This window comes from Pinus tabuliformis, chromosome 8 (assembly GCF_031772625.1).
Source record: "Pinus tabuliformis cultivar Carrire ecotype Pingquan chromosome 8, CPIR1, whole genome shotgun sequence".
Taxonomy (NCBI): domain Eukaryota; kingdom Viridiplantae; phylum Streptophyta; class Pinopsida; order Pinales; family Pinaceae; genus Pinus; species Pinus tabuliformis.
Window position 1 is genome coordinate 691,082,400 of NC_142294.1, and position 144,179 is coordinate 691,226,578.

A 144,179-nucleotide genomic window follows, 5' to 3' on the forward strand; every position below is an offset into this window, starting at 1 on the left:
ATCATGGCTTGCTTCATAGTGATCTTCTTTGCCTGATGCTTTAAAAGCAGCCTCCCTTCTGTCTGATGGTCCTCCCTTTCTCATTTCATAAGCAGTTAGAATTCCATGTAGCTGAGACATAGTAAGAACACGGAGATTTTCTTTTTCTTCTATTGCAGATACTTTAGATTCAAACTTGGGGGATAATGATCTTAGAATCTTTTGAACTACTATAGACTCCTTTACTTCTTCACCCAAATTTTTCATACAATTTACAATCTCATCTACCTGAAGAAAATAATTAGCCACACTTTCATCATTATACATCTTGAGAGTCTCATATTGAATCCTGAGAGTTTGAAGTTTAGCTTGTTTTACCTGTTCATCTCCTTCATAGCTTGTGATCATTTTGTCCCATATTTCTTTTGCTGATTTGAAGTGCATTACCTTCATGAATTCTGTTTGGGATATACTTCCTAATAGAGTACTGACTGCTTTTGCATTTGTTTCGTACTTCTTTTTCTCAGCTGGATCTGTAGGAGTAGCTGAAGGAAAAGCATAGCCTGTTTCTACAATCTCCCAAACGTCAGTACCAAGAGATTGAAGATATGCAGTAACTCTTACCTTCCAATAATTGAAGTTTGTCCCATCAAAAACCGGTGGCCTGATTGATGCTTCTCTCTCGTAGTTGCTCATGATGAACGATCTACCTTCAAGCGATCAAGCTTTTCTGAAGGTCCTGCTCTGATACCAATTGTTGGAAATAATACTGAGAGGGGGGGTGAATCAGTATTATCTAGCAATTTACCAAATCTTCCTTATTTGATCTTTTGAATTATTCTTGCATATCAGTACCATAAAACAATGAGCATGAATAAAGAAAATAGACAGTCACACCAAAGAACACAAGATGTAAGGTGGAAACCCAATGCGGGAGAAAACCACCTGCTGCAATATGTCTCTATCTTCTTTCAAGAAATTCTTTTTACAATGATTTTGTACTGGTGCAGTCCTTTACCAGCACGCAGGCTGCAACCTACAGAGAGCTACAACTCTCTCTCGTTTTCCAGTCTCTCCTGGAAGGGAGCTACAACCCCCTACTTCTTTTCATGAAGAATCAAATGATCAACAAGTATACAACAGATACAGTCTACTACAGATATCAGATCAATAATTACAGAAACAACCCAGAACACTTTATGAACAGAAATATACAGTCAACAGATCATCTTAAGACAGGGACGCATATTTTCTTTCTGTGGCCTGCGACTGGACGCAATCTACCTTCTGCTGTTCTGCGTGCAGACGCACTGTTCCTCTATGCTTTGCTGTGACCGACGCACCCAGAATAACTATCGCGCCGCATCTTTCGCTTCAGAGACGCACCCAATAACACAGTCGCGCCGTGTCCTTTGCCTCAGAGACGCACCTGAGATTTTACTGTACTGCGTCCCGGCGCACTTGCCCTTCACTGAACCTGCGTCCCTTCAGATATAAGAAATATGAGGACTTCAGAACCAACCCAAACTCTCAGATCCACAGATCTGATCATGCGCCATAAAGATCATAGTCCATTAGAAGATTCGCCCTTATAGATCTGGACTAGATCTCACCAAGAGATATTCAACCAAGATGATGCCTAATCCAAATGAATTCCTCTGCTTTATATAGGCAAGCTTCTCCCCAAAACATGGAACAATACCACGAGCCGACACCATAGAAACACAAAACCGTCGGCTAGATACCACACAAGAAACCCCCACGTGCTTTTCTCTGCCTTGAAATGTGTGCATTGGGCGGACACACCTCCTGAACGGCTGGCCTGCGTCCCTGGACGCGGGTTCTGCATGGTATGCCTGCGGGGACGCACTTGCTGAACATATTTCCTGCGTCCTTCTTGATTTATCACCTGAATGGGTTTGCCATCAAGGACAACACCTGAATCATAATGCCAACATTTTTGTTACTTTCATCGATGGTATTGGGAAATTAAATCTGCAATTAGAATTTGCATGCTTCCTACAACTTCTTGTGTGACAATGGTGTTGTAGAACTCTAAGTTCACTTCCAAGTAAGAGTGAATTAGTCGACAAGTAATTGTCAACGAATTGTTCGACTTCAATATTTGTATTTTGACCGTAGATTGGTGCATATTTTATCCAAAGTAATCCATGTTCATGTTCACTGCCCTGGTTTTGGAATTCGGTTACATAGAAGTGGTCAGTGAGCTCTCCATAATACTTGTGATCATGAGATATCAATTGATGTAGTGCATCCCTCCTAGATCTATAGTAACATACATAAGTAACAGGGTCGTTTCTTATTAATGAGCTAGGTTCATTTTCATCAAGTTCATTTGTATTTGGTCTTCTAGTGTTTTGTTTTATGTCTCTCAATGCATGCATTAAAGGATCCCAAAGATGCTCCGTATTGCTAAAGGAGACAAAGAAAGTGGGTGGCCCTAGTTGTCGTATCATTGCATAGAGTTTGTTCTGTATTCGCTGGTGGTAGTCAGGTGAGGTACGAATTGTTTTTAGGTCCATGTACCCAATGTCAGAATTTAAAATAAGATCTAGGTTTGGTTTTGACTTAATGTCTTTTGCAACTAGTTTTCTACCTTCCAACTACCCTTTTCTAATTCTAATCCACATTGTATTCAACACTTTATTTATGATAATGCGAATTGCTTTATAGAACAGGTTTTTAGTATGATAAGCAAAATCATGGTTTTTATGCAGCACTTCCCAGTGGCAAATATTTTGATATGTAAAGTTTTTGGAGATGTCAGCTGGGCGTTTGTTGCCATAGAAAAGTGATGGGAAACTCATTTCTTCTGAGTACTTATCTTTGAAGATTCCTAATGGTATGTATCCGGCAACAGGTGCAATGTTAATTTGTTTATTTACAAGGTCATGGAGAGTGTGTGCATCAATGAATCCATGGACCAATGTTTTTGTCCTTGGTTCATCGTTGTCTTGGTTATCATGTTTGCTATCTTCAACGTCACTTGAACTTTGATATGCCTCTTGGTTTTGTAGGAATGCCTCTTTCGAATTGTCATTTATGGTAGCGTTCTCGAGCTTGTAAAGCATCCTTTTGCATAATTGTTTTAATGCTTTCATCACTTTGTGAACTCGAAATCGACCAAATGCATAAGCAGTTTTGAATCCTAAACTCTTTTTGGGAACAACGGCAACCGTGTCAGTGTATTTTATAGTTCGAGGTAATGCAGATTAAATTTTGGAAATGTTAGTGGGGACATTGATGACTCCTCTAGTTAAACCTAGTTGCGACTTCTTATGTCGATGGCCCATTTCTTTTATTTGCAAGAAGGGCAATCTTAATGCAACTAGTCTTTCTTCTAGTTCAGTGAGTTCTGTGAGTGTTCTAGTGCCATTGTTTCTTCTTATCTATTCGGGAACTACATATTTAGCAATTGTTTCATGTTCAATTGCTTTTTTGCAGTTTTTACAAATGTAGCAATTTTCAACACGAGATTTAACATTCTCGAAACTGGTTGATAGTTTCCTAATGTTATTTTGTTTTGCTTGACTTTCTTGTTTCACAAAGCAGATGTCTCTTTTGAAAAACGTTGTTTCACATGATGAAAAATTGAACATAGGTGTGTCAGTTACTTTTCTTTGATATATTTGATGAAACTCTGATAATTCTCTTAATTTTTTCATTGATCTTGATTGAATCGATAGGTCTCATTTTCCTGATTTCTTTGATTGTGCTGAATGCTCCTTTGATGTTGTTGCAAATCAATTGTAGTCCATGTTTTCTATGACTATTTCTTGTTTCATTGTTGTTGTGTTGAATGAAAGTCTTATTTTCTGCGTTTTCGATTTTGTCCGGATAATTCCTTTAAGCAAACACAAAGATAAGTTTTTTGTCTTTTTGCCTAATGGACAAGGGATTACAATTTCTGTTTTTGCGTTGTTTCTAATATGTTTTTTCAAGCTTCTAAGTGATCGAAATCTCATTGTCTTAGATTTTCCTGGGTTCTTTGATTGTGTTGATAGATCCTTTGATCTTGTTACAGATGGATTGTAGTCCACATTTTCTATGACTATTTCTTGTTTCATTGTTGTTGTGTTGAATGCAAGTCTTATTTTTTGTGTTTTCATTTTCTTTGAATAATGCCTTTACTAAAATGCAAAGATAGACTTTTTGACTATTTGTCTAATGGACAAGAAGTTACAATTTATTTTTGTGCGTTGCTTCTAATATGTTCTTTCAAGTTTCTAAGTGATCAAAATCTCAGTGTGTCACTAACATCTTCTGTGTTGTCTAGAACTACTTGTTGTTCCATTGTACTTTTATTATATTGAATGACTATGTTTTGCCTTTTCAAATTTTTCTAAGCAATTTCCTTCAGCACATGCAAAGATAAACTTCTCTTGTGCTTGTTTAAATGACAGTCACTAACAGCTTCTATGTTTTCTAGAACAACTTGTTGTTTCATTGTAACTTTGTTATACTCAATGCCTATTTTTTGTCTTTTCAAATTGTTCAGAGCAATGTCCTTAAGCACATGAAAAGATACACTTCTCTTGTGCTTGTTTAAGTGACAATATGGTTTTAATTTAGCTTCAATAGATTGACATTTTTTCTCAGGTTGCAGTTCAGTATTGTTCTTTGAGTTATCAGTTTGTTGTTGGAAGGTACAACCAATTGTAGGCTGCCTATGAACCAAAGGCTTGAAGTGCCCATTCAGAGGATCCTCGTCATGGAACAATATGTCACGAGTATTTGTTGTAACACTTGAATTGAAGTGCAAATACACTTTCATCTTTGTTTTGGACCAAACCCTAATTGGAATTTTCAACCAGTTTGACAACCAATCGATGCAGAAAATACCTCCCCATAGACCTCTAGATGCTAGGGGTATATTGTTTGAGGTCGATCTAGCCATTTTGTCTAAATAGATTTCACGGTTTCTAATGTTATGCATTTCTTTAAGTGAGACTTCATGTAGTTCATGTTCATAAGACAAAATTGCCTCACTATCTTGTTTTTCGAGACAGTCTCTAGAATATTCTATTGTTCCTTTCCTTAGCTCTACTGATGTGTATCGGAAATCTAGAAAAAGTTCTAAACTTTCGAATAAATAGTCTCCAATTAGATATGAGAAAGTGTCCACACGAAATAAGTGATGCTTTTGCAATACTAATTGCAACTTGTGTTTCTCAGACATAGGAGACATGATGACGACTAAGTGTTCGATGCAATATTATGTTTACTGATGCAATGTGATTACAACCACATAATCATAATAGCAAGTTGAACAATGAAAATGAATAGAGAACACGAAGTGATTGTGTGCAGCTTTGGGACTGCAAATGTCTACTAAGCTGCAGAGACTACTTATGTCAGGTAGCATCCAATGCACAGTTTTCATACCGAAGTTCAAAATATGACTGCTAATATAAAAAAGAACCTGCAGAGCCTGTTGTACATTAGGATCAGTCATTTTAAATCCATTGATCAATCTATATCAATCTAATGACCAGTTGAAGACAACTTCAAATTAATAAGCAGAATCAAGAAATTAGATACTTGCTAGCTTCTGCAATCCAAATGCCCATTATTACATAATCAAACTAATGAAAGGAATGCAGGAGAGCATGGAAAATTTTAAAAGTATCCCTGTAGTCCATGTTTCAGGTAGGTACACATAAATCGTACACCACACAACTGATCACTATATTGGGGCAAAGAATTTGATCTGTGTACCATACTAAAAGATAATGGGTATAACAAGGAATTTCAATAGCAAGGCAATCAAGGCAGTTTACATAAAGCATAATCGATGCTTAATGCTAGAATATCATCAATTCAAGACACCAATAACATGAAAACTACCTTGAAGCTTACATTTGACCTTGAAATTGAAAATTTAAAAGGTATCCATGTAGTCCATGCTTCAGGTAGGTAGGAATAAATCGTACACCACACAACTGATGACTATATTGGGGCAAAGAATTTGATTTGTGCACCATACTAAAAGATGATGGGTATAACAAGGAATTCAATCCAATTAAGGCAGTTTGCATAACATGTGACACGAAATAAGTGATGCTTTTGCAATACTAATTGCAACTTGTGTTTCTCAGACATAGGAGACATGATGAGGACTAAGTGTTTGATGTGATATTATGTTTACTGATGCAATGCAATTACAAGTCACAGAATCATAATAGCAAGTTGAACAATGAAAATGAATATAGAACAGGAAGTGATTCTGTGTACCTTTGGGACTGCAAATGTCTACTGAGCTGCTCAGACTACTTATGTCAGGTAGCATCCAATGCACACTTTTGATACCAAAGTTCAAAATATGATTGCCAAGATAAAAAAGAACCTGCAGAAACTATTGTACGTTAGGATCAGTCATTGTAAATGCATTGATCAATCTATATCAATCCAATGACCAGTCGAAGACAGCTTCAAATTAATAAGTGGAATCAAGCAATTACATACTTGCTAGCTTCTGCAATCCAAATGCCCATTATCGCATAATCAAACTAATGAAAGGAATGCACCAGGCCATGGAAAATTTAAAAAGTACCCCTGTAGTCCACGCTTCAGGTAGGTAGGCATAAATCATACTATTGTTAAATTCATATCTAAAGCGAGAGATGAATTCTGGACTAGACTGTGTAGGAGACAAAGCCAACAAGCAATGCTGAATAATAGAAAGATGCAAAAAGAGTCTAGACAAGTAGATACAATTTGTAATTTGGTACAAGCTAGTTCTTAAGTAAATAGGTATTCTAGACAAGGAGAAGATGGATCTCAATGATGTAATGTGATGGTAATGCCATGAGTAACCACTTAGGTATTGAGGTCACTTGGAAGCCCGGTTGTACAGAGCCTGCAAAGAGCATATTTTGAGAGAAATTATGAGGTGGAATAGAAAAATGGCAAATTGAAATATAATCCATTTTTAACAAAACAACTTTGCTCCTAATGGTCAGGGAGCATAATTTGAAGTTGCTCCTAATGGTCAGAGACAATAATTAAAACTTGAAAGAGTGAAAAATTGGGTCGTCCCACCATGCCTAAACTGCACCCAATGATGGTGAAACAGAACATTGGACATAGTTGCAATATTCAAAATCTGTCAATCTAGAAAAATACTACATCATTCCTAAATATTTCTACAACATCCAAGTTCAGCTGCTGTTTTCGAAGAACTAGCGATAAAAAATAAAAAAATAGTTTATAGGTTTGATCATCTGGGTCTTTTCAATGAGATAAAACTAATTAAACAATGTAATAAACCAAAACATGAAAATGAAAATAAAAATGAATCTAGATATATAATTGATTAAATCTGTATTATGAAAGGGGGGGATAAATTCTGAACTGGTAACCCGCTTTTTCCAATGAGTTAACTCTAACAAAACAGAGTGTAGTGAACTGTAAGTACAATTAGTTAAATTCAACCAGTTTTGTCTCAGTGAGATAGTTATCCAAATAAAACTTAAGTTCACTATAGAGAGGTCTTGACTCTTATACTCATGACACCACTATTAGGCTCATTGGTTACAAAGTGTTGAAAATATTAATTTTCCTTGCTGTTACAGGATATTTTCATCTCAAACCGTTTTGAGAATCAATGCCATGTAAACAGGCATCCTCAAATTACTGACATGCCAACGAATATCTTCGAATTTCTCAGTAGTTCACAGTGACTGGACGTCATGCTTCCTTGTTATACTTGTTACTAAAGTAGATCTAATCCCATGCTTATACGATATGAGTCAATGTAAGCTTAGTCAGCTTCTGATTGAGATTAGTAAGTAGAACTAACCCTATGAGTTGAACCTGGATTCGTATGATTTCCATATTAGCTTATAGTGATCAGATCCAATCTTGTTTCCATAATATAGATATGATTAGAGTTATCAGCTTAGTGAGATTAGGTGGATAAGCATCACCCTTTGATTCAATGAAACTAGCACTATGACACTTATCAGCTTGCAAACAACGAAGCTGGTATGAATAAGTGAGACCCTAATGAACACCATTAAGTAGTAGCCTTACTCAAACTCCTGAAGCTTAGATTAGCTAATATGATACAATATCGGTACCTATACTATGAAATCAATGGTAATAATACTATATTAGTCTAAGTAGAGATAGTCCATATTCAACCTATGAAGAGTACTGGGTGTAATGACTCTTCTCACACATGGTATCTACATAATAACATAGCTTATGATCTTGTGATTGCCTATTCCTTATATGTTTAATGTATATGTGCTCTTATTCCCATAGCTCATCGATCACATACATCCCACAATAACGGAAATTAAGGCATATCTGGTATAAGTAGTACTGTAATCACCTAATCTATCATGTAAGCAAGTCTGAACAAGTAGATCCATAACACCTTAATACCCGCTTGAACTTATCTAATAGGTGAACTATAAGTGATCCGTATCTATCAAGCTCACTATGTATGAGTAATCTAATCCCATCTGTTAGTTAAGCGTGTTGATTCTGATAGAAGTGATGTCCTTATATCGTGATTGGACTTACTAGATACCACAGGTGGGTCATATGTCTTGCTTTGAGACCCATGGTCGATAACAGGTAGCTTATATATGACCTAATCGTAACCATATTGATCCAAACTGACTAGGTGAGGAAACCAACATGAATAATACAAAGCTTAGTTCCAATGCCAACTAATTGGTGTGAGATTATAGATCAGGTTAACTAGTCATTACCTTGGATTCATATCCAAATAAAAATTAACTTCACTATAGAGAGGTCTTGACTCTTATACTCATGACACCACTATTAGGCTCATTGGTTACAGAGTGTTGAAAATATTAATTTTCCTTGCTGTTACAGGATATTTTCATCTCAAACAATTTTGAGAATCAATGCCATGTCAACAGGAATCCTCAAATTACTGGCATGCTAAGGAATATCTTCGAATTTCTCATCAGTTCATAGTGACTGGACGTCATGATTCCTTGTTATACTTGTTACTAAAGTAGATCTAATCCCATGCTTATACGATATGAGTCAAGGTAAGCTTAGTCAGCTTCTGATTGAGATTAGTAAGTAGAACTAACCCTATGAGTTGAACTTGGATTCGTATGATTTCCATATCATCTTATAGTGATCAGATCCAATCTTGTTTCCATAATATAGATATGATTAGAGTTATCAGCTTAGTGAGATTAGGTGGATAAGAATGACCCTTTGATTCAATGAAACTAGCACTATGACACTTATCAGCTTGGAAACAACTAAGTTGGTATGAATAAGTGAGACCCTAATGAACACCATTAAGTAGTAGCCTTACTCAAACTCCTGAAGCTTAGATTAGCTAATATGATACAATATCGGTACCTATACTATGAAATCAATGGTAATAATACTATATTAGTCTAAGTAGAGATAGTCCATATTCAACCTATGAAGAGTACTGGGTGTAATGACTCTTCTCACACATGGTATCTACATAATAACATAGCTTATGATCTTGTGATTGCCTATTCCTTATATTTGTAATGTATATGTGCTCTTATTCCCATAGCTCATCGATCACATCCATCCCACAATAAGGGAAATTAAGGCATATCTGGTATAAGTAGTACTGTAATCACCTAATCTATCATGTAAGTAGGTCTGAACAAGTAGATCCATAACACCTTAATACCCGCTTGAAGTTATCTAATAGGTGAACTATAAGTGATCCGTATCTATCAAGCTCACTATGTATGAGTAATCTAATCCCATATGTTAGTTAAGCGTGTTGATTCTGATAGAAGTCATATCCTTCTATCGTGATTAGACTTACTAGATACCACAGGTGGATCATATGTCCTGCTTTGAGACCCATGGTTGATAACAAGTAGCTTAGATATGACCTAATCATAACCATATTGATCCAAACTGACTAGGTGAGTAAACCAACATGAATAGTACAAAGCTTAGTTCCAATTCTAGCTAATTGGTGTGAGATTATAGATCAGCTTAACTAGTCATTAGCTTGGATTCAATGGCTTGGATACATTGATATAAATACTAGTTCCATATTATGGATGTCATCATAACCTGGATAAGAGCAACTGTACATGGTATCTTAATTAGGCAGATAGTATAGTCAAGCTAGTCATATAAGATGAAGTAAGTCCATTACGTATCAAAGGTGTGAAAAAGCCTAATCATAGCTCTTAGATACTGTGATTCATTACATCTATACTTGTATAAGTGACAATTAAGTGGTATTTATTATTGATATATAAGGCATACAACTAATGGGATGAACTTACATGTTTATAATAGTCTCGATTTCACTATTCTTACTAGTACTACTTATCCAACCATAATGAGCATCACTACTTGTATTACACTCATAGTATTGATGATTTAAACAAAGGAGATAGTACGTGTATTCACTCAATGGAACTGGTATAACTAGTACAATACTCATAGCTTGAACAATGCTTGTACACAATAGTCATATGTCAAGGTTAATACAAGAATCAAGTACAGGTAATGGTAATCACTATGCTTCTCACTAGTATTCCACATGTATAAGCTCACTACAAGTAACACACTAGTAATAGGATACTATATTTCCATAATCACTAGTATTGTATGATCCATGAAACCACCCACCCATAAGAATTTCTAAGGTAAGGAAAGGATAGGGTAGTTCATAGACTAGTGCCTCTCACCAACAAAGTATTCCTGGAAGCTATAGATACTCATAGCTTGAACAGTGTTTGTACACAATAGTCATATGCCAAGGTTAATACAAGAATCAAGTACAGGTAATGGTAATCACTATGCTTCTGACTAGTATTCCACATGTACGGAGTTTTCTATCACTTCAGCTGCTATACTAAGTTCTCCTAGTTTTCTTAGTTTCCTCTCTTCTAAAGCAGTCTACTAATAGGCAGACATACGTAATGGGAGGAACATATCAGTACATACTTAATAGTATAATGGACCTATGTAACAGCCCGTCACACACCTGTCTATTTCATAAATAGAGCAAACATTTTTGTAAATGTTAATTTCAATGGTGATTCAATAATCGAAGGTGATTAGCTTACTCTTACTTTCAAGAAAGAAAAATTCTCTCGGTATCTCTACAAAGGATCACAAACAATAAGACTTTCTAATTAGCTATAGCTCACAAAAGTGCCTTGCATACACAAGTTTTCAAGTAGGTGCAGCAAGAACTGTCGTTTTACTAACATAAAATAAATGAAACTTATTTAGCAAACAAGCTTAACATTCCTTACAAGTAGTATTTTGCAAGAGGCTAGGAAGAAAAACAAGCCGAGGGCTAAATAAGGTAACAATGTGTATTGGAAGACAAGGTAGACCTACGCCTGGTAATTCCTCTAATTAACATAACTCATAATTGTTTTATTAAACTGAAAGCTATGTTGTTTTCACAATTGTGAGAGACAACAACTTAATTCTGAACTCTATTTATGAGAACTCGCCTACTCAACATAAATAGTCACTAACACTAAGACTTTCTAATTAGCTATAGCTCAAAAAAGAGCCTTGCATACACGAGTTTTCCAGTAGGTGCAGCAAGAACTATCGATTTACTAACATCAAGCCAATGAAACTTATTTACCAAGCAAGCTTAACATTCCTTGCAGGTAGTATTTTGCAAGAGACTAGGAAGAAAAACGAGCTGAGGACTAAACAAGGTAAAGCTGTGTATTGGAAGACAAGGTAGACCTACCCCTGGTAATTCCTCTAATTAACATAACTCATAATTTTTTTATTAAACTGAAAGCTATGTTGTTTTCACAATTGTCAAAGACAACAACTTAATTCTAAACTCTATTTATGAGAACTCGCCTATTCAACATAAACAGTCACTGTAACATAAAAATGATGGACTTATATAAGACCCAAATGTGCTGCAGAATCTTGAAACATATTATACATTGAAAGTTGCTTCATTAAAGCAGCCAAACTTTTTGCAACATGAAGCACAATTGCAGACATCATCAAACCCACAAAAGGACAATGCTAAACTATCGATTTACTAACATCAAATCAATGAAACTTATTTACCAAACAAGCTTAGCATTCCTTGCAGGGAGTATTCTGCAAGAGGCTAGGTAGAAAAACAAGCCGAGGACTAAACAAGGTAAAGCTATGTATTGGAAGACACGGTAGACCTACCCCTGGTAATTCCTCTAATTAACATAACTCATAATTTTTTTATTAAATTGAAAGCTATGTTGTTTTCACAATTGTCAGAGACAAAAACTTAATTCTGAACTCTATTTATGAGAACTCGTCTATTCAACATAAACAGTCACTGTAAGATAAAAATGATGGACTTATATAAGACCCAAATGTGCTGCAGAATCTCGAAACATATAATACATTGAAAGTTGCTTCATTAAAGCAGCCAAACTTTCTGCAACATGAAGCACAAATGCAGACATCATCAAACCCACAAAAGGACAATGTTGAAGCATATTTTAAAGAAAAGCCAAAAACGACTATGATAATCCATAACTTCTTCTTTTTCTAAACTTTCTGCAACATGAAGGAATAATGCAGACATCATCAAACCCACAAAAGGACAATGCTGAAGCATAATTTAAAGAAAAGACAAAAATTGCCGCCATGATAATCCATAACTGCTTCTTTTTCTAAACCAGAACAAGGGAGCAAAGAAAAGCACAAACCAGATGGGCCAGGTCTCTGTCAAAAAAGCTGTAAGAAAACTTACATATGCAGAAGCCCCTTTTTACCCCAGTATTGCATTAACCCAAACGATCTACAGTAGGTAATTTGAATACAAACACAATGTAGCAGAGCAAAAACATAAACAGTACCTGAAATAGACCAATGAAGTGGACCCCAAGCAAAATAAGAAGACCACCAAATCATTTCTAACCTTATTATATAACAACAAAAGTAACTTACACGTAGCATATGCTGCATGCATAATGTCAAATGGGATGAGTGTGTACACAATACACGTACAAATGGCCTGAATTACCTTAACCCCCATCAAATCAGCTTAGGTGATGGCCCAACATATGTTGGGGATAACTTTAGGACACATAGGAGGGGTTCAAACACATAAATCTAGACTGATTATGTATGTTATAACGCTTTAGCATTAATATAAAAATTAGAATATTAAGCTTGCTAATTTATAAGCTGAGGGGAGGCTTCATTAACTTACTGCCTTCGCTTTAATGAATTTTCCCTGCTCGATAAGCCATATAACCTACTGAACTTAGGATCTTACTAGCGAGCAGTGCTAGTGCCTGTCTAAGTTTGTTTTGTTCCTCCAGCTTGGACCTATCTGTTGGGCAGACGCTAAGTCTTGGTCCGTAATACTTCACTAAGTTTGATTGCAATGGCTGTAGGGCCATGTTGTGGTAAAAACACAACCCCCCCATTATTGGTTCGCTGAACTCAAATAATGGGGACCCTTTGTATTAAAATTGGTCAAATACCTTTTTGGATTTTTATTTTAATTGATTGCCCTAAGATTTTGTTAATTTTTAGTTTTCTTTGGATTCTTGTTTTGATTAATTTGTTAGAATCAATTTTCTATAAGCTTCACATTGACGCTTGTTTCACCTCATTTGGTCAACTGGTTCGAAAATGGCGCTCCTTTGAAAGTCTGATTATTTATATAGCCTGGTTTAAAAAATGCATAAAATGTACAATATCGCATTTTGTAAATAAATCAGTTCTATAATACATTCAGTTTAAAATATTAACCCGTAGTGAGTTTTTACTAACATTTTTCCATATAGCCAAATCATGAAGCAACCAGATTTTAGTAATTTACTCCAATAAATTATTAATCTCAAAAAAAAATCATAATTTCAAAGTGACTATAATTTATTTTTCATTTTATTAAAAATAGTTGTAGTTTATAAAATAAATCAAAATAAAAAAAATTAATCTTTAATATTAAATCTTAAATTAATTAAATTAATTATTATTTAAAATATAATTAATTTAATTAAATTAAAATTTAATATATAAAAAAATAAAAATAAAAAATGATTAATTTCGCATCGGAAGTTTTAATCGCATCAGGAGCTTTCAAATGACATGTTTCTAAAATCCCGATGGACTCATACTCTCCCGACGCCGATTGCCAATATCGCATCGGGGACTTTGGCATTGTAACACGTTAAGGACCCATACACTCATTCCCCGATGCGATAAGTAAAGCCATGTTGCAAAGGGGCATTAAGGCATAACTTTTATAATACTTACATTGGTTTGAAACTCACTCATACGATGAGTGAATAAGTGACGTAGTGTAGGTTAGTATATATTAATATTATTTTATATATTAATATGTTATATGTAATATATTAATTAATAATATGTAATATATTATATTAATTAAATTAATATTTAAGTAATTTAATTAAAATTTAAATATCATTTAGATTAATATTGATTAGTTTTTAATTAGATTAAATTTGTTTATAAATCACTAATTAGAGATCAGTTAGTTAGATTAATAAATAGGTTATTAATGATTAGTTTAGTTTATAATTAAAAATTAATTTATAATTAATTAAAATTCTAATTTAGGATTTAATTTTTAATGAGAATTTTGATTTTTAGCCCAGCAACAGAATTTCCAGGTTCATACCAGATTTGATCCATCAACTTTGGAGGTTCATAAATTGAGTTATACTTGGCCAAATGAGGCCCAGGACGGCTCATTGGAAAGATAAAATCAAGGAGAACATTTTGGAGGAGGTTTCACCAACAGATTTAATCATTTATTGAGTCAAAAATTAGGCAGAAGATCAGGCTCCGAAATTTGAAAACAAAATCAATTTTCTGATTCATTTTCTTCATTTTCATTTGTCCAAAGCCTCTTCTAAATGCAGATCCATTGGTCAATGATATTCTTTTCCAATCAAACAATCCCAGTCATCAAGAGCAACTTTATATTTTATTTTCAATTAAATAGAATTTGATTAGATTTGATTTAGAGGCCAGCAATGCCATTTTGATTTTATTGTTGCATTTTGATTTATTTTGATTTCTTTTTGCAGGAAAACAGTGGAAGAAATATGGGGAAAAAGATCTCAGTCAATGAGAATGCTCCAGCAATTGAAGATCAGATTTTTGAGCAAGTAAAATTGTATTTGGCAAATTTCTCTTCAACAAACTCTCCTCTCCAAAATTCATTTGCAAAATAGTATAAATAATAGATTGCAGAAGGTAATAGGGGCGGATCTCCTCTGCAATGCTAGACTTCGAAAAGCACTACAGTAATAGGAATTTAGAGTTGTAGGAGAGAGGAGAGAAAATCTCAGATCTGGGGATTATTGAGGATTTTTCATTTGTATCTTGAATTATGTATGAGGGGCAGAGTTTTCACTATTTTGGCTTTAGCTTTGAAGACAGAAGTTCAAGCAATGTAAAGGACTGTTGGAGACCAAGATAAGAGAAATGGATGCAATAAATTGGTATTTATAATACTACTGTTTTAAATATCAGTTTGATTTTTATGGTAACAGGAATGTGTCATTTTATTCATGTTTGTGCATTATTGTCAATATGGGCAGTTTGTCTCAATGTTGTTATCATGTATCTCTGTTCTTATGGATTAATTTCTGATTTCTAATAACTATTTACTCAGAAATATGCCTTACTAAAACTGATTTATTGAGTGGTAATATGTTGTGAACTATTTCGACATATTATTTAATTATTAGATTTGTTGATTTGATAATCAATATCATTTATGTGAACTACTTCCTGAGTGTTGTTGGTTTATTATTTCAGTTAAAAGGTCTCAATATAATGTGTTTTGATATCCATAATATCAGCTAATTGAACTACTTCATTAACTTGATATTCATTATAAACAAGACATATCTAAATCCCAATACTTTAATTATCTTGCTCTTAGTTGGGTTAGATCTATATCTGCCTAATTAAGATAGGATTTAGATTAATTTCTTTTGCTTGCATCATAGAATAAGCTTTCATTTAGAGTAAATTCTATATACTTTTAAGTCCTCTCCTCAAAGAGGCAAAATTTTAGTTGTGGCTTGGCTGAACTCAAATCATCTTAAGGGTCATTCTCTTGCTTGATCAACAAGAAGAAGTGATTTGATATCCCTGTCTATTGGTAGTTAAAGATACATTATAAACCAATAGCAATAGGGAGAAGGTAACTGGACCTAGTTAAACCAGTCGGAGCCACCACACCAAACGGAAAAGGAGTTGCTTTAAGGTCCGGACCGGGAAGTTATCCCCCAATGTTGTTGCAGCGATTTTCGAGGCATCAACATTTTTGGCGCTAGAAGGAGGGCCTAAGACTTTTTGTCTGTTGGAGTCTTTTCAATTTTAATATTTTATTTATTGTGATGGCTCCTCTTAAACTTCCAATTTGGAGTTGTATCCATGGACGTGCATCTTCCAATACTCCACCCGAAGTGGTAAGACTCTTGTCCTAGGTAAAGTTTAAAGGTAAGGGAAATTTTTCTGCTTTTAATCATGTCCTTCAATTTATTCAAAACATTTCAAAATATGATTTTCAAGGAATTGATGAAGGTATTTTATGCATAACTTTTACTCTCACATTTACTGCAAAAGCCAGAAGCTGGTGCAGAACTCTTCCAATTGCTTCAATCCATAGCTGGGATCAATTTGTTACAATTTTCATGTGTAAATTCAACAACTATGATTATGAACAGGTATGTGAAGAAATTGAATATCTACGTAGGTTTGAAAATGAGTCTGTTAATGATTTTAACATTCGATTTCATTTGAATTGCTTAAGATTTAAGGACGAAGATAAACCTACGGAAGAAGAATCATTAGATTGGTTTGAATATATTTGTTCTCTTCCAACCATTCCCAATCCATATGAAATTGATTCAAGCTTTGTTCCATCCCCTTCCAATATAAATGAGAATCCCAATTTGGATGTGCAAATAAATTGTGATGAAGTGGTTTCACAAAGCTTGGAAAATATTTCCATTCAAATGCAAGAAGATAACAACAACAATTTTGAAGAAAGAGCCGCCTTGAAATCTGAAATCTACTTTGAAGTAAATTCAGAAAATCAAATCGCAAATCAGCAAGTACAAGCAACAATCAAAGTAAATAAAATGCAAACTGCTGTACAAATTTATGAATTTCTCCGTGATGAGAAAATGCCAAAATCAAAGAAGCAAAGCAACATTCTTCAAGAAAGCATATGCACGCAAAGGAATCATCTGCAATCTAAAATTTACAATGAACATATTGCACAAGAGCTCTCAAACAGAGACAGTTTTAAATGCATTGTTTCAGGTTCACATTTTTCCCTTTATCCTGATATTTTCAATAATGGTAATATTTTTCCTCCTGGTATTAATGATATTTCAGAAATTAAAGAGGATGATTTAAATAAATTACCATTAAGTTTTTATCAAGATAGAGAAGCAATTAATGATCATTCTTTTGCCATTAATGAACATGAAATTCTTGTTCCTCCTTGTTTGGATATATTGGATGAGATTGAAGGGAATTCTAGAGAGTCTTGTGAGGTCATTTATGATGATTACTCTGATATTGAGGATGTTGATTTCAATTTTTCTCAAGAGAATCCTCATGATAAAATTCAAATAACATCTGAGAATGAGGAACGCTTCAATTTAGAAATTATCCCAATTAATCCTCATTTTAGAGCATCAAATTATCTTCATGATTTCAACATTCAAGAAAACATTCCAATTTATGATTCATATGAAGATCAAACGCCCATTCCTATTCATAATCATAATTCATTTTCTATTTCACAAGTTGGAATTCAAAATTATTCAAATTCCATAATTCTGGCCATTCCTTGTGAAAATGAAATCATTTCAAAACAATCTCAATTGTGCTGTAACATTAGTTGTAAAAATAGTGATTTCATTTTTTTTTATTTCCCCACTTATTTTGTATAAAATCAGATTTAATTTTTCAATTTTTCCACACTTTTCGCTAGCATATTGAATACCTTACTATCAAACACTCAATTGATGCATTCCCCAATTGGGAAATTCAAGTTTCATATTATAATCATCAGCATCGAAAGATATTAATATTCCAATTTATATCAATGCTAATGTTTCATCAAAAGCTTCTACCTTTTCAAAGGCAATGTCAACAAGAGAATGTATTTTTGCAATCTGGCCAGTAATTCAATTCAATTAACAAATTGCCATTTTACTTGAAAGGCTTCCATCCATTTTTCATTGACTCATTCGAAAAATGTTTGGAAATTTTTCCTTCAAGGAAAATTGTCAATGATTTAAACATAACACTAACAAATTTTTTCAAGTCAAAGAATCCAAAAGCTCATCTTCACAATCTGGCCTATTATCTCTTCCTTTGAACATTTTCCAATTATTAATAGAAATCCATCCAGATTTCTATGATCCAATTGGTATTCAATTGGAAAGGAAATTTCAAGAGAAGGAAATTTTAATTAAGATTCTAACAATAACTGTACATTCTGCTTTCAGATTTATTTTCCTTAGTTTAGTTAGATTTGTATGTTTATTACTAACATTTGAACTGTACATACATGCGGCAATTGAAATGAGAAAATGGCTACACTGGAAATATGACTATACCTAGTCATTTTCATTTATATGGTTAGAATAGAAATAGAATTAATTTAGTTAGTTTGCTTTATGTACTTAATTTATTTTCAACACTTCTGTAGATTAAAAATAAAACAAATCAATCAGCCATTCTCATACATGTTCAGTGAAAACATTTTTCCCTATTAGAAAATTTTAATTCCTGCTTTCTTTTTCAAATTTCTTACAGCAATAACTCTACTCTGCCTATTTTGAATAATGTCTTGATTAAATTCAATTAAGATTGCACTTGGCATTGATCGCTTCAAAGCCACTTTTCTTCATTTCGAGATGTCTTTCTAAGATTTTCTTTTGGAATTTATATGATAAAGGTTGAGGATATAAGAGCTTCATGATCTCATTATCCCATGAAATGTATGATTGTCTATGATAAGCTTAATTATAATTCCATCATTATTAGTCAGTCTAACCTTTCATGGTAATCATATGAAGTTCATATTATCTTCCTGGGAATTTGCTAAAAGCTGACCTTAAGGATGTCCATTTTGCTAAGTGCACACATTCAAATCTGTTTTGATATTTTTCCACAATTAGTGGCTTAATCTCATTCTAATCTTTAGTTTATTATTTGACGCTGCAATACGCATCATATTCATTCACTAAAGACATTACTGACCAGTCGCTATAACAATAGAGATTCTTCTCAAGTTATTCATAATAAGCAGAGATAATAAATTATTGTTTCAATTCAAAAGGGAAGCTTATTTTTATATTTATTTCTGGTAAATTTTATATTTCTTGAACATGAATAATTTCATTCAGGCTGATTGCACACTTAGATTTAGAATAAATGATGAGATGATTTTGAACAAAGTCAAAATTTTGATAAATTTGAAGATTCATAAGATAAAATTCGCAAACAATTTCCTTCCAGGTACGCATTTGCAAGTTTCTTCTCATCTCTTATTAGTTTCTCTTTTCCTTAGTTTATTTTTGGTTTGTGTTCTATTTTATTTACAGGTTTTCATTTGTTTTCAAAAACTTGAAGTAAGCAGTAAACCCATTTCAAATTTGCAATAGGTTCAGGGAAATTTTATTTGTGATGCATTTGAATTTAAGAATTCTTTAATTTTTCTTTTATTCACTTAGAAAACCCAATTGAGATTCCAAGGAATATCATAAGCCCATTCGCATCATAAGATTTCATCGGGAGTAGTTCTTAGTATTTCTTTTGATAAACAAATTGTTCATCAAAGACCTCCAATGTATTATCTTACACATATTTCATATCACATTTCGCATATCAGGAGCTTTGCAGTTGACATATACTTCCATTATCGTGAATCGCCGATCTCTGATAATCGACTTTACCGATATTGCGATAAACACATAATTCTGGAGCCGATATGAAATTCAAATCAAAGTCATAAAATTATCGCGTCCGTTTAATCGCAATAATGGTAAGATCATAACTTTTAAAGGGCCGATGTCTCGGATCCGATATGTTATGAAATTTTCATCATAAAGTTATCGGGCCCACTCTTCATCGCATATCGGCATATCAAATATTGTTACACCATGTGCTTAAAATTGCCGATCGCCGACTAGCCACGTCATTCATCGCATATCGGCATCAAAAGAATCATATCGTGTTATATCAGGTACCAAAAGTTTGCCAATCGCCGATATCACAATCGCTTCGTCGCATTGTTATTTATGCTTACATCAAATCTCTGATTCTGCGATGTGCGATGCGCGATGTGGGAAGAATAGTGTCAATATTCCCCAATCCCTGATATAACATTTCTTTAATGATGCGATCGCTTCATCTCATAGCACAACTTCTCATCGCATGTTTTCATATCAGCAATTTGCCCTTGCAACCATTGATGTGAGAACTTCAAATGCATGCCTCTAAGCCATTAACATTTAATATATATATGGCATAGCAACAAAAGTGAAGTCATGCAAATTAAAATTGAAACATGGTGAAGAAACATGTTATGTGAATCATCTGATACGGCGATATGTTATTTTAAAAGTAAGCTTGGGAAACCACTATGGGAAAAAGACAATTGATGACAAATTTGCAGCATACAAAAATCATTTCAATTTCTCATACATTTTAGTTTTAAATATATAATTCCATAATTAAAAATAGAATTCAAGACCTCTATCTTCATATTTAAATTTTATTATCTTGGATTTGGTCTTGATTCTGAACAATTTATAAAATCATGGAGTTTATATGAAACTTATAATATTTTGAGAAACATTCATACTGCAAATTTTCATTCTCATTTCTGATGCATTTGTTTTAATTTCAATTCCCCTGAGCACTAAGCATTCTATTTTGACATTTTACTGCTTGCTTTAGTTTAAATAAAATAAACAATGATTTTGGGTTATAGAATTTTGGTTAGTTTGACTTCTTTATGTTTTTAATGATAATTAAAATAAGAAGTCAGCTAGTTTGGAGAAATTGATACCTTTCAGGTAAGATCAAAAGCAATTATCCAATGGTAAGATTCATGTGCCCACTTTCATTAATTTCCATTCCATCACTCTAGTTTCATTTTTGTTTTTAAATTATGCTGACATAAGACTCTGTTCTGCAGCTCTCCGTAAAAAACTTTCAATCCTCTGCCGAATCAGATTTTCGAAGTCTTATACTCTTCTCCTCGCTTTATTTCAAGAAGAAACGATAATCTTCATCAAAATAGCTATACCAGGAAGTTTCTGAACCTTTAGTTTGTTTCTTTAAGCATTCCTTTAATTAGAAAATGATTAAGATGATGCTTTGAAACAAGAAGATTAATATCAGACATAAAGTTTTCATTGTGGCTGAATTTTGTCGTCGCTGCTATCCAAAAAGCCTAAAACACTCACAACCCTGCAAGGTATGATTTTCTCAAATCTCGACATGAGAATGATTGATTACACGATTATTTTCTTTTTCTTCATATTGTTGAGACATTGGTATAAACATTCTTGTTTGAGTTTATCTTTTGAAACTTGGATTTTCCTTCATTTTTCACATTTCTTCATTTTAATTTCGTCTGTTGATTTCTTTTCTCATTTTAGCATAAGAATTCTTTTCCTTGGGATTTCAACTTTGATTTTGGTGACTTTGCCATTATTTATATGGAAGGCCTACTTGTTACCTAATAATGGTCAACATACATGGATAAAAATTGTTAATAGTCACCTATTAGCTTTTTCTTAAATCTCTTAGTAAAGTTTGATTTTCTTATTATAAAAGTAGACATACTTAAGGAAGAGATTACCAATCAAGAGAAGTTGGAAAAGTATCATAGAATCTGAAAATTTCTTTTTCATCAAATTGTAATCATTTTGAGATTTCAAAATTTTATTAAGATCTTTCAAAGTTTTATTATGAGTCAAGAAAAGTTATTTTTAACCAAGTAAAGACACTTTACAACAAGGCACCTTTAACTCTGAAATTGTCATTCTTAACTCTTAAGGAGTCAATGATTCTCCCTGTCCCCAAGAGTCTTATTTTTCTAGAGTATAATCCAGAAATATATTTAAACTTAAAAGATAAGAGGTGCTTACCATGATCATAGGGGAAAAATAGGCTGACATTACCAACACTACTAATCAAACCAGGGTAATGGATTATGATTGCAAACAATTATAAGACAAGGGGTCTCATCACGAGCCAGCTTGTTCAACCCAATTTTAACCAGTGAATGGCATTGTCAACTATCTGGCTACCATACTAGGACAATGGCTTTTAAGATTTACTTAAAAAATAAAAAAAGAAAAAAAAAAGAAACATATATAAATGGATTTATCTCTAGATCAATAATTCTTAAACAGATGGGACTCTGAATCATTTATGATTAAAAGGTAACCATGTCGAAACTATAGATGTTTGCTGGGAGCAGTGGCTCTACCTATGACAAAGGAGTATATTTTAAAATGTAAGTTGTAAAGTGACCCTTGTTTTATCTCTACAATTAATTAATGACTCGTATAGAGTTTTGAAATATTTCAATTTATGAGAAATTTTAAGAAAAATTACAGTTAGATGACTCTGGTTTTTATTCAGACTAATGAACCTAGTCAAGCACTTCACGCAAAATTTTCTCTTCTTTAATTATTTTTTACTTTAATTTTAGGAAAATCTCATTCATAACAAAGAGAGATAACTGGTTCTTCTCCCGTGTGTCGCCATTGTTGTGGTAAAAACACAACCCCCCCATTATTGGTTCGCTGAACTCAAATAATGGGGACCCTTTCTATTAAAATTGGCCAAATACCTTTTTGGACTTTTATTTTAATTGATTGCCCTACGCTTTTGTTAATTTTTAGTTTTCTTTGGATTCTTGTTTTGATTACTTTGTTAGAATCGATTTTCTATAAGCTTCACATTGATGCTTGTTTCACCTCATTTGGTCAACTTGTTTGAAAATGGCGCTCCTTTGAAAGTCTGATTATTTATATAGCCTAGTTTAAAAAATGCATAAAATGTACAATATCGCATTTTGTAAATAAATTAGTTCAATAATACATTCAGTTTAAATATTAACCCGTAGTGAGTTTTTACTAACATTTTTCCATATAGCCAAATCATGAAGCAACCAGATTTTAGTAATTTACTCCAATAAATTATTAATCTCAAAAAATCATAATTTCAAAGTGGCTATAATTTATTTTTCATTTTATTAAAAATAGTTGTAGTTTATAAAATAAATCAAAATAAAAAAAAATATTAATCTTTAATATTAAATCTTAAATTAATTAAATTAATTATTATTTAAAATATAATTAATTTAATTAAATTAAAATTTAATATATAAAAAAATATATAAAAAAATGATTAATTTCGCATCGGAAGTTTTAATCGCATCGGGAGCTTTCAAATAACATGTTTCTAAAATCCCGATGGACTCATACTCTCCCGACGCCAATTGCCGATATCGCATTGGGGACTTTGGCATTGTAACACGTTAAGAACCCATACACTCATTCCCCGATGCGATAAGTCAAGCCATGTTGTAAAGGGGCATTAAGGCATAACTTTTATAATACTTACATTGCTTTGAAACTCACTCATCGAATAAGTGACGTAGTGTAGGTTAGTATATATTAATATTAGTTTATATATTAATATGTTATATGTAATATATTAATTAATAATATGTAATATATTATATTAATTAAATTAATATTTGATTAATTTAATTAAAATTTAAATATCATTTAGATTAATATTGATTAGTTTTTAATTAGATTAAATTTGTTTATAAATCACTAATTAGAGATCAGTTAGTTATATTAATAAATAGGTTATTAATGATTAGTTTAGTTTATAATTAACAATTAATTTATAATTAATTAAAATTCTAATTTAGGATTTAATTTTTAATGAGAATTTTGATTTTTAGCCCCGCAACAGAATTTCCAGATTTGATCCATCAACTTTGGAGGTTCATAAATTGAGTTATACTTGGCCAAATGAGGCCCAGGACGGCTCATTGGAAAGAGAAAATCAAGGAGAACATTTTGGAGGAGGTTTCACCAACAGATTTAATCATTTATTGAGTCAAAAATCAGGCAGAAGATCAGGCTCCGAATTTTGAAAACAAAATCAATTTTCTGAGTCATTTTCTTCATTTTCATTTGTCCAAAGCCTCTTCTAAATGCAGATCCATTGGTCAATGATATTATTTGCCAATCAAACCATCCCAGGCATCAAGAGCAACTTTATATTTTATTTTTAATTAAATAGAATTTGATTAGATTTGATTTAGAGGCCAGCAATGCCATGTTGATTTTATTGTTGCATTTTAATTTATTTTGATTTCTTTTTGCAGGAAAACAGTGGAAGAAATATGGGGAAAAATATCACAGTCAATGAGAATGCTCCAGCAATTGAAGATCAGATTTTTGAGCAAGTAAAATTGTATTTGGCAGATTTCTCTTCAACAAACTCTCCTCTCCAAAATTCCTTTGCAAAACAGTATAAATAATAGATTGCAGAAGGTAATAGGGGCGGCTCTCCTCTGCAATGCTAGACTTCTAAAAGCACTACTGTAATAGGAATTTAGAGTTCTAGGAGAGAGGAGAGAAAATCTCAGATCCGGGGATTATTGAGGATTTTTCCTTTGTATCTTGAATTAGGTATGAGGGGCAGAGTTTTCACTATTGTGGCTTTAACTTTGAAGACAGAAGTTCAAGCAATGTAAAGGACTGTTGGAGACCAAGATGAGAGAAACTGATGCAATAAATTGGTATTTTTAATACTACTGTTTTAAATATCAGTTTCATTTTTATGGTAACATGAATATGTCATTTTATTCATGTTTGTGCATTATTGTCAATATGAGAACTTTGTCTCAATGTTGTTATCATGTATCTCTGTTCTTATGGATTAATTTCTGATTTCTGAGTAACTATTTACTCAGAAATCTGCCTTATTAAAACTGATTTATTGAGTGGTAATATGTTGTGAACTATTTCAACATATTATTGTTTAGTTATTGGATTTGCTGATTTGATAATCAATATCATTTATGTGAACTACTTCCTGAGTGTTGTTGGTTTATTATTTCAGTTAAAAGGTCTCAATAGGATGTGTTTTGATATCCATAATATCAGCTAATTGAACTACTTCATTTACTTGATATTCATTATAAACAAGACATATCTAAATCCCAATATTTTAATTATCTTGCTCTTAGTTGGGTTAGATATATATCTGCCTAATTAAGATAGGATTTAGATTAATTTGTTTTGCTTGCATCATAGAATAAGCTTGCATTTAGAGTAAATTCTACATTCTTTTAAGTCCTCTCCTCAAAGAGGTAAAATTTTAGTTGTGGCTTGGCTGAACCCAAACCAGCTTAAGGGTCATTCTCTTGCTTGATCAGCAAGAAGAAGTGATCTGATATCCCTGTCTATTGGTAGTTAAAGATACATTATAAACCAATAGCAATAGGGAGAAGGTAACTGGACCTAGTTAAACCAGTCGGAGCCACCACACCAAACGGAAAAGGAGCTGCTTTAAGGTCCGGATTGGGTGGTTGTCCCCCAATGTTGTTGCAGTGATTTTCGAGGCATCAAAAGGCCAATAACCCCGCTGCAATAAATAGCCGGCCGATCTAGCCAGCCAGAAGGCACAGCACGAATAGCCCAGCCCAGCAGGGCAGATATGGTCAAGATATATATCTAACTTTATAGAGGAGATCGTTAATAGAAATAATAGGGTTCATTACATAGACCAATATACCAACTGTAAATAAAGCATCTGTATGGAGGAAATAAGTGGGGAATAGACCCTAATGATTGCTGTGGGACAGCTCTATAGCAACTATCTAGGGAAGCAGGTGAAGGAGAGATCAGATATGGGGAAGGACACTCTTAATAGTATAAGAGGTGGGGAAAAATGGGGGAAGGATACTGAAGGTTGAGAGAAGGATAGATATGGTCAAGATAGCCCATTCAGTTAGGAAGGAAATGGTAAGGATGAAACTAGTACCTCTCCCTCCGCTCTTGCTTCCTGCACTACAGGGTCAAACCGGTGAGATGTTCATGATTGATATCCAGATTATAACCTTAGTTATCCAAATCCAGTACCAGCATCAGCTTACCAGCCTGCCTGCATCTGTAACAATTTCTCAGTGTTAAAGAAATACGCCAAAATGTCGATCGCATCCTCGACTGAGCATGTAGACATTCGCGAGCTCTCAATAGCTGAAACAAAATTTCTAGGGTTATCAGAGGGCGACTCTGATTGAAGAATTGTGTGGGATATATTCTCCAATTCCTGCTCGCGCTCCTGAAGATCTTCACAAAGAATCTCAGTGACGGGAGCCAAAGCATAATACATCGTCAATGCCGTATTGTTGTCGCTAGGATATTGCCCTCGGCTCTCTTCAAGTCCAAACAGAGAATTCATTGGTGAGATGTTCGTGATTGATATCCAGATTATAACCTTCGTTATCCAGATCCAGTACCAGCATCAGCTTGTCAGCCTGCCTGCATCTGTAACAATTTCTCAGTGTCAAAGAAATAGGCCAAAATGTCGATCTTATCCTCGACCGAGCACGTAGACATTCGCGAGCTCTCAATAGCTAAAACAGAATTTCTAGGGTTACCAGAGGGCGACTTTAACTAATGAATTGCGTGGGACAGATGCTCCAATTCCTGCTCGCGCTCCTGAAGAAATTCACAAGGAATCTCATCAATAGGAGCCAAAGCATAATACATCGTCAATGTCGTATTGTTGTCGCTATATTTCCCTTGGCTCTCTTCAAGTCCAAACAAAGAATTCATTTTGTGAGAAAGTGCAATGAATATCTTTTTGTTCTTGATGAGGCCAAGAACAACAAACTTGGTCTTCAATGTGTGGGCTACTTTACCCTAGACAGTATTTGGTTTGGATTTCAGCATTGTGCTCAGGACCGACCACACTTCCCTCACCACCCATGGCAAGTTGTTTAGTCTCTTGTGAGCCCGCTATTTCAGAAAATATGGACATTTCTGTACAGGCTGCAGAGCCCCAACCTATGCTTGTGGCCAGTATCAGGGCAAGGATATCGACCAACAGCTAGTTTATCCAGCACCAATTCCAGAAACCAGCTTGGTACATCTAGAAATGATTGTGTTTCCAATCCAAACATTAGAGGTTCTGGGAACCAGGCTCATCGCATCTGTTTGACCTTTCAAGTTAGGGTCTGCCTTGGAGCAACCCAAAACCAGTCACAAAGAGGCTTTCCTGACCAAATCGAATAGTATGATAACATGGACTCTTAAGGAAACACTAGCAACCAGCTAAGATAGCATCAGTGGAAGCATCTGTAAGTTGCCTTAATGCAACAGCTGCAGTGCATGCAACCTGCATTCTAAACACTTGCCACCTGCGAATATGCCAAACCTGAACAGTTTCCTGCGAATATGCCAAATCTGAAACTACAACTGCAGATAAACCATCCAAACTCCATCCAAATTAATGTTAAGTAATCTTAACATTAATATATGAAATGGCTCTGACGGTCACCAATAATAAACCCAACAAACAAAGATAACCTATGCTCCAGCCTCTACCACCTCGGGAAGAGGCCAAATAAGATGGCAAACCATGGCGCAGTAGAAGAGCTTGGTTATCCTCGCACGGGGCATTTGAAGAATTTACTCTAACCACCGTAATCACTGAAATAGCAATTCAAACTAATGCTAAATCGCCCAATTTCGATTACTATAGTCCCTAGCAATTAATTCAATGAAACTAGCACTATGACACTTATTAGCTTCGAAACAGCTAAGTTGGTATGAATAAGTGAGACCCTAATGAACACCATTAAGTAGTAGCCTTACTCAAACTACTGAAGCTTAGATTAGCTAATATGATACAATATCAGTACCTATACTATGAAATCAATGGTAGTAATACTATATTAGTCTAAGTAGAGATAGCCCATATTCAACCTATGAAAAGTACTGGATGTAATGACTCTTGCCACACATGGTATCTACATAATAACATAGCTTATGATCTTGTGATTTCCTATTCCTTATATGTGTAATGTATATGTGCTCTTATTCCCATAGCTCATCGATCACATACATCCGACAATAAGGGAAATTAAGGCATATCTGGTATAAGTAGTATTGTAATCACCTAATCAATCATGTAAGTAAGTCTGAACAAGTAGATCCATAACACCTTAATACCCACTTGAACTTATCTAATAGGCGAACTATAAGTGATCCGTATCTATCAAGCTCACTATGTATGAGTAATCTAATCCCATATGTTAGTTAAGCGTGTTGATTCTGATAGAAGTCATATCCTTATATCGTGATTGGACTTACTAGATACCGCAGGTGGGTCATATGTCCTGCTTTGAGACCCATGGTCGATAACAGGTAGCTTAGATATGACCTAATCGTAACCATATTGATCCAAACTGACCAGGTGAGCAAACCAACATGAATAGTACAAAGCTTAGTTCCAATGCCAGCTAATTGGTGTGAGATTACAGATCAGCTTAACTAGTCATTACCTTGGATTCAATGGCTTGGATACATTGATATAAATACTAGTTCCATATTATGGATGTCATCATAACCTAGATAAGAGCAGCTATACATGGTATCTTAATTAGGCAGATAGTATAGTCAAGCTAGTCATATAAGATGAAGTAAGTCCATTACATATCAAAGGCATGAACAAGCCTAATCATAGCTCTTAGATACTATGATTCATTACATCTATACCTGTATAAGTGACAGTTAAGTGGTATTTATTACTGATATATAAGGGATACAACTAATGGGATGAACTTACATGTCTATAATAGTCTCGATTTCACTATGCTTACTAGTACTACTTGTCCAACCGTAATGAGCATCACTACTTGTATTACACTCATAGTGTTGATGATTTAAACAAAGCAGATAGTACATGTATTCACTCAATGGAACTGGCATAACTAGTACAATAGTCATAGCTTGAACAGTGCTTGTACACAGTAGTCATATGTCAAGGTTAATACAAGAATCAAGTACAGGTAATGGTAATCACTATGCTTCTGACTATCCTCTCTTGTGAAGCAGTCTACTAATAGGCAGATGTACGTAATGGGAGGAACATATCAGTACATACTTAATAGTATAATGGACCTATGTAACAGCCCGTCGCAGACCTGTCTATTGCATAAATAGAGCAAACATTTTTGTAAATGTTAATTTAAATGGTGATTCAATAATCGAAGGTGATTGGCTTACGGTTATTTTCAAGAAAGGAAAATTCTCGGTATCCCTACAAAGGATCACAAATAATAAGACTTTCTAATTAGCTATAGCTCACAAAAGTTCCTTGCATACACAAGTTTTCAAGTAGGTGCAGCAAGAACTATCGTTTTACTAACATCAAATCAATGAAACTTATTTAGCAAACAAGCTTAACATTCCTTGTAGGTAGTATTTTGCAAGAGGCTAGGAAGAAAAACAAGCCGAGGGATAAACAAGGTAAAGTTGTGTATTGGAAGACAAGGCAGACCTACCCCTGGTAATTCCTATAATTAACAAAACTCATAATTTTTTTATTAAGCTGAAAGCTATGTTGTTTTCACAATTGTCAGAGACAACAACTTAATTCTGAACTCTATTTATGAGAACTCGCCTATTCAACATAAACAATCACTAACAATAAGACTTTCTAATTAGCTATAGCTCACAAAAGTGCCTTGCATACACAAGTTTTCAAGTAGGTGCAACAAGAACTATCGATTTACTAACATCAAATCAATGAAACTTATTTACCAAACAAGCTTAACATTCCTTGCAGGTAGTATTTTGCAAGAGACTAGGAAGAAAAAAAAGTCGAGGACTAAACAAGGTAAAGCTGTGTATTGGAAGACAAGGTAGACCTACCCCTGGTAATTCCTCTAATTAACATAACTCACAATCTTTTTATTCAACTGAAAGCTATGTTGTTTTCACAATTGTCAAAGACAACAACTTAATTCTGAACTCTATTTATGAGAACTCGCCTATTCAACATAAACAGTCACTGTAAGATAAAAATGATGGACTTATATAAGACCCAAATGTGCTGCAGAATATCGAAACATATTATACATTGAGAGTTGCTTCATTAAAGTAGCCAAACTTTCTGCAACATGAAGCACAAATGCAGACATCATCAAACCCACAAAAGGAAAATGCCGAACTATCGATTTACTAACATCAAATCAATGAAACTTATTTACCAAATAAGCTTAACATTCCTTGCAGGTAGTATTTTGCAAGAGACTAGGAAGAAAAACAAGCCGAGGACTAAACAAGGTAAAGCTATGTATTGGAAGACAAGGTAGACCTACCCCTGGTAATTCCTCTAATTAACATAACTCGTAATTTTTTTATTAAACTGAAAGCTATGTTGTTTTCACAATTGTCATAGACAACAACTTAATTCTAAACTCTATTTATGAGAACTCGTCTATTCAACATAAACAATCACTGTAAGATAAAAATGATGGACTTATATAAGACCCAAATGTGCTGTAGAATCCCAAAACATATAATACATTGAAAGGTGCTTCATTAAAGCAGCCAAATTTTCTACAACATGAAGCACAAATGCAGACATCATCAAACCCACAAAAGGACAATGTTGAAGCATATTTTAAAGAAAATCCAAAAACCGCCATGATAATTCATCACTGCTTCTTTTTCTAAACTTTCTGCAACATGAAGGAAGAATGCAGACATCATCAAACCCACAAAAGGACAATGCTAAAGCATAATTTAAAGAAAAGACAAAAATCGTTGCCATGATAATCCATAACTGCTTCTTTTTCTAAACCAGAACAAGGGAGCAAAGAAAAGCACAAACCAGATGGGTCGGGTCTCTTTCAAAAAAGCTGTAAGAAAACTTACATATGCAGAAGCCCCATTTTACCCCAGTATTGCATTAACCCAAATGATCTACAGTAGGTAATTTGAATACAAACACAACGTAGCAGACCAAAAACATAAACAGTACCTGAAAGAGACCAATGTAGTGGACCCCAAGCGAAATAAGAAGACCACGAAATCATTTCTAACCTTATTATATAACAACAAAAGTAACTTACACGTAGTGTATGCTACATGCATAATGTCAAATGGGATGAATGTGTACACAACACACGTAAAAATGGCCTGAAATACCTTAACCTCCATCAAATCAACTTAGGTGATGGCCCAACAGATGTTGGGGATAACTTTAGGACACATAGGAGGGGTTCAGACACGTAAATCTAGAATGATTATGTATGTTGCAATGCTTTAGCATTAATATAAAAATTAGAATACTAAGCTTGCTAATTTATAAGCTGAGGGGAGGCTTCATTAACTTACTGCATTTGCTTTAATGAATTTTCCTTGCTCGCTAAGCCATATAACCTACTCAACTTAGGATCTTACCAGCTAGCAGTGCTAGTAGGATCTTACCAGCCAACAGTGCTAGTACCTGTCTTAGTTTGTTTTGTTCCTCCAGCTTGGACCTGTCTATTGGGCATACACTAAGGCTTCATCTGTAATACATCGCTAAGTTTTCTTGCAATGGCCATAGGGCCAATAACCCTGCTGCGATAAATAGCTGGCCAGTCTGGCCAGCCAAAAGGCACAGGAGGAATAGCCGAGCCCAGAAGGGCAGATATGGTCAAGATATATCTCTAACTGTATAGAGGAGAGCGTTAAGAGAAATAATAGAGTTCGTTACTTAGAACAATATCCCAACTGTAAATAAAGCATCTGTATGGAGGTAATAAGCGGGGAATAGACCCTAATGACTTTTGTGGGACAGCTCTATAGCAACTATCTAGGGAAGCAGTCGAAGGAGCGATCAGATATGGGGAAGGAGACTCTTCATAGTATAAGAGGTGGGGAAATAGGGGGGAAGGATACTGAAGGTGGAGAGAAGGAAAGATATGGTCAAGATAGCCCATTCAGTTAGGAAAGAAATGGTAAGGATGAAACTAGTACCTCTTCCTCCACTCTTGCTTCGTACGCTACAGGGTCAAACCGGTGAGATGTTCATGATTGATATCCAGATTATAACCTTCATTATCCAGATCCAGTACCAGCATCAGCTTATCAGCCTGCCTGCATCTGTAACAATTTCTCAGTGTTAAAGAAATACGCCAAAATGTCGATCTCGTCCTCGACCGAGCACGTAGACATTCACGAGCTCTGAATAGATGAAACAAGATTTCTAGGGTTATCAGAGGGCAACTCTGACTGAAGAATTGTGTGGGATAGATGCTCCAATTCCTACTCACGATCCTAAAGATCTTCACAAGGAATCTCATCGACGGGAGCCAAAGAATAATACATCATCAATGACGTATTGTTGTCGCTCGAATATTGCCCTCGACTCTGTTCAAGTCCAAACAGAGAATTCATTTGTGAGATGTTCGTGATTGATATCCAGATTATAACCTTCATTATCCAAATCCAGTACCAGCATCAGCTTATCAGCCTGCCTGCATCTGTAACAATTTCTTAGTGTTAAAGAAATAGGCCAAAATGTCGATCTCGTCCTCGACCGAGCACGTAGACATTTGCAAGCTATCAATAGCTGAAACATAATTTCTAGGGTTATCAGAGGGCGACTCTGACTGAAGAATTGCGTGGTATAGATGCTCCAATTCCTGCTCGTGCTCCTGAAGATATTCACAAGGAATCTCATCGACGGGAGCCAAAGCATAATACATCATCAATGTTGTATGGTTGTCACTGGCATATTTCCCTTGGCTCTCTTCAAGTCCAAACAGAGAATTCATTTTCTCAGAAATTGCACTGAATATCTTTTTGTTCTTGATGACGCCAAGAACAACAACCTTGGTCTTCAATGCGTGGGCGACTTTACCCTTGACAGTATTTGATTTGGATTTCAGCACTGTGCTCAGGACCTACCACACTTCCCTCACCACCCATGGCAAGTTGTTAAGTCTCTTCTGGGCCCGCTGTTTCAGAAAATCTGGACATTTCTGTACAGGCTATGGAGCCCCAACCTATGCTTGTGAGCAGTCTCATGGCAAGGATATCTACCAGCAGCTTGTTTATCCAACACCAATTCCATAAACTAGCTTGGTACATCTAGAAATGACCGTGTTTCCAATCCAAAAATTAGAGGTTCTGGGAACCAGGCTCATCGCATCTGTTTGACCTTTCAAGTTAGGGTATGCATTGGAGCAACCCAAAACCTGTTGTGAAGAGGCTTTCCTGACCAAATCGAACAGTATGATAACATGGACTCTTGGGGAAACACTAGCAACCAACTAAGATAGCACCAACGGAAGCATCTGTAAGTTGCCTTAATGCAACAGCTGCAGTGCATGCAACCTGCATTCTGAACACTTGCCACCTGCGAATATGCCAAACCTGAACAGTTGCCTGCGAATATGCCAAACCTGAAACTGCAACTGCAGATAATCCATCCAAACTCCATCCAAATTAATGTTAAGTAATCTTAACATTAATATATGAAATGGCTCTGACGGTCACCAATAATAAACCCGACAAACGAAGATAACCTATGCTCTGGCCTCTCCCGCCTCGGGAAGAGGCCAAATAAGATGGCAAACCATGGCGCAGCAGAAGAGCTTGGTTATCCTCGCACGGGGCATTTGACGACTTTACTCTAACCACCGTAATCACTGAAATAACAATTCAAACTAATGCTAAATCGCCCAATTTCGATTACTATAGTCCCTGGCCATTGCCAGATGGCAGAGACTAATAAGTTGTGATTTCGCATCGAATACCAAAGCGATTGTTTTAGGAAGATATCTGAAATATGCTTCAAACATTTGGAAGTACTTATTGAATGGTTTTTGCCACAAATATGACGTTAAGTGCAACATACCATCCATAGGCCAACGGGGAAATATGGGGCAACCTAAGTAATTAAAGATGTCATGTTGATGTATGTAACGAATTTTTCATTCAAATGGGAGGATTGTTTTGTAGTGGGTGGATTTTGAATACAAGTGATTTGGGATAGGCTAATTATCAAGTTACAGTTAGGCTCAAATTTCTCAAGTAAGTGGAAGAATAGATCGCTAGAATTAATCATAAATTAGAAAAACATGGAATATGTAGAAAAATTAAGTAGATAAGATTACAATGCATAAATGATTAAAATATGGATAAGGTGCATCTATGATAATCACATTTAATAAAAATATCATTAAATATTGGAACTTGCGCGTATTTTTCAATAAAATAATATGGTCATTTTGAAATCGTAAATACAATAGTAATAATCAAGTATATGTTCTTAAATTTTCTATTGGAATAAAATATCAAAATATGTTTCACACATATTTTTCAAAGAAATATGTGCATAATCCTAATCATTTTATGGATTAGGCTTTGATATAGGTAGAAGTAAAAGATAAATTTTAGATAGAATCAACTTGCATCCCAAATGGGAAGCTAACCTTGCTCCAAAATTGGGCCATTGGAAAATCAAATGTGTATTTCAAGTATATTGGTTATATATATTATATGTCAAAATTATAGGATGCTATGCAAAAGTATACACATTTTTGTTATAAGTTTTCATACACATAAAAAGCTTAAATTCTATAGTGAGACTAGTGTCAAATCTATGGGTGTGAATGCATTAGCCTTGTCTAGACATTTAAATTATAAGTGTGTAAGTAATGATGAATTCTCTTTAAACCTTGACATAGGAACCCATATAAAATGGTTAATTTATAACTACCAAAATTTTAGTCATGATAATTTTGATAAGCTAATTACTAGTAATTTAAAAAAAAAAAAATATGTTTTAAAATGCCATAGATGTAAATTACTAATAGAAAAAACTAATATAGATTAGAGATAAAAATACAATATTAAAAAATGATTATGAAAATATAAATTATTAAATTTTATTACTTACATGTACTTGAGGTATAACCATGTAATATTTTTGGTGCGGTTTGTCATTTTATTTAGGATTTTTCATATTAAATTCATTTTATCATTATACATGGATGTGTCAACTATTCTTCATGACACAACACATATTACAAGGTACAATATACTAATTTATGTTATGAATTCCAACTCGTCTCACATTTTTGAGCTATCTTAATATCAATCCAGACAAAAAAAAATTAATATAATCTGAATTTTCCAAAATCTACATTCATTTAAAATTATACTACTATTAATCAAGTGGGTGAACATTATAACATTTTACATTTTGTCATTGGTCAAACTTGTGCATAGATATGATGATTCACAATCACCATTGCAATGTATGTTCATGTACCATTTTCTTATTTAACATGAGAAACTGAACTTAACATTGACAATTTACCCTCCCTCTTTGAATCCAATCTTATTGTCTCAAGGAAGGAAAAAAATAATTGTTTGTATATAACACATTATAGTAATAATATAATATAGATATGATTATCATAATATTTTGATATATTAATAGCTACAAGTTAATTATTGGTATAGATCCACCTTAACTCAAGATCTACTGCGTATTGAGAGGCATCAAATAATTTGAGACAATAACCTTTCTTAAACATTTTGTTATTTAAAAAGAAAAGAAAAAATAAAATCACCTCAATGCACTTGATCCATCTCCACTAATGGTAGCTTTACAATTGTCCTTTATATATCATATATATGGTTTTCTACTTTCAATTACATTATATATGTTGGCATTGTAGTGTTTCCATTGATGTCAATTAATGATCATAATTGTAATCATGAATTTTACGATTTGTACTAGTTTAATGAATGGTATCCTATGATTGTTGTAGTGCCTCATGGTTACATGTTATGTCCTAAAGCTGAGATAGAATTTTGGTGGAAGAAGGCTACAAGCATAAGGCTTAAGTAAGGGTAACATGGTTAATTAGTTATGTAGAGTGCGTTATAATGGAGGTATGGCTTCTATAGGGTGTTTTATAATGCACTTCCCGAATGAAAGATTATCGTTACTCCCTATAGGTAGATTTTCTCTCATTGTGTGTGCATTCTAGCCAACTCTAGGGTCATTCTCCATGGTATTTGCACATGGTATTTGATGTTTAGATTCAAATTATTTTATACCTCATATAGAATGTGTTTGAAATTGAAAATAATTCTCTCATTGAATCAAGATGATGGAGGATTGAGTAAAGTGCAAAATACTAGAGTATGAAAAACAATGTTTATCTCTCCAAATCTTCGAGCCATTATTGTTTGAAAATTTCAGATATTTTATTTATAGCAAGAAAATTCATGTTTCAAAGGTTGGTTCATTTCAAAGATTAATTCGTTGTAGAGAAAGGAGAACCATTGGTGAGAGGAGAGACATAGCTGTAGCAGATTGTCGAAGGAGATCAATTTATTGCAGATTTTTGTGCGCATGCTTCAACAAATGTTTGATGTGGGTTTATGAAGGCTTTTGATGGGGGAAAGTGTTGCTACTTGATCCAGGTGGATGTTGGTGGCCACCCACCTATCCCATTTGGACCCCCACAACTATCTCTTTTAGCTTTTTTAGTTTCCTAAATTGTAGCACAATTTACTATTTTTAGTAGTTTTTCCGGTCCTGAACTTTCGGAGTCGTTTTGAGGCCCTAAATGATGTTTCTTGAGAAATTTGGGGCCAACATCGGTCCATGGACCAATGTTTCCCTTACCAAAGTGGTAGTTCTCAGATAGATCTTTCTAACAAGCTATCGTATGCGTCAAACAAAGATCGTATGCCAAAGTTACGACCCTGGGAAATTGATGTGCCAATTTACCCAAACGGGGTCCACAATTTGTCATTTCATCTTCTGGGTTTAGGTTTCGGGATGTGAAGGGTTTTCCATTGTTTCTAAACAATAAATAGGCCTTCAAGCCTCATTGTAAGACAGTTCAGAGGCATGTAGCCACCACATCTCTTCTCAGAGATAAGCTACCATCGCCCTAGCTAGTTTATTTCCATTACTGTTTGTAAGCATATTTCAATATTTTACATTAATGAAATCAAGTATTATTTTTGCTACATACCTGTGTTTATGGTTATCTCAGTAATTTTTTGCGTTCATGTTTAAGTCTGGATCACTACTTTGGATATTGATTGTTAGCATGTTTTTTGTAGCATTTTTGTATTTCTAACAGTGTGTATGCATGGGATCAGAGTTGAGAAGATTAGATTATATTTCAGATGGTTGTAGCATTGTGTTTATGTCTTATTTTAGTTGTTACTGTTGAAAAATGGATTTCTTTTATTTATATTTGTTATGCTATTGATTGAGTTTTGTTCCAAGTGTGTATGTTGGAGGATTGATGTGTGGATTGTAGATTTATATGTATGTTGCTGGCTTTTTTATGAACAACTTGTTTGGGGCAAAGAAAGTGCTATATGTGCAAATTGTTCTAATGAGTCTAGTATGTAAATGGATGGAATGAAGCCTAGGCTTATTACATGTTAAGTATCGTCCACATTTTAAAAATATATGAAATTAAGTCCATGAGTTGAGCTTGAAGGTTGCAGCATTCTATGATTGCATTTGGAGTATTGCAGATTCATGGTCTAGCGACATCCTTCAGGTAGTGGCTTGAGAACTTGGGAGTAGTGGCTTCCACTCAATGGTGGATAGATAGTCAAGTGGTTGATGGGAAAGAATCATTGGGAGTGGTGGCTCCCAGTAAATGGTGGCCTGTAAAGTCGGGGGAGTGGGTGCTTCCTATAGGTGAACAACTTGTTTGGGGAAAAGAAAGTGTTATATGTGTAGATTGTTCTAATGAGTCTAGTATGTAAATGGATGGAATGAGGCCCAAGCTTATTACATGTTGAGTATGGTCCATATTTTATAAATATATGAAATTAGGTCCATGAGTTGTGCTTGAAGGTTGCGGCATTCTGTGATTGCAATTGGTGTATTGCAGATTCATGGTCTAGCCACATCCTTCAGGTAGTGGCTTGAGAACTTCGGAGTAGTGGCTTCCATTCAATGGTGGATGGATAGTCGAGTGGTTGTTGGAAAAGAATCATTGGGAGTGGTGGCCTGTAAAGTTGGGGAAGTGGGCGCTTCCTACAGGTGGTGGCCTGTAAACTTAATATAAGTAATGGCCTTGAGAGAGTAGTGGCTCACGTGATTGAAAATTTTTGTATTTCACGCTAGTGGTGGCCAATGATTTAGATGTAAATAAATATTTGATATTAATATAAAGATGAAGAGGAGTTTTATTTTCTAACGGTGTTTTTTACCCGTTGGGTTTCCACCTCATATCTTGTGTCTCATGTGTTGATGATTTGTGTGGTTGTGATTTGATGATTACATGCAAGTTATTACTAATTCATGCTACTCATATGTTTTATATTATTATGTGTTGATCTATAAATTTACATTGTGATGCTAGTTGAATGATGATTCAATTTAAGAAAAATAAATAAATGTTAAAATTGATCCTAGAGCAGAATACCAATTCACCCTCCCTCTCAGTATTGTTCAAGGTTTCAAACGAGTGAAAGTCTGTATGTGAAGGATGATACAAGCATACAATTTGACTTGAATAAATGAAACCGAAAGCTCAAGAAAGATGCATATTTATGATAATATACATAATGTAGACTTGGAGAAAATAAGAGATCTAAAATATGCTAAAGACATGTGGGACCAACTGGAGATCCTATTTGGCGGTGATAGTACAAACAACAATGGGCAATTAGAGAATACTAGCCAAACATAATATAAAATTAGGGCTCGAAGAAGGAAGAAACTCAACTTAAAGAAATAAAACCTCTTAGTAAGAATGGTGCAACATATCATAAAGACAAATCAGAGAATGAACCCTTAATGAAACCAATTCTGCTACAAGATAAAAAATATGAAGTTAAAAGTATGGGTGACTTATTCTTGAGTTATGAATTTGATGGATCTGATGAATCACATAGTGAACAAGAGAATGATTGCACGATCCATAATACATAATATGAATTGGAAATGGTAGTAATTGAAAAATAATATATTCAAGTGAATATGCAAACATGTCCATGAAAGGATCACAAAAAGATTTTGTAGATCTTTGACAAATAATAGAATGGGCTTATAGAGGAGATCCATAGGCAAAAGATTCAGTTGCAGAAGGAAAAAATAGTAGAGAATGTATTGACAAGTCAGGAAAAGGAGAAATAAGGTTAAATTGAACACTTGGGAGGTTAAGTGGTCTCCATGCAGAAAAAAATAGAGAAGAAGAATGATTAGTTGAGGCAAGATAAGAGAACCAAGCTTTTGGACAATATTATTTAGATCAAAATATCTACTATGATTAGATTTATTCTTATTTTTGGAGAGAAATTAGGCAAAATAAACAATGAAGAACCAAAGAAGCCTATAGTGAAGAATGGCACTCCCAATGAAAATAAGAATGGAAAGTGACAACAGATCCAACAAAAACATCCAAGAAGAAACCTAGGAGGACAATCTACATCCAAAAGATCATTCACTCCAAGAGGTGATAGTGGAAATATTTAGAGGAGGATTCAAAACTCATTTTCTTCCGTGATGGAAAATATTAAGTGCTTCTTCTATCAAAATTTTGGACATGTGGAAGGTACATGTAGGAGAAGAATGTACACATCTATGGAATAGTTTGGAAATCAAAGAAGAGGATTGATTTTCAGGTATAAAAGTTCATTTCGTGTTTATTGTTATGCTTCTAACCTATTTGACCATAAGTTCATTGATTATAGATATAACACAAGGAGTGGAGGAAAAATAAATTCAAGGCAGAGATTTGACATGAACAAAAGGAGATCATATACCTTGGCATCATATCTTGATAATGTGGAGTGCTATGTGTGCCACAATTTTGGGCACATGGAAAAAGATTGCAATTTTTCCAGATTATTCAGACTATCCATTCAAAAGGAGTAGGAGACTATAGTAGACATGTAATAAAGATAGTGGAAAGTGCTCAAGAAAACAAGTATCAAATCAAAGTATGGAAGAAAAAGGAGGAGCAGTTAGGAAAGTTTGGTGTTCCCCGTTGCTCGCATGATGATGATGATGATAGGTGGTACATTGATAGCGGATGTTCTCACCACATTTCAAGGGAGAGGAGAAAGCTTCTCTTTCTAAAAAGAACCAAGAGTTCTCATGTTTTTTTTGAAGGTAATGAACCATCAAGAGTGTGGGGGAAATGAAAGGCCAAGATTGGTGACGAGAAGACCAATGCAACTAAAGGGTGGCCCATGGAAAATATAAAGCACAATATATTGAGAGTAAGCTAAATGGCTGACGGAGGAAAGGAATTGGTATTTAAATCAGGAGGTTTCTTCACTTAGAAATAAGGGTAAAAGATAGCGATCACCGAAGGAGTTAGGACATGAGGCAATGCGTATGTGTTGAAAGGAAGAGTGAGAAGAAATAAGAGATCAAAGAAAAATTATTCCTCTTAAGATATTTAGTAGGTGAGATCAACCCTTATTGTATTCCATTCTTGCATGACAGAGCTCGTGAGACAAAAGAAAGTTCATGTGAAGCTCTCATAGCCTCAGGGAGAGTGCATGGAAAATTATGGAAGCATGAGGTAGCATGATGAGTATCAATATGGAAACATGATGGATATGCATACGATTTGTTGTAGCAACATAATGTTTTATCATGAGCTTCTTACACATTCAGGTCCACATGATCAACATGTTCATTGAGGTATATTAATGAGCTTAGGGGAGTTATGTGTCCATATATGGGTTTATGGTTTATGCAACAACTTCATTCATACATTCACTTGTTTGTTTTATAGTAGATTTATCTCTTTGTCATCATGAGTTGGAAGTTGTGAATCATCCTTGTATGTAATAATTTATATTCATCATTGTCATTGACTAAGTTACTCTAGTGTTGGTCATGCATAGGAGTGGAAATATTGTTTTTAGAATGTATAGTAGTTGACAATTTAAATTATCCATGTATGCACTGCTAAGTGAAAGTTTCAACCCTATATTTTCATTGTTTTTATCATTTGTCTCATGGTGGACTGGTCCTAGAGTCAAGCATACATGGAGAGAGAGACATGTCGAGTCAAATTTTAGTCATATATGCTCAATTTTCATTGTGGTTGAGTAGTCTATAGTTGGGCCATGAGTGAGAGCCATGCCTTTGTCATGGATTCATCTTGGTGTTTAGCTTGCATTCAGGAGAGTCTTGGGAGTTGACAACAATGTATCGGTTATTAGCATCATTGTTGCAACCATGTATTATCATGTTACAACCCTATATCTCATGTACTAGCCTTGTACTTTCATTATGTATCATTTGGCTATGAGGAGTATGAATTCCTTGGCATGAAGAGTGGCCTCTTGCTTGTACTCAAGGAGGTATTTGCAACAAAAAACATTGATGAACAAGAATGTCGATAAAATGGTTAAAATCTCATTACATGTTTACATGGAGCATATTTCAGAGCAATCAGAATGATGTGGCAACGTAGTGTTCAAAAACTCAAGGGGAGTATGTTACATTTGGAATTATACCTTGTTATTGATATCTATTGTGTGTTGGCCTTGCGATGTATTTCCCCTTTCTATTGATCTCAAAGGGGGAGAGATTTTTGAGCTCAACTTCAAAGGTCAGGATAAAAAGAGAAGATCATGTTGAAATCAATGTCAAGGGGGGGAGCTTTTGGCAATGTGGTGTTTCCATTGATGTCAATGAATGCTCAACCTTGTAATCATGATTTCTATTATTTTTACTAGTCTACTGAATGGTGCCCTATTATTTTTATAGTGCCTCTAGTTGCATGGTATGTCTTGAAGCTTAGATAGAAGTTTGGTGGAACAAGGCTACAAGCATAAGGGTTAAGTCAGGGTAACATAGGTAATCAATTATGCAGAGTGGGTTATAACACCCTTATGGATTCTATAGGGTGCATTATAGTGCACTTCCCGAATGAGAGAGGAGCATTATTCCATGTAGGTGGATTTTTCTGTATTATATGCGCAGTCCAGCTAATTCCATGAGAATTATCCATGTTATTTGCACATGGTATTTGATGGTTAGAGTGGATCTAGTCCGACCTTCATCTGGGAGATGGTTAAATTTGAAAATAAGTCTCTTATTGAATGAAGATGATAGAGTATTGAGTGAAGGTGTAAGACACTGAAGTATGAAGAAGAGTGTTTATCTTTCTATATCCCTGAGCCATTATTGTTTAATCATTTTAGGTGTTTTATTTACAAGAGGAAAATTCATGTTAGAGAGCTTGCTTCATTTGAGAGAGTAATTCAATGTAGAGCAGAGGGAATAATTGTGAGTGGAGAGACATAGATGTAGCAGATTGCTAAAGGAAATCAACTTATTGCAAAGTTTTTTCTGCATGTTTTTGCAAATGTTTAATGCAAGTTTATGAAGGCTTTTGATGGATGAAAGCCTTACTACATTGGATATTGATTATCAGCATGTTTTCTATGGGACTATTATATTTCTAACATTGTGTATGTAAGGGATCACAACTAATAGATCATGTTATATTTCATATGGCTATAGCATTGTGCTTATGTTCTGTTTTAGTTGTTATCTTTTAGACTTGGATGAGTTCTTGTATTCAAATTTGCTATGTTGTTGATTGAGTTTTGTTCATAGTGTGTATGCTAGAGGATTGATGTGTGGATTATGTATTTATATGTATGTTGTTGGTTGTGTTATGAGGAGATTGGTTGGGGCATAGAAAGTGTTATATGTGTAGATATTTTTAGTGAGTGCAATATGAAAATGGATGAAACACGACTCATGTTTGTTATATGCGAAGTATGGACCATACTTTGAAAATGGATTAAAATAGGTTTATGAGTTGCACTTAAAGGTTGGGGCCTTAAGTGACTATATGTGGTGGCTTCTAGATTTAGGGTGTAGTGGCATCCTTCAAGTAGCGGCCTCAGAACTTGGGAGTAGTGGCTTCTATCCAGTAGTTTTTGGATAGTCCAAGGGTGGCTCAGAAAGGCTTTTTTGGGAGTTGTGGCTTCCAACAGGTGGTAGCCTGCAAAGTCAAGGGAGTGGTGGTTTCTTATAGGTGCTAGCCTACAAAGTTCATACACGTAATGTCCTAGAATGAGTAGTAACTCACATGATTGGAAATTTGTGGCTTTCAAACTGGTGGTGGTCAGTTTTTCATATGTAAAAGAAGAATTGGGATTAATATAAAGACGAAAACAAAGACAATGTGGAAATGGTGGATTTTACCCTTTGGGTATCCACCTCATATTGTATGAAACCAGCTCAAGAAAAGATATAAAAGATAAATCAATGCCTTAGAATTCAGCCTCTTCGAGGGGGCAACCTCCTTTACATTACATAAATGAACAATTCTTGGATGATTCAAATGACAAAACCTCCTTTCTATATATAGGAGTCTAAGGAGTCACAATATAATCCAGATGACCTAACAATAATAATATAAAGCCACAAAAATAACAATAGAGGGATTCTATGGGGCACAGTAATAACAATATGGGGGCAATAGGGGCACAACAATATTAATAAGGGGTATAACTACAATAGTAATGGGGTAATCACTAGTATTATAGGGACCCAAGATGCCCCTCACCTTCGAAAAATGTTGTGCTCAATGCTTGAATACTTCTGGATACTTCTGCATAAAATTCTCATCCTCCCATGTGGAATCTTCAGTGGATAAGTTCTTCCACTTGATAAGATACTCTGAAATTGATCGATTTTGTAGCTACCGAATTCTTGTTTCTATGACTGTTTTCGGTTCCAATATAATTTTTCCTTCCGTGTCAAGTTTTGGCAATATTGTTTGAACTGGGAGCTTTTCACCAGTAACCTTCTTTAAACATGAAACATGGAAAATTGGGTGCAATCGAGAAGCTGCAGGAAGCTCCAATTTGTATGCCATAGTACCAATTTTTTGCAACACCTTGTACGGACCATAATACTTTGGTGATAATTTATTATCCTTCTTAGCTTGCTTGAGGGACATTTTCTTATATGGTTGTAGCCATAGGAATACCCAATCACCTACATCAAAACTTCTTTCATTGCAATTTTGATCTGCCTATTGTTTCATTCTATTCTGTGCCAACACGAGGTTATCCTTTAAGAGTTGGAGGACTTTTTGTTGATGTTCGATGTGATGTTCCACTACCTGAACCTTAGAATTTTCTCTTAAATATGATGTGATGGATGGTGGTTGATACCCATAAAGTGCCATAAATGGGGTCATTTTTGTTGCTGTATGGAAGGAAGTGTTATACCACCATTCAGCCAGAGGCAACCATTTGACCCATTGTGTTTGTTTATCAGATACAAAGCAACGAAGATATCCTTCCAAACATTTGTTTACTATCTCAGTTTGCCCATCAGATTGAGGATGATAAGATGAGCTATGAGCTAACTGAGTACCAAGACAAGAAAATAATTCTGTCCAAAAATTTCCAGTGAAAATGGGATCTCTGTCACTTACAATAATCTTTGGGTTTCCATGTAGCTTTTGAATTGTTTCCATAAATGCAGTAGAAACTGTACTGGCTTTAAATGGATGTGATAATGCACAAAAGTGTGCATACTTGGTAAGTCTGTCAACTACCACCATGATGACACTCTTTCCCTCAGACTTGGGTAAACCTGTGATAAAATCCATTGAAACCTCCTCCCAACATTGGCTTGGAATGGATAAAGGTTGTAATAGACCCGGTGTCTTAATTGTTTCAACTTTATTTTGTTGGCAAACCAAACATTCTGCCACAAACTTTTGAATATCTGATTTAAGGCCATCCCAAAAAAATTCCTTCTTAACCCTGTGGTAAGTTTTTAAAAATCTCGAGTGCCCTCCTAAGGGAGAAGTGTGCAATTCCATAAGAATTTTTTGTTTTAGCTGGGAATTCTTACAGAGGTATAAGCGATCTTTGTACCATAACGAATCATTTTGCCAGCTAAATGTATCAGACATACTGGAATCTTGTTGTAGCTTTCGAATAAGTGCCCACACTTCTTCGTCATTCTTCCATTCCTCCCTTGCTTCGTTTATCCAATCTGGTTGGATAATAGAAATGGCGCACAACAATGCTTCCACATCCTCATCCTTTCTTGAGAGTGCATCTGCCACCACATTTTGCTTCCCTTTTTTGTAGATGATTTCAAAGTCATAACCCAACATCTTTGTGACCCACTTTTGTTGCTCTTCAGAGGATAATCTTTGTTCTAAAAAGTATTTAAGGCTATCATGATCGGTTTTTACCTTGAAGTGTCTTCCCATTAGGTAGGGTCGCCATTTCTTAAGTGCATGGAGTATTGCCAACATTTCCTTCTCATAAATAGCTTTGCTTAAAAACTTTCCCTTGATTGGACGACTTTCAAAAGCAATGGGTCTTTCATCTTGCATTAGAACAACACCAATTCCATTTCCTGAAGCATCACATTCCACAATAAAGGTTTTTGTGAAGTCTGGTGTAGCTAAGACCGGTGCTTGGCACATTGCCTCTTTAAGATGTTCAAAGGCCTTTGTTGCTTCTGGAGTCCATGAAAATGCATCTTTCTTCAATAATGTTGTTAGAGGTGCTGCTATTCTCCCATAATTCTTAACAAACTTGCGATAATACCCTGTCAACCCAAGAAATCCTCGCAGATGCTTTATGGATGTGGGGATTTTCCATTCCTTAATGGCTTTAATTTTGCTAGGGTCTACCTTAACTCCTTCATGAGATACAATATGACCCAAATATTCCACCTCCTGGACTCCAAAGAAACATTTGGATCTTTTTGCATATAATTGTTTCTCCTCCAATAGTTGTAGCACCCTGTCAACATGTTCAACATGATCCTTCCAAGACTTTTTGTAGATTAGTATATCATCAAAAAATACTAACACAAATTTTCTAAGGAATGGTTTGAAAATTGAATTCATCAAACCTTGAAATGTTGAAGGTGCATTGGTAAGGCCAAAAGGCATGACCAAAAATTCATAATGACCCTCATGAGTTCTAAATGCTGTTTTCGGAATGTCTTCAATCTTCATTCTGATTTGATGATATCCTGAACGAAGATCCAACTTGGTGAAGTAAATTGATCCATGCAATTCATCCAGTAATTCATCAATGACAGGAATGGGGAACTTATCTTTAATAGTGAGCTTGTTGAGCTCCCTATAATCCGGACACATGCGCCATGATCCATCCTTCTTGTGCACCAATACTACTGGAGCAAAGAAAGAACTTTGACTCGGTTGAATTATACCAGCCTCTAGCATTTCTGCAACCATACGTTCAATTTCACTTTTTTGGACATAGGGATATCTGTACGGCCTGATGTTTGGAGGAACACTTCCTGGAATCAGATGAATAGCATGATCATGATCACGCATAGGTGGGAGACCTTTGGGAGTCTCAAATACCTTGGAATGATTGTCCAGGACTTTTTGGAGATCTGGAGAAATAGATGATTCCAATGTGGAAACATCTAGCGAACATAATTGTGCAATTACACCTCTTTGCTCCTTTTTTAGAAGCTTTGTCATACCATTAGAGCTGATTATCTTTCCTGGTTTCCCTGCAATACCCCTTAATTCAACTTCCTTTCCTTCCGTAGAAAATTTGATGAAAAGTTCTTGAAAATTAAAAGCTATTGTACCCAAGGATTGTAGCCATTGGACTCCTAGTACAACATCAGCACCTCCCATTGGAATGGAAAGCATTGGGCTAGTCAATACATATTCTCCCATGGATAGCTTGATATTATGGCACTTTCCAGAGCAATTTATTGTTCCTCCATTTGCAATCATCACTTGACACTCTGGTGCTGGATATAGGAAGCAATTCAATTCTTTTGCTACCCTACAATGAATAAAATTGTGGGTGCTTCCTGAATCAATCAACACTATTACCTTTTTCTTCTTGATTTGTCCTTCTATCTTGATGGTTTGAGGAGTGGTAATTCCCGCCAATGCATTACAAGATATGGTCGGATTTATTTGTTCTTCATCTAGGCTTTGTTCCTGGAGTATATCCTCTTCTTTTGACCTTTCTTGCTCCTTTTCTTCTTCCTCTTCACAATCTATGTAGAATAATTTCTTCTCAGCACACTTATGACCTTTAGTGTATTTGCTATCACAACTGTAACAAAGCCCTTTTGCCTTTTTTCTTCCAATTGTTGTGGTGTCAACCTTATAGGTTGTGGAAGACTAGGGGCAACAACACTTCCATCTTTATAGTTGTGAGTGGTATGCTTCCTGGTTGCCATAATTTTTCTTTCCATTTTTCTTGCTAACCTGAATGCCTTCTCTAATGAATCAGGTTCCCAAAGGCGAACATCATGTTGGATATTATCCTTTAAAGACCCTATGAACACATCAATCCTATGCTCCTCTGGAATATCTTTTACCCTTATTTTCAATTTTTGGAACTCCTCAATGTCCATTATTGAACCCTTTTGTTTGAGACTTATCAATTGGCTAAAAAAAGTGTTGCTTTTTGTATCCTCATAATGTGCTATCAATTCTTCCGTAAAAATTGCCCAAGTGATAAATTGTTTACGAGAGCAAAGCCATTGATACCATACAAACTGATTTGGTTCCAAATATAAAGTTGCCATACGTACCTTTTGTGTGTTTTGCACATTATTGAGATCGAAGAATTGCTCCATCTGTAATATCCATGTGGGGGGATCCTTGCCATCAAACTTCCTCATATCGATTTTTGGAATATGGTGAGTCTTCGATCCAACATTAGAGTCTATGATATCATGATTAACATTTCTTTTGTTCGCATCATGAGTTTCCTTTACTACCTTTTCACCATTAGTAAGTATTTCTTGTAGAAAATTTGTCAAATCTGTCTTCATATCTGTCATGCCTATCTTCAAGTTTGTGTTCAAATCTATCTTCAATTCTTCCATGTTTGTCTTCAAATATGTCTTCCAATCATTTATCTTAGCTTCCATACCCTTTATCTTAGATCCCATGCCATTTATCTTATCTTCTGTTAGCTTTTGTGAGCGTGACATTTGTTGCACTTGTTCTTGTAATTTTGATATATCATGTAGCATTTCTTCCTCTTCTTCATGAGTCATGCTAGAGCTTTCAAGTTCCTTACTAGGTGTTTGAATTTTCTTTCCTCGGGGCATCAGTTACCGATAATAATTCCTTCAAAATAATTTTCAAACCGATCTTAAGCAAAAATTTAAGAAAATCTACACACATTTTTTCACTTTGTAGGAGATCGATATTGTCTCTGATGTATCTCTATACATTTTGATTATCTAGTTTTGAATTTGTGACCTACAATAGCCCTCTATGTCCTCTTTCCAATGCTACAAGTCTGACCCAAATTGGATTCTCCACAGAAGAGCTATGTGAAATCTCCCACAGTGACTTGATTATAGACTAGTTCAGTAGAGAAAACTTGTACAATGTGGCACGAGTCACTTTTTCGACCTTTGGATCTGAAAAATGCATACAAGAAACTAGAGTCCGTCCTCTTTCTGTACCTTCTGACGAAATTTCAATCCGATCCCCAGAGCGAAAGTTATGACGCTTTTCCCCAGGTCACCTGTTTGGAATGTAATTCAGGATTCTGCAAAAAGACCAACTTCCTCAGATCATATCTCCGCAAATATAGTGCGAAAAGCTCTGAAATTCAGCCCCGAGGTTCAGCACGATTTCTTCTCAAATGGATTTTTTTTTCAACTGCTAAAACGTCGCAGAAAAAAAACTATAGAGAAAATTCCACGATGACCTGTTTCGAGCAGCGAAACCCTAGAATCCAAAGATCTGATACCAAATGTTATGAAACCAGCTCAAGAAAAGATAGAAAAGATAGATCAATGCTTTAGAATTCAACCTCTTCGAGGGGGAAACCTGCTTTACATTACATAAAGGAACAATTCATGGATGATTCAAATGACAAAACCTCCTTTCTATATATAGGACTCTAAGAAGTCACAATATAATCCAGCCGACCTAACAATAATAATATAAAGCCACAAAAATAACAATAGAGGGATTCTGTGGGACACTGTAATAACAATATGGGGGAAATAGGGGCACAACAATATTAATAAGGGGTATAACTACAATAATAATGGGGTAATCACTAGTATTATAGGGACCCAACATCATATATTGTCTCTCATTTGTTGATGATTTATGTTGTTGTGCTTTCATGATTAGTTATTGCTTATTACTCGTGCATGCTATTCATATGATTGATATACTTATGTGTTGATTTACAAGTATACATTGAGCTACTAGTAGAACAGTAATTCAAGATTTGTAAAAAAAATAAAAAATTGGTAAAATTGTTCATAAAACACTATATTAATTCGCCCCCCTCCCCCTCTCAGTATTATTCAAGATTTTGATATATATATATATATATATATATATATATATATAACAATGAAATATTTTGTATATTACTCACATCAAAATAAAAATTTTGAAATATCACTTATTACCTCTATGTCACATATGAATAATGTAAGAAAATATTTACCTTTAATTACATTTCCTTTTTAATTCTATAAAAACTATCTACTAAAGTCATATCAAATATAGAAATAATAATACACCTTCTCCACATTAAAATAATCCTTCAACAAAATATTATAATCATATATAGATATTATACAATTTAACAAAAATAAATAAATATATATATGTATAATACAATTTAACAAAAATACATATATATAAATATAATTTTTGAAAGTTTGATAATAATAATCGATGGGATAAATGATTTAGATCTATTACATCACTTAGGAAGCAAGAATAGGTTATGGTGTCCTCCTATCCGATTTAGAACCAAGATTATGTAAGTGAAGAGATGTTAAATTCACGTAGAATGCTTAATCAAGTTTGTTCGTGTTAAAAGACTAGTCTTTTTGTTTGAACTTCCCTCGTGGAATTTAGTTGCATACATTTTGTTTATTCGAAAGACGATTCGTTAGCTTTGATGCAGTCTTTTTTTGGCTTGTGATGTTATTCGAACAATCTTATTAGTCCCTGCCATCTGGCATCCGGCAGGGACTATTGTAATCGTTCAATGTCGACTTAGCATTAGTTGAGTGCTTTCCCCGTCTGTTATTCTGCGCTTATACTAAAGTCCGGTGAGGTCTTCTATGCAGATAACCAAAGTCAGATTCGGCCTTAACGTTTCTCATCTTATTTGGCCTCATCCCGAGGCGGAAGAGGCCCGAACATAGGTTAAGTTGCAAATTATGGCCAGTTTCGTTATCCCAGTTTAGCATTAATTGGCTATTTAGTAAAGAGGTTTCGTTATTTCGTAAAGTATATGCTAAGGTTGCAGGGTATTGACATGTATTGTTGTGTTGTTGCAGGGTATTAACAGTTGCATCGCTGTCTCTCGGCTGGCATTGACGGGTGGGTAATGAGGTTCTATAAGGGTTTTCTCTCAGAGCCTCGACTGAGTTTGTTTGAGCGTTTTACAAAAGCTGCTCTGTGGCTGGACTTGGAAGCTTTCTCTAGAATGTGCTTGAGGTGCTGTATTACGCTAGCTCTGGTAGTAGCTTTCTGTCTAGCTCACGAGAGTTGCTGAGAGTTGCTTTCAGGTATGGCGACCTCTATGAACTATCTTTAAGACAGGATTTCATATTAATTTCATATTAGTGGAGCTGCTTGCTGCTTTTGAAATAGATCTTGCTAGGAATAAAGGGCATATGAAAAACTTACCTAGGTTGGGCGAGTCTTACATCCGACTGGCACTGGTTCTACCCACAACTCCATTTTCAGAGATCTCATGATGCTGGAAAAACAATTGCCGCTCTTTCTTTTGCAAAATATTTTGGAGTTGCAATTGGGTTCTAGAGCCAAGGCAGAAGAGAGGCTGAGGCTTGTGTGCCAAGAATTATCGCCTTTCAGCTTCAAGTTGCCCGAGGATTCAAAGCTCCATATAAACGAGAAAGAGAAAGGGCATGTGCTTGAGGTGCTATATTACACTATCGTCCCTGCTTTGAGCAATCAAAATTTAACTTAACTGAGGAGGGGAAAGATACAGCTGATACAGAGAACATGTCAACCGTTAAACAGGCTTTCAGTTTGCTGTGGAAGACTTTGTCCTCTATTAAGGTAGGTCCCTTTCGATTTCTTACAGATTTGCATCGGCGATTGCTGAACAGGAGGCCTCTGCAATTTCTGATGAAGTTGCCCTTACATATTCTTTCTATTATTGGGAATCTACCTGCTCTGAGTGCTCTGAAGAAACCCTTGTCTCTTTTTGTAGATCAAGATGAGATTAAATATGAGGAGGAGGATGCAGAGGGAGCCGAAAAGGGGGAGGGCCAAGAATCCACCAAAAAGATCATACCGCCCACACGAGACGAACTAGCTATTCCATCCGTGGCCGCTTTATCCTCTGCGGGAGTGAAATACATTGCTACGGACGACGACCTCACCACAATACAATTTGATGAGAAGACTGCCACGATTTACCTCCCCAAAGTAAGGTTGCATGCCAACACGGAGGTAATCTTGAGAAATCTGGTGGCATTTGAATCTTCTGCGGCTCCGGGTGCGCTGGTTTTCACACGATACACCGATTTCATAAACGGGATGATCGACAGCGAAGAAGATGTTAGATTGCTGAAAGAGAGTTTCTAAATGAACGTGTATTTGGGTCGTGGAAATTCCTTTCTCTGGTAGCTGCAGCGATACTTTTGGCGGTGATACAGACCACAAAACCACAGCTTGCAGCAGTTGGTTCTTGCTGTTTGGTTGGTCTTGTGTACGAGAAGACACTTTACGTTGCTAACATGTGGCCACGTTTCTTTGTGCATGCAACATTTGGCAGCCTATCGTATTCATTTTTCTAACCGGCATATTCACTTTACTAATAATTTTAATGAACTTCAATTTATGTTTAAATATAATAACAACTACTTTGGTGAGACAGTTTCAAGGAATGCCCTTAGCTGGACAACATTCCTTCTTGCCTGTTATTGGAGCGTCCACCAGAACCACTATACCAGGGTAATATGATTGTCAATGCTGATGTTAAGTTGTGATTTTAGTTTAAGGTTTGTAAATATATTATCTTACTCTCTGTATGGTTCATGCGGAATGCCAATTATCTTTAGTTTCATTGTGGATTGAAAAATCTATGGGCATTTTTGGTTTTGAAGGGCTGTTGCCAGTGTTTCTGAAAAGCCAGCAGGCGCATAGCTGACAATCTTCTATTCTGGCTCAGTAAATGTTTATCATGATGTTCCTGCAGACAAGGTATGCCCAAATAACGTTACATGAACTTTGTAATATGTAAATTCAAATTGAGATACCAGTTTTTTTAGATGGTTGATTCAAACATCTCAAATGATTTTAATTAAGATTGGTTCAAAAAAGGCAAGGTTACCAGGGTTTATAGGACTACTCTTTATTTCTCTGTCCAATGCTTTGCTCTAGCTTGGAGGAACGTCTGAAGATTTCATATGCATCCTCCTCTTTAGACCTGAGATGAGCATACGTTCATGTTGATATTTGCAATGCTGTGTATACTTATAAATACAAAGGCTTGATGGACGAATCACCCTAGTAGAATTTATCTCCCAGTTTACCTGAATCTAGTGAGCATTTCTGTTGTTGAAAAGTTTCCCTTTCAATTTATAACTGGTTTTTACCTGATTGTTCTACTCATCATTTCTGCAGATGTATGGAATGACTGAGATGAGTGGTTCAGTCATAAAGAGTGAAGGAAACGACATCAAGCATTACGGTTCAGTAGGCATACTAGTCCCTAATGTGGAGGCTAAGGTAGTTGATATTGTAACGGGGAAGCCCTTGCCTCCCAACAGAAGAGGCGAATTATGCTTCCGAGGCCCTATGGTCATGAAAGGTAAAAACACATTAGGATATAATGTAAAATATGTATGAGATTATATGAATTTTATTAGCATCCTTCAAGATTTTTATGAGCAGAAAACAGTTACACCATCTGTAAAATTAAATCCACTACTAAGCTATGATTTTACTCTGAATTGACATATAACTTACCTATTTTCCTTTGTAAAGCCCACATTAGATCCTTTAGGGATCTCCTAGGAAAGTAGCGCCTTCATTTGTTCTGGATAGAGTAGAAGGATAATTTCATGCTAGCCATCACCGTTTTTCCACCAGAGTTTCATTTCTGAACTGTCAAAATTTGATCTGATCAGCTTCTGAATCTCTACAGAATACTACAAGAACAAAGAAGCTACATCATCGGCTATAGATTCAGAAGGTTGGTTGCACTCTGGAGATATTTGTCGTGTCAATGAAGAAGGGCAAGTATATATTGTAGACAGACTAAAAGAGCTTCTGCTGTGCAATCCACAGATTGAAGACTCTGCAGTAATACCGTGAGATTTCCCAGCTCTCCATTTCATTTTTTGGGCAAGTGAATTGAATAACAGAAGCTCAGGCAGAATATTATTTTGTCTGGAGAGGGGATTCTGATTCAGCTATTAGCAAAAATGTGAATCAATTGACTAAAAGGAGAATATAAATCATTATTTTGCATCGCTCTATATTGTTCTTATACCAGCCTATATTTTGTAAACTTTGCCTGTGTTCATTTGGTTCAATTAACATGTATCTCAAACTTTCACGTGTTTCATTTGGTTGCATATGCATATGTTCACACCGATATAGTGTTCTTCCATCACTACTCCATGCATCTACCTTGAATTGATCTTCAGTTACTCCTGCAAGGACAAAAACACAAGCATGGAATTACATTCAAGACTCATGGAATTTCTGTTCTATAATGCATTGTCATGCCTATAACATCAACAGATGCAATTCATTTCTGTTCTATAATGCATTGTCATGCCTATAACATCAACAAATGCAATTCAACTCTATAGTTAAAGATTGTTGCATAACAATGTAATCTCAAAACAGGGTGTGAAGAGCTTTTGGTTATTTGTTATCTACCATGCAAACTTCCCATATTCATAAACTATTCATGTTCTGTAAGTGTAATGTACAATCTTTTATCCTAAATTAAAAAAATTCAGGTAATAACCCCATTCAAATTTGAACTTCTTTTCTATTCTGCTTCTCTTAGTATTCTATGCTAATTTCAGTCATTTGTTGGAAAAATCACTGCTTTGAATGTGGTGGTCAAGGATCTACATGTAAACACGCAAGCTATTAAGATCAAATACCTGGGGACTGAGTTTTCAAAATAAAAACTAATACAAACAAAATCACTTTCGAATGTTAAAAGAATAGGGAACTTGGAAACTGATATTGATAACAGGAATGCAATTTTACCTTTACCCATTGCAGCAGTGGCAGAGATCCCACCCTGCACAGTCTTGAGAAGAGTATCATAGTAATTAGCACCAGACCACTTCTGGTGGGCGAGAGTGTCAACCCCATTAGCCCTTTCTTGTCTTTGAATCTGCTGGACGTAAGCCAGCATGCCCTTCTTGGCATAGTCCCTTGCAAAGGTGTCGATGACTAATGCATCGGCATGGAATCCAGCCAGAGTGATGAACTGCTAGCAAAAGCCCAACTGTGCTATTTGAGGAATGAAGTTCATCATCTGTTCATCGCTCATGCGAGAAGCATCCCAATTGAAAGAAGGTGACAAATTGTAGGCCAACATCAGGTCTGGATGCTTTGATTTCACCCCTTGTGCAAACTCCTTACATTCTACCATGTCGGGGCTTGATGTCTCCATCCAAATTAGGTCTGCATGGGGGCAAAAGCCCAACCCCTGAGAATAGCAGCCTTGGTGGAACCTTGGAACCTATAAAACCCTTCTCTGGTTCTAGGAAGATCCCAATCCCAAAACACATCAGAAACCCCCAATTTCTCGGCCAGTTCCCAGGCTTCAAAGTTGGGGAGCTGATCAATCTTGTTGAACCAAAGATTGATCCTATTATCCTTCTTTTGTTGTGGGATAGCCAGGCTCCTAATAGCATCCCCTACAATGTCAGAAAACAACCTCAAATTGGCCATACCCATCCATTTATCCTCTACATCTTGCAACTCTGTGCCAGTTTTGCCATTAGCAATGGCTTCTGCCAACACAGTTGCCAAAAGGCCTTCCCTTAAGCTTGGGGTTGGTGACCCCAAGAATAAAAGGATGGTCTCTCCCATCAATATTGGTCTGAATCAAAGTTGCTGCTACTACATCCGTTCTAGCTATGAGAACAGTCTCTACTCCCATGATATCAAATTGCAACCGGCCAGCCACAAGCCTATTGATATGCTCTGCAGTAGAAACCAAGACTTTGCCAGCCATGTGACCACACTTTTTTGTCACAGAGGCCTGATCCTCAATGTGCACCCCTGCTGCAACCCTTTCTACAAAGAGCTTACAAAGCTTAACTGTTGCAGTTGTCCCACCAAAACCAGTGTCTCCATTTGCGATGATGGGCCTGAGGTAATCAATCTTCTCTGCTCATACTCATTATGGCCTCCCTCTGTTTTCTATCGTGATATTGCTGGGCAAAGAAGAGGTGCTCCACTTTGTTAGGGACAGTGTCATAGGGATAGTCCGCAAGATCAGGGCCTGGTTCATTTGTGGACGTGTGAGTGGAAGAACACTGCCACCAAGAGACATAGATTGTATCCAAGTACTTGGCCATCATGGCAACCTGCACTGGATCCAGAGCCCCAAATGTCTGAGAAGCTGTTTTATTCACCTAGTGGGTTTTGAGTGTCCTCCATAGCTTTTTGGCCAGCTCGTTTGACACATAGCTCTGGTGCATGGTGCCTCTCAGACGAACTACATGCTTTGCAGTGTATGGCCTCTGTGTCAGGTGAAATCGCTCTGAGTTCCACCATGTTTGGACCTCTGCTACTTCTGCCTCAATTTTTGCTTCCTCGTCCATCATCTGCAGCACACTCATTCCACAATCTATATAAGTTTTACACTCTAATAGTGCAATGACGCAGTTTAGGCTTAGCTTCATGTTTCAAATCAAATTTAGCCCCAAAATGGCTGAGATTTTACTCTGGAAGAACATGGTTATTAGATATAATCTATGCTATAATGAGCAATGTTTTCAACCAAAATTCAGAAAAAGTTTTCAACAAAAAATCAGAGTTGGCCATGTAAAGACTTCTTGTAAAGAGCAAACTGAAACCAATTTTTTTATATTTCATATTGTTGTCTATAGTTTCACCTTTTCAATTCAAAATTCATTTTTGGTCATCTAAATAAGTCTTAGTAAATAGCAAACCAAGACCAGTTTTATCTATTTCATAATGTTTTGCCTATACTTTCAATTTTACTGTTGAAAACTCATACACATTCTTCAAATTGCTCTCCTGACATAGATATAAACAAACTTCTGCCATCTTTATCAGAATCCGACCTTGACCAGAAACTCACAATCGATATACGAACTGCATGGAGGCTTTCACTGCATAAAGGATTTCATATAAGTATTACCATTGATTAGAAGATACTATCGAATACATCAGGTGGATTTTGAATTAACGAATGGTTTCTAGGATAGCTAGCACTGGGAGCCCATGCATGTGATTTGTATTCTAAGCTACTGATAAATTGTGTAAATTGTGTAAAGAATACAATTACTTAAACAATTACTTTCTTTTATTAACATTGTGTAAATTAACGCATAATATTAAATAATTATAATATTGAATCACTAACATATTGATAAATTTTAAAACTATTCAATTGTAATTGTAAATATTTAAGTTGTCAATGATTATTGTCTCATGCTTCTTTTAATTAAATAGATTAAATTGGAACCTATTTAATCACATAAATGAATATTTTTCAACATGAAACAATCACACATTGCCTGAAAATGTATAATGAAAGAAGTATATAAATAAAACACATGTATGGTTATTTTCTCTTTCAATTATGTTTATCATTCTAATGATACGATTATTATTCAATTTAGCAACAATATAGTAAAATCCAAATACTACATAGGAAACAAGTATAACCTACTAAAATATAGTATTTGTTAATTGAGGAAAGAATGCAACAACTATTTATGTACAACTATGATGGTACTATTGTAGGGATTCCTTCTTGTTTTTTGTTACAATAACTATGATGTTACTATTGTCAGGATTTTCTCTTATTTTTTTCTACAACATATCTACTCTTTCTTCTATCAAATCCTCTCTCCTTCTTCTCTTGGTATTTTCCTCTATTAGGAGTTCTGATGTGTGTTTCAACTTCTCCTAGATTGTGTTATTTATTCATTGAGATAGATGACTAATCTTCTCAATCCTAACAACTAATATACTGAATTGTAGCAACCACATTCTCTTAATAATGCACAGTATGGATAAAATTTAGACACATTTAAAAATATTTTAAAGATCTAGAATATTTCATTTAAATCTCTAAAGATAAACAATATAGGGAATTATGTTATCAATTTTAGTTATTTAAGTGAAATTACAAGATGGTATTATTTCACACATTTACTAAGTAGTGAGTATAAGTTGTCTTAAACTAATTCTCAGATGTTTACACTTAACCTATTGAAAAATATCATACTCAAGGTATATTCCTCAAAACTCCCTTTTAGTGATGAAGGAATTGTGAGCCAAGACATGTCTATATTTGAATGCTTCAAATTTCTCTTTCACTAACATATTGGTTAGAATGTTAGTTGCCTATTGATTAGTGGGAATGTATTATAGCTTCACTACTCCATTATGAAAATTGTTTTGACTGAAGTGATGTATGATATCTATTCTATTAGGCATTATCCTAATTCAAACATATTCTTATTATATAATTAGGTCTCATCTTGAATAAATAATGCATAATCCATGTGTAAAATACACTTATCTTGATGACCTTACATCTCTCCCTATAGGATAAATGTCGACGAATATTTCTAGTAGTTAGGAAGTTGGGTATGTTAGAAAACTAGGGAATATATGTTCATACACAAACTGATGATAATATGGGAAGTGATCATCGAACATGCCTTCATCTATAGAAATCATCAGTCTAGATAAGAAATTCACAACACATTTTCTTTCATGGGTTTTTTAATTATTGTTAAGTCAAATTATTGCAATAATAATAACCATATGATAATCATAGCATTAAAATCATGCTTATTGATAAAATAATTTAAAAAACATGATCAATGTGTACATAAAATGGATAGTTAGTGATATAATGCTTAAAATTATTGAGAGCATGAATGATAGCAATAAATTCCTTTTCAATTATGGTGTAATTAAATTTTGAATTCATTAAATTCTTATTAATAAAATAAATTTTGCATTCATCAAATTATTATTAATAAATAAATTACATATCTTACCTTGTTGTTGTCCAATCCGTTCGCCTATTTCCATTTTAAAGCATAAATGTGAATGTGGAAATGTATGGTCCAATTAGGGTCTTGTAGGACACGTGCTGAAATGGTCTTTTCTTTAATGCATTCAAAATAGTCTTGACACTTAGATGACCAATCCTTGGCCAATAGGAAAAATAGAGGAGAAGTAATCTTGTTAAAATATTTAACGAACCTTCTATATTATCTTGCATGACCAAGGAAACTTCGTACATATTTTTACATTTGTGAAACACGAAAGTATTTGATGATATTCATTTTTCTTAGATATATCTTAATATTTTTTTATGATAGGTAATTCCCTAAATAAACATCTACACTCATATGAAAAGGCCCCTTCTAATTACTAAATGAGAGATGCATATATCCAAATCTATAGACAACCCTACAAAGTTTAGTGACAACTTGCTGAAAATTATCTCCATATGGTGTAAGTCATCCATATAGATATCTATAGTGTCATAAATCAAATATTAAAATATGTTAAGAACTTTTATTTGAGATGTGGTTTGGGAATCAAATAACCTAAAGGGGATAACTTTATAAGAAAATGTTCCGTAGGAATAGGTAAAAAAAATTCATGACCTTCTGGGATGAATTGGATTTGGTTGTAACCACTAAACACATCCAAGAATAAAAGATCATTTTTATTAAAACAAATTAGATTTGAAAAATGAAAGGTAGAGGAAAGTGGTTGTTCCTATTGGACTTGTTTAATTCCTAATAATCCACACATATTTTCCACTTTCCATTTTTCTTAGGCAGAAAGGCACAATAACCATAGGGGTTACCCACTCACCATCAGAAATAAGATAAATAAATCCAACATCCAACAATGTTTATAATTCCTCTATAATAATTCCTTTTAATGTAGAGTTCATTCTTATTTTAGATTGGAAAATGGGTTTGTTGACTTCTTTGATATAAATGTGATGAGTGTAAACATATAGATGGAATCACTTCATCCCATTATAATACCTTACAAAAACATTAATATCCTTTTTCAAAGCAGTGACTAGCCCTTGTTCTTTATTAGTAGTAAGAGAGGTGTTTTTTTTCAACAATTTTGAGGGAAGCTTTTACATTATTTTCATGGTATTATTATTTGATCCAATAGTAAGTAAATTTTCCCACACATTATCCCTAGTTTGAAAATTATCTATACCATCAATTCTCATAATGGTAGTTATTGATTTTGGAAAAAATGTGCAAACTAAGTCATCTCTATCAACTTGTTTATTGCTAAGAGTCCTTTCAATGGTGCAAAAAAGACACGATAACGTAAGGATAGTGTCATCTTCTTCTTCATCTCCCGCCCAATTAGAAAAATTTGTTTCAACCCATTGTTGAGCAAAAGGGTAAACTACAAGTTGTTACTTATTATTTTTTTTTGTTTTTGTTTAAAAATATAAAATATATCTTAGAGTTTATGCTAGGTTTTATAGTAGGTATGAAATGATAACGTTAAATCAAAATAATTAGCAATGTTTTCCTAACATATTTAGAACCATAACCATAGATCCAAAATTTTAGCAATAAAATTAATAAGAATACCACATCTATTTTTCTTTTTAATCTCTCATGATACCTATAATTTAAACCCTAACTTGATACAATATGTAATGGAAAATATTATTTTAATAATCGTATATATAAAATTTAATTAAAAAAAATGTGTTTGAGAATATAAACTTGTATATTTAAATTACAAAATCTTTATAAGTAGTGAGTGGTTGAAGCTAACTCTGAGGTGACGAAACCACTTACAACAAATGTTGTGAACTACTACCTCACTATGAACTTGTAGAATGCAACCAACGTGTGAAGAGATGACTCTTCATTTAACTTAGCTATACCATATCCTTCTGCATTTGGTCACCCCAAACCCTAAATCTGCTAAATCTAGGATCAAACACGAATGTCCTACCAAAGAAGACATGGGAGTGCATGGGCAGGCCCATGTTGCAATGGTCTTCTATTCAATTGCGAATGGTGAACTAGCAAAAGATCCTACCGATGGGAAGATTGTAGGGAATAACAGTAGATATCGAAGGTGTGAGCACGCTTGCAGATTTCGAAGTGATGGAGATTGTTGATGGCAGCATTCCCTATCTGGCGCTGCTGGGAATAGATTGGGCCACTGACATGAATGGAGTAATAAATCTAAAGAAGCGTAAGATGATTTTTTTGAAAAAGTCACTACGTGTAGTGGTACCTTTAGGCCCTGCAGAAGGAATGCGCTACGCAGAGCCAGTGCGTGACGATGATCTAGACTATATCTACAAGATAAACATGTTTGAGCAAGACTGGGTGAATGCAACAGTGGATGGCAGGATTTCGTGTGAGCGCGAAAGCTCCTGCACCTCAGATTTGAACGAAGATATAGAAGGATGGCAGAACTAGTTACACGATGTAACCACGCTCAATTGCACCATGATGATAAGGTCACTGCATTGAGTTGAAACAAAGGTAAGGGATTTGCCTATGTATGATGGGTTGATAGTAGTGGATGATTTCCTGAACAAATTTGAAAGAGAAGTGCCAGAACAACAGTGTTTCGACGCTCTGAAATTGGCACTGCACGCAATTCATGCAAGATGGTGGGGTACGCATCAAAGGAGTTTTGAGGACTGGCACAAATGCATCAAGATGATGCTCATGCGGGTTGGATAGCCTCCGGTGTGGATGAAAGCCAGGTATGATGGAAGAAACAGCCTATGCACACACCTCTTCAAATGGGTACAGGCATCTGGTATGCAACTTGCATGAACACACACCATCCTCGGGATAGGAAACATGACCAACAAGCAGGAGCGGCCATGACGAGGGCTAGAACAACGAAGTATGACAAGACCTAGCACGCTAAAGATTATCCATGTGGAAGGCTTTGACAAAGTATGTGAAGTACTGAACGCGGTCCACCATGTGAGATGCATTGACTAGGACCTGAGTGTACCAGCGGTTCTATGGGCTTGTAGGACCATGTGCAAAACCTTGACCCTGCGGGCACTTCCGACGTTGATGTGTGAAGTAGATGCTATAATCCCTATGGAGCATGAAAAGCCTAGTTTGCGCATAGCGGCACCCGTAGATGCGACAGTTTGCGAAGCCCGAAAAGAAGGAATCACACAACCACAAGAAACATAACACATGGCACTTGAGGAAGAAATCCATCAGGGAAACCCTAAACTTCGTGAACTTGAAAAAGAAAGGTTATGGTTGAGGAAGAAAAGCACTTTTATGGACACAGAGGTCAAGAAGCTAGAGGATGAGATAAAGGAAGAGTTTCTCGCTGAAGAAAATAGGAAGGTAAGGCAAGATGACTATGATTATGCTAACAAGTTTGAGAACTGTTGTCATGGATTGGTTAGTATGATGCCTTGGCTTGGACCACATATTGCTAAGCATAGTGACCAGGGTAATGTCGACCACAACAATAGAAGGTGTTGATTCTCCAAGAATCATGATGGAGGACAAGATGGAGCTCTACATGGGTGGTGCGGCCACCTGACTAGACAAGGGAAGGATAGTCTTAGCGCTCCAAGTAGTTGGAAGGGAGCACAGGACTATAAAATATCCTACCCAGGAGTTGCGCGTTGTTGGAGATGCACGCAGAAGCAGAGAGTCACAAGGTCCACAACCGCACATGGTGGGCTATGCCACCACATGGATTGACCCAAAAGTGACATTTGAGGTCACTATTCATGATGGGATGCTTGACTTGAGACCAAATGGAGCGAGTGGTAGGCATTGAAAACGTGATTTATGGGCAAGATTTGGGAAAACCTGCTGCCAAAAAAGCATTAATGAGCCGGAATTGGGGGGAATGGTTGAATTTGAATTCAAAAAGCACTATAAAACACAAAGGGCTTCCCAGCAAGAAACCCTTGGTAATTTGCGAATTGAGTGATTTAGCAGACCCCTGAGTATTGAGAGTCAAGCGTTGATTGAGCCCCTGAATTCGCGAGTGAGAGATTACAACACAGCTAAAATGACAGTGACTAAGGATGGTAATGGAATAAAAGAGGTAACTGTCGGCGTGGACGTGTATGCTCTAACTGTGGACGATGTTCCAGAGGGTGTCGAGATTGTGGAAATGGTCCCAAAATCACCGCATATGCTAAGATCCAAGAAGGATAAACAAGAAATGGCTCCCGTACATGTGTCCCCGGAGAACCCGCTGCGCAAAAAATTATCGATGGAAGAGAAGGGGAAAGTTGTCATGATAGAAATAGATGAGGAAGAAGAAGATTTGCAGGCCCTTATCATTGTAGAGGAAGAAGAGAAGCATAGTCTTCGTGCTCCAAGGATCCAAGCAAAGGCGTGGAACTATAAACATATGCAGTAGATACTGGTATAGATGTATGGAAGCAGTTCAAACACAAAGGCCTCACGAGAACATATGCAGCAGAGCCAACAAGCAACAACCTAGTTCGCTGCTAACCTCCACGCATTTCAAGAATAGTTGGAAGGACTATGTGCCAAGATTGCCGCGCTGACAGAGTAACTTGAGGGTGAGTCACGATGTTTGTGTTGGGGGCTTGTTTGGTGGGGAATCCCCCCAAGGTATGTTTTGGGGGTCAAAGCCCGTGTTTTAACCGAATTGTGTTGTAAATCTCCGTGAATTGTTGGCGCGGAAGTATGTTAGAGTCATAGGGTTGTCTGCCCTAGCTTTGTAATGTAATGTTGGCCTACACATGGTCCACGGACCATGGGATTATATAAATAGAGTGAGGCTCTAAGTGTAAAAAATAATAGTAGAGAAGCAAGAGTCTAAGTGATGAAGTAAAGTGTGTCTTTGGGTCATAGAGTAGGAGAAGGCTCTACAGCTAAGTTCGCAGAGGCCTGGTAGTCTACAGCTGAGTGTGCGGATCCCTGTAGTTGAGTGCGCAGGGCAAAGTCGAGTCTGTAACTAAGGAAGGAATTAATAAAGAGAAGATTTATCATAATTCTGTGTATCTGTTCTTCAGTTAATTCATTTTTGATATAATTTGAGAATATATTGTTTATTTACTGTGCACACCTGTATGAATGGTTTATCTTGTTAAGCATAACTTAAAGCATGCAAATAGGCTAAGATAATCAACTAACCTTGGAATATTAGTAAAGTCTTGGGTAATAACACAGAAGGACAACGTTCAGTCCTTGACTACTGTTGTACGAAGGCAGTATCTGAGGCTGCGAGGTATGGGAAAGTGCGCAAAGCGACTTGTGCACAGGGTTGAACCACGGACCACTTGAACTCATCAGACATCTCCAGGGTGCAAATATTACTTTTTCGTTGACTAGAATACTATTGGTTCAAATATTTTAGATGTTATTATGTAATAATGGAAGCGAGGATTTCATTTTACTTCATCATTAATTTAATTAACAAAGAGTAAGGTATAGCCCACCCTCCACTTAGTATTCTGCAGTCTGAGATAGGGCATAACATGCTCGATAACATATGAAAGTGAAAAACCAATTGTGAAGGCAATTAAAGCTATTTCATACTGCATATGCAACCCATATTTCAATGTTGAAAAACATTCTAAAAGCTTGACAAATGCACCCAACTACCATTCATGGCATTTATAGAATGTTCATTGTCTCCCATTATTGGCATTTAATAATGAAAAAGGCATGAGATTAGTGGTCATCACATCACTGATGTAAACCTACAACTTAAATAATTGGAAATTGTGATTTTAAACCAATTCCCATGCTCCACATCTACATAATTTATTAATGCACCCACCTATTACCATTAGCATTTACAAGTCTCCCAAACGATTCATTATCTATTCTAAACCTTAAAACTAACTTGAATTCAATATTTATACTTTAATTTAGCTATATTTAAATTAAGATACAAGTACTATCTACTATGTACCACTTTCCATTTCATTATCTTCATAATGAGATATTATATTTGTTTGTATTATGTAGAGACATTATATTTGTTAAGATTTTGTAGAGTTGTTTCTCACAAATTTCCTTAAATTTCGGAAACCATATGCAATTTTTATTTTTTTTCTTTGAGGAAATATCCAGGAAGATCCACCTGATGGGATCACATCCTATCAGCTTATTAGGAGAGCCTAACGCCGAGATCTTCGAGGATAATTCAAGGATAATTGGCCCTGTGACCTCCCATTAGCAAGGTGCATTAGTGAGGAAAACTTGACCAATTTAGCTAACCCTCAGGGATTAAAATATCACCAATAAGGTGTCTCTTATTCTTAACTGATACTCATGATATTTGAGCTTGTAAGCTGATGGAGACTAAACCCCACATAAACTAATTCATCTACACATCATTGAAATCCATATACAATTAATTAAACAATTGCTTTCTTTTATTAACATTGTGTAAATTAATGCATAATATTAAATAATTATAATATTGAATCACTAACATATTGATAATTTTTAAAACTATTCAATTGTAATTGTAAATATTTAAGTTGTCAATGATTATTGTATCATGCTTCTTTTAATTAAATAGATTAAATTGGAACCTATTTAATCACATAAATGAATATTTTTCAACATGAAACAATCACACATTGCCCGAAAATGTATAATGAAAGAAGTATATAAATAATACACATGTATGGTTATTTTCTCTTTCAATTATATTTATCATTCTAATGATATGATTATTATTCAATTTAGAAACAATATAGTAAAATCCAAATACTACATAGAAAACAAGTATAACCTACTAAAATATAGTATTTGTTAATTGAGGAAAGAATGCAACAACTATTTATGTACAACTATGATGGTACTATTGTAGGGATTCCTTCTTGTTTTTTGTTACAATAACTATGATGTTACTATTGTCAGGATTTTCTCTTATTTTTTTCTACAACAGATCTACTCTTTCTTCTATCAGATCCTCTCTCCTTCTTCTCTTGGTATTTTCCTCTATTAGGAGTTCTGATGTGTGTTTCAACTTCTCCTAGATTGTGTTATTTATTCCTTGAGATAGATGACTAATCTTCTCAATCCTAACAACTAATTTCTGAAATATTAACAACTAATATCCTTAATTGTAGCAACCAAATTCTCTTAATAATGCACAGTATGGATAAAATTTAAACACATTTAAAAATATTTTAAAGATCTAGAATATTTCATTTAAATCTCTAAAGCTAAACAATATAGGGAATTATGTTATCAATTTTAGTTATTTAAGTGAAATTACAAGATGGTATTATTTCACACATTTACTAAGTAGTGAGTATACGTTGTCTTAAACTAATTCTCAGATGTTTACACTTAACCTATTGAAAAATATCATACTCAAGGTATATTCCTCAAAACTCCCTTTTAGTGATGAAGGAATTGTGAGCCAAGACATGTCTATATTTGAATGCTTCAAATTTATGTTTCACTAACATATTGGTTAGAATGTTAGCTGCCTATTGATTAGTGGGAATGTATTATAGCTTCACTACTCCATTATGAAAATTGTTTTGACTGAAGTGATGTATGATATCTATGCTATTAGGCATTATCCTAATTCAAACATATTCTTATTATCTAATTAGGTCTCATCTTGAATAAATAATGCATAATCCATGTGTAAAATACACTTATCTTGATGACCTTACATCTCTCCCTATAGGATAAATGTGGACTAATATTTCTAGTAGTTAGGAAGTTGGGTATGTTAGAAAACTAGGGAATATATGTTCATACACAAACTGATGATAATATGGAAAGTGATCATCGAACATGCCTTCATCTATAGAAATCATCAGTCTAGATAAGAAATTCACAACACATTTTCTTTCATGGGTTTTTTAATTATTGTTAAGTCAAATTATTGCAATAATAATAACCATAGGATAATCATAGCATTAAAATCATGCTTATTGATAAAATAATTTAAAAAACATGATCAATGTGTACATAAAATGGATAGTTAGTGATATAATGCTTAAAATTATTGAGAGCATGAATGATAGCAATAAATTCCTTTTCAATTATGGTGTAATTAAATTTTGAATTCATTAAATTCTTATTAATAAAATGAATTTTGCATTCATGAAATTAATATTAATAAATAAATTACATATCTTACCTTGTTGTTGTCCAATCCATTCGCCTATTTCCATTTTAAAGCATAAGTGTGAATGTGGAAATGTATGGTCCAATTAGGGTCTTGTAGGACACGTGCTGAAATGGTCTTTTCTTTAATGCATTCAAAATAGTCTTGACACTTAGATGACCAATCCTTGGCCAATAGGAAAAATAGAGGAGAAGTAATCTTGTTAAAATATTTAATGAACCTTCTATATTATCTTGCATGACCAAGGAAACTTCGTACATATTTTTACATTTGTGAAACACGAAAGTATTTGATGATATTCATTTTTCTTAGATATATCTTAATATTTTTTTATGATAGGTAATTCCCTATATAAACATATACACTCATATGGAAAGGCCCCTTCTAATTACTAAATGAGAGATGCATATATCCAAATCTATAGACAACCCTACAAAGTTTAGTGACAACTTGCTGAAAATTATCTCCATATGGTGTAAGTCATCCATATAGATATCTATAGTGTCATAAATCAAATATTAAAATATGTTAAGAACTTGTATTTGAGATGTGGTTTGGGAATCAAATAACCTAAAGGGGATAACTTTATAAGAAAATGTTCCCTAGGAATAGGTAAAAAAAATTCATTACCTTCTGGGATGAATTGGATTTGGTTGTAACCACTAAACACATCCAAGAATAAAAGATCATTTTTATTAAAACAAATTAGATTTGATAAATGAAAGGTAGAGGAAAGTGGTTGTTCCTATTGGACTTGTTTAATTCCTAATAATCCACACATATTTTCCACTTTCCATTTTTCTTAGGCAGAAAGGCACAATAACCATAGGGGTTACCCACTCACCATCAGAAATAAGATAAATAAATCCAACATCCAACAATGTTTATAATTCCTCTATAATAATTCCTTTTAATGTAGAGTTCATTCTTATTTTAGATTGGAAAATGGGTTTGTTGACTTCTTTGATATAAATGTGATGAGTGTAAGCATATAGATGGAATCACTTCATCCCATTATAATACCTTACAAAAACATTAATATCCTTTTTCAAAGCAGTGACTAGCCCTTGTTCTTTATTAGTAGTAAGAGAGGTGTTTTTTTTCAATGATGTTGAGGGAAAGTTTTACATTATTTTCATGGTATTATTATTTGATCCAATAGTAAGTAAATTTTCCCACACATTATCCCTAGTTTGAAAATTATCTATACCATCAATTCTCATAATGGTAGTTATTGATTTTGGAAAAAATGTGCAAACTAAGTCATCTCTATCAACTTGTTTATTGCTAAGAGTCCTTTCAATGGTGCAAAAAAGACACGATGACGTAAGGATAGTGTCATCTTCTTCTTCATCTCCCGCCCAATTAGAAAAATTTGTTTCAACCCATTGTTGAGCAAAAGGGTAAACTACAAGTTGTTACTTATTACTTATTTTTTGTTTTTGTTTAAAAATATAAAATATATCTTAGAGTTTATGCTAGGTTTTATAGTAGGTATGAAATGATAACGTTAAATCAAAATAATTAGCAATGTTTTCCTAACATATTTAGAACCATAACCATAGATCCAAAATTTTAACAATATAATTAATAAGAATACCACATCTATTTTTCTTTTTAATCTCTCATCATACCTATAATTTAAACCCTAAATTGATACAATATGTAATGGAAAATATTATTTTAATAATCGTATATATAAAATTTAATTAAAAAAAATGTGTTTGAGAATACAAACTTGTATATTTAAATTACAAAATCTTTATAAGTAGTGAGTGGTTGAAGCTAACTCTGAGGTGACGAAACCACTTACAACAAATGTTGTGAACTACTACCTCACTATGAACTTGTAGAATGCAACCAACGTGTGAAGAGATGACTCTTCATTTAACTTAGCTATACCATATCCTTCTGCATTTGGTCACCCCAAACCCTAAATCTACTAATACCCCAAACCCTAAATCTGCTAAATCTAGGATCAGACACGAATGTCCTACCAAAGAAGACATGGGAGTGCATGGGCAGGCCCATGTTGCAATGGTCTTCTATTCAATTGCGAATGGTGAACTAGCAAAAGATCCTACCGATGAGAAGATTGTAGGGAATAACAGTAGATATCAAAGGTGTGAGCACGCTTGCAGATTTCGAAGTGATGGAGATTGTTGATGGCAGCATTCCCTATCTGGCGCTGCTGGGAATAGATTGGGCCACTGACATGAATGGAGTGATAAATCTAAAGAAGCGTAAGATGATTTTTTTGAAAAAGTCACTACGTGTAGTGGTACCTTTAGGCCCTGCAGAAGGATCGCGCTATGCAGAGCCAGTGCGTGACGATGATCTAGACTATATCTACAAGATAAACATGTTTGAGCAAGACTGGGTGAATGCAACAGTGGATGGCAGGATTTCGTGTGAGCGCGAAAGCTCCTGCACCTCAGATTTGAACGAAGATATAGAACGATGGCAGAACTAGTTACACGATGTAACCACGCTCAATTGCAACATGATGATAAGGTCACTGCATTGAGTTGAAACAAAGGTAAGGGATTTGCCTATGTATGATGGGTTGATAGTAGTGGATGATTTCCTGAACAAATTTGAAAGAGAAGTGCCAGAACAACAGTGTTTCGACGCTCTGAAATGGGCACTACACGCAATTCCTGCAAGATTGTGGGGTACGCATCAAAGGAGTTTTGAGAACTGGCACAAATGCATCAAGATGATGCTCATGCGGTTTGGATAGCTTCCAATGCGGATGAAAGCTGGGTATGATGGACGAAACAGCCTATGCACCCACCTCTCCAGATGGGTACATGCATCTGGTATGCAACTTACATGAACACACACCATCCTCGGGATAGGAAACATGACCAACAAGCAGGAGCGACCATGACGAGGGCTAGAACAATGAAGTATGACAAGACCTAGCACGCTAAAGATTATCCATGTGGAAGGCTTTGACAAAGTATGTGAAGTACTGAACGCGGTCCACCATGTGAGATGCATTGACTAGGACCTGGGTGTACCAGTGGTTCTATGGGCTTGTAGGACCATGTGCAAAACCTTGACCCTGCGGGCACTTCCGACGTTGATGTATGAAGTAGATGCTGTAATCCCTATGGAGCATGCAAAGCCTAGTTTGCGCATAGCAGCACCCGTAGATGCAACAGTTTCCGAAGCCCGAAAAGAAGGAATCACACAACCGCAAGAATCATAACACATGGCACTTGAGGAAGAAATCCATCAGGCAAACCCTAAACTTCGTGAACTTGAAAAAGAAAGGTTATGGTTGAGGAAGAAAAACACTTTGATGGACACGGAGGTCAAGAAGCTAGAGGATGAGATAAAGGAAGAGTTTCTCGCTGAAGAAACTAGGAAGGTAAGGCAAGATGCCTATGATTATAATAACAAGTTTGAGAATTGTTGTCATGGATTGGTTAGTATGATGCCTTGGCTTGGACCGCATATTGCTAAGCATAGTGACCAGGGTAATGTCGACCACAACAATAGAAGGTGTTGATTCTCCAAGAATCATGATGGAGGACAAGATGGAGCTCTACATGTGTGGTGCAGCCACCTGACTAGACAAGGGAAGGATAGTCTTAGCGCTCCAAGTAGTTGGAAGGGAGCACAGGACTATGAACTATCCTGCCCAGGAGTTGCGCGATGTTGGAGATGCGCGCAGAAACAGAGAGTCACAAGGTCCACAACCGCACATGGTGGGCTATGCCACCACATGGATTGACCCAAAAGTGACATTTGAGGTCACTATTCATGATGGGATGCTTGACTTGAGACCAAATGGAGCGAGTGGTAGGCATTGAAGATGTGATTTATGGGCAAGATTTGGGAAAACCTGTCGCCAAAAAAGCATTAATGAGCCGGAATTGGGGGGAATGGTTGAATTTGAATTCAAAAAGCACTATAAAACACAAAGGGCTTCCCAGCAAGAAACACTTGGTAATTTGCGAATTGAGTGATTTAGCAGAGCCCTGAGTATTGAGAGTCAAGCATTGATTGAGCCCCTGAATTCGCCAGTGAGAGATTACAACACAGCTACAATGACAGTGACTAAGGATGGTAAGGGAATAGAAGAGGTAACTGTCGGCGTGGACGTGTATGCTCTAACTATGGACGATGTTCGAGAGGGTGTCGAGATTGTGGAAAAGGTCTCAAAATCACCGCATATGCTAAGATCCAAGAAGGATAAACAAGAAATGGCTCCCGTACATGTGTCCCCGCAGAACCCGCTGCGCAACAAATTATCAATGGAAGAGAAGGGGAAAGTTGTCATGATAGAAACAGATGAGGAAGAAGAAGATTTGCAGGCCCTTATCATTATAGAGGAAGAAGAGAAGCATAGTCTTCATGCTCCAAGGATCCAAACAAAGGCGTGGAACTATAAACATATGCAGTAGATACTGGTATAGATGTATGGAAGCAGTTCAAAGACAAAGGCCTCAAGAGAACATATGCAGCAGAGCCAACAAGCAACAACATAGTTCGCTGCTGACCTCCACGCATTTTAAGAATAGTTGGAAGGACTCTGTACCAAGATTGCCGCGCTGACAGAGTAACTTGAGGGTGAGTCACGATGTTTGTGTTGGGGGCTTGTTTTGCGGGGAATCCCCCAAGGTATGTTTTGGGGCTCAAAGCCCATGTTTTAGCCGAATTGTGATGTAAATATCCGTGAATTGTTGGCGCGGAAGTATGTTAGAGTCATAGGGTTGTCTGCCCTAGCTTTGTAATGTAATGTTGGCCTACACATGGTCCACGGACCATGGGATTATATAAATAGAGTGAGGCTCTAAGTGTAAAAAATAATAGTAGAGAAGAAAGAGTCTAAGTGATGAAGTAAAGTGTGTCTTTGGGTCATAGAGTAGGAGAAGGCTCTACAGCTAAGTTCGCAGAGGCCTGGTAGTCTACAGCTGAGTGTGCGGATCCCTGTAGTTGAGTGCGCAGGGCAAAGTCGACTCTGTAACTATGGAAGGAATTAATAAAGAGAAGCTTTATCATAATTATTTGTATCTGTTCTTCAGTTAATGCATTTTTGATATAATTTGAGAATATATTGTTTATTTACTGTGCACACCTGTATGAATGGTTTATATTGTTAAGTATAACTTAAAGCATGCAAATAGGCTAAGATAATCAACTAACCTTGGAATATTAGTAAAGTCTTGGGTAATAACACAGAAGGACAACGTTCAGTCCTTGACTACTGTTGTGCGAAGGCAGTATCTGAGGTTGCGAGGTACGGGAAAGTGCATAAAGTGACTTGTGCACAGGGTTGAACCACAGACCACTTGAACTCATCAGACATCTCCAGGGTGCAAAAACCTGGTTCTAGCACCAGACCATATGACTTCGAGTGAGACCTTAGTTTGCACTCTGTGGACTATTGCTGAAAGGGCCAATAGTACTAGGATTTGTTTGGCTAAATCACCTCTAAACCTGGGTCAGGCCCTAACAACCCAACGCATAGGTTTCTTTACTCTACTTCTTTATACTAAGTTCTTATTCTGCATCTACGATTCCAAATTTAAAATTAGAATTAGAATTGTGTGTGGTCTTCATGGATTGATATATGAGTACATATAGGGTGAATTGGTTGATGAATGTTCTGATAAGGAGATCCTTATCTTAACTAGAATGGATTACAGAAGTTATTGGCAATACTTTGAGTATGTAATGGATTTTGATGGTACTTATATGTTTAGTTCATGATTATATCTATGAATCTTTTCTTTTATTTATCAGATAGTGTAAAAATTTGTTGTACAATGCAGATTGATATGATGTACTACTTCTAGGTTCATCACAATTAGAGGTGGGCTATATTTGGTGTGAATATAAGTAGTTATAAAAATTACTAATAGTGAGCATCTATCTAGTTTGTATGGAAATACTAAATTTGATTCTAGTTTTAGTTTCTAGTTGATCTACTATTGAAATATACTTAAATTATTGAGGACGTAAGGTGACTAGTTGTGGGAATGAGTGTGAGATGAAATCCCAAGTGAGATTAGAAAATAATATGATGGGAAATGTAAATAAATTACTGTATGGATCCTTTCTCCCCTCATAACGAGATAGTAGATAATCCATAGAAATAATTTCTTCATTGAATGTGGGATTTTTGTTGTAAAGCACCCCAACCATTTATAAGGAGAACAAAATTCTAGAACATGGGATTAACCTGGAAATTAAACCAGCACTAGATATATGTATAGATATTAGCGTACTCCCTTCCCGTGTTGAGGGAGCAGGAGTATAAGAATAATTTGTAAGTATTGGAAAGGAAACAAATAATTGAAAATAGATTGAAGATTATTAATCATCTCCGCGATAGAAAATTTATCAACTAGACAAAAGGCTACCATAGAGTATTTAGTCAAAGGACCCATGTAATTTAGTTAAGGCCTTACTGTATCGATAAACAAAAATACCGAGAATACAAATAGTAATGAATTGAAGGTTCATAGAAGGACAAGAGACTCATCTCCCTATAGCAAACAATGGCTGGTTTGATAAGATTATGTTGCTTGCTGTGTGGATTTTGAGCACGCAAAATAGATAAAGTTATATATGTAGTAATCAACAATATAAATAGTAATGACCTAAAGTCATTAGAAATTAGGAAATCTATTGAAGCTAGGAAATGTACATAAATGCAGAAGAATGTAACAAATTTAAATAACATCTTCATACGAGAACATACACAATTCCATTTTGAGAATGAGAAATTATAAAACAAATTGAATGCATGAGAACATAAATATGAACGAGAGAATATTTGGGAAATATGAGCATGTATCCATTAATAAAATTTTAATGGAAACCCAAAATTGTAATCGTCCAAGTAAACCTCTCGAGGAACTTCTTTCATAGTTCGTAAATAAATGAAAAAACAATAAATTTACATGCATGAATACAAATACATGGAGCAGGGAGAAATCTATAAGGATGAAAACTCCTCATGCAACATCTGGGTCTTTAGACAAATAAATTCATAAGAGAAGAACTATAACATTTAATTTAAGATGCAGTGTAGATAAATAATAAAATGACAACTTTGTTAATAAGCCTGGAGACAAGAATGGAAACACAACAATGGCAAGAAATTCCCAAATTTGTGACATTCAAACTAAGGAATGAGGCACTGTGTACATAATATAACCACCAAGTACTGAAATAACCAAACCAACAATGGCTTATCAAACTTATAAATTAAGGGTCGAAACTCTAAACACTATTAAAAATTGATATGACATCTTGGTGCCTTAAACTGCCACATACATTCAGAATATTTACAAAAAGGAATATTAATGAAAAATTGTCATTATGAGAGTTAATGATGACTCAAAGGAATTATTTCCTTGGCCAAGATTGAAATCGCGGAGCAAGGCGAAATTAACAAGATGCATTTTCGAGAAGCCATAGTAAATTGATCAACCAAGAGAAGGTACCAATCTATGAGACAGTGATAAAACCCCCATGCCTTTTTCCATCTGAAATTGTAACAAAAGAAATATCACACAACATTCCATACATGTCAACAAAATAAGAATACAAGTCACTTAGGGCGAGGGGTGCTGTAGAGATCGTAAGAGGAGCGAAATCAAAAAGATGAGAGTAGGAAAAAAGAGAGATTTATGTGTAAGGAAGCCTACACTAGAATGGGGGCCCATTGAACCCCTGCAAACAATGACCATAAAAAACAATCAGCAAGCAAGGTGGAGAGCCAATATCATGTAAGTTATAGGAAACAAGGTAGAACCAAGCATAATAATTACAGAGGTTTGGGAATGAGTAAGGTAACCTATTCTTCCAAGGTAACTGTAAGTTAAACATCTCTCTAACAACATACCAATTTAGAGCTAGCATTAGGTAGGAAGGAGGTTTCACTGGAAAACCAAATTTGAACCCCCAATGCATTATTCAAATGAAGTTTTGCGCTACCATGCGCTCAAAGGAGAGAAGCAGGGGTTGTCGACTCATCCCAAAGTTGCGATTGAGCTATACTTGTTAGTGAGAAGGAGGCATCAATGCTCAAAATTCTTTTGGTCACCATCGTAGTAGGGGACTTTCTACATAAAATCGAACATCAAACGTCATTCGTGCAAAACAAAAGCATTAAACCTGGTAAACACAAAAATAAAATGGTGACAAGAGGGGTATTTACCAGGAAGTGGAGGCATGTTAGAATATGCTCGAGCAGCATAGTGGGATAACCAAAGCCACGATCAAGGGGTAAGAGGAGAGACTGGGGTTCCCCTCTGAGGTCATGAGGAAGAAACAATCAAATGAATTACCAGTCGTATATGTTAGGGTAAGTGTTAGGGTTAGAAATGCCACCAGTCAAGGAGAACTATTGATCCAAGCCAAAATGATCCGCACCGTTCATATTGTTCTACCACCTTCGAAAAATGGACTGATCTGAGAAATGTGAAAGCCGTGTGGTCCTTGCTGAGGTGGAGCTGAACGATTGAGTGAGAGGGGAAGAGTACAAGACACAGGGGTGAACCTTAAATTAATGACTTAAATAATAATTTAATTGAGTATTGAATGAAAATGTACATGGCACATTTAAAAATTAAACTTAGCGGAAGTAGATTGTATAATTTTTAATGGCCTCCAATTAAACACAAGTGGTATAGCAAGGGGGGGGTCGAGTTCTCCCTCATGGAGCATGTAGTCCTAGTTCAAACATAAACATATAGCAATGAAACGCAAATACAATTCTGTTATAATTGGGGAAATGCATAGTTCTATATTAATAGTGATGTTATGATAAGTGAATAAATATATAAGTGAGTACTTATATAAGAAATTGACTAATGGAAAAAAAATAGTTTGGACAATGCATATTTTTGGGTAAGGTATTAAGTCTATTAGAGGAGCCATGAGAGAGATGGTATCAAAGTCCAAGTTAACACACTAGGTCTTGAGGTCACCATCCCAGGAAAAGATAAATAATAAATTATATCTGCTGCTCATTATGATTGTATGGTTTATAAGGTACATAGGTGGACAAAACTACAGCACGATGACATAAATATCTCCTCCAACAAACATGGGGGTCAGTATTTGTATATTGAATTTGGGGAAGGTAACACTTCACTCCCCTCTGATATTGTTGATATAGTGAAGAGTCTGAAATAGGAGATAGAACAACTTTGGAGCAGTAATCAACAATTGTTGAGGGCCAACACAAAGCAAGAGAGGATGATCAGGGAATGTACAGAAAAATCCAGCCATAAAAGAACTGAGCTAGATGGAAAGAAGCAAAAGAAGGGTGAAACAAAATATGATAAATAAAAAAGTGGGGGGAGTCAAACTAGATATCTCCAAAAGAATGGAAAGGAAAGAAGAAGTTATAGTTACATAGAGAGTTCAGGAAGATAAAGGCCCCTACCTTCCATGGGGAGAGAGAGGAAGATGCAGAGGCTTGGCTATTAAATATGATAAAATACATTCAAGTGTATGAATATGAGAGTAATTTGAAGGCATTTTTGGCCATTTATCAGTTACAAGGTAAAGTTACCTTTTGGTGGGAGGAGGTGAAAAGTGTACACCAGTTGGAGGAAACGATAGTATCTTGGGAGGAATCTAAGAAACAATTCAAGTCCCGGTACCTTAGTGAGCATTATTATGACAATCATGCCAAAGAATTTCATGAACTAAAGCTGGGGCAATTGTCCATGGATTAATTTGTAGCCAAGTTTAATTTGTACCAACATTTTAAGAGCAGGCATGGGGGTGGAAGGGAATGGTAGAATAAGGATAAAAGTAAGATAGGAGGGTGTTTTAAAAGGTAAAAGCCTCCTTACCTTAAAAATTTCGGGAAGGATCATCAAAGGAAGAAGCTATCCAGAGGAAATGTACCTGTCCTGACACAATCCTACACATATTCAAGTCCCATGGAGTTAAAAAACAAGAAGAATGGGGGCACAAAAGATTGAGAACCTTTAAAATGTTGGGGTTGTGGGGAACCTCACTTACTAAGCGATTTCCCACATAACCAAGATTTGTCTAGAATATTCAGACAATTAAAGAGGCAACGATAGTTAATGATATGGCTAGAAGTATTCCCAGAATCAACGCGAAATTGAAATCAAAGGTATTATATTAAACCAAGATTTGTCTATTTTCACAGATCCAGGGGCTATTTTAACCTATATCAGCCCCAAACTTGTAGAAAAATGTAAATTGGAAACTGAAAAATTCAAGGATCCTTGGCTGGTTAAGGTAGCAACTGGTGCTAAAAGATTGGTCACCAACCAAACTAAACAATTTAGTGTTAAATTAAATGGTTATCTTACCTCCACATATTTAAATATTCTTCCTTTGGGATCTTACAATGTACTAATATGCATCGGTTCGTTAGAAAAACATGGTGCTATTATCAACTACCTAGAAAAATTAGTTCAATGTCTAGATCAGGGCAGACAAATTTGGTTAGTCAGAGGGAAACAAAAACCGATGTCAATTTGAAAAATCACAGCACTACAATTAGAAAGGAGTGCTAGGAAAGGGTGTTAGCTATATATGGTACATGTGGAAAGTAGTGAAAAACTAACTGAATAAGGAAAAACTAAGTAGTCTACAATGATTAGAGAGTTCCAAGATGTTTTTCCAGAAGAAATTATGGGATTACCCCCACATAGGGATATATATTTCACCATTGACTTGGTGTCGGGTGCAGCTCAGGTGTCTACAACCCCATATAGAATGAGCAAACCATAGTTGTTGGACTTAAATATGTAATTACATGAATTGTTGAATAATGGATATATCAGACCTAGTGTCTCACTCTACGGGGAATCAATACTTTTTGTTAAGAAAAAGGATTCTAACCCTAGAATGTGTATTGATTACCATCAGTTGCACAAGTTAAAAATCAAGAAAAGGTACACATTTCTTCGAATAAATTATTTGTTCCATTAGGTGAAAGAGGAAACCATATTCACAAAGATTGACTTAAGAACTGGTTATCACCAATTATGTATGAAGAATGAAGACATATATAAGAGAACCTTATGAACTAGATATGGTCATTATGATTTTGTGGTGCTACCTTTTGGTCTCACCAACGAACCAAAAACTTTTATGTCTTTAATGAATAAAATACTGCATCCCTACCTTGATAAGATCATGCTAGTATTTATAGATAATATCTTGATATACTCAAGGAATGAGGAAGAACACAAGATGCATTTGAGAATAGTTCTAGAAACATTAAGGGAGCATCGTTGTATGCCAAACTTAGTAAGTGTGAATTTTATAAAGATAGGATACAATATTTGGGACATATCATTTCCAAGACCTGGAGAAAGTTAAGACCATCATGAATTATCCCATACGTAAGGATGTATCAGCGATACACTCATTTATGGGAATTTTTGGATACTACCGCAGATTTATTGAAGCTCTTTTTAACTAGCTCATCCTATCACCTCTCTGTAAAAAAAGGTATAATATTTGAATCGATAGCCAAGTGTCAAGAAAGTTTTGATGAGCTGAAACAATTGTTAACTACCACTCCTATATTAAAAAATTCAGATCCTAATAAACCACTTGTGGTATGTATAGATTCCTGTTTGGAGGGCCTTGGAGGAGTGTTAATGCAAGATATTGTAGTAATAAGTTATTGCTCTAGAAAGTTCAAATTACATTAACAAAATTATGCAGTGTATGATTTGGAACTAACAGTGGTAATACATGCACTCAGTTTATGGAGGCACTACCTTTTGGGAAAAAAAATTACCTTGGTGATAGATCACATAAGTGTAAAGGATTTTTTCACTCAACCTAAGTTAAATGCAAGGTAAGCTAGGTGGTTGGCATTACTTAGTGATTTTGACTTTGAAATCAAACATATCAAAGGGAAAGAAATCAAATATCGAAAATGCTCTATGTAGACATGCACACGTGATGCTAGGGATGTCTGTTAGTATAATGAACATATATTTTTTTGAGAAATTTAAGCAAGAAATACCTCAAGGCACCTAGTACCAGGAAATGCAAGAAAAATTATAGAAAAGGGAAGTTTCAGGATATTCAAAAACTATTGAAACATTACTCACATACCATAATAAAATAAATGCTCCCAATGTGAATACATTGAAGTAGAACATACTAGATGAATATCACAAGAAGCCTTATGTAGGCCATCCCGGATACCAAAAAATTATCATTGCACTAAATAAGAATCTATTTTGTCTAGGTATGAGAAGGGATCTAGTAGAATATTTCACCAAATGTATGGAATGCTAGCAACTTAGAGGTGAACATTAATATCCGGCCGAGTTGTTGAACCCCTTTCCAGTACCTGAGTGGGAATGTGAAACCACTTAGATAGATTTTATCACGAGACTACCATAAACAAAACATCATCATGACTCTATTATGGTAGTGGTAGATGTTTTAACCAAAGAAACTCATTTTATACTAGTACAGTCCACTTTTGGGACTACTCAAATAGCTAGTATTTTTATGAAATATATCTTTTGGCTACATGGGGTACTGAAAGCCATTATATCAGAAAAAGATGTAAAATTTACCTCCAAGTTCTGGAAGGAACTCTTTGGGGCTTTGTGTACACAGTTGAAATTCAACACCGCATACCATTTGCAAATTGATGGCCAAATAGAACGAACAAATCAGATCCTTGAAGATATTTTAAAAATGTATGTCATGCATCAGCCCATGAAATGGGAAGATTTTCTGCACCTCGCAGAGTTTTTATATAACATAAATACTAAGATACCATTAAGATGAGTCATTTTGAAGCATTATATGGCAGAAAATGCCATACACCTATTCAGTAGAATCAATCAAAAGAAAATCTACTGCTAGGTCCAGACGCCTTATAGGAAATGGAACACATGGTGAGGAGGATACGCCAAAATATGAAAGAAACTCAAGACCGACAAAAGAGCTATGTAGATAAGAAAATGGTGCATAAAGAATTCATCACTGGAGATCATTTATCCTTGCGATTAAAATTGAGGAAGAGCACACTTTGAATAGAAAATTGCCCCAAACTAGCCCCACGTTATGGTGGCCCCTTTTAAATATTAGATAGAGTTGGACCAATAGCTTACCAACTACCTCTATCCAATCATATTAAAGTGAATATTTTCTTTCATTTATGATTATTAAAAAAATACATCCATGATATTTCTCTTGTGGTTGACTGGAATATGATACAGGTGGAACCCAAAGGAGACCTTCTACTAGAGCCGCTCCATATTTTGGATCAGAGAGAGACCATTCTCCACAATCGAGTTGTTGCTAAGGTTAAAGTACAATGGTCGTAATTTACTCATAAGGAGGCTATATGGGAGTAGGAGGATTCTATGAAATAAGTATACCCATGGTTATTTTAATAATAGGTAGCTGGATAAAACACTAAGGAAGATGTTATTTCGAGAGGGGGAAAATGTAACATCCCTCCATTTCATGTAAATATATTTTTTTACAAAGTATTTCAAAAAATGTTATTGTAAATGGCCGGTGGGCCATAGTGGGAAAACTGAATGTTAATTGATATATTGAATAATAAATAGTTAAGTTTTAGATCTAGAAATGTGGGAAAGAGAAGTTTTCCAATCTAGAAAAAAATGTAAACTCAGATTATTGTCCACTGAGTTGAAGATAAATATTGAGGGAAAAAAATGTGTGGGAGAAAAAGACATATTTTCTTACCTTTCCTAAGGAAAAAGGAAATATCCTCTGCTAAGGGATACACAGAGCCCTGAAAGGCAGGATGCTGCCAAAGAAACATCTGTTGAGAATCATGTATTTAAAACATGAATTAGAATCAATAACAAGTGGCTAAAGGAAGGCAAGTGGGTTTTTAGATTGGGGGGAAGTAGAGGATTGGTTCAAGGTTGGGAGGAAAAAAACATTTCCCAGTTGCAATTTCCATCCAAATCATTAGCCAGAGGTGTATTTACTACTATTCTATATTAAGTTCTAATTCTGCATCTAGGATTCTGAAATTTTCAAAGTACAATTAGAAATGTGTGCGGTCACCATGGATTGGTGTATGAGTACATATAGTGTGAATTGGTTAATAAAAGTTCTAATCAGTGAATCCTTATCTTAACTAGAATGGATTACATAAATTAGTGGTAATACTTTGACTATGAAATGAATTTGCATGGTACATAGATGTTTAGTACATGGCTATATTTATGATTCTTTTATTTTATTTATCATTTAGTGTAAAAATTTGGGGTACAATGCAGATTTATATGGTGTACTACTTCTAGGTGCATCATGATTAGAGGTGGTCTATCTTTGGTACGAATAGAAGTAGTTATAAAATTAATGATAGTGAGTGTCTATCTAGTTTGTATGGAAAGACTAACTTTGATTCTTGTTTTAGTTTCTAGTTGATCTACTATTGAAATATGCTTAAATTATTGAGGAGGTAAGGTGACTAGCCATGGGAATGAGTGTGAGATGAAATCCCAAGTGAGAACAAAAAATAATATGATGGGGAATTGGAAAGAAATTCTTGTAGGGCTCCTTTCTCCTTTCATAAAGAGATAGTAGATAACCCATAGAAATATTTTCTTCGTTAGATGTGGGAGTCTTGTTGTAAAACAAGATAAAGGGCATAAGACAACCCATCTGTTTATAAGGAAAAAAAAAATCCTAGAAAAGAGGATTAACGCAGAAATGAAACCACTCACTCCGTGTGTCGGGAGAGAGATTATAGGAGTATAAGAATAATTTGTAAGTATTTGAAAGGAAAAAAATAATTGATAATAGATTGTAGATTATTAATCATCTTTGCAACAGAAAATTTATCAGCTAGACAGAAGGCTACATTAAGTATTTACGCAAAGGACTCGTGTAATGCAGTGCAGGCCTTACTGTATCTATAAATAGGAATACCAAGAGTATGAATAGTGATGAATTGAAGGTTCATAGAAGGACAAGAGGCTTAGTGCCCTATAGCCAAAAATGGCTAGTTTGATAAGATTATGTTGCATCATGTGCATATTTTGAGCACATGAAATAGGTAAAGTATTATGCAATAATTATCAAGATAAAGAGTAATAACCCAAAGTCATTGGAAGTCAAGAAAACCATCGAATCTTGGAAAAGTATATAAATGCAGAAGATTGTAATTAATTTAAATAAAGCCTTCGTACGAGCGCATATACAATTCCATTTTGGGAATGAGAAATTCTACAACAATTTGAATGCATGAGAACATAAATATCAACATGAGAATATTTGGGTGATATCAGCATGTATTCATTAAGAACATTTCAATGGAAACCCTAAACTGTAATCATCCAAGTAAACCTCTCTAAGAACTTCTTTCATAGTTCGAAAACAAATGAGAAATTGTAAATTTACATGCATGAATACAAATACATGGAGTATGGAGAAATCTATAAGGATGAAAACTCCTGATGCAACATCTGGGTCTTTAGAAAAATAAATTCATAAGAGAAGAACTGTAAAATATAATTTAAGATGAAACGTAGATAGATAATAAAATGACATGCTTGTAAATAATCCTGGAGATAAGAAGGGAAACACAACAATTGAAAGAAATTCCTAAATTCATGAGATTCAAACTGAGGAATGAGGCACTGTGTACATAATATAACTACCAAGTAATTAAAAATACAAACCAGCAAGGGCTCATCAAACTTATAAAGGAAGCGTCGAAACTATAAACCCTATTAAAAATTGATATGGCATCTTGGTGCCTTAAACTACCACATACATTCAAAATATTTACAAGGAGAAATCTTAGTGACAAATTTCCATCAGGAGAGTTAAAAAAGACACAAAGGAATTATTTCCCCGTCTAAGATTGAAATGGTAAAGCGAGCCTAAATCAACATGACACATTTTTTGATAGCCATAGTAAATCTACCAACAAAGCGAAGGTACGCAGCTGTGAGACAGTGATGGGATAGTACGAAAACCTCTAGGACCTTTTCCATCTTAAATCGTAATGGAATAAAAATCGCACAACATTCCTTACATGTCAACAAAAGAAGCATACACCTCGCTTATGGAAATGGTTACGGTAGAAATCGAAAGAGGAGCAAACTCAGAAAGACAAGAGTATGAAAAAATAAAGAGATTTACCTGTAATGAAGGCTATACTAGAATGGAGGCCCGTTTAACCCCTACAGAGAATGACCATAAATAAAAGTTAGCAAGCAAGGTGGAGAGCCAGTATCATGTAAGCTACAAGAAACATGGTAGCAAGAAGTATAATAATTATAGAGGTTAGGGAACTGGTAAGGTAACCTATTCTTCCAAGTTAACTGTAAGTTAAAAATCTCTCTAGAAGCGTACCAATTTAGAGTGAGCAGTAGGTAGGAAGGATGGTTCACTACATACCCAAATTCCAACCCCTAACACTTTAGTTAAATGAATTTATGGCTACCATGTGCTCGAAGGAGAGAAGCAGGGGTTGTGGACTAACCCTAGAGTTGTGATTGAGCTATACCTATTAGGAAGAGGGGGGCATCAATGCCCAAAAATATTCTGGTCATCATCATAACAGGGGACCTACTACATAAAATCCAACATCAAATGTCATTCGTGTAGAGTAGTGACATTAAACATGGTAAACACAAAAATAAAAGGTTGATGAGAGGGGTATTTACTAGGAATTGGAGGCATCTTGCAGGGAGTTGGAGCAACATACTAGGATAACCATAGCCACCACAGAGTAAGAGGAGAGATAAGTATTCTCGTTTGAGGTTGCAAGCAAGAAACAAGAAAATGAATTCCCAGTTTGATAAGTTAGGGTAAGTGATAGGGTTAAAACTTCCACCAATCAAGGACAACCATTGGTCTAAGCCAAAATGATCTGCACCATTCATATTTTTCTAACACCCTCGAAAAATTAATTGAGCTGATAAACATGAAGTTCGTGTGGTCCTTGCTGAGGTGGAGCTTAATGATTGAGTGAGAGGAGAAAAGTACAGGTCATGGGGGTACGCTTTAAATTAATGACCCAAATAAAACTTTAATTGAGTATTGAATGAAAATGTATGGAGCACATTTAAAAATTAAACTTAGGGGAAGTAGATTGTATAATTTTTTATTGCCGTCAATTAAACACAAGTGGTATAGCAAGGGAGGGTTGAGTTGTCCCTCATGGAGCATGTATTCCTAGTTCAAGCATAAACATATAGAAACATAACATAAATCTAACTCTGATATAAATGGGGAATTGAAAAGATTAGTATGTCTACTGATGTTAGGATAAGTCAATCATTCTATATGTGAGTACTTATGTAAGGAATTGATTAATAGATTTTTTACTTTTTTAGTTTCAACAATGTATATTTTTGGGTAAATTATTTAGTGTATTAGAGGAGTCATGTGACATAAATTTGTTTATTCAATATACGTTATTGTTGTGTAGATGTTACATCTGAATTGGTTTTGTGTTATGAAATTAGAACCTTTTTTTCTTCTTATTTTTATATATTTTATCTAATTCATATAATCAGAGTAGGGAAAATGAGCACTAGTAAAATAGATATAGTTAAGGACAATGATAACTTTTCTAAGTGTTGTGTTTCTATTCTATTCATTTTAATTTGATTATAATTACATTATACAACTTTGTGCTTTTCTGTTATATTTTTTATGTAATCTAAGTAAAAAAAAATCATTTTTCAGTTTTCAGAATACATATAAAACTTAGAGATTCAGATTCACGACAAAAATTACAAGAAAAAAATTACTTTGAACATTTCTATAAAATGTTCGTGTATTTGCACATTTTCTATTTTTTTGGTTTAATATATGTAATAAGTAATTGTAAATTAGAATATGGAAAAACCAAAATCTATTTAGTGGTTTACCAATACACATTGAAATTAGATTCTATCTGGTGATTATGAACATGATATTGCAATATATATTAGTAATGAATTTGCACTATCTAGTTCTATTTAAATGAGCCAATTCTTACTTAGTATCAATTATAATGTCCTTTTAAGTAGTGATTTGAACTCATTATTTTTTAACACTAAAAAAGTATATGATTCAGATGATGTTACAGTAGATATGGATGAGGAAGTAGTGATGATGACGATAACTATTATAGAAGCAAATATTGTAAAAGAGAAAGCAAAAGGAAAAAAAACCAAATAATAAACAAATGAAAAAAGGTAGGTCTTTCCAAGTTTAGTTAACTATATATCAAATTTCCAATTTTTTTCGTGAATTAATTTCAATTTAATGCTCATGACTAGGCAAAACGAGATCAATTCTATGCCATTATTGATCGAAGGTATCAGTAACAATATAAAAAGAATAATTTTTTATTTCATTGTCTTAGTTACATATCAAACTCTTTTGGACCAAGAAAATAAGACAAAAGAAATACTCCATGTAAATTTGATGCATAAGAAAGTCGAAATGATAGTAACATCGCTTGGGACCACATAATTTTGAAATAATTCCAAAGCACAAATACGATAGTGATGACTGTGAGAAAACTATTTTTCTAAATGGATTTAGAATTGTATAAAATATTTTTCCTATTTCCATAGAGTAACAATATGTTACAAATATGACGATTGCAAATATGTCCCATTTTCAAGATATGTTTCTAGTTAGCACAATTAGCACCATTGCAATTTCAAAAACATAGATAGGAATGCAATGTCTCCTAGAAATAAAATATGGGAATTCCTAATAGGATAAAAAAACAGAAAGATTTGATTTATTTAAATGTTTCAATGCTACAAAGTTATTGTTCATCTCTTATATGGTTTACTTGTATTGTTTTACAAATACTGCATATGTGATAGGTTCAAGTACATGACAAACTTCTTTCGAGGTATATTTCATTTCAAAGACAATTGCAAGAAAATATTTTTCCACTTATCTTGCTAAAAAATATAGCTAGAAAACTTGAAATATTTTTCCAAACTTCACAATCCACATTCATATGTTCATTTAAGACAGAAAAGAAAGTAAAAAATATAAGAAAACTACTTTCTTCAATGAGTGGAATATGCATCGTAAACTTTATTATATACCTATATATATATATATATATATATATATATAAAAGAGGTATAGAAAGACATTTGATTTCAAGTTGATATGTCTCTTTTTTTATATCAATTTTACACCACATGCAAGGAAAATGTACACTGACTAGTGCATATATGAATCCATTTGAGACTATATGTGCGAAACGCGATAGTCCAATTACGACTGCTAAAACCATGAACTAAACTTTGGTTCATTTTACCATTTTCAACGAATACTGTCACTTCATTATTTCCATCGATTAAATTGTATCACACATGAAACACCAAGGCTACAATATATTGTTTTGTAAGAGGCACAAAAATAGAAAACATATTACCTATTCTATGGAAATGTTTACTATGAGCGATATTGTGCAAACCTGTCAATTTCTATTGATTTTTTTTCCTATTTTGAGATACATGGCACATTTACAATAAACCATCAAAACATGATTACACATATACAATGACGGTTATCTTTGTTTACATTGTCGAGGAATCTAGTGGCAGTACATTTCTCATTTCTTTCATGGTCAAGCACTCTACTGATGGTATTCTTGTTCTCTCTATTTTCATTTTCAAGTAAACTAGCGATTGTATATGTTTTTCTCTTCACTTCAATTTTAAAGCAATATATTGTTGGTTCCGCACCTCCACATATCCACACTTTCAATTTTAAAAGTACATTTTACTTATTTCTTAAAGAATTTGAGCATTGTCAAACGGATTTTATGTTCGATGTTTGGGATCCAATTTCATATTATGGTTACCTAATATGTGGATGAAAAGGAGTAGAAGAAGCATCTGCATTATTGGCAAGGTATACGAAGGTGTCTAAATTTTTGTTCTCGCACATATATATACTTCCAATCTTAACATTGTCTTCCACTTTCTGGTTTAAGAATTTGAGCATTACTGAAGAGATTTTTTAGTTCATTGAATAGTTGGCATCTGATTTCTTCTTGTGATTTTGTAATATGTAGCTACTAAAATTGTATAAAAACATATTTAAATGAATTTCTTTGTTTAAGTTCTATGTTTTGTACTATGTTATTTACTAAGATTATTTACTATGTTTTGACTATAACGTGTAGATGGTCCATTGTGCTATGTTGTATCTAGTTTTTGGTAGTGTGATTTATTAAAATGTTTTATTGATTTATCAAATTTGAAAATTCTATAATTAGTCAAATAATATTACAAAACATATTTCCTTTGCACATAGTTTATGTTAGCAAACACTTATGCGGGGAGTCTCTATAATTGAATATTTAAAGATTATATGGATCCTTAATACCTTTTTAACGTATTTAGAAAGAAAAAGTTATGTTTAATATTATTTGACAACAATCATCGTACTTTTCTATTTAAATCAAAGTGTCTGAAAATTAAATGAAAAAATCGGAGCTACCAATGTTACATCGTTATTTTGTTTTTAGTTTCAGAAAATTTAAAAACAAAAGAGTTTAAATAAAGTACATAATATGTTGTATTTAACTATGTTTGAAACTAAGGTTTTACATTTCAAACATAGAATAAAATATTTTCCACGCTTCATTCATGTTAATTTAACAAAGATTATTTCTTGTTTCAAGACCCTTTCATAGTCCATGAAACTATTAACGTTGATAGATTGTGCGAAGTTGTGGAGGAAAATTTGTTCCCTCACCCACTTGGTCATTTATTCCTTCACACTCCGCATAATTCCCAACCCCCTTCGAGTATTGATGTTTTTACTATTCTTTTTACTAACATTACTTACTATGTTTTGGTTTTAATGTGTATGCCATGTCTACTTTTTGGAACATGATTTATTACATTATTATATTGATTTATCAAATTTGAAAATCCAATAATTAGTCAAACAATATTAAAAAAATGGATTTACGTCTATTTGCAATTATACAATTTGATTAGATTAGAAACAAAAAGCAAGAAATAACATTGATATTGACACTAACATAACTACTACTAACTGGTTTCACTCTTATTTAATTTTAAACTTTTTTTCCTTCTTAAAATTTTACATATTTACCTGTGCAAGAGAACATATGCATCGAGTTATGAATCTATTTGGAACGAAGGATTGTGTGGAGGTAAGGAATTTCTATGAAGCACCTCCACACCTGGATAAGGAATACACAAGAATATGTGAGAACATGCAATTTATTAACTTCAATCAAATGTCTATTTTGTTTGATATATGCCAAGTAGTTGGATTTAGTAGATTTGAAGGAGATGGGGCAAGTTCTAGAGTGGAAATACTTTCTTTATGTTTTCAAGAAACATGTAACACTTATGAGAAAATATGCATAATTGATTAATATTAATAGAAAAATTGAAGGAGACGAAGAAAGATGTGGAGTGGCAAGACTTTCAAAGGAGGAAGTACTCATGAAGAAATTTTATTAGAATATTCTACTATATGTTTCTTGACACAAATTTCTTCATTTATTTATAATAAATTGATATATTTCTAATAACTTGTTATAACTAATTTCTATCAAAAAGCATGTGTCACGCAAAAGTTAAACAAATTTCTAAACTAATCATTATGATATAAAAGTCAAACAAATTTGTAAATCGAATGCTTATTTGAAAAAATGAAGTATGGAAGGGTACAACATAACTTACAAAATATTTTTCATGTATACATATGTGTTTATTCCACAATATTCGAGTATGTTTTTTTTATTGTGCTGATAAAATTACAATATATAGCGTTTAACATATACTGAAATTCAAAATTGGTTGATCACGAGAAAAATTTGGTAACGATTTCTTTATTAGTCAACCATATTTCCTGGAGGTTGACACTTCTATTGATTATGTTGTGAGAATGGAGGTTTGATGACTCCATTCATTTTTTGCAAGAGTTCTTCTAATAACATTCTTACAATGTCCACTTCATCTTCTAGCAGCCTAAGCATTTGTTGAAGTTCTAATATGTTATCAAATAACATTAAAATATCTTGGCTAAGCATTATGATATATTGGATAAGAATTAAGATATATTAGCTTTATGCATATACCTCTTCATGTATGCTTCTTCCATTGCTTCTTTCAGTCATTTGTCTCATTGTTGGTATTGCAACAGTAATAGCTAAACTATGGTACTTTGACTAGCAGAGCGTTTCTCCACCCCACCCCCCTCTCTCGTCCCTCTCTCCCTTAACAATGATGATACCAGCAACTCTTAGAAAATTCAAAAAACAATAGAAAAGTGATAGAGGATATCTTCATAACACTTATAAGTTTCATAAGAAACAAAGAAAGTTGGTTGCCTAGAATTTTTAGGGATGAGCTCAGTGTTAGTGGTTCTACAACAAAACCGACATTGGAAAAACAATTTTGCAAAGCTATCAGAAACTAGTCAAAATCCAAGATGCTTACATATAATGAGTCAGAGGTAATAAATCATCTAAATAAAAAATTAACATCAAATTACCTAAAGGACATTTAACTATTACCAATTTTAATGGTATTCATTAACCAATGATCATGATCAATCTAGCTAGTATTGTGTTTCTTGATTTGCAATTAGAAAAGTGTGCTTTGAAATAAATTAATTTAAACCATGTCCATTTTTATTAATTTTCAAATCGAGGTAGTGCAATTGATAGGATCGTGTTTCATGTTTTCTCCATTTTGCATGCTTTAGAAATTTATCTCAACATACAATTTAATTAATATCATAAATTTCATGGTAATTTGATTAACTAAATATATCCTACTAATAAATACAAGTTTTTTCGACATTTATCCGGTGAACCAATGCATATTTATGATTGTTAGCTTGTTTTGTTATCAGCCAATTTTTGGCTATCAAAATAGAATGAAGGAAATATGGTGTTCATGTTTTCTAAATAGTAATTGCATTACCAATTTTAAATTGGACAATTGGACACCTTTTATCCAATATTAAATGAATTGTGTTTTTAATCTGTGTAAGAAATAAGTGTTCTGCGAGAGAACGGATATGTGGACCACACTACAAATAAATCAAATAAGTAGTAGTTTTGGCATGTTTAAGTTTGTTCCATGAAAAATTTGGTTTATGTATATATATTAGATGCAAAATAAGTATATACAATTAACTATATTTGCAAAGAAATTTCCCATTGTGACTTGATATGGTTTCTACTGCTTTACATTAAGCCAAAAACTAGCATTTCAAAAATATTATCATTACAATAGGTGTTTTAGTGCTCTCCAATATACGATGATCATTATAGAAAATTTTCAAAGCACCTCCACATTCCACACAATGAGAAAGCTTCCACACAAGATATGTCTGATGCATGTTCTATTATGTATGAGGAGAGATGGGTTTGATCTGAAGGCCTAATGTGTAGAAAAGCTATAATTTAATAATTGCAGATTTATACATAGGTATGATAACATGAAAGGAGCGTACATACACGGGTTTAATGTTTCTAAGTTGTGGGTCAATTCTGCACTTTGGATAGATCTCTACGCGAGTTTTATTCTTGAAGAGCGTGTATACATGCGGAAGTGTTTTGTGTAAAGTGCTTATATAAGCTAGGGTTTTGCTGAAAAAGATGTATGATCAGTCTAATTAGTCTCGTTGTGTTTCTGTTGTCTATGAATGAAGTCTTACTTGATGATATGGGTTTAATAGTGATGATGGAAGTTGAATTGATTGATTGAAGTGTGATGATGCTGCTATCTGTACGTGATTGAAGATCTGTGATGATTCTATGATTATTTTAGAGTAATTGAGTGGTTCAGGGTGTAATGTAGTGCTTGTTTTAGAATGATAGTGATTCATTTTCAAGGTTCAATGCTTTGAGATATGTATGCATGTATGCTTCAAGTAAGTCAAGTATACATATGGATTTGATAAGTTAAAGTTTCATATACATTCTGACATTTTACTGATGTGGGTTTTGAGTTGGTTCAATTAGTTGATGTAGTGTTTGGGTTCAATATTGGTATTATGGTTATAGTGATCTAACTTCTTTGGTTGTTTAAGAATAAGTTGATTAATTTGGGTCATGGTTGGTTCAGTGACTGGTTGATTCAGTTGATTTAGTCATTGATTGTTTTTTTACAGTGATCAATTTCAATTTTAATAATTGGTATTGGCCTTAAATGATGGTAGTGGGTCTATTCAAAAAATTTAATGAAAAGTGGCCTACAAGTTTTGAAGTTTTCTATCATGTGGATATAGTATGAGAATTTATAAAATGTGGTCTAGGGTGGTGCTGAGGGTTGGAGCCTTCAATAAGGGATTCAAAGCTTCCTTCTAGTTGTAGATGGTAAATTAGATTATGGGGTAGGAGTTCCCTTTCGGTGGGTGCTGGTAAATAAAATCAGGGGGTTGGAGCTCCCTTTTAGTGGGTGCTGGAGAATGAGAGAAGTTTGTAGCCTTCTGAAGGTGGGTTCCTACATGCTGATGGAGTCTACGCCAATACAATATTTTTAGATTTTTTCTTTACAATAAATCATAAAGATAGAGACGACAAGAATGCTAGTTTTTTCCCACATTGGGTTTCCACCCAAAAATATTGGTGTTCATGCATATTGATGTGTTTCTTATTTGTGATGGTTTAGTTTGTTCTTATTACACATGGTTATTGTTTAATTAATGCCTAGTGAAGTACATATATGCTAGTTCAAGTTAAATAGATGATGGATTAACTGACAAGTTAGGTAACTACATATACTAAAATAAAAGAAAAGAAAAGAAAATTTTAAGTGAGTTTTAAAATACTACTTCAACCCCCTTCTTGGTATTTTTTCCAGCAATTCTTATTAGAGCAGGTCACTTCAATTGAAGCTTAATCACTTGAAGTGGATCATGGATGATGGGAAAGGAGCAAAAGAAGAAAGAAACTCAAAGGAAGAAGAAAACTCAAAGAAACCGTGACAGTGAATATTTTCTATCATATACAATAATAAATGGAAATAAATATTTAGATTCAGAAGCACCCAAATTTGTATTGATCAAGAATGAAGATGATAAAGTGAAGGAATTATCAGGTACTGGTTCTTGTTCCAATTTTGATCCATATTTCTATTCATGTGATATTGAGGATAGTGAATATGATAGTGAATCAACTTAATTTTCTCTTATGGGTAAAAGTGAAAGTAACATAATGACCCTAGAAGTAGAGGTTAAAAGGCTCACAGATAAAATTAGAGATCAAAAAATTTATTTTGATGAAAGGGACTATACCTACAAAGAAGAAATTACTAGGTTAGTGACTTAGTTGCAAGAGGGAAGAAAAATAAGGAAGCAATTCAAGGAAAAGGAAGATGAACATTAAAAGTTGTAGGATGAAGTAACATAATCAAGAAATAAAGTGAATGAAAATGATACAATAATCATGGAACTTAAAGAAAGAACCAATTACTGTGAAGGACTTGAAGTAGCAATCATCTCTCTCAAATCCGATCTTCAAAAGTCAAAAAAACATTATGAGGAGACTCTTCAATTATTTGAAGAACAAGAAAATGGGTTTATGAAGGAAATCATTGAGTTAAGAACTCAATTGGAAAAGACTAGTGGTGAAAACGAGGTTGAGGTAAGCATTCTATAAGGTAAGTTAATAGAAAAGGATAATCAATTGAGATTTCAAGATAGCTCAAAAATATTGGACAATATCCTTAACAATCAAAGGTATCCCTCCATCAAATATGGTCTTGGATTTCATGAAAATGAAAAAGGAGAATCTATCTCACAAGCTTGTGAAAGCAATCATAAGGCTACCAAAGAAAATTTTGAAAAACAAGAAAAAGAATTGAAAAGTCAACCAATCCAAAAACCAAAGAAAGAAAATATTCAAAGGAAACCATTTTATCCAACTATAGAAGTAACAATCAATTCTATTCTCTACACAAGAATGTTGAATGTTTTATCTATTATAAATTTGGACATGTTGCAGCCAACTGAAGGAGAGTATTGTTTCGATCTCAAGCAAATATTCATGACAATGGATCTGATGTAGTAACAATGAACAAAAACATATACTACAGGCTCAGGGCGAGCTGTGGTTATTAAATTTCAGCATTTTTCTTTCCGTATGCAGATACTAAGAAGGAAATTCACTTATTTACTTCAATTATGATCTAGACAGTAGCATATGTTTCTCTATGATGAATAAAGAATACAAAAGACTCAGGGAGAAGTTTTGATATGCTTGAATTAGTTCATATTTGGATTTTTGGTTCTAAAATTGGTTGATTACAGTTTGTTGATGCTACTTATAAGTAGTATTGCCTTATGATGGTCTATGAGTTGCTATAATATGACATTTATTATTTGGTGGTTTGATGACCTAATTGATGAATGCGTTGATGTGATTAGGTTTGATAGTGAACAATTGGCACAGGTTAATGGGGAGCATTTTCTATGCTTCTAATAGTGCATTTTTGGCATTATGATTTCTTGAGAATTCCTCGATACATAATGATTCTTATCATTTGTGATTCTATTGAAAATACTCATGTTATTGAAGTTTTTTAATAATGCTATGCTGCTACCATAATGCATGAGTTTCTTTTGGTGAATTTATGGGTGATGCTTATGTATTGTTCCTGATCCTATTTTTGATGATAAAATCCTCTTTAGTGATGATTTGATTGAGGAATTTTTTTCTTCTTTGTGGAAATAACATGTAGATGTTGTTATCTCATGCTATGATTATTTGATTATGATGTTTCTATCATAGATTAAACCTATGGTGTTATTCTTGGTCCTTACACTTGTTACATGTACAAGATATGATGCAAATGGTTTTGTGACGATATGGTTATTGATATTTTACTACTATATCTATTGGATGATACTTGGATACATGGCATATTCTTGGTTGATGCATGAAAATATATGTTTATTTGATGAACATTGATTGTGGTTATTCCTACTAAGGGAAAGAAAAAGTTGGACTTGATGAGGTCAAGAGGATGAGTTCATAGAAAATATCTATGGAAAATCTTATGCTGCATACTTGGTAAGAGGATTGATCATATGTCTTATCTTGCAAATTGATGATGAAAATGTGCATGTTGTTGTCCACAATGCTGCTGAAAGATCCTTATGGTGCAGATCCTATAAGGTGTATCATAGTTGTTGATGACTAGCTTCATATTATTGAGGTCTTTCCTTTTGTTATAAATGCCATATATGTCTCTTGATGTAAAGGCCATGTAAAGACCTATGTGATAAATCATTGTAAAATTCAGTCATGTATGGACTATTGTGGTCAAGTCATGTAATCCCATATTTTTTGAAATGTCATGTAGTTTGTAACCCCACTGTGTTGGATGATCAATTTAGGCATGAGTCATTGGTGATAGGAAAGGTCATATCTGGTTGTCATAGAGTCATGTACTTCATTGTATATCTTCAGCAAATTCAGCATGTGCTCAGGGGGAGCATGGATAGTATTCAATATACATACTCAACAGATTAGATCTACAATGCTGATATCAACAAAGCAAGAGAAGCCTTCATTCAGAATTGGTCAGCCCTTTGCCCTTGATGTCAAAGGGGGAGATAAGCTTGGTGCTTGGAGAATGCTTGGTATATCTATAGATGTGTTTATTGGTATCTATAGGTGGTGGTGACCAAAAAACAAAGTGGTTGCCATCAACTCCAAAGGGGGAGATTGTTGGCATTATGAAAAATGTGTTGTCCTTGACGGCAACCCACTTAATAAACATGTCAACATGATGGTAGTAGGACGAGTATTCGGGATAGTAAATATGTGAGAGAAAGGTTGGAAAAAGGAATATTAGTTCAGAGATAGAGGAATGATAAAGATGAAGTTTTCATAAGTACATGCGACTCATGTAAAGAAAATATGTGTATATACGAAGGCATGAAGAAGAAAAGGCACGTATGGTTTCTGCACCATGGTATTATAAAAACCAAGGGTCTTTACCATGGTATTAACCCATAGTGTTGAGCCCAACAATGGATATTTAATCTTGTAGGCAAGCACCTACGTACTAGTATCTAAGCTAGTACAAAAGCTAAAGGAGATCTTTGGAGCATTGTAGCAGGTAGTAGCCTGCGTACTAGTAAATGGATCGGCTAGTACAAGAGCAAAGGGGGTTGTAGCTCCCGTACTGGTATAAGACTGCACCAGTACAAATATTGTAAAAGGATTTTCTTATTAAGAAGAAGATTGAGATGACTTGCAGCAGGTGGTTTTCACCCACATTGGGTTTCCACCTTATATCTTTGTGTTCATGTGTGTGGCTCTTGTGTGATGTTATGTTCTGTTATTCTGCACCTGTTTACTGTTAATATGCTTAATAATGATCTGATGCATTTACTGAAGATTAAGCTAACTGAATTATAAGATCTCTGGATATACGCGAGTTTCATTAGACACAGTAGCGTGTACACGCGGGTTCACTTAATTGAAGTAGCGTATATGTTTCTGAGTATGAAATTGAAAAGTTTGATTGATCTAATAATACTGATTCACCCCCCCCTCTCAGTATTATTTCCAACAATTGGTATCAGAGCCGGTCCTTTGGTAGAAGCTTGATCGCTTGAAGGAGATCTGTGGAACAATGGGAAAGAAGCTTAAGAAGAAAGCTCATAAGAAGAAGAAGACATCTCAGAAGGACTATGACAGTGGGAGAGTCGATTGGGGATTAGGTATAAGAGGCTCTTCAGATTCAGAATCAGATTCAGAATCATTATCAGGTATGAATGTGTTATCCTCTGATGTTCCTGCTATATTTCCTTGTGAAAGTAATGAAAGTGATAGTGAAACTACTGAACATGCTTTTATGGGTGAGCAAGAAAAGTATCAAATAGAGGCAGTATTTAGAAGGCTTACAGATAAAGTTAAAGATCAACAAGATCTATTGAACAAAAGGGAATGTGCTTCCAAAGAAGAAGTTACCAAGCTAAAGGCCCAACTAGAAGAAGGAAACAAGGTAAGAAAGCTACTCAAGGACAAGGAAGACCAATGTCAAAAATTGCAGCATGAAGTGACATCATTAAGAAAAGAAGTCAACGAAAGAAGCACAACCATCAAGAAACTCAAAGATAGATCCAGCTACTATGAAAATCTTGAAGCTACGATCCTCTCACTAAAGGAAGATCTTGAAGAATCCAAGAAGCATAATGAAGATCTACACCAAGCAATTGAAAATCAAGACAACGAAGTCATCAGCTTAAAATCACAGTTGGAATGTGCCTTCAGAGTTCGTCAAATTCAGCAGGATCTGTATGAAAAGCAAGAAAAGGAGATACTCAAACTAAGGGAACAAATTGAAGAAGGAAGGAAAGATGAAGAAGATTTGAAAAAGCAATCTCTTGAAAAGGAAGAACAGCTTCAGGTTGAGGTAAATATCTTGAAAGGTAAATTAGAAGGAAAGGATAAACTTTTGAGATTTCAAGATAGTACTAAAGCCTTGGATGATATTCTTAGTAGTCAAAGGTCTCCTGCAATCAAGACTGGTCTTGGTTTTCATGAATCTGTTGAAGGTGAATCTAGTTCACAAGGTGAGGCAAGGAACTCTAAAGAGAAATCTAAAATGATCAACAAGGAGATGAAAGGTCAACCCCATCAACAATCAAGGAAAGAGACTCCTCAAAGAAAATCTTTTACTCCTCCTATGAATAATGTTGAATGTTATGTATGTCATAATCTTGGACATGTTGCAGCTAGATGTGGAAGAAGAAGGGTTCAAGACCATCATGTAGAAAGATCATCACATTCAAGGTACTTTAATGGATATTGTTTTGCTTGCAATATGTTTGGTCACAAAGCTGCTGATTGCTACAGGAGGAACATGAAACATGTTAGATGTTATGCATGTAACAAGCTTGGACATATAGCAAAGGAATGCAGGAACAAAGGATGGACATCACACCAAAAGGAGAAAACCTCATCACACTTGAAGATATGGAGGAAGAAGGAATTACAGTCAGCACAATGTACTGAGACACAGCACAGAACAGACATATCAGACTCAGGGGGAGCTGAAAGTGTAAAACTTCAGCGTTCTGAATCTCATACGCAAGTTCCTTAAAGGGAGGTCGCGTACATACGCGAGTTAAACACTGCAAAGTCGCGTATATGTCAGTCTGAGGAAAAGCAGTGGGGACAGGATCAGAAAAAGGATCTGATATGATTCAGTCTATTATTTTCTCTATTGGTTACAGTCTGCTGAGGATGTGTGGAAATGTTTTGTTACTTGTATGATGTCTAGAAGTGTTTTGATCCTAACTTGAGGATGATGATGTTTTGATGCTTATTGCTGATATATGCATGATCAGATCTAATAGATGGCACTGGTTGAGGGGGAGCATATGCCTTTAGTAATTCATTGTTGGCATTATGGTTAATAATCCTTGGTGATGATTCTTATATGGCTAAATGATATATCTTGCTATGATGTGGTTGTGAGTTGTCTATCATAAACTCTCATATGATTTTTGAAGTTACATAGAAGATGTTCAGATCAGATTTATGGTTGATTCATTGATGATGCATATATGGTGCTTACATGGTGATCTTCATAAGGATAAGGAGAAGTACAAAGCTTGAATACACATCTTCCTCACTTGATGATGAGTCACTCATGCAGGCACTCTTGTGGATAAGGATTGTTGTTGTTGATGATATCAAGAAGTTTGACAAATGAGCTTGAGCTCAAGATACATAATGCTGATACATGGATGACTACTCAAAGTTGCTTTATTGGAGACATGGTGATGAGTTCTTATCTATATGATGATAGGTTTATACTTACATATGTTAATTGATGCAGATGTTCCCAAGTAATGATACTTGGATCATGTAGAGCTTGATGAAATGGCTATGGTGGTTTCACACATGATACAATATGAATGACCCTAAATTTTGTTCAAAGGGATGAATTGATGCAGACATACCTTGTTATAGGTTGATGACCTATTCTCTACAGGACATTTACAGGTTGTTGATATGGAAATTTGTATACGCGTGTTGTTTAAAGGATATCCGCGTGCATACGCCGTTTTACAAGGGGATAGTCGCGTATATGGTGTACGCGTGTTGCGTAAGGGATATCTGCGTATATACGCTTGTTTATGTGTATACAGACGCGTATATAGAGATTTGAAGGAAATCAGCAGGGACAGATGTTGGTTGCAGAAAGTCTGATATAGGTCTGACAGAGATCATCTGGCACAGGTTCAGGGGGAGCAGATAATCTTCCAATGATGCATTGTTGGCATTATCTTAAAGCTTTTTGTTCTAGTTCACATTTGGTGTTGATTTCAGGAGGAACAAAGGCGAAAGGAGAACAGAAGGATCTCTTGGTTGCTGATCTGAATGGTGATTATCAGATGCTGCTGGTGACTTTCATAAGTCTTGGTCTAGTTATTTCGTCTCTATGTCATATATCTCTTTTGTGGTATCTCTTTCATGGTGTCAAGGTCATGTAACGGCCTATTTTAGTTTCCCCACTATGCCTGGGATGATTGATGCAATGTGATTGGTTGTCATATGTAAAATTTTGATGTATTCCCACTTGGTTGGGTGGATGAGTCAATTTTTGTATATCCTCACTTAGTTGAGAGATGGATGTATGTATGAGTCCTAAGTGATAGGAAGGTCCTTTATGATGTATAGAGTCATGTTCTTCTTGAAGAACATCTTTTGCAGATCTTGCCTACAGTCAGGAAGAGCATGTACAACACACTTCAGCGGTACAGAGATTCAGCATGTACTCAGGGGGAGCATGGATAGATTGGTACACCTTGGCATATACAAAGGGGGAGACTATTCAGAGATTTCAGCAGGTACTCAGGGGGAGTATGGACAGTGGAATGATTCAGCAAAGGAAGAGAATATCTTGTTCCACCCTTTGCCCTTGATGTCAAAGGGGGAGAGTGATTTGGTGTTGTTGCCATCAAGTCCAAAGGGGGAGATTGTTGGCATTATGATGCATGTGTTGTACTTGATGGCAACCCTCTCATAGAAGAATATCTCACTTATGTATAACTGGGTGAATCTTCAGAAGAGATATCAGATGTGACTGATGGAGGACAGCTCAAAGGAATCAGATGATGAATCTTCAGAAGAGATATCAGATGTGACTGATGGAGGACAGCTCAAAGGAATCAGATGATAGTTCTAAGTGTGACAAGTTAGCTTTGCCATCAAGTCCAAAGGGGGAGATTATTGGCATTATGAGATAAGTGTTGTCCTTGATGGCAAACCTCACTGATGACAAATCATAGTACAGAAGGTCAGCAGCAAGGAATTGATGATCAGACAGAAGGTCAGCAGCAAGGAATTGATGATCAGACTATAAGAAGAAGAGAAAGTTCATACACGCAGGTTCGTTAAGCCCAAGTCGCGTGTACACGCAGGTTGGCTTCAGCAAAAGCGCGTGTATGTGGAAAAGTACCTTTGGTCCATGGCGGTTAGTCCTTGGAAGTTGTGCCTATGGTTTCGGACCATTGTGTGTCGACGGGCGTGTCGATCCCTAGTTTTGAAGTTGATGGTATTGGATTTCTATGGTTTTGGCTCTTGGTATTGAACAAGGCCTAAGGCTATATAAAGGGAAGGAAATCATTAGGCAAGTGCATCTAAAATGTCTTGAATATCTGATGAAGCATTAGATCCAGTATGCATGGTTATGGGTTGATGATGCATTGCTTGATCTGAGCTAAGGAGAGATCTCACCGGTTGATGGAGAACTAGATCTAAGGAGAGATCGGGATCAAATGGTTTGAAATGAACTATCTTTATGATGCTTATTCTAGATCTACATACTGACGCATGTATTGTTCTATAAATGTTATGAGTATGACTGATGTCTGGTACAGCTGCAAGTTATGAGAAATTATTTTTAGATATGTACGCGGGTTGTCTTTGGCAAAAGCGCGTATACACGCGGGTTTGATTCATCGAAGTAGCGTATACATTGTAAAGCTTGATATTTGAAGTTGCAGATGGATCTGATGGTTATTACAGAGTTCTGTGTCTGCTCTGTGTTCTGGTGATTGTTGTTAACAGGGTTTCAGTGATTCAGAGTTTGATGATTGTTTTGAGCTTCAATGATAGTTATGGGTCCAGTATGAAAATTGGATGAAAAGTGGCCTTACAGATTATGTGTTGTGCTTCAGTGTATCCAGTCTAAAAATTGATGAAACGTGGTACCTGGAGGTGAGAAGATTGTAGGCAAGCACCTACGTACTAGTATCTAAGCTAGTACAAAAGCTAAAGGAGATCTTTGGAGCATTGTAGCAGGTAGTAGCCTGCGTACTAGTAAATGGATCGGCTAGTACAAGAGCAAAGGGGGTTGTAGCTCCCGTACTGGTATAAGACTGCACCAGTACAAATATTGTAAAAGAATTTTCTTATTAAGAAGAAGATTGAGATGACTTGCAGCAGGTGGTTTTCACCCACATTGGGTTTCCACCTTATATCTTTGTGTTCATGTGTGTGGCTCTTGTGTGATGTTATGTTCTGTTATTCTGCACCTGTTTACTGTTAATATGCTTAATAATGATCTGATGCATTTACTGAAGATTAAGCTAACTGAATTATAAGATCTCTGGATATACGCGAGTTTCATTAGACACAGTAGCGTGTACACGCGGGTTCACTTAATTGAAGTAGCGTATATGTTTCTGAGTATGAAATTGAAAAGTTTGATTGATCTAATAATACTGATTCACCCCCCCCTCTCAGTATTATTTCCAACAATTGGTATCAGAGCCGGTCCTTTGGTAGAAGCTTGATCGCATGAAGGAGATCCGTGGAACAATGGGAAAGAAGCTTAAGAAGAAAGCTCATAAGAAGAAGAAGACATCTCAGAAGGACTATGACAGTGGGAGAGTCGATTGGGGATTAGGTATAAGAGGCTCTTCAGATTCAGAATCAGATTCAGAATCATTATCAGGTATGAATGTGTTATCCTCTGATGTTCCTGCTATATTTCCTTGTGAAAGTAATGAAAGTGATAGTGAAACTACTGAACATGCTTTTATGGGTGAGCAAGAAAAGTATCAAATAGAGGCAGTATTTAGAAGGCTTACAGATAAAGTTAAAGATCAACAAGATCTATTGAACAAAAGGGAATGTGCTTTCAAAGAAGAAGTTACCAAACTAAAGGCCCAACTAGAAGAAGGAAACAAGGTAAGAAAGCTACTCAAGGAAAAGGAAGACCAATGTCAAAAATTGCAGCATGAAGTGACATCATTAAGAAAAGAAGTCAACAAAAGAAGCACAACCATCAAGAAACTCAAAGATAGATCCAGCTACTATGAAAATCTTGAAGCTACGATCCTCTCACTAAAGGAAGATCTTGAAGAATCCAAGAAGCATAATGAAGATCTACACCAAGCAATTGAAAATCAAGACAACGAAGTCATCAGCTTAAAATAACAGTTGGAATGTGCCTTCAGAGTTCGTCAAATTCAGCAGGATCTGTATGAAAAGCAAGAAAAGGAGATACTCAAACTAAGGGAACAAATGGAAGAAGGAAGGAAAGATGAAGAAGATTTGAAAAAGCAATCTCTTGAAAAGGAAGAACAACTTCAGGTTGAGGTAAATATCTTGAAAGGTAAATTAGAAGGAAAGGATAAACTTTTGAGATTTCAAGATAGTACTAAAGCCTTGGATGATATTCTTAGTAGTCAAAGGTCTCCTGCAATCAAGACTGGTCTTGGTTTTCATGAATCTGTTGAAGGTGAATCTAGTTCACAAGGTGAGGCAAGGAACTCTAAAGAGAAATCTAAAATGATCAACAAGGAGATGAAAGGTCAACCCCATCAACAATCAAGGAAAGAGACTCCTCAAAGAAAATCTTTTACTCCTCCTATGAATAATGTTGAATGTTATGTATGTCATAATCTTGGACATGTTGTAGCTAGATGTGGAAGAAGAAGGGTTCAAGACCATCATGTAGAAAGATCATCACATTCAAGGTACTTTAATGGATATTGTTTTTCTTGCAATATGTTTGGTCACAAAGCTGCTGATTGCTACAGGAGGAACATGAAACATGTTAGATGTTATGCATGTAACAAGCTTGGACATATAGCAAAGGAATGCAGGAACAAAGGATGGACATCACACCAAAAGGAGAAAACCTCATCACACTTGAAGATATGGAGGAAGAAGGAAGTACAGTCAGCACAATGTACTGAGACACAACACAGAACAAACATATCAGACTCAGGGGGAGCTGAAAGTGTAAAACTTCAGCGTTCTGAATCTCATACGCAAGTTCCTTAAAGGGAGGTCGCGTACATACGCGAGTTAAACACTGCAAAGTCGCGTATATGTCAGTCTGAGGAAAAGCAGTGGGGACAGGATCAGAAAAAGGATCTGATATGATTCAGTCTATTATTTGCTCTATTGGTTACAGTCTGCTGAGGATGTGTGGAAATGTTTTGTTACTTGTATGATGTCTAGAAGTGTTTTGATCCTAACTTGAGGATGATGATGTTTTGATGCTTATTGCTGATATATGCATGATCAGATCTAATACATGGCACTGGTTGAGGGGGAGCATATGCCTTTAGTAATTCATTGTTGGCATTATGGTTAATAATCCTTGGTGATGATTCTTATATGGCTAAATGATATATCTTGCTATGATGTGGTTGTGAGTTGTCTATGATAAACTCTCATATGATTTTTGAAGTTACATAGAAGATGTTCAGATCAGATTTATGGTTGATTCATTGATGATGCATATATGGTGCTTACATGGTGATCTTCATAAGGATAAGGAGAAGTACAAAGCTTGAATACACATCTTCCTCACTTGATGATGAGTCACTCATGCAGGCACTCTTGTGGATAAGGATTGTTGCTGTTGATGATATCAAGAAGTTTGACAAATGAGCTTGAGCTCAAGATACATAATGCTGATACATGGATGACTACTCAAAGTTGCTTTATTGGAGACATGGTGATGAGTTCTTATCTATATGATGATAGGTTTATACTTACATATGTTAATTGATGCAGATGTTCCCAAGTAATGATACTTGGATCATGTAGAGCTTGATGAAATGGCTATGGTGGTTTCACACATGATACAATATGAATGACCTTGAATTCTGTTCAAAGGGATGAATTGATGCAGACATACCTTGTTATAGGTTGATGACCTATTCTCTACAGGACATTTACAGGTTGCTAATATGGAAATTTGTGTACGCGTGTTGTTTAAAGGATATCCGCGTGCATACGCCGTTTTACAAGGGGATAGTCGCGTATATGGTGTACGCGTGTTGCGTAAGGGATATCTGCGTATATACGCTTGTTTATGTGTATACAGACGCGTATATGGAAATTTGAAGGAAATCAGCAGGGACAGATGTTGGTTGCAGAAAGTCTGATATAGGTCTGACAGAGATCATCTGGCACAGGTTCAGGGGGAGCAGATAATCTTCCAATGATGCATTGTTGGCATTATCTTAAAGCTTTTGGTTCTAGTTCACATTTGGTGTTGATTTCAGGAGGAACAAAGGCGAAAGGAGAACAGAAGGATCTCTTGGTTGCTGATCTGAATGGTGATTATCAGATGCTGCTGGTGACTTTCATAAGTCTTGGTCTAGTTATTTCGTCTCTATGTCATATATCTCTTTTGTGGTATCTCTTTCATGGTGTCAAGGTCATGTAACGGCCTATTTTAGTTTCCCCACTATGCTTGGGATGATTGATGCAATGTGATTGGTTGTCATATGTAAAATTTTGATGTATTCCCACTTGGTTGGGTGGATGAGTCAATTTTTGTATATCCTCACTTAGTTGAGAGATGGATGTATGTATGAGTCCTAAGTGATAGGAAGGTCCTTTATGATGTATAGAGTCATGTTCTTCTTGAAGAACATCTTTTGCAGATCTTGCCTACAGTCAGGAAGAGCATGTACAACACACTTCAGCGTTACAGAGATTCAGCATGTACTCAGGGGGAGCATGGACAAATTGGTACACCTTGGCATATACAAAGGGGGAGACTATTCAGAGATTTCAGCAGGTACTCAGGGGGAGTATGGACAGTGGAATGATTCAGCAAAGGAAGAGAATATCTTGGTCCACCCTTTGCCCTTGATGTCAAAGGGGGAGAGTGATTTGGTGTTGTTGCCATCAAGTCCAAAGGGGGAGATTGTTGGCATTATGATGCATGTGTTGTACTTGATGGCAACCCTCTCATAGAAGAATATCTCACTTATGTATAACTGGGTGAATCTTCAGAAGAGATATCAGATGTGACTGATGGAGGACAGCTCAAAGGAATCAGATGATGAATCTTCAGAAGAGATATCAGATGTGACTAATGGAGGACAGCTCAAAGGAATCAGATGATAGTTCTAAGTGTGACAAGTTAGCTTTGCCATCAAGTCCAAAGGGGGAGATTGTTGGCATTATGAGATAAGTGTTGTCCTTGATGGCAAACCTCACTGATGACAAATCATAGTACAGAAGGTCAGCAACAAGCAATTGATGATCAGACAGAAGGTCAGCAGCAAGGAATTGATGATCAGACTATAAGAAGAAGAGAAAGTTCATACACGCAGGTTCGTTAAGCCCAAGTCGCGTGTACACGCAGGTTGGCTTCAGCAAAAGCGCGTGTATGTGGAAAAGTACCTTTGGTCCATGGCAGTTAGTCCTTGGAAGTTGTGCCTATGGTTTCGGACCATTGTGTCTCGACGGGCGTGTCGATCCCTAGTTTTGAAGTTGATGGTATTGGATTTCTATGGTTTTGGCTCTTGGTATTGAACAAGGCCTAAGGCTATATAAAGGGAAGGAAATCATTAGGCAAGTGCATCTGAAATGTCTTGAATATCTAATGAAGCATTAGATCCAGTATGCAGGGTTATGGGTTGATGATGCATTGCTTGATCTGAGCTAAGGAGAGATCTCACCGGTTGATGGAGAACTAGATCTAAGGAGAGATCGGGATCAAATGGTTTGAAATGAACTATCTTTATGATGCTTATTCTAGATCTACATACTGACGCATGTATTGTTCTATAAATGTTATGAGTATGACTGATGTCTGGTACAGCTGCAAGTTATGAGAAATTATTTTTAGATCTGTACGCGGGTTGTCTTTGGCAAAAGCGCGTATACACGCGGGTTTGATTCATCGAAGTAGCGTATACATTGTAAAGCTTGATATTTGAAGTTGCAGATGGATCTGATGGTTATTACAGAGTTCTGTGTCTGCTCTGTGTTCTGGTGACTGTTGTTAACAGGGTTTCAGTGATTCAGAGTTTGATGATTGTTTTGAGCTTCAATGATAGTTATGGGTCCAGTATGAAAATTGGATGAAAAGTGGCCTTACAGATTATGTGTTGTGCTTCAGTGTATCCAGTCTGAAAATTGATGAAACGTGGTACCTGGAGGTGAGAAGATTGTAGGCAAGCACCTACGTACTAGTATCTAAGCTAGTACAAAAGCTAAAGGAGATCTTTGGAGCATTGTAGCAGGTAGTAGCCTGCGTACTAGTAAATGGATCGGCTAGTACAAGAGCAAAGGGGGTTGTAGCTCCCGTACTGGTATAAGACTGCACCAGTACAAATATTGTAAAAGGATTTTCTTATTAAGAAGAAGATTGAGATGACTTGCAGCAGGTGGTTTTCACCCACATTGGGTTTCCACCTTAAATCTTTGTGTTCATGTGTGTGGCTCTTGTGTGATGTTATGTTCTGTTATTCTGCACCTGTTTACTGTTAATATTCTTAATAATGATCTGATGCATTTACTGAAGATTAAGCTAACTGAATTATAAGATCTCTGGATATACGCGAGTTTCATTAGACACAGTAGCGTGTACACGCGGGTTCACTTAATTGAAGTAGCGTATATGTTTCTGAGTATGAAATTGAAAAGTTTGATTGATCTAATAATACTGATTCACCCCCCCCTCTCAGTATTATTTCCAACAAAATAATGGTGTACTATAAAATTTGGGCGAATCATTTAGAAAAAATGGAAACTGACGAATCTCTTTTTTCGAAAAAGTATGGAAAATTAGCCCACATGCGAATATTAGCTGCTAAAATTTTCCTTGGATCCAATAGGTATGAAATGACTATATTACTAATGGATTGATTTGATCTGTAATATTTATGTCTAATGCATGTTTTATTATGTATGCTGAGAGATGGGTTTGATATGAAGGTCTAATGTTCAACAAATCTATAAGTCAATAATTGTAGATCTGTACGTGGTTTTGATAACCTGAAAGGTGTGTACATACACAGGTTTAACGCTGGTAAGTCACATGTTGATTCTTCACTTTGGACATATTTGTATGCGGGTTTGATTCCTAAAGAGCTTGTATACGCACTGAAGCATTTTATGGAAAGCGTGTATATAAGCTAAGGTTTTGCTGAGTAAGATGTCTGCTCAATCTAATTAGTCTTGTTGTGGTTTTGTTGTCTATTATTGAAGTCTTACTTGATGACCTAGGTTTAATAGTGATGATTGAATTTGAATTGATTGATTGAAGCGTGATGATGTTGTTAGATGTATGTGATTCAATATTTGCGATGGTTCCATGATTATTCCAGAGTAATTTAGTGGTTCAAGGTGTAACATAGTGTTTGTTTCATAATGACAGCGATTTAGTTTCAAGGTTCAATGCTTTGAGATCTGTATGTGGGTATGCTTCAAGGAAGTTCTGTATACAAGCGAATTTGCTAAAGTAAACTAGCACATATATTCTGAAATTTTATTGATTGGGTTTTTTGGTTGTTTCAGTAAGTTGGTCAAGTATTTTGGTTTAGTATTGGTATTCTGGTTATATTTATCTAACTACCTTGGTTGTTTGAGTATAAGTTTATCGATTTAGGTCTCAGTTAGTTCATTGATTGGTTGGTTCAGTTGATTCAATGATTGAGTGATTTGTTGTAGTGATCAATTTCAGTTTTGATATTTGGTATTGGGCTTAAATGGTGGTAGTGGGTCTAGTCCAAAAATTTGATGAAAAGTGGCCTACAGTTGTGATGTTCTGTATCAAGTGGATCTAGTGTGAAAATTTATGAAAAGTGGTTCACTTTGGTGCTGAGGGTTGGAGCCTTTAGTAGGGGATTTTAAGCCTCCTTCTAGTGGTAGCTGGCAAATCAGATCGAGGCGTGGGTGATCCCTTTGGATGGCTTTTGGTAAACAAGATCAGGGGGTTGGAGCTCCCTTCCAATGGGTGTTGGAGAAAAAGTGAAGGTTCTGGCCTTCTACATGTCAGTTCCTATGTGTTGGTATGAGTCTGCACTAGTACAAGGTTGTAATATGTTCTCTTTTTAATAAAATATAAATACATAGATGACAACATTGGTGGTTTTTTTCCACATTGGGTTTCCACATAAAAATCCTAGTGTTCATGTTTATTGATGTGCTTCTTAAGTGTGATGGTTTATTTTGTTCTTGGTGCACATGGTTATTGTTTAATTAATGCCTAATGAAGTACTGATACACTGGTTCAAGTTAAGCAGATGATCTCTTAACTGAAAAGTTAGTTAATTGTATATACGCTAGTTGTTTGTATAACCTTCCCATACATACATAGGTTTTCTTTGTCATAAACGTGTATAGAAATATGGATAAGAAAAGAAAATTTTAAGTGAGTTTTAAAACACTAATTCACCCCCCCTCTCAGGATTTTTCCTAGTAGGCATGGGGGAACGCAGAAGAAGAAAAATAAAGGCTTTCTCAGTACTTTGCATATACAATTCACTCTGCATATTCCACTCTTCAAAGAAAGCAATTTTCTTAGATTTTAGACATTCCCTTTTGTTTTCAATGAACATACGAATATTGTTGGATTTATGAGCCCTAACCCAAGTTCAATGTTAGTCAACCAAGAAAATCCCTACACTACAAGCCCTTTTGGCATCAATCTACGGAGCACAGACTAAAGTCTCACCCGAACCAGTATGGGGGGGTGCAAGAACTAGGTTTCTGCACCCTGAGATGGTTGTGATGTCGTTTTTATACCTTAACTCTGCCTTCACATAGATCGATAAGCCCTATGTATTTCTCTATTAGTCTTTCAGAACCTTCGTGAAGGTATGTGATCATCCTTCGCGTAACCTTGACAAGAGATCTTGGTTTTTACGCACCTAGGTAACTACTTTGCTATATAGTTCTTTGAATTATCCTAAGTGTTCGCGAGTTTTATCATGAAATTTAGATTATCTTTGTGTTTATATGATAGACGAAAACATATAGATTCGCGCATCAATTTAGAAATAAAACATAAACCCAATGCTTAACATAACATAATCGCATGCAATTGACAGAAGTAAAATGCACAACAATTTCAGAATACTCTTCTTTGTTGATGATCTAAATGTTTAGCACAGACTCTGACTATCCAATGCATACAGTTGCAGGGATCCACGCACTTAGCTGCGGACTTCCACCCTAGGCCTTTGTGCACTCAGCTGCAGAGCCTTCCTCCTACACTAAGACTCTCGCTCTTAGCTCCTTTACCGACTCATCAATGACTCCACTTAACTTTTCTACTACTAACTTAGACTCCTCTAAGACATCCTTTTTATACAATCCCATGGTCCGTGGACCAAGGGTGGATCTCATCAAGTTGACACAACCTTTCTAAACTAAGGGTGGAAACCATTTTTGACTCTTGATATCTTTACGCTCTGTGGTTACAAAATGCAGATAATCTACATTTATTTATACAAAATTCCGGCCTTCTGCCCCAAAACTTGGGATTTTAACCCGAAAATTGACCCCAGGGAACCCTTTCCCAATAGGCCCCCAACACAAAAATGGTGACTCACCTTTGAGTCACCTGAATGGTGTGGAGATCTTGTTGTGAAGACCTCCCAACTCTACTTGGACTACTGCAACTTCCACAGTGCACTTTGTTGTTAATTGCATCATCTCCTCAACCAGTTACTTCGTCGCTCGCCCTGTACTATCTCACTGTATCTTCTGCTGAGTTGCCTGCATACCATCCAACTTACTTTTGATGGTGGTGGTGAGTGCATAGGCTTCATCAAGGCAAGGCCCTATTCTGGCCTTGAGGATGCTCTCTTTGCCTTGAGCTACATCCACCTGCTTCTTTAGTACCTTTGCCTGTTGCAGTTTCGCTAGCCTTTGTTTAAGGGCGACAGTGTGCGCCATCGCTTTGACTTCATCATATTGTTATTGTAGCTCCCAAACCTTCGTTTCCAACCTTTGCAAGGTGGGACCCTACTGCAAATTGGTAACCACTTCGCGCGCCTACTCGAAGAGTGTGGTACACTCCATTACAACGTTGTTCACTACTTCCACGACATCCTTCCTAGTTGACTCACGTTGCTCTTTGACTTGTGGAGGGGTTGAAGGCTGGGCCTTCAATTGCAATTCTGTGATCTCAAGGTTCAGATCAAATTGAACCTTGGCCAACTCTATTATAGTGTCACGCACTCCAGCAGCGAGCTTTCAAATCCGCACATCCATTGGCTCATCATTCGGAATGGCGAGCTCTGGGATAGACCTGCATGCCTCATCCACCACCTTGGTTGTGCGCTCATTTTTGTCTATGATGGCTTTGAAAAGGCTGAAAGTAGAATCATTTTTTACCATCATCTAAGAATTATTGACCTTCTGCTCACTGATTACCTGTAACACACGCTGTTCGCAGGCCCGAAGTTTCGCGATCACGCCATCCTCCAAATTGTGAAGTGCCTCATTGGGATGCGTGGTCAAATCGAGCCCAATTCCTTTTAGGGCACTGACAGCAAGCCTGTCAGATTCAATCTCTATGGTTACCACTCCCTCCAGCAACAATATCTCATGGGGATCCCAGGTGCGCACCATCCTTGCTGCTTCTAATGTGTAGGGCGCAAAACTAGTTGACGTCGCGCTACTTTGTCCCACGCTGGTACGGACCTACGACACCTAGATATACAACTCATATAGACCCAACTGAATGGCCCCCAAGGCCTGCTTCTGTTGTAGCTCGAACTGCTATAGTAATTCTGCGGTGGTATCTTTGACCATATCACCAATATCATTTAAATCACTTTCTGTTAAGGTGATCAGATTGAGAGAAGTCTTGCCAGCCTTAGAATTTTTTTGTGGCCCTACCTTTTGTAGATCTTTGTTGTGCTTAATGTGCAATGGAGTGGTCTCTATGTCTACTCCTCCCTGGTCCGACTATTGTTCCTCCTCCTCTATCTCTGGGGAAGGTGACTTTTGACTCTTGTCAGAGCCACGCTCCTCTTCTTCTGCGTGTCTTCCCGTTTGCTTCTTGGTGATGCACTCCACCTTGGCCTTGTCCTCAACCTCATTTTTTCTTTTTGCAGCCAACAGATCCATCTTTATCTTAGCCTCCTCCTTTTCACATTGTGTTGTGGTCTTGCTAGACCCAGCTATCAAGTCCAAGGCAGTACGTCGATCTGCCGGCCAGCGATCGAGGACCGTTGTGGTTTCATAATTTGTGGCCAGGTATGGTAGTTAATGCAATTTCATCTTAGGGTCCTTGCATGCACATATCGAGACCCAGTGGAAGTCAACCTTGAATTCCACATACTCTTGTAGCTTCTCATACAGAGTTGGTGATAGGTGCAATTTGCGGTTAATGGCCATATGGATGCTCATCTCAATCAAGATCAAGAAGACCTTGCTGTCCTTCACCCTTTGATGGTCCTTCATAGCCCACAAGGAAGTGAAATTTGCTTCCTCTGGTAGGTCAGGTGTGACTAAAGGAAATTGGCTATCCTCTAGTAAATCCCACGCGACCAACGCTATGGACAGCTGTAGCGAGGCATAGTGGAATGTTTTGTTGTGATCCTGTGCCTCTCAACAATTTTCAAGGAACTCTCCACAGAGGTAGCGCACCGAGTTAAACTGTATGCCCTCCATGCATCGGACTGCTAAAGTTGCTACTGGTGCGGGCACTTCATCTGCGCGACACTTTCGCATAATCTTTCCTACCAAGATTTCCATTGTGACTTGGACCACGGGGTCAACTATACTTGTGATGGCATAGCCACCTGGCTTCTTAGCGAGTTCGAATTTGTCCTTCATTTTTTCAGCGAGGTCGCGCTCACTTGGATTTCTGCCAAACGCCATGGCTGGATTTTTCCTGTGTACGGCAACCAAGTGATCCTATGGATCAGCATGTCAGTGATGGGTATCATCTCTTCGTCCATAGACACCCATCATGCACCAAGCACAGGAGCTTCTTGATCACAACCATGGTTATTGGTGTGTGATTATAATGTGGTACACACCGCATGTTTAACAAGCCCGCCTTATCCACCCCTTTCATCCACTTCCTTTGCTCTAGTGTGGTCACACTAGAGTCTCTGTAGAAGATGCAATGCATGAGTTGGTTCGTCGCTAAATGGGGAAGTGCTCGGCATCAACCAAATCCCAATCCTCCAATTTTAATAGAGGGATGTGCCCCAGATGCAGACCCTCAAAGGTGATTTGGTCTGATAGTAACAGTGTGAGTAGTGTGACCTTACATTCATCGATATCCTTCGAAACCTTCATCATGCCTCTGCGCGGAGGAATGTACTTGGGAAGTTTAGAAATGTGGTCAGACCCCTCCACATCAACATCCTCCACCCTTTCCATACCAAAATCGTTCACGCCCACATGGAGTTCTTCAACCTCAGCTTCAGGCTTTAGGTCCATCACGTTACCCTCTTCCTGCGCAGTGGGATTTCCTGTCTATGGATGCTTTCTAGGTGATCCGCACACTGACTGTTATGTTTTTGCTTGTCCTTCTTTGATTTTGTACCTTCCTCGATCGGTGTAGGCCTTAGCTTGGGTGTCTTTTGGGATTTAGGAATTTCTACCAGTACTTCTCCACTTCCAACCTCCGGGGTAGATCCCTCAGCTCCCATTACGACCTCCACGGTAGTTCCTTTGGCTACGATTACTTCTCCTGCACTCACGGTTTCTACGGGCGCCGACATTATGCTAGAAAACAACACCTACATCTTTGTTGTCAACTTCTCAAAGATCGAATTCACTATTAGGGCTTCAAAGTGCTCAGGGTTCATACGCGCCTGAGAGCTTAATACCTCAATTCTCAAAATGCCAAGTGTTTTTTGCTCGGCAGCCACCTATAATTTATAGGAATTTTCAAATTCAAATCCGACTGCTCCCCCCATAACTCATTCATAAATGTTTGATTGGCAACATATTTTCATAGATCTTGCCCTTAAATTCTGACTTGAATGCCACCCCCCTACTCCATTTGATCGTTTTTTTACTGTCAAGTCATGAACAGTGACCATAACAATCAGTTTTTGGCTACCCTACATGGTCCCTCCTTGGATAGCACACCTCCCTGGGCGTATATAATGATACTGTGAGATTCCTTCATTCTGGATAGTTCCCCAATCGCACAGCTCCCCAACCTGAGTAGTATAGTTTATAGTCCTACACCTCCTTTCAACTGCTTCGAAAGCTAAGACTGTGCTTCCATGATTTAGTCATCTAGCTGGATCACCGCTATATGGCTTCAATTGGCTGCCATTCACCCATCCTGGGAATGGTTCTCCATTTAATTTTACCAACTGAACTGCTCCACCATCAGTAATTTCCTTGATGACATAGGGCCCAAGCCAATGCATCCTAAATTTCCCTGGAAATTTATCAAACTTGTTGTCATATAACAAAACCAGATCATTTACCTTGAAGGTCTGTAGTTTGATGTGCTAGGCCTTTTCGCGCTCCTTTTGAACCTATTGATGGAATCTAGCTAGAAATTAATCTTCTTCAAGCTCTGTTAGCTGCATGAGCCCCTCCTCTAGGTCTCCACGATCCACCATTCCTGTGAATTCGGCTATGCACAAAATAGGTACAATGTACTCCTTTGGCATCACAGCTTCCACACCATAAACTAGTCTGAACGATGTTTGTCTAGTCAACTTATTGCAAGTCATTCTATAAGCCCACAACACTACGGGTGCGCAAACATCCCAGTGATTTCTTTGACCATTACAAACCTTCACAAGTGCATTCTCCTATATTTTATTAAATGCTTCCACTGTCCCATTAGACTACAGATGATAGGGTGTGCTCTTCTGATGGTACACTTGAAACTCCTCTGTCATCGCACTGATCGTCTGATTGCGAAAGTGTCTACTACGATCAATCATTAGAATTTTTGGACAACCAAACGTCGAATGATATAACAAAGCCCAATGACCTTCTTGAAATTTCTTATCCTTGATGTTCTTATCATGCCAGATCTTCCTTTGAATTTATGTTACCTCTGTGTGTAGGAGGGCCTACATTTTAAACTCATCTAAACCATTCAACTGGAGAAATCTCTCTTTCTGTGCACTGTTGAGATCTAGATCTAGTTGGGTTGCCGTCCTCAATGTATTATACTCAAACTCAATGGACAATAGGGCCTTTTTCCCATAGACAAACTCATAGGGTGTGAATCCAGTGGCGGTCTTCTAGGTGGTATTATAGGCCCAGGTGGCCTCAACTAGTCTATCTGCCCAATGTTTCCTCTTGTTGCTAACCACTTTGGTCAGGATGCCCTCCAATTCTGTGTTGGTCACCTCCACTTGCCCATTAACTTGTCAGTGATAGGGAGTGGAATATCTATGCTTGATCTTGTGCTGCTTTAGCAAGTCTTCGATCATGTTGGAGGTAAACTGGTTGCCTTGATCAATGACTAGTTATTTAGGGTACCCAAACTTGTAAAATACATTCTCCCTTAAGAACTCAGCCACCTTCTCCTCTGTTGCTCTCTTCATTGTCTTGCTTTGAACCCGCTTAGTCAGATAGTCAATGCATACAATGATATACTAATTTTTCTTGGAAGGATGGTCAATAGGTCCAATGAAGTCCATGCCCCACTTGTCAAATGTTTTGAAAGTCACTTGAGCTTGCAAAGGAATTTCATCTCTTGGAGTAGGCTTTCCCATCCTTTGGCACTGATCACACTGACTAGTATATCTTTTCACATCCTAATGAAGTGTGGGCCAATACTAACCAACTTGTAACACTTTAAATGATGTCCTCTTTGCTGCAAAGTAACCTCCAAAAGGCCCATCATGACAGGTCAAAAGGATGTCAAAGAATTCCTCCTCTCTGACACACCTTCTCAGAATTTGATCCGGGCCTATCTTGAAGAGGTTGCACCCAATCGGAGTGAAGGGGGCACTCTTCCACACAATCTTTCTTTTCTCTTTGGAGACAAATTCCGTGGGAACTATGTAGATACCAAATAGTTTGCTATGTCAACAAACCATGGAGAGAGAACTGAAATGGATAATAAGTGCTCATCTGGTAACTAATCATAAACCATTCCCTCCTCATGTAGGAAAAGTTAATCTGGACAAAAAATCTGCAACAACATTTTCCTTGTTGGGTTTATCAACAATAGTTAGATCAAACTATTGTAAGAAAAGTAATCGTCTAATAATCTAGGCATTCACATTAGGTTTATTCATTAAATATTTGATTGTAGCATGGTCAGTATGTACAAATGTTTCATAGCCTATAATATAATGCCTAATTTTTTTCAATGAATGCACAATAGCCATGACCTCCTTTTCAGTCACTATGTAGTTCAACTCTACCTTTCATAGATTCTTACTGATAAAGTAAATGGCATAAGGCAATTTTTCATCTATCTAGCCTAGGGCTGCTCCTATGGCTTTGTGTGAGGCATCAATATGTATATGAAAAGGAAGGGCTCAGTTTGGACCTCTAAGAATCGGTGCAATGGTTAACATGTCCTTCATGGTGTCCAGGGCCTCTTGATAGATTTTTTGACCATACAAACTTAGAATCATTGGCCAACAACCCAAATAAAGGAGAAGCTAACTTGTTGAAGTCTTTTATAAACCTTCGGTAGTATCCAGCTAACCCTAGGAAACTTCTGACATCTCTTTGCTTTTCTAGAGGTGGGACCCTTTGGATGATAGCTATTTTGTTTGGGTCCACCTACATTCCTTGCTAATATATTGAATGACCTAACACAGTCCCTACAGTCATCAATAATTCACATTTTTCAGGACTAAGAGACAAGTTCATTTCAATGCGTTTGTGCAGCACCTTACCTAAGTTGGACAAAGCCTCCTAGAAATTACATCCATAAGGTGTAAAAGCTTCCATATAAATCTCTATTGCATCATGGACTAACTTGGCAAATATTCTTAGGACTGCTCTCTAGAAAGTGGCAGGAGCATTCCATAACCCAAAAGGAAGGACCCTATAGGTGAAAGTACCCCAAGGACAAGTGAAGGTGGTTTTATCCTGGTCTTCTAGGTTGATCCGGATTTGATTGTATCCACTGAATCCATCTAGGAAAGAGAAAAAAATTTCCCTGCCAGGTTGTCTAGCACTTGGTCGATGAAAGGTAGAGGGAAATGGTCCTTCTTTGTGGCTTTGTTTTAACTCCCTGTAATCGACAAAAATCCTCCACTTACCATTTTTCTTTGGAACCAAAACCAAAGAAGAGACCCACTCACTATCTGAGATAGAGTAAATGAATCATGCATCTAACAACTTTTGCAGTTCATCTTTGAATATATCTTTAAGAGTTGGATTCATCCTCCTATGGGGTTGCTGGACTGGCTTGCAACCTTCTTTGATATAAATGTGGTGAGTACATATCAAGGGGTGCACTCCCTTCATTTCTTTGTAACTACAAGCAAAGGCATCCAGGTGTTCCTTTAGCAGGTTGCACAACTTTTCTTCTTGGTGAATAGAAAGAGATGGTTTGATTTTCCAATCTCTCTCGGGGCCAAATTTTATAGTTTTGACACGGATAGGGTTGCAATCGACTAAGCATGGATCCATTTGATGGCTGTTTTGGGTTTCCTTTACTACTTCCTCTAAAAACAATGTATTGAGAGTTCGACTTTGGAGTATGTGTTCAATCAAATCATCTTCATCCTGTTGTACCCCTCCCATGGTTGTTTCTTAGGTACATAGTTGGGTGGAATAAACTTCATATTCCTCCTCCTATTCCAGCCACAAAGGTAAGTCATGTTCTAGAGATGGTTGAGGAGGAGGGTATAGGACTAACTTCTTGGACATATGCCCATTTTTTATGGTCATATTTCTAGCTCTGCAGGTATTGTAGGCATCAGCAGTGGATAATGAGGGCCTCCCAAGGATGAGAGGGTAACTAGTAAGCTTGGCCTTAGGCTACAGGACTAGGAAATATTTAGGGTACTCCAAAGAGTCAATGGAGATCATCACATCCTCCACAGTATCCTCAGGGGTCACTAGGGAGCGGTCTGCAAGTTGCAGAACTATTGTGGTCTTTCTCAATTAACCTTGGAGATTAAGCTTGAGCATGGTGTCCTTGGTCATCACATTAATGGAGGCTCCAAGATCGATCAAAGTGTGTGGGAAAATTATGCCATTCATGTGCACATCTACTACAGGGCTTCCAGGGTCCAAATACTTTGGAAAAATTACCTGCCCCAACATTAAGTTGGATAGTTGTCCAATGACATTAATCGTAGGGGCATCTATTCTTTGCCTCCCTGGATGCTTGAAGAATTTCTACTTAATCAACTTGTTTTAAATGGGTACATCCTTAATAGCTTGGAGAAGTGTAATCTTGACATAGGTTTTTCAATTCTCCTAGAAGTTCAGTCTCTTTTGGGGTAGGCTAGAGTGGTTGGGTTAATCTCTCAAGAAATGGTGGTGGATTTACTTTAGGCATGCTTTCCTCTCTTTCCTCCTCAACCTCCCTAGGTGGAGGTAGAGGTTTGTTGTTCGAGAGTAGCCTCCCAAATCTCAGGTTTATTTCCTAAATTTCCACAACATAAGTTGGATTGGATGTCTCTCCATTGTATACTTGTTGTGCCTATCTATTTTTCAGGTACGAATTTGGTTGGGCAAGCATCTGTGGTTGTTTAGGTGGAGGCGAGTGTAACAACTATGGTTGAGTAGGCGGTGAAGGAAATAAAGCTAGAGAATTATTGTATGGGGGCCTCCACCCCTGGGGCAGTACACTCCACTAAGGTTGTGGCAGAGCATATGGTTGAAATTACTGGCTGGGAATGATATTGAGGTGCAAAGGACCAAGGAGGAGGTGTAGACCAGAAAGGATGAGAAGTGGGCCACCAAGAAGGTATGGATGTGGTCTGGTTGGGGTTGTAATATGCATGGGATGACCCTTTCATGCCCTGTAGGTATGGCCTAGGCCCATGACGTCTCCTTTGGTTTATGTAGCAGAGTTGTTCAATTACCCTTTCAACTCCTTGATATACAATTTTTAATCCAGGGAGAGAAGGGCAATGGTCTTCAGAGTGGTTCTCTTCAAAGAATGAGCATATTTCAGTAGAATTCAATGGACATTCATTTGTAGGGTGCCTCCTGGTGCATCTAGGATAGAAAATGGCTAAGGATCTGTCTGCTTCCTCCTGTTTTCTCTTAATGTGCATAGTGTCCATCTGTAGGGTAAGTGTTGGCAGCATCTCACTCTTGAAATCCTCCAGCATGTTTCCAATTTCACCCTTGATGGATGAATTGGAAGAGGATGGACTGACCATAGGTTGAATACTCCTACCCTTTTTCATAGTTTCCCTAGAATGGTTTCTAAAGATAGCCTTGATATCCTCATAGGGTAACTAGTAGATATCCCCTCCTGCTAACAAGTTTAGGGTATCAAGAGGATCTTCCCTTACTCCTCTAAGTAGGACTGGCTTTACTGACTCAGGGTCAAGTGTGCACATGGCCCTTTTGTAACTAAGATGGAATCTGTCTTCAAAATCCTCCAGGGATTCATCATGCCCTAAGGTCATCCTAAAATTTTTCTTTTTAGTGTCTTTAGACCTACAGTAGTCTCGATACTTGTTGTTGAAGGCTTGTTGCATCCTAGCCCAAGTTGTGATGTCATCTCCAGGTAAAACCATGAACCAGTGAAAAGCTACATCATTGAGAGTGGATGGAAATAGTTTCAACTTATCCTCATCATTGGTGTAGTCATAGGTTCATAAAATGACAACAAATTCAAATAAGAATGTTTCTCGATCTTCTAAGGTCAGGCCATGGAAATGAGGAAGGGCAGAGGGGCTTATATTTTTCATCTTAGTATCCCCATTGGTTTCCCTAATGGGGAAAGCACCCTTAACTCTTTCCCCATTTCCTCTATCATTTTTATTTTCAACAATTGGTTAAGTAGGAATGGGTTCTTCTTCTTCTTCTTCCCCTCTAGGTTCTTCAAATATGTCTAGTTGCTCAGCTCAGGGTTCCTCCAGCTCACAGCCATCGAAGAAGAGGGAAGGTTGGCTATTTGAAGCAGTGGGGGTATTGGCAAAAAATTCCCTAAGTTATCCTTATTCCTACGAGGCATGAAAAAAATGTTTCTGTTGTGTTTTGTGTTTTTCTTTCAAACTTTGAAAGTAATTGTAGAATGAATTAAAACTACTAATTGAATGAAAAATTAACTGCTTGATTGAAATCTTACTTGCGAAATGGAAAGGAAAGAAAAGAATGTCGAATGGAAAAGGAAGGAAACTAAATTACTTTTGCAGAAATGAAACTACTAGGAGAATATCAGAAACAAGAAATGGAAGAAATAAAGGAGTAATCACATATTACTCAGACACCTCCCAAACAATGGTGTCAAAAAGTGATGAGCACCAGTATTGCACCAAGAATGTTGTAACTCTTGGGGCTACCATCTTTACTTTATCAACCCGGGGTCCGTACAAACTTGGAGGTGATAGTGTTTTATACACAAGTAAAAGTGATGGTTCTCCTTTTGTCACTATTTGGCTGGTGAGATACCACTAGGGTTTTCAAGCCAAAATTCTATGGATTTAGAAGAATCTTGATTACTGATGAAAGAAAGAGAACTCTACTCTAGGAGAAAGCTTGACAATTGTAATAATGAAAAGGATTGAAATCCAATGCTAAAAGCACACTATTTCCTAACTAACTGCTAGGAAAGTATGCTTTACAATAATTCCAAGCTAACATGTATGAAATGCTACTGTCCTAAGCATCAAAATTCAAAACATCAAACATGACTATTGTGGGTGTAAAGGACTAAAATAAATCTATCTTTTTCTTTTTATTCTTTTTATGGAAAAACAAGTGTGAAAGCTAATCTCTTTTGGTGATATGGCAGGTGGTTGAGGGTCGTTGGAGGATGGTTGGAAGGCTTGGGAGACCCTTGGGTGGCCTTGTGTGGCTTCCTCAAGGTTTTCCCTCAATTCAGCCTCAAAATAGGCCACTACAAGGAAACCTACATGATGTCCTAAAAAACTATAGGATTCCCTGTATTTATACAAGATACAAGCAAGAGAAAAATGATGGGTGATGGAGTTTAAGTAAGGCTAGGGAAGGTGGTTGGTGGGTGGAATGGAGTGAGAAAATTCCTAGGATCACATAGAACTCAAAACCAAGGTTGGGAGATGGTTGGATTTGCTCAACATGCTTGGAGAAGTTTCCACCTAAAATGATGAAATCGGTGAAGGTCTTGGTGAAAGCAAGGAATGATTATCGATGGATGAAGTTGGGAGGAGGTTACTTGCTATGAAATATTTCTCTACTTTTGAAACACTTGCACTGCATCAAACAATGGTATTTGCCAAAAAATCATGTAAACAAGAAGAATTTCGCTAAGCTAGAAAAACAAAGTTTAATGAGATAGTTGTCTACTTCATGCATGAGGTAAATTGCAAAATAAAATGGAATCATTGACGAGATCTACTGTAATACTAAAAATGGGGGAAACGGTAATTAAATCCTACACTTTCAAATTGATCAAATGCTGGTTCGAGTATAGTAAACTCTAAATTCTATGAGAAAGTAGAAATCTCTCTTTTGGGGGCTACATAGGGGTCCTATCCTCAAACCATGATCCCTAAAGGAAGAAGCAAGGCCAAGACATCTATTGACAGCTTTTTTCTTTTGCTTTTATGCCTTCTAACATATTGCTGAAGTAAAGCACAAATGGAAGCAAACTAATAAACAAACTAATCAAATCTACAATACTTGCAATGAAATACTTATAAGGACAATTTAGCCATGAATCTATGAAACTAATCTAAGCATACAGATACAAGAAGTGGAGCGTTTGCTTCTAGGGTTGGACCCTAACCAAAGAGCTTTAGCCCTATGAGTTAACTCAGTACTAGATCATGAAAAAGCTCATTTTCATTATCAAAACAGAAAATTACATGGCAATGTCTTCCACAAGTTTGGAGCTCCAAAATAACGAGTGTTTTACAAAAAAAATTCAAATCCTAATGAGGCTATATTCATCTTTTTATACAACTAAAGTCTCCAACGACTACCTTAAATCTAGGTAGGCTCAGCTCCCAAACTCGAGATGAACTAACTCTTTGACTATCACTTGCTCCGCTGCCTTTTGATCTTCATGACCTGGATGCTCGTACTCCAAGCTAGTGTGGTTGATGAAGGAATATTCGAATGAGGGGGGATTAAATGAGGAGGATTTACCTCCTACAATCTCTCTTCCTTGTCCCATTCGAGTTTCAGCCTTTAATCTTGCCAAAACTCCTAGTTTTCTCTCACAAACCTGCATTTAATGCACATTAGTCCACTAGGCATAATATCTCACTTTGACTCATCTCATTAAACAAAATATAATCAAAACATGTAATAAATTGTGAGAAGAGTTGACTTGACTAATCTAGGAGGTGAATGAAGGTCCATATAGTTACCCAATGATGAGTCTCATCATCTGCTAATAGGGAAGGAGAATAAAATATTCGGGTTTGGCAAAATGCAGTATAGAGAAATCAAGGAAATGCAACATAGAGAAACAAACATAATTATTAAAGGGGTGAAAAACAATGGGAAAGGTTAATCTACTCTTGACCTTGCAAGGGACTTCTTGAGAGACAAGCTACTATGGCAAGGACAAATAGTTAAGCATGGAGGGTAGGAAAGTTTAACAGTGAGAGACAAAGGCCCGTAAAATTCATCATTCCTACCTTATGTGATAAATATATCATTCTAAGAAATAAGTGACAATTGAGCGGTTCTCGCTTTTTTCTAGAAGAATATTTAACTATAAGACAACAAGAGGAAAGGAGGGAGGAAACGTCAAAGGTTACAGAAGCAATATATGATAGAAAGAGAACATGGATTTATAAGGGTAAATTTTTGATAGTGTGATTTGGACATCCTTCCATAACAAGGCAGTAAGATGATAATCAAGAAGAGGCAACAGACTCCTTAGCAAGAAATCAGGAAGCAAGGGTAGTATGGGCAAGTAGGGAAAAAGTTTGAACTGTGAGTCTTGCATGTCAAAACAAATAACATTTTTCCTTAAGATTAATTTGTTGGAACTGTGTATGTTATCCATGGAGACAAGGACTTAGGTTAGAGCCTATTGCGGAAGATGGAGACATAATTTACCTCATAGAAACACATGATCATGAAGGGGGCAAGACACCTTTGTTTGAAGGGTACTAGAAGATGGAAGTGTGGAACAAGAAAACAATGAATGGAAAAGGACACGAGGGTATCATGGTATTAGTGAGAGAAAAAGAACGTTGTTTTGTTCAAATAGAAAAAGAAGGCTCAAATAAACAATTTGTTTGGTTTAATATATCATAAAATGGAAGTCACGTCAGAATTGCAGCATGCTATTTTGCGCAACAAGTTTTAAAATTCTAGAAAAGTAGAGGGATTGACCACAAAGATCCCTTTGCTACCCTAAAGGCAGATATTGCAACTTATTCCCAGCTAGGTGAAGTTATTATACTGGGTGATTTCACTGCTACTGCAAGTGAGAGTCTAGATTTATTTGTTGTAAAGAAGTCTGAGACCGTATCTGGCTTACAAAAGAGAGTAATCATCAGTGGGAAAGAATTTTAGATGATAAGGGATGCAATCTCTTTGGTGAACAATTTCTTACTCTATTTGGGGCTTTTGATTTAGTCATTTTTAATGGTTTGACTAGATGGAAAAACTCTAGTAATTTCACTTGAAATACTTATAATGGAGCTAGTATAGTAAACTATGTAATTTTCTCAATAGTTTGTTTGAGAAAATGGAGGAAGTTTTGATTGGAGATCAACTTTGGGACTTAAAATTAAATCACAAACAAATTTATTTTTCTCTTCGATTGAGAAGAAGCAGTTAGGGTGAAAAAATTAATGTGTTCAACAAAATATTCGAAAGGGCAGAATTCTTTTGCCTATAAAAAATTTTAATACCTTCAAAATAGAGTTAAAGAGGCTATTCAAGAAGGAGAAAATCCCATTTCAAGACCTTCATAGTCAGGAAGAAACACATTTAATTCAAAGTACGCTTGCAAAGTACAAAACAACAAAAATGAGGAAGTATAAAACAAATTACTTTTCAGTTAATGCTTGGTTTGACGAGGAATGAAAAAGGGCAAGGAGAATGTGGGAAGAGTAAAACAATGATAACATAAAGCTGACAGCTTAAAAGAAGATAATAAGAAATAAAAAGGTTGATTTCATGGTTTCAAGGAGAGAAGAACTAATCTTCCTTGGGAAAAATAACCCCAAATTAGTTTGGAAGGAGCTCCAACTGAGAAAGATGTAAACTAAAGACAATATTACAACTTCTAAATGGTTTGACTATGCAAGAAAAATTTATGAGTAGGATCCCAAGGTTGACCCTTCTCCCTTTGTGAACATTGATACAATTATGTTGGAAATAATACTGAGAGTGGGGGGTGAATCAGTATTAGAAAATCAATAAAACTTTTTCATTTCCATACTTAGATACATATACACTACTTTAGTTCATGCAACCCACGTGTATACGCATCTGTGTCTAATGCAACTAGAGTATATCTAGAATACTTATGATTCAGTTAATCCATTATATCTTGATCTTTAATTAGTGCATCAGAACTTCATTAACCATAAGAACAGTAAGCAGGTGCAATAAAATAGAACAAATCATCACACACAAGAAGCACACATGAACACTAGATATAAGGTGGAAACCCAATGGGGTGAAAACCACTTGCTGCAAGTCGTCTTTATCTTATTTTAACAAGAAACTTCATTTTACAATATTTTTGTATTGGTGCAGTCTTCTACCAGTAGACAGGCTTCTACCTGCAGAAGGCTACAACCTTCTCTCGTTCTCCAGACCCTCCTAGAAGCGAGCTACAACCCCCTTAGCTCTTGTACTAGCCAATCCATTTACTAGTACGTAGGTGCCGGCCTATAAAAATTCTCCCACCTTTAATCATTCTCCAGCTGCTACTGGAAGGGAGCTAGTACCACCTTTGCTCTTGTACTAGCTGATGTACTAGCATGTAGGTGTTGACCTACAGAAGGCTACACCATTCTCTTTCTTCCGTACCACATTTCATAAATTTTCATACTGGATACTCATGGAACACAACATAATAATCTAAAGGCCTCACTTCATCTAATTTTCATACTGGACCCATCAATATCATTGAAGCACACAACCAATCAACACTAGCATCATCAATGTCTGAATCACGCAATACTGAATCATTGAAACCCTGTCAACAACCTAATCACCAGAACACAAAACATACAACAGAACACTGCAACAATCACCAGATCATATCCCATAATGTATACACTACTATGATGAACTAAACTGGCATACATACACGCTTTTACCGAAGCCAACACGCGTACATATATGAAAATGTTTACTTATAACATTGCAGCTGTTCCAGACATCAGTCATACCCAGATCATAACATTCATATAATAAAGCATGTGTTAATAATTCAGATCTAGACTATCCATGATTAAATCACATAATGATAATACATTCCAAGCCTCATGATCCCGATCTATCCTTAGATCTCGTTCTCCATCAACCGATGAGATTCCTCCTTAGCTCAGATCAAGCAAAGCATCATGAACCCATAACTTGCATACTGTATCTCATACATCATCTAATATTCAAGACTTTCTCAATGCCTTTGCCTAATGATCTTCTTCTCCTTTTATAGTCTTAGGCCTTTCACCATACCGTTGTCCAAAACCATAAAAAGTCAATACGATGGACCTAATACTTGGGATCAACACTTCGGACGAGATACCATGGTCTAAGACCATAGGTTCAAATACCAAAGACTAAATACGACGGGCCAAAAATAAGTTCTCCCACATGTACACACATTTCCTTGCGTGAAAGTGCGTGTATACACATACGCATCTTTGGAACCTCTAACAAGTGTGTATACGCGGCTTGGTAAAGGTGAACCTGCATATATACTCTTCTTTCTTCATTTTTTTAGTTTGATCATCAATTCTTTGCTACTGACCTACTACACTATAATCTGTCATCTTGACATCAAGGACAACACTTGTATCATAATGCCAACAATATCCCCCTTTGGACTTGATGGCAAAGCTAACTTGTCATACTGAGAACTATCATCTGATTCCTTTGAGTTGTCCTGCATCCAATTTATTTTGTCACATCTGGTATCTCTTCTGTAGATTCACCTAGATATATATAAGTGATTTGTTCTTCTACGAGTGGGTTGCCATCAAGTACAACACATGCATCATAATGCCAACAATCTCCCCTTTTGGACTTGATGGTAACAACACCAAATCACTCTCCCCCTTTGACATCAAGGGTAAAGGGTGGACCAAGGTATTCTCTTTCCTTGATAAACATTCCGCTGTCCATACTCCCCCTGAGTACCTGTTGAAATATCTGAATGAGCTCCCCCTTTGTATATGCCAAGGTGTACCAATCTTTCCATGCTCCCTTTGAGTACATGATGAAGTCTCTGCTCAGTTAAAGTGTGCTATTTATGCTCCCCTTGACTACAAGCAAGGTCTGCAAAAAGATGTTCTTCAAGAAGAACATGACACTATACATCATAAATGACCTTCCTATCACCAAAGACTCATACATACATCCATTTCCCATCAAAGTGGGGATATACCAAAAGTTTATATGTGATAATACAAAAGTATAAGATCATTCATCCCAGGCATAGTGGGGAAACTAAGGTAGGTCGTTACATGGCATTGATAAGAAAGAAATACATGACATAGAGACCAAATATCAAGGGCAACTATTATTAGTAGCATCTATCAATCATCAGCAATCATTTTCTCCCTCTGCACCTATTCCATCTATGCTAGATGGTCTCTGTGAGACCCATATCAGACTCTTCTCAGCCTGAGCCTGGCCCTACTTCTTTTCTTCAAACCAACATGTACGTGACTGTATCTTAATAAACCAGCGTATGTACACGTATCCTCCTCATTCAACTCACGTACAACCATTTCCAGCTCAACAACATGTAAATGTCTTGTAACAAGGTATGTCTGTACATAGATATCAACTCATCCTTTTAAACATCATCATGAAATCATTCACATTATATCATATGTGAAAAACACCATAGTCATCTCATCATCATCAAGATTTGCATGATCTTATATCCATGTATCTGCATCAATCAACATATGTAAGTATCAACCTATCATCATATAGATAAGAACTCATCATCATCTAACAATGAAACTCCATGTATCCAACATATTGTATATAGCACTATGTATCTTGAGCTCATGATCTTTTGTCAAGACTTTTTGATATCATCAACAGCAACAATCCTCATCCATGTGAGCGCCAAGAACTGTAGGAATCATGTACCATAATTGTATTTTTTGTCGACAAAAAAACATGAGTGACTCATCGTAAAGTTGTGTATTCAAGCTTTGAACTTCTCCTTGTCTTTATGAAGAACACCATGTAAGCATCATATATTCACCATCAAAGAATCAATCCACAAATCTGATCTAAACATAAACTATGTAACCCCAAGAATCATATGAGATTTTATCATGGAAAACTCATAACCATATCATGACAAGATGTATCATTTAACCATATAAGTATCATCGCCGAGGACTACTAACCATAATGCCAACAATGAATTATTAAAATTATATGCTCCCCCTGAACCTGTGCCAACTTGCTTACTGTCATATTTGATCATGCATATATCAGCAAGAAGTATCAAGGCATCATCATCAACAAGTTAGGATCAAAACACTTCTAAACATCTTACAAGTATCAAGACATTCCACACATCATCAGTAGACTGCAACAATTATCAAACAGAGCAAGTAATGGACTTAACCATATCAGACCCTTTTTCCTGTGCATGTCCCACTGCTTTTCCTCAAACTAACATATATGCCACTGTGCAGTAACTAACTCACGTATATACGCGACTTCCCTTTATGAAACTTGCATATGAGATTTAGGACACTGAATTTTTACACTTTTAGCTCCCTCTGAGTCTGTTATGTCTCTATATTTTGTTGTGCCACACCTTTTTGAATGTGCTTCCTTCTTCTTCCATATCTTCAAGTGTGATGATGTTTTTTCCTTTTGGTATGGTGCTCGTACTTTGTTCCTGCAATCCTTAGCTATATGTCGAAGCTTGTTACATGCATAACATCTCACATGTTTCATATTCCTTCTGTAGCAATCAACAGCTCTGTGACCAAACATATTGCAAGTAAAGAAATATCCCTTAAAGTACTTGGAACGTGATGGTCTTTTTGTGTGATGGCCTTGAACCATTCTTCTTCTGCATCTGGCTGCAACATGCCCAAGATTATGACATATAAAACATTCAACATTATTCATCAGAGGAGTAAAAGATTTTCTTTGAAGAATTTCTTTCTTTGGTTGTTGATGGGATTGACCTCTCATCTCTTTGTTGAGTATTTCACATTGTGCATTAGAGTTCCTTGTCTTATTCTATGAACTATATTCACCTTCAACAGATTGATGAAAACCAAGACCAGTTTTGGTAGCAGGGGACCTTTGACTACTAAGAATATCATCCAAGATCTTAGTGCTATCTTGAAATTGTAAGATCTTATCCTTTTCTTCTAAGTTATCTTTGAGAATATTTACCTAAACCTGAAGTTGCTCTTCCTTTTCTTGATACTGCTTCTTCATGTTTTTCTTCAACTTTTCCTTCTTCTTCCAACTGATGTCTTAATTGAAGAACTTTGTTTTCTTGTTTTTCAATAGCTTGGAGTAGTTCTTTATTCTTCTTATTTGATTCTTCAAGATCTTCTTTTAGTGAGAAGATCGCGGCTTCAAGACTTTCATAGTGACTAGATCTATCTCTGAGTTTCTTGATGGTTGTTCTCCTTTCATTGACTTCATTTCTTAATGATGTCACTTCATCCTACAACTTTTGACATTGATCTTCCTTGTCCTTGAATTACTTCCTTACCTTGTTTCCTTCCTCTAGTTGAGCTTTTAGTTTCGTAGCTTCTTCTTTGAAGGCACATTCCCTTTTGTTTAATTGATCTTGTTGATCTCTAATTTTGTCTGTAAGCCTTTTAAATTCAACCTCTATTTGATATATTTCTTTCTCACCCGTAAGAGAAAATTCAGTTGTTTCACTGTCACTTTCATCATCTTCAAATGGATAGATAAGTGTATCACTAGAGGATAAAAAATTCGTACCTGATAGTTCATATTCATTTTGAAGTGATTCTGAATCTAAAGTGCTTCTTCCACATATTCCCCAATCGATTCTCCCACTATCAAAGTTCTTCTGAGATGTCTTCTTCTTCTTAGGTGCTTTCTTCTTAAGCTTCTTTCCCATTGTTCTATGGATCTCCTTCAAGCGATCAAGCTTCTACCAAAGGACCTGCTCTGATGTTTTGTTGGAAATAATATTGAGAGGGGGGGGGGGGGGGGGTGAATCAGTATTAGTAAATAAATAAAACCTTTTTATTTCCATACTTAGATACATATACACTACTTTAGTTAATGGGACCTGCGTGTATACGCAACTGTGTCTAATGCAACTAGCGTATATCCAGAATACTTATGATTCGATTAATCTATTATATGTTGATCTTTTGTTAGTGCATCAGAACTTCATTAACCATATGAACAATAAGCAGGTGCAGTAAAACAGAATAGATCATCACACACAAGAAGCACACATGAACACTAGATATAAGGTGGAAACCAATGTGGGTGAAAACCACCTCCTGCAAGTCGTCCCTATCTTATTTTAACAAGAAACTTCATTTTACAATATTTTTCTATTGGTGCAGTCTTATACCAGTACACAGGCTTCTACCTGAAGAAGGCTACAACCTTCCCTCGTTCTCCAGACCCTCCTGGAAGGGAGCTACAACCCCCTTAGCTCTTGTACTAGCCGATCCATTTACTAGTACATAGGTGTCGACTTACAGAAATGCTCCAACCTTTACTTGTTCTCTAGCTTCTATTGGAAGGGAGAAACCACCCCCTTTGCTTTTGTACTAGCTGATGTACTAGTACGTAGGTGCTGACCTACAGAAGGCTGCAACGTTCTCTTTCTTCCTCCAGGTACCATGTTTCATAAATTTTCAGACTGGATACTCATGGAATAGAACATCATAATCTAAAGGCCTCACTTCATCTAATTTTCATAATAGACCCATCTATATCATTAAAGCACACAACGAATCAACACTAGCATCATCAATCTCTGAATCACCTAATACTAAATCACTGAAACCCTGTCAACAACACAATCACCAGAACACAGAACAGAAAGCAAAACTCTGCAACAATCACCAGATCATATCTCATAATGTATACGCTACTATGATGAACAAAACTAGCATACATACGTGCTTTTACCAAAGCCAACCCGCGTAAAGATCTGCAAATATTTACTCATAACATTGTAGCTATTCCAGACATCAGTCATACCCAGATCATAACATTCATATAATAAAGCATGCGTCAATAATTTAGATCTAGACTATCCATGATTAAATCACATAATGATAATACATTCCAAGCCTCATGATCCCGATCTATCCTTAGATCTCATTCTCCATCAACCGCTGAGATTCCTCCTTAGCTCAGATCAAGCAAAGCATCATGAACCCATAACCTGCATACTGGATCTCATACATCATCAGATATTCAAGACTTTCTGAATGCCTTTGCCTAATGATCTTCTTCTCCTTTTATAGTCTTAGGCCTTTCATCATACCATGGTCCAAAACCATAACAAATCAATACCATGGACCCAATACTTGGGATCAACACTTCGGACGAGATACCATGGTCCAAGACCATAGGTTCAAATACCAAAGACTAAATACGACGGGCCAAAAATAAGTTCTCCCACATGTACACACATTTGCTTGCATGAAAGTGCGTGTATACACATACGCATCTTTGGAATGTCTAACACGTGTGTATATGCGGCTTGGTAAAGGCGAACCTACGTATATACTCTTCCTTCTTCATTTTTATAGTTTGATCATCAATTCTTTGCTACTGATCTGCTGCACTATAATCTGTCATCTTGCCATCAAGGACAACACTTGTATCATAATGCCAACAAATTATTCATAGTGCAAGAGGTAGAGATGGGTATCAAGAAGTCAAGTGTTGGAAAAATAAAATACTTAGATGAACTCCAAGAATAGTATATATAGTGGGGCTTAAAAAAATTTGCACCTCACATTACAAAAATTTTCAACAACATCATACAATAGGGGTTCCCCATATATTGGACAACTAGTCTGGAAATATATGTTTACAAGAGTGGTGACATCAATAATCCCTCCAATTATAGGACCATAATGATAAATTCCTTGTTTGAAAGGTTATTTAGAATCATGTTAGAAACTAAAATCAGCAAATGTTTAGAAGAAAGAGATAAACATGCTAAAGGGAAAGCAGGTTTTAGACCTAAACATTCCATAGTTGGTCATGGTATAACTTTAAGGGACATCATTGAAAAAGTTTTGGAGAAAAAGGAAAAAGTCTTTTGTTGCTTTGTTTATTTTAGAAAAGCCTTTGACATGGTTCCTAGGGATAAGCTTTGGCACAAAATGGAGGAACTTGGTGTTCCCATGCATTTGAGAGCAATTGTGAATAGGCTATATGAAGAGATGAAAGTAAAATTTAGAACTTCAGCAAGAATTTATGAAAGTTTTAGAAGCAATATCGGGTTAAAACAACATTTCCCATTGTCTCATACCCTATTTGGTTTATAAATTGACAAGGTTGAATAGTGGATAAATTCGCAAGAGGGTGATGGCATCCAATTGGGAAAGTTTGTTATAAGGCTTATTTTTTACATAGATGCCCTTATTTGATTACTAAATCTATCCTTGGTTTGCAAGATCACTTACATTCCCTTGAGCATTTTTGTAGAAGAGTGGTGATGTAAGTCAATATTAGAAAAACAAAAGTAGTGGTTTTCTCTAATGAAAGGAAACATAACCAGAATAAGTTCTACTTTGAAGGCAACATTATGGAAGAAGTTGTGGATTACAAATACCTAGGAATTGACTTCAACAAAAATCTAAGCTGGGATGGATGTAGAAAGAAAAGAACTTTGGGGCGTTGGAAATCATTTTATGCTTTTCAAAATAGGTGTAGAGAGGAAGAGTTATGGAACAGGAAAACCACTCTAAATCTTTTTCGGATTTTAGATATTTTTTTGATCCTCTATGGTTGTGAAATGTGGGCCAAGAGTACATCTGACATGCAATGGAAACAAATTGATAAAATTTGGAAGCTTTTGATTACAAAAAAATTCAAAATTAAAAGTGTAGTTCCTTATGCTATCTTGTTAAGTGAAACATGCGTTGCTCCTATTGAAGGAATTGCTATGGTACGAGTCATAAGGTATTTAAAAAAATTTGAGTAAATGGAAGAGTGCAAATGGCCTAAGATTGTGTTTAAAGACATATTGTGCAAAAGAAAGAAGACTTGGGTGTGGCAAAATAAAAAATGGTTTAGTAAATGGATTATTTTCTTGAGCATGTGTCCCACAAACAGTAAAGAGTCAAACGCTTTTTTTATGGATGTTATAGAAATAATAGAAATAAACCCAAAAACAATATGAAATGCTTCTTTATTAATCAAACCCTGAAGGTAGGGCAACACCATACTTATCCATAGAAAGCTTCAAATCCTTATAAACTTGAACATCCTCATCATCAGCCTGTGTGTTTTCCATGTGCTTCGCTGGAACTTTCAATTTTTTTTTTCCAAATTAACGTTGATAAAATTATGCTTGCAGCTAGGATTTATAGACACAATGATCTTCTCCTTTTGAATACATCCATGAAGCTGCAATAAGGAGATACCAACAGAAAATAACCCTTTAGGTTTCTTGGTTTCCTTCTTTCCTGTAAAATCTTTGCTAGGTTGTGTGTCTGTCTGTTTGAGCTTAGTAAGAGGACCCAAAAAAAATAGATTGAGGGTCAAAGCGGTCACAAATGGATTTTGTGAACATCTGCCAAGTAATTATCCTTGGATAGTATTTTTGATGACACTGCCACCATTGCCATCTTTCTTAGTCCAAGTAAATGGATGCCACACTTAGTTTAGTTTCATCATCTACTATGTGTTCCAACGTGAAATACTGTTCCATTTGTTCTAGCCATATTGCCATATTCGAGCCATCAAATTTGTAAATCTTCATCAAATTCCGATCTAGGCACTGGAATTTCAGATTCGCATTGTTGTTGTCCCGCGTTCAGAAAAATTTCTGAAAAAAAACTGATTTTAAATCAGTGATATCTCCCTCATCTGTACTCCGATTTGATCGATTCTTTTTTTGAAATTGGGTATTTTTCCACAAATAACTTAGACATATAATTAGATTCTACAAATATTTCCCTGGAGCATACAGATTTGATCTGCAAACTCGCCGCCCCAAAAAATGTCCACAACAGAGCTAATTTTTAAATCATCGATATCTCCCTCATCCAAATTCCGATTCAACCGATTTTTTTTTCAAATTGGGTATTGTTTCACAAATTCCCATATCTGCAATTAGATTTTAAAGATTTTGCACTAGAATGTATAGATCTAATCCAGACTTCGATTAAGCTGATTTTTTTTTCAAATTGGGTAATTTTCACCAAAAACTTAGATATATAATTAGATTATCTATATTTTTCACCAGCATATACATATCTGATCTGCAAACTCGCCACCCAAAAGATTCCTACAAAAAAAAAATATTATGTTTTTCCCAAGAAAGTGTTCTGATACAACTTGTTATAAATCTAATCTAAAAATATATGATAATACAAATATACCCAAGAATTAATAAGATCTGAATATAGAGATTCTTCACTTTATTAGTCAAACCCTTAAGGTAGGGAAACACCATACATTCACTCCTTAAGGAAGGAGAACACTCCATAAGCCATATGCATGTTCATACAATAATCCTTAACATCTCTCAATGGAGAGTCTCTAGCCTCTATACCATCTATCTAGTACCATGAGCTTATTACATTATTGCTAACTACTTGTGGCCCCTTACATGATACGGGTTAACCACCTTATTTATTACTATGGTCCATCACATTATTACATTATTCCCTTGGGTACCTCCCTCTGTACCGCATATTATCCCCCTTAGGTATACTACAATGGATAAGTTCCACAAACATAATTGGGAGAAGGAGCTAGCGAGAAAGAAAAAATATTATATTGAAGAGTTTAATCCCACTCATAATCATCAACAAAACGTGTACATGGGGGGCACTATTTCCTCGAGAGGAAAAATTCTTATTTTTCAATTAAGGACTAATTCTCATCAACTCCTTTGTGAAACAGGGTGCTAGAAAAGGCCAAGAGAAGTGTGGGAGGAAAGAGTACGTATTTTTTTCTCTTCCAAAAAAGTGGAAAAAGAAAAGAATTTCATTTTAGAACGTGAGGCCTTCAATGATAGCAGGGAAAGTTATGCATATATTTTGGTAGCTAGCTCTTGGGATAATCTATTCAGTGAGGGGTTTGTCGAGAATATCATGGAGTTTATTGTGAAACTTCATAAGAAAAGGGCTGAATACAAGAGCCATATAGAGAAGCAATCTATTCCAGAGGCTATCTTTAGCCTCGTGGATGTTAAAATAACTTCTTCTTCTTCTATAGTACAAAGTGCATGGTTGATGAATGGGAAAACCCTCTAAGTCATCACCCCTACCTTAGGAAGCAACGGATACTCAATGACTGTTAAGATGATACAAGAACAAAGATACGTAGCCCACCTCTTATGGATTCTTCTTCGTCTTTCATTCCACATAATTATATGGAATGTCATGAGCTCTAAACCCTAGACCCTATATTTTAAATGATATTACCACACATATCGCTATTTGAAAAAAATTCAAGTAAATTCTATATGGTTGGTTTGATATAAGCAATTCTGATAAAATTGTTATGAACTTAGTGTTCTGGGATTATGTCCTTCTTTCGTGGAGAGGATATTCTAACTACTTCTTAATTAAATTTGTTAGATTGTAACTAGTTCGATTGAAATTTGATAAGATTATTTGTTTTTAGTTTGTTTAGGTTTCTTAAGACTTTACATCCTATATTTATTATTTTATGATAGATTGATTGACAAAATTAGGTAATTTTACATGAAACTGTAAAATTGATATTTTATTAATTTGATTCAATCCATAAAGTTTATGAGAAATTGTGATAAAATTATTATTGAAACTCCATGTTCAGGTTAGAGAGGACATTATAATTAATTTTAACTAAATTAGGTAGATTGAAATTAGTTTCGTTGACATTTGTTAATTTTATGTTTTTTAAAGTCTCTTGAAAAGTGATTTTGAACAGTTTAAAACTTGAAGTATAAATGTTTATTCTATGTTTGATTAAATTTATATAATTTTACAATTTAATAATATGAGGTTAATTTTAAAGTGACAATTAAAATTGAAATTTTAAAATATTGTTTTTTCATTGTATATTTGGAAAACAATTTATAATTTCTGTTTAATTATTTATAATTTCCATCGTGTTGAGGTCAACATTTCGAATTTAGAACAAGATTCAGCATCCACACATTGTGGAGGGAAAGGGAAGAAGAGGTAATGTATAAGTATAGGAGGAGACTGTTATTCAAAATGGGTTAGTTAAGGAAACAAGAGGACAAGGAAGTTTACAATGCAAGTCACCTATGAGGTGTAGTCCAATAGGCTTGTGTGGGTTTAGTCCCAACTAGGTCATTGTTTCAAATTTCATGGGGAGGGGTTGAGGATGGAAACCACCTTTAGGGGAATTAAATTATTCAAAGTGGCATCCAAGCTCCACTAATGTGGTGTTTCATTGATTTTTTTCCGAACTAATCATATAATTTAAGAAATAATATGCTAGATGTAGGGATAGGTGTATGCTATATGTTAATAGTATAATGCAATATAATATATTAGAGCATTTAAAATGATTAAACTCTAAGTACTCCTATTAATACATATTAATGCATTATATTAGCAAGTAAGTTTTTAAAATTATTCATATCTAATGTGTAGAAACAATAAAATATTAATTATTTTCAAAATCTAATATAATATATTAATTGAAAGTAGAATCAAATGTATACATTATTGTTATATAATGAATAATGTTAATGCATAAGGGATTACTAAAATTATTACGATCAAAAAATAAGAAGAAGAATAAAAAAGGGAAGGTACATGGAAACCCCAAAAGGGAAGCATAAGGGAATGGAGAACAAAGGGGAAGGAGAGAAAATTAAAAATTTAAATGGGAGCAAGAGTGGGGGAAGGGGAGTGGAGAGGTAGAAGGTCAGGGTTCACATGTGAATAGTGAGGAGACTCAAGAGAGGCAAGAAACACAACAAGACTAATGGAGGGGAAGGGGAAGGAAAGTAATAAGAAGAGATGTTAGTAGAGGAAGGTGAGTGAGTAGGATAGGATGGAAGGAAAGTAGTGAGGGGAAAGAACCAGGGAAGTGGAAAGCTAGCATAGGAATGATAAGGGGAAGGAAGGAGAAAGAGAAGGCACAAGCTAGGGAGAGAGAAGAGACAAAAAGTATGGAAGGGGTAATAAGGGGGAGGGTAAAAGAGAGATGGATATGAAAGTGAGGAAAAAGAAAAAGATGGGGGGGTGGAAAGGGAAAATAAATAAATGTAAAGGTGAAAATGTGGGGAGAGAGTGATGAAGGAGGGAGAGGTGATATAGCCACATAGGGGAACAAAATAAGACCATCATGAGAAGGAAAAACGAAGAAGAAAAACAAAATAACAATAGAATGTATTATGAGCAAAGAAGTGAGATTCATTTATTTATATACCACCATATTTGTTAATATTATGAAGTTGTTTCAATATCTCTAGGGCTTCTTTATATTTCATTTTGTATTGATGGTTTTCATTTGTGAGCAAGTTAGTGTTTTTGAGGGAGATATGATGGTCAGTTTGAGATGAGTGGTTATCCAAGCAAGATTTGTTCCGACCATTTTCTATATCATCTGCATGTGATTTCAAATTGGGTCTGAATGATCTTCGATTTTTTTGAATTTAATAACTCTTGCAAGAACACAATACCTTATAAACACCCTTGTGGTGCAGGTAGTCAATATTATTTTTTACACATTTCATGTTTTTTCTAATGGTTTTAAGGGGCTTGAAAGGTGAAGCAATGCCTTTTCTTTTAAGGACTTCATAATTTTTATTAGTGACTCTTCAAATGTATTGGAGGTACACATTTCCTTTGTTAGGTTGTGACATGGGAGTGGGGGGGTGTCTACTTTGAATATTTCTAATGGAGTTGTTAATCACCTTCTTTTTGTAGCCCATGTTTTGGAAGACTATAGAAAAGTAGTTGAATTATTTTTTGATATTGTGTGTCAGATAATCTTTGTGCCCTAGTGATAAGGGAATTCAAGACACCTAATTTTTGAGCAAGATGATGATGGGAGTATGCATGTAGATAGATATCAATATGTCCCTTAATGACCAAAGGTACCATATTCTTTAGTGGGAAGAACATCGAGAAATGCAATGTTACCTTTGATTTTTATTTACATAGTGAAGTTTATATCCTTCGATATGCTATTGAGGTGACTTAGGAACTTATCGAAGTCACATTACTCCCATGTTGCCATTTTATGTTGATGTTGTTCACATATCTTCTCCACCTACTTGTTTTTAATGGGTATTTGTTTAAGCCTTTATTCTTGAACAATTCCATGAATAAATTAACAACAATTGGAAAAATTGTGTGTTAGAAATCTTTAGCACTACTGAGAGGTGGGGGGGGGGAATAAATCAATAATGTATTACTATGAGTTTTTCTCTTTTCTTTTTAGATCTTGAATCAACCATTTATTAATAGCTTCACATGTGAGAGAATTTATGCTTAAACATGTATCATATGCAGTTATAACATAATCATGTAAACACATAAGCAACATGTACACATACGAAACCATCAAAACACACACACACACACACACACATATCATTATCACAAGAAGGATATTTGGTGGAAACCCTTTTGGGAGAAAAAACACCCATGCTACTGTTTCATGGCTCTGAATCTTCTATTATGTGTCAAGTAAATGGATTTTTTTACATAGATTGTTGGAAATCACCAACTAGGAGACTCAACATCAAATACAGTGTGCTAGCTACCACCAACAAGGAGACTCAATCTGCAAATACGGTTAGTTTACAACCACCAACTATTATCTAACACCCACTAGGTAGAAGAAACCACTTCTACTACACTGTTGCTAGCACCGAATAGCATGGAATCACTGCTCCAAATTACCAAGAACCCACTTGCTAGAGGCCACTCCTCCATAAATCTGTGGACCTAAATTTCATTCATTTTCAAACAAGATCCCCAAGACACTATGCTCAACACGATTTATCTCTGTTATCAAATGCTAGTAGAAAGATATTCTCAACAACATCAAGGTAAAGAACCAATATCATAAGTCTCCAAAACACACATTAATCATCCTACATGCTCACTCTCAAAAAAATATCTATCAACAACAAATAAATTTGAATACAATAAATCAACCTTCAACACTAATCTACAACAACAAACTCATCAAACCCTACAATAACACAACATTACAATCCAATCCACACTCATCCATGATAAAAAATCATGCAGCCATATAAAATCATAAATTGAAGCTACAATAAATAAAAATCCAATAAAAACTCTTGCAACACAAATGCATCAAGAACATAAACTCTAGTTTAAAATTACAATAACTACAACATTATTTATCCTCTCCATATTAGCAATAGTTGCAAGTGACAATATGAAATAAAAATAGATTAGAGATGTATATCTAATGTATCTATTTTATGCTCTAAAATCTGCTCCAAAACTAAGCTTTGATGTGCAAACTGATATTTTGTTTCAATACTCTGCTACAGGCCTTCAATATCCTCACTCCACTACCATTTGCACTCATACACCAAGGTATTCTACTGACCAATATGTTTTGATCCAAGTCGACTCAACTTCTAGATTTAACCAAGATTTTTTCTTTCCATGATGTAGTTAGAATTGCATTTTATAAGAGAATAAATGAACATATATGCATGCTTAAGCAAATGGAAACATAATGATGATCAATAAATCGTAAACAAAATACATTGATAATGGAGTTCGTCCAGTGTGGACTATGTCTCCAGACCCAGTGTCAAGATGGTGTTGGTCGCCTCATTCAGTGCTATAGAAATGGTGAAGATGTACATGGAATATGTTTTCTATCATACCAGGACATGTTCCCTCTACATGAGTGGCAAAGTATATCCACGAGATGTTACGCTATAGGAACTATCACTCACAATAGACCTCCTATCAGCATGACATAATCTTACACATGGTGACAATGTGTATCCTACCATCATGGCATCAAGGGATCTCAACCAAAACACCCATGGTGACAATGAGTATCCAACCATCATGGCAACAACGATATCTCAATCAAAACATACATAACAATCCATGATGAATACATGTCACATGAAATAGACACAAATATTTTGCATCATACATCAATCGAGAATCGAAACAACATAATACATCTCACAGAAAATGATCAAAGAAGTACATGACAAAAACAATTCATATACCTCAAATCTAATGCTAGTTGAAGAATAGAATTCTCAACTACTAGAGCTGAATGCACCATCAAAATCATGGCGTTGAATGGAATAGAATCGACTGTCCATGCTTTGAAATATGATACTATCACCCCAATCTAGAAAATGGCTGAGAAATAGAAGGCTCAACTGTAAAACCTGACTACACAACTGAATTTTTATTGTTGAGAGGTGTAAAATCAACTGCCCATTTGTCGAATTCGCACGCCGGAAAAATATCAGCCTATAGGAATATTTTAGATTCCCCTGTGATTCTACAAAGATTCCCTCGTCTAGCTTAACTGGTGATCTTCAACTCAAATCAAAACACTAATCTCGCCATTGAGATCCTTGCGAAATTCTGAGAAGAATGAGTATAAAGTTGGTTGCATTCTGGATCTCGGAAATTTTAGCCTCCAAGGTATCTGGAAGATTCCCTCAAGCTTCTTGAAGAATCTCCTCTGCTGGGAATCTGTAAAACCACTTCTTAAAAGGAAAATCCGACCTCGCCATTGCGTTCCTTGTCAAAATCTGAGAAAAATAATTGTAAACTTGATTACATTCTAATCAAATTATATTTTACCTCCCAATGAATCTTCGGCATCAAAAGAATATTCCTCATCTCAAAAAACGTGTCAAAGTTCTACCTTCTGGAACTACGTCATGGTTCCACCTAAGCGCGGTTCCACTGCACGGAACTCCATTCACCTCTCGGCGCTCTCCGGTTTGTTGTGCTCTCTCTCGTTGAGCAATGGGATGGGGTTTAAGTAATTTTTCACAGGCGGATAATCCAAGAAGTCTATTTGGGTGTGTTGCGTAAGGCAGAGGAAATGAGGTGGGAGGTCCTGGGTTCAATCCCCACCGACTCCCGCACTTGGCAAATTATTTTAACATTTTGTTTAAAATGGCGCAGCTTGTTTTGAATAAAGTATGGTTGGTTGACTCCAACGGTTATGTGTTGCATGGTGGCAAGTGGCATATCATTTTGTTATACGTGCATTGGTGTGGGTGCTCGAGCAGCGGGACGGTCCTTCTGGCTGGGCGGGTTCAAACCTCGCTGCCCACAGAGTAACAACTATGTTGGTGTATGGTGGTTGGGGCTAGTGGCGATCGTGTCCCCTTGACCTATATTTAATTAAAAAAATTAACATATGGTGTGGGGGGTTGGCAGGGGTCATGGCCCGCCACCTCATTATATATATATATATATATATATAATTTTTATTTTCCATTTTATAAAGAAATATTGATTATTTTTAATTTTAATGAAAATAAGGGTCATTGGGAAAATTAAACATCCAACAAATTCACCCGCGTTCGGGAGCTAGTTTTCATGCCTCAGTGTTAATCAAATTGCAGGACACTTAACCTGGACCACTGCCCAACTTTGACCGCAACTTTGACTGGCTCTATCTCCTCCATACGAGCTCAGATTTGAGTGTCGTTTGCACCATTGGAATCAGGGTGATGAGCACTACGTCCTTTTCCTCATTTGGGAATGACCTAACCACTTTGAATTTGGACCCTTTCTTTGTCCTCTTGGACTTCTACATGTGTTTGGAGCCGCTTGGATCAATCCTCCCCAATGAGGAGCTTTTCGTCCTCCAAAAGCATGAAAATAATCTGCAACTTCTTTGTACCTTGTCTGCACTACGAGTGTCCTAACAAGTCACCCTTCCTTCTCCTTCACCTTTGTCCTTCATAGCCATAAGCGATGAGTTGACACCTACACCCTCTACAAACCTATAGTACAATTCTACAAATTATATCCTTAATTTACATGCCAACTAATGACCCAATCATCCCATACTTTCCACGAGTTTATAACACATACTCTATGGTCAATTTTACATCAAAAGGGAAATAATGCCCCAACTTTGAAAACAAGGCCAACATATTATTGTTACTTAAAAAATGATGGAAAACACATCATCACTTTTACATTTTAAATTGCAACAAATGATTTACAAAAACATGACCATGACAAGCTAACATATCTAGAAGCCACTTTTCACTTATCAATGTGAATGGCCCATCCCCCTGTGGTGGTTTTTCTTGTCAAAGGACTTTTTCAACTGGTTCATGCACTAACGCTTTGTCTTTAAGGCGCTACTCTCGATGGAGCCTCCAACACATGGCTCTTTGATGGCCACCTTTGTCGCAATGACTACAATAGGTCTTCTTCCTTTAGATTTGCTTAACTTTGTTCTTTATTTGCTTTGGAGAAGGCCTTTCATGCCTCATACTATTTCATGCTATCATTCTCTTCCAGCACTTAGTAGACACATGGTTATGTAAACCACAAAAATTACATTTTTTTCAATTCCATAATTTACGTTCATCATTAAAAACATGATTGTAATCAAAATGATCATTCGGATATTGAGACTTCTTATACCTTTTCCTTGTTGTCTCTCGTGTAATTATGGCGACGAGAGCTTGCTTTATCTCTTTCTCTGCAATGTACACAGTCATGGGATGATGGTGATGTGTTCCCATCATTCTCTTTCCTCGACAATTTCAGCAATATCTTGGAAGCATCTGACACCCTTGAGCATTCTCCTTCGGTGTATCCCAAGCGTGCAAATCGAGGTCTTTGAACGACCTCAAATGACTTGGTTAGGCCTTGGGTGTTAACACCAAGTTCTTCTTGTTCCTTGTAGCTCATCCTAGTAAGGAGCCTCAGGTTTGCCCCTATAATTGGTATCTCCACATTTCCAATAGAAATTATACTATGTGAAGATGAAACTAAAGGGAAATCAACATATTTTGCCTCCACTGTCGAGTTTGAAAGAACTGATGAGGGATTCTCATAATCTTTTCTTGGTGGTTTGCTGCCTGTCTTGGCTCACTCCCCAACTTCCTTCTTGACATACCCAAGGCTGCCTGACCAGGTAATTCCTATACTTTGATGGGGTTGACAATTCCTTGGTCATTAATTTCCAAGACTTTTCCTTCATACCCCACTCTCTTCAGCAGTTTGGAGCCAATTCCTATGGTATGATTTTCAACAATAGTGAAATCATAATCAGGAAATGTACATGAAGTTGGAGAATTACATTTTGCCTCACAGGGGTCGCGCAACAGCTTTTCCAAGGCCTCATCCTTAGCTTACAGTTGTCATAGCAACATCTGTTTCTCCTCTTTCTCTTCTCATAGAAGCATCTTCAATTCAACGTTATCTAATTGAAGACTCTGTTTGTTATGCTTCAGTTCTTCCAGGGCCTCTTCCGTGGCTCGCAACTAAAATTGCAATCACTACTTTTACTGTCCCTTCTTGTAGAGCTTCATACATTATGTCCATGTTTTTTTACACTTTGAGCATGGCCTCATACATCTCTTTGGCATCCTCCATTGTTGCACGTTCCATTGTTCACGCTCGCAATTCACATCCACGCGAAGACCACTCTGATACCAAACTTGATCCGAGTTGACTCAAATTTTGGATTTAACCAAGATATTTTTCTTCCATGATGTAGTTAGAATTTCATTCTATAAGAGCTTAAAAAACATATATTCATGGTTAAGAAAATGGAAACATAATGACGATGATGATGTTGGTCGATTCATTTAGTGTTGGAAATGGTGAAGATGTACATGGAATATGTTTTTTTTCATACAAGGACATGTGCCCTCTAAATGAGTGGCATAGTCTCTCCACGAGATGTTCCGCTACAGGAAATATCACTCACAATAGACCTCCTATCAACATGACATAATCTTACACATGGTGATAATGTGGATCCTACCATCATGGCATCAAGGGATCTCAACCAAAAAATTCATGGTGAAAATGAGTATCCTGCCATCATGGCAACAATGGGTTCTCAATCAAAACATACATAACAATCCATGATGAATACATCTCACATGAAATAGACACAAACATTTCGCATCATATATCAAGTAGGAATCAAAACAAAATAGTACATCTGACAGAAAATGATCAAAGAAATACATGAAAAAAAGACTTCATATACCTCAACTCTGATGTTGGTTGAAAAATAGAATACTCAGCTACTGGAGATGAGTACACCATCGAAATCATGGCATCGAATGGCATAGAATCGACTGTCCATGCTTTGAAATCTAACACCATCACTCCAATATGGAAAATGGCCAAAAACTAGAAGGCTCAACTACAAAAAGTCACTACACCACTGAATTTGTGACGTCGAGAGGTGTAAAATCGACTATCCATTTGTCGAATTCATATGCCCGAAAAATCTAGTCCTGTAGGAATATTTTAGATTCCTCCATGATTCTCCAAAGATTCCCTCCTCTGGATTGACTAGAGATCTGCAACGCAAATTAGAAAAATGATCTCACCATTGATATCCTTGTGAAATTATGAGAAGAATGAGTATAAAGTTGGTTGCATTCTGGATCTGGAAAATTTCAGCCTCTAAGGAATCTGGAAGATTCCCTCAAGATTCTCAAACATTCTCCTCTATTGGGATTATGAAAATCCATTGCTCAAAAGGTGAATCTAACCTCACCATTGCATTCCTTGAAAAAATATAATAAAAATGACTTTAAACTTGATTACATTCTGATCAAATGAAATTTTACCTCCCAAGGAATCTTCGGCAACAAAAGAATATTCCTTGTCTTGAAAATTGTGTCAAAGTTCTGCCTCCTAGAACTCCGTCATGGTTTTGCCTAGGTCTGCTTCCTCTGCATAGAACTCTATTCTCTTTTCGGTGCTCTCTGTTCGATGATGATCTCCCCCATTGAGCAATGGGATGGGGTTTAAGTAATTTTTCCCAGGCGATAATCTGAGAAGTCTATTTGGGCATGTTGGTTAAGGTGGAGGCGATGAGGTGGCAGGTTGGGCATTCAATCCCCACCAACCCCTGCACTTGGAAAATTGTTTTAACTTTTTGTTTGAAAAAGCGCAGTTTGTTTTTAAGATGGTATGGTTGGTTGACTCGGGTGGTTATGTGTTGCATGGTGGAAAATGGCGCATCGTTTTGTTATACTTGCATTGGTGTGGGTGCCCAAGCAACAGGCCATCCATTCCATCCGAGCAGGTTCAAACCCCGCTGGCCATGGAGTAACAAGTATGTTGGCATATGGTGGTTGGGGCCGGCGAGGGTCATGGCCTCTTGGCCTATATTTAATTAAATTGTTTTTTAACATATGGTTTGGGAGGGTGGTGGGTATATATATATATATATATATATATTATTTATCATTTTATAAAGAAATATTGATTATTTTTAACTTGAACGAAAATAAGGGTCATTGGGAAAGTTACCCATCCAACACATACACCTTCTTTCGGGAGCTAGGTTTCATGCTCTGCTGTCAGTCAAATTGTAGGACACTTAAACCTGGCCCATTGCCCAACTTTGACCACAACTTTGATTGGCTCTATCTCCTCCATACGAGCTCTAATTTGAGTGTCATTCACACCATTGGAATCAGGGCGACGAGCACTCGTTCTTGTCCTGGCTCGAGAGAGTTCTGACCACTTTGAATTTTGACCCTTCCTGAGTCCTCTTGGACTTCTGCATGTGTCTGGGGCCACCTGGATAATGTTTGGAGAATTATTGCTCTTTTTAAATCTCTTACATTCTCAAGCACTCTAACGAAATTCTCTCCCAATGGTTGTGGTAGGGAATAAGGAAAAACATAATATATTCTTGCTCAGCACTTCTTCTAACCTTCTTGAACACAATCTTCAACACCTGTACACACTTCCAAACATCTACCAATCTCTGTTACACTTCAAAAAATAAGCTAATTCATTAGACAAGTATGAGCACCAAGTTTACCTAAATGAAAAAAGGTTAGCATGTCAAGGGTTGACATTAGGGACAACAATGCCTCTATTCTACCTCACACACCTGCACAACTTGTAGCACATTAGTAACATCATCACAGAGCCAAACACCTCTACAACAAGTCATGAACATGAAAACCTAGATTTCGAAACTCCTCAACATAGATGAACATGTAAAGAGCTGGTTTGTGAAACTCATCTATGGATCAAGCCACATCAATGTCATCATCTAGACCATCATAAGCTTAACATAAATGCATGATCTAGAGCAACATAAGGTTGATATCAATACTAACACAAACTAGCTACAACCAGGAAATCCATAATGCCAATAGTCTCCCCCTTTGGAATTGATGGCAACCACACACAATATTGAGGCCTTCAATCTTCTCTCCATTCTCTCACCCTTAGACATCAACGGAAATGATGTTAACTCCTTGTGGTAAGGCAGTAAGGTTCTCATAACAAAAGCACTTGACTATGTGATCTCTACATGCATATCAATAAGAAAATGTGTTTCCCACATTAGCAACAACAAGAATCATAACAAACCAATGATTAACCAATCTCCTCTGAGTAGCATGTCAAACAAATCAATATCTAGTAGTAGAAAAAATATACACGCATGAGACAACCACACGTGACATCAATGAACAACATTATATGGCATCTATGAACAACATCAAGCAAAATGTGATACAATATCCACATGAGGCACCAACCCATAGAAACACTTCTACAACATCCACCATCCATTTGTGAGGGAAATATTTCCAACATCAACATAAATGGCCAATCCTTAACCTCACTACTCATAATATGAGGTCAAAAACCCCAACAAGCATAGCATAACATATGGAAAAATTTGTGGCATGTATAACACTCCACATGGTCAAGGTATAAATCAAAAGGATTGAAACTCTAGTTTCTCATGCTAAATATATAGCTTGTATGCAATATGCCTCTCCTCCATTGGATAGTTCTACATTTAATTTCCTTGTGGCCAAATAGGTCACATGAGTAAAAATAATAATAAAAAGCACAATTATACTTGATGGCCAAT

At 35.9% G+C, this 144,179-nt stretch overlaps 1 protein-coding gene and 1 pseudogene across 2 annotated transcripts; one reads left to right on the plus strand and one right to left on the minus strand.

Annotated features, from left to right (window-relative positions):
* The first annotated feature begins 52,853 nt into the window (after positions 1 to 52,853).
* Positions 52,854 to 53,698, plus strand: LOC149237482 (4-coumarate--CoA ligase-like 2). Its single transcript, XM_089372659.1, has 2 exons — positions 52,854 to 52,913; positions 53,250 to 53,698. The coding sequence occupies exons 1-2, from the start codon at positions 52,901 to 52,903 to the stop codon at positions 53,417 to 53,419; spliced, it is 183 nt and encodes a 60-aa protein (XP_089228785.1). The 5' UTR covers positions 52,854 to 52,900; the 3' UTR covers positions 53,420 to 53,698.
* On the minus strand, positions 53,514 to 108,599 carry LOC149237483 (isocitrate lyase-like; annotated as a pseudogene). The gene is made up of 5 exons (XR_016245921.1): positions 108,400 to 108,599; positions 56,325 to 56,439; positions 54,335 to 55,908; positions 53,700 to 53,760; positions 53,514 to 53,517 (listed from the first exon to the last, which is right to left on the minus strand). The product of XR_016245921.1 is annotated as an isocitrate lyase-like (transcript).
* Between the last annotated feature and the right edge of the window lie 35,580 nt (positions 108,600 to 144,179).